This window comes from Microtus pennsylvanicus, chromosome 21, assembly GCF_037038515.1.
Source record: "Microtus pennsylvanicus isolate mMicPen1 chromosome 21, mMicPen1.hap1, whole genome shotgun sequence".
In the NCBI taxonomy this organism is placed as follows: Eukaryota; Metazoa; Chordata; class Mammalia; order Rodentia; family Cricetidae; genus Microtus; species Microtus pennsylvanicus.
In genome coordinates this window covers 13,139,238-13,261,133 of record NC_134599.1, presented here as the reverse complement: position 1 = coordinate 13,261,133, position 121,896 = coordinate 13,139,238, and the positions used below count along the sequence as shown (strand labels likewise).

The 121,896-nt window shown below is 45.9% G+C and overlaps 2 protein-coding genes, 1 long non-coding RNA gene and 1 pseudogene across 13 annotated transcripts; 3 read left to right on the top strand and 1 right to left on the bottom strand.

The window, feature by feature from the left end:
* The first annotated feature begins 578 nt into the window (after positions 1–578).
* On the top strand, positions 579–5,655 carry LOC142839352 (fibronectin type III domain-containing protein 4-like; annotated as a pseudogene).
* A 2,001-nt stretch (positions 5,656–7,656) lies between these two features.
* LOC142839135 (intraflagellar transport protein 172 homolog) lies at positions 7,657–78,365 on the top strand. Of its 9 annotated transcripts, XR_012908698.1 has the most exons (4): positions 7,681–7,861; positions 13,227–13,334; positions 62,201–62,323; positions 72,863–76,142. XR_012908698.1 is itself a non-coding variant. In XM_075955049.1 (3 exons), exons 1-3 carry the CDS (start codon positions 12,896–12,898, stop codon positions 77,852–77,854), a joined length of 267 nt encoding a protein of 88 aa, XP_075811164.1. In that variant the 5' UTR covers positions 12,859–12,895; the 3' UTR covers positions 77,855–78,365. The 9 variants fall into 9 exon arrangements, 4 of the variants coding, with proteins under 4 accessions (XP_075811164.1, XP_075811163.1, XP_075811161.1 ...); XR_012908700.1 differs by lacking the exon at positions 62,201–62,323 and having other exon boundaries at positions 7,657–7,861; XR_012908696.1 differs by lacking the exons at positions 62,201–62,323; positions 72,863–76,142 and adding an exon at positions 76,635–77,770 and having other exon boundaries at positions 7,701–7,861.
* A 7,818-nt stretch (positions 78,366–86,183) lies between these two features.
* Inmt (indolethylamine N-methyltransferase) lies at positions 86,184–92,059 on the top strand. 2 transcript variants are annotated; one of them, XM_075955529.1, is made up of 3 exons: positions 86,184–86,410; positions 87,656–87,863; positions 91,433–92,059. In XM_075955529.1, the coding sequence occupies exons 1-3, from the start codon at positions 86,254–86,256 to the stop codon at positions 91,851–91,853; spliced, it is 786 nt and encodes a 261-aa protein (XP_075811644.1). In that variant the 5' UTR covers positions 86,184–86,253; the 3' UTR covers positions 91,854–92,059. The 2 variants fall into 2 exon arrangements, with proteins under 2 accessions (XP_075811644.1, XP_075811643.1); XM_075955528.1 differs by having other exon boundaries at positions 86,186–86,410; positions 91,430–92,059.
* Positions 91,573–93,408, bottom strand: LOC142839412 (uncharacterized). 2 transcript variants are annotated; one of them, XR_012908739.1, is made up of 4 exons: positions 93,343–93,394; positions 93,047–93,220; positions 92,286–92,455; positions 91,573–91,712 (listed from the first exon to the last, which is right to left on the bottom strand). It is a non-coding gene; the product is annotated as an uncharacterized LOC142839412 (long non-coding RNA). The 2 variants fall into 2 exon arrangements; XR_012908738.1 differs by having other exon boundaries at positions 93,047–93,408.
* Between the last annotated feature and the right edge of the window lie 28,488 nt (positions 93,409–121,896).

Below are 121,896 nucleotides of genomic sequence, written 5' to 3'. Positions count from 1 at the left end.
CAAAGAAAGACAGAGAGAGAGACAGAGACAGAGAGGTCTGTTTTTTAATTGTTCCTATATGCCCAGCATTTTTTTTAAGTCATCTCCAGCTCTTCTAAAGGAAGGCACATTGAAGATGCTCAGTAAATATTTGCTGAAAAAAATGAAAGAATGAATGAGAAAGCGAATGGAATCCAATCAGATCATGAATGGGAAAGAGACTTAAAGGCTGACGCAATCTCCAAGAGATTGTTAAAACAATTATCATCTCCACCACTCTGTCTCCTCTCCTCTCAGCCCCCTCCTGCTTTCGGAGATGAAATGCCTCCTCTCAACTTGGCTAATTTCATGCCAGGAAGGAGGGGCTTTTTCAGGTGCCCTAGACCCTCGCATCTGCACCTGTCCGGGTACCCCAGTCAGTTCATCTACTAGAGCAGGGAGGGTGAAGGAATAGGGGCCCAGCAGGCCGCCATTGGGAGGGTCATGGGACGAGCCCCGAGAGAACAAGGCTGGCGGGTAGGTAATGGGGGGGGGGGGGCAGGATGACGGCGACGAGAACCCTAGCGGGGCGAGGCGGGGCGGGCCCGCGCGTCCCAGCCGGGCTGCAGCGGAGCGCGCGGGGCCAGTTCTGCAGAAGGCGGCGGCTGGCTGGCCCGGACAATCACATCCCGTTGCAGGGGACCAGCCTCGGCCGCCGCACTGTCCTCTGCACCGGGGACGCAGGCCTGCTGTCAGGCCTCGCCGGCAACGCCCCCTGCTCCGAGACAGACTAAGCGCGGCCCTCGGGAACGCTGGGGGCCCCGCAGACCCGCGGCCCGCGGCCACTCCGCCTCTGCCCTCTCTGCCCGCAGCTCGGCTGGCGCTGCCCGCCTAGGCGGGCCCGCGTCGGGATGGGGTAGGGCCAGCGCCAGTCCGGCGATGGGCCGCCCCCTGGGCACCGAACAACCCCCCGAGGCCTGACCGACCACGAGGACCCGGCAGGTGGGTGTGGGCTGATCCGACTGCGCGGGTGGGGGCTGGGGTGGGCACCAGGGTTATGCGGAGGAGGGAAAGGCGCGGGGAAAATGGGCTATGGGCCGTGGGAAGCCTGGGAGAGAGCTGCTGCATCCCGCTTGCGTTCTGGGCAGCTCCTGACCCCCACTACTCCTGCCTCTTCCAGGATCCCCGCCTGGATGTTAAGCGGATGCCTCCTGACCCCTCGGCAAACTCGGTGGAAACCATGGCTTCTTTGATGCCTCTTTCCCCATATCTGCGTCCCACTGTCCTCCTGCTGGTCAGCTGTGACCTGGGCTTTGTGTGAGCAGGTGAGTGAAGAGGGCGCCCGCAGTGGGGGTCCGTCAGAGCTAGTGTGGAAGTGAAACCTCTTAACCTGTCAACACCCTGGCACCCCCAGACCGACCTCCCTCTCCTGTGAATGTGATGGTCACTCATCTCAGAGCCAACTCGGCCACTGTGTCCTGGGACGTCCCAGAAGGCAACATCGTCATTGGCTACTCCATTTCTCAGCAAGTACGAATCACCCTGTTTCCCCAACCTGTGCCCTTGGGTCTCTGAACACACCTGCACATTACTCCTTTGGAGTGCTTGGATGTTACAGAATCCCGAATTAAGCCTCATGGTCAGGGACCGTGGCTAGGTTGTTCTCCTTTCTCTACATCTTCTTGCAGCGACAGAAAGGCCCTTTGGGCAGCATGTAATCAGGGAGGTAAACATCACCACTAGGGCCTGTGCTCTTTGGGGCCTGGCTGAAGACAGTGACTACACCGTGCAGGTCAGGAGCATCGGCCTCCGGGGAGAGAGTCCTCCTGGGCCCCGAGTGCACTTCCGTACTCTCAAGGGTTTTGACAGGCTGCCCTCCAACAGCTCCAGCCCAGGTGAGAGCCTGTGTTAGAAGAGTCTCCAGCTTTTGAACCGAGTTTTAAACTCTCATTGACTTGCTTAACGCTAACAGCATTCTAGCTCAGATGAATAGAAAGATGATATAATTTGTTCTACTGCCAGGGACAAAAAGCAAAACAGGTGGGCAGGGGACCAGCTACAGAGACACTGCTAATGAATCCTTGGGGGGGGGGCTTTCTGCTTCCTTTCACCCAAGCTCACATCACACCTGCCACGGCCTGCATGAGCAATTTCTGTGATCACCCACTGGTATCTAAACATTGCCCACCACGGGCTTCTTCCTGAGAAGGGCGATGATGGGTCCCGCTGACTCTAACCCTCAGCATCCCCCTTCTGTACATAACAGAGCTGTCCAGTGGGTCCTCTGTAACCCAGAGGATGGTTCTCTCCTTAGGAGACATCACAGTGAATGGTCTGGATGGAGAGCGGCCATTGCAGACCGGGGAAGTGGTCATCATCGTGATGGTGTTGCTCATGTGGGCTGGTGAGTACCGGATGGGGAGCCAGGAACTTGGGTCCATGATAGTGGGAAGTGGTGAAGGTTACCTGTCGGGAGAGAAAGGAGTGGGGGGGGATGGCTGGTGGAGGGAGGTAATCAGGACAAGTTTGGGGAGAAAGAGAAAAGGCTATTGCAAGGCCAGGGTTGACGGTTGTATGGGCCCCAGGGATTCCAGGATTTTCTAGAACTCATGCGGCTGTTACAGCCTCAAGGCTGTGAATGAGAGGTCAAGATCAAGGCTCAGATGGTATTGTTGTGTTTCAGCTGTGATCGGGCTATTCTGCCGTCAGTATGACATCATCAAGGACAACGACTCCAACAACAACCCCAATGAGAAGGGGAAGGGTCCTGAACAGAGTCCTCAGGGAAGGCCAGTGGGGACAAGACAGGTGATGTGGCGACCAGTGAGTGTGAGAAGGGTGATCTGGGTGCCCAGGAGTATTCAGTGAAAAGCAGAATAGGCAGCAAAGGGGGGTGGGGCGGGAATGGGATGTCTGGGATGAAGGAGTCCAGAAGGCGGGAGCAGCACCTTTACATGTCTGAAATTTGAGATTTGGGTAATCTTCTCTCATAGAAAAAGTTTCTTTCTATCAACACCATCGACGTTTGAGTGAACTGAGTGACTGAAGAACCAGAACCAGAAGAGAGATGCACTGATAATGGGGGGTGGGGTCAGGAAAGCCTAAGTTGGTGATCTCTCTGAGACTCCCACAAGGCTGTGCACTCCCAGAATCCCAGGCTGGTACCCATCCTCTTTCCACTGTGAGCAGGGCCAGAAGGTAGGTCTGTTAGAATCTGTACCCCTGGACCTGGGAGTGGATATCAAATGAACATCTCCTATCCCCCAGGTCCAGGGGAGTCATTTATTCGACCCTATCCCAATAGGTCCCAAATGGGGCCCCATCTCACCTGCATAAGGACCATTGGCATCCACTAGCTGCCCCTACAGCTTGCCTCTGGGCCTCAGAGAGGGCTGTTTCTGTCTGTATTGCCCTCTTCCACGGAGGAGGAGGAAGCAAGCATCTGGGTGTAGTAATAAGGGCGCAGCGGCGGGGTTGCGTCCCCAAAACCCAAGCCCCGCCGTCCTTATTACTACAAATGACGCCCAGACGTGTGGCTAACTGAGTCCACAGAAAGCCTGAGAAAGCTTGGAAAAGAATAGAGTAAAGCATGTTTCTTGTGGCAATTTCTCGGGTCTACTCTGCTTGCTAGAGGCAAGCAAGCGCCTCATCTAAGAGAGGCTTCCTGACTCAGCTTCAGCTGCAAACCCTGCAGTTCATTAAGAGGTCCTGCCACGAAACATTTAAATGGTGTTGACGAAAAGCTGAACACATGCTTTTCGGTTTTCAGCCGTAGCATGAAAAAAGCTGCGCTGTTTAAAAATGCCGGCTTTCTGGGCCATCCTGCCAGGGCAAACTCTGACTGTTTGAGGCAGGAGGGCCGGCTACCGAGAGAGGACTTGAGTGTTGTCTGTTGTAGCTCTCTGGCTGGCAGGGACTTGAAACGCCAGTTGTGGCATAAACATGGCTACAGCCTGTATATCCGCCATGAGGCTGGAAAGCTAAGGATCCAGCCGTCAAAGCCACGGCTTTAGTCCTACTGATATTGCTTGGTACATTAAAGACTCATGTGGTCAGAAAAACAGAGATACAGTAAAGAGAACGTCAAAGACAAAGAAAAATTTTAAATGATTTACAGTGTTAAAATATATGCAAGCTGAAAGTTAAAGTTCTTAAAGCAAAAAACAAAAAAAGGAAGAGAGTTGTTGTGTGTCTTAGTATACACCTTTAATCCCAACACTTGGGAGGCAGAGGGAGATAGACCTCTGTGACTTCAAGGTGTGGTAGCACACGCCTTTAATCCCAGTGCCTAGAAGGCAGAGACAAACAGATCTCTGTGAGTTCAAGGTGTAGTAGCAAACACCTTTAATCCCAATGCCTGGGAGGCAGAGACAGGCGGATCTCTGAGAGTTCAAAGACAGCCTGGTCTACAGATATACGCTCAACGTAGGAATGTCGCAGCTTAGATTCTTAAGCGCCTAGTGATTTAAAGGTGCAAATCAAAAGTGCTCCTGGATAGTAAAAAATTGCAGATTCACAATAGGACAGATTCAGACCACTAAATGAATCACACTGTTGGATGAATGTACGTTGGCTTGGGAAAGAGAAGAAAAAGAGTATAGAGAATAAAGTTAATGGTTTAAAAAAAAAAGGTAAAGTCTTTAAAGAGACAGAGTACAGATAGTTAAGAGATTAAAAGAAATAAAGAAATATAAGCTACGTAAAAATGAAAAATTCACAGAGAGTCTGGATTCTTTGTATTATTGTGTTTTCTTTAAAATTTTCGACTGTGAAGGAGCTAAGTACAGAGAGACATTTCATTATATGGGCTGCCCAATGGAACCAGAACGGATATCATGAGGGTATGACTTCAGAATTTGGATCTAAGGATATGATACTTTGGAAAAGAGATTCTTCTTTTGTTTTCACAGAGGATAAGACTCTATGGATTTCTTCTATTCCGACTTGGTATGATGGACCACGTCCTCCTGAAGGGTTGCTGTGAACATCTTCAGAAAATTGCTTTGCTCAACTGCCAACTGAGATGAAACTAGCACACAGGTTATACCATGAAAGACCTAATTAACGACGCCCCCATTCAGCAGGAAGCAGTTTGGAGAGAAAAAACTGCGCCCATGTTCCCAAATATAGTTTATGAATGTTCTTTTACATTTAAAGGGGGATATGATATAGACATGAATAATTTGCATTAGTATAGATTTTGCTTTATTGATAGAGATTTACGGTCAATTTTGTTATATGTATAAATGTTTCTGATGTAACTTTTACTTGATAACTGTTTTGTTATATGTAATTTTGCTATGTTAAAGTTAAAGCCTTTTTTTTGTTTAAACCGAAAAAGGGGAAATGATGGAGGAAGGTCATTGGTTAAATTAAAAGAAACTGCTTTGGCCCATCTCATTGGTTAGGGGATAGGTGGGAGGAGTAAACAGAACAGAACGCTGGGAGGAAGAGGAAGTGAGGTCAGACTCCACAGCTCTTCTCTTGGGAGCAGACGCCTCAGAAGAGAGACACCATGCCCCGCTCCCAGGCAGACACACGCAATGAAGCTCCGACCCAGGATGGACATAGGCTAGAATCTTCCCAGTAAGCGCACCTAGATGTGCTACATAGAATATTAGAAATGGGCTAGTCCAGGTGCGAGAGTTAGCCTAGAAGAGGCTAGGTAGAAATGAGCCAAAGCAGTGATTAAAAGAATACAGTGTCTGTGTAATTATTTCGGGTAAAGCTAGCCGGGCAGGCGGCTGGGGTATTGGGGACGCAGCCCTGCCGCGTCCATATTACTACATATTACTCCATATTACTACATCTGGGCCTCGAGCAGATGCCACACTGCACTACTCCAATGTCTTCCATGGAGCCTCAGGTGCTCCCCCCTCACCTGGCAGCCCCTCCCACTGCTGGTGATCTCACACCTGGGACATTTTTCCAATAAAGGTTCTTGGACAAACCGGAACTGACTGTATGGTATGCTGAAGACATCTCTACACCTTCTCAGCTCTCCAAGGGCCCCTCACGCCACCACCAACTTAAAGGAACAGACCCATTATAGGATGTTTGTGTCCGTGTTTTCGTCTAAAACGGGTGGAGAAAAGACAAGGAAAGGGTACAGAAGCTAGAAGCCTCCTTTCTTTGGCTTTGTTGAAATGTGGGGGAGGGGTGCAACGAGAAGACACAGAAGTTTTTGCACCAATGGAAACCAGGCCATGTCACCATAAAAGGGCCAGTAGATTTTCTTTCTTTTATCTTTGTCCAGGACCTTGTGCATACCAGGCAAATGCTCTACCACTGGGTTACATAACCGACCCCCTCCCCATTCTTTCAACTCCACCATTACCTCTGGGAAAATGGTCAGAAGGACTGAGCAGGGTCATGGGGGGGGGCTAGCCAAAGAGCAGCTATCACGGATGTGTCCCTTGGTGCCATTTATCCTCACCCTGTGCATACCAGTGCCTCCTCTCCGTTTTCTCTTTCATCTATGTCTCTGTTCGTTTAACGTTAATAATTGTAATCCATAAAGGCGTTTATATTTATACTCTGTAACATATCCAGAGCATTCTAGAAATAAAACAAAGGGGTTTGGGTGCCCCTATAGAAAAAAATTATAATCTGGGTTCTGGGACCTATTTGTGTTATCTGTGAAAAATGGGAACTGCCCTCTACTTGTTCTTAATTTTTCAAGAGGGAGGTAGTGGTGGGGAGAGAAATATTCGTTGCCATTGGCAACCACTGTGCATGCAAGGTTTTGGGACCCAGCTTCGGTCTGGAGATCATATGCTATGCTTTTGGGGGGGCAGGTATAGGACTTGCCAACCTGGGACCGTTTAGAGAGAGAAGGCCTTCTTTTCTGAATTTCAGTCAATCTGTCTGATACACTGCAAAAAATTAGAACAAAAATTCTTGAGAGCATTCCAATCAAACAAAATAAAGACAATAGTATCTTTTCTTAGTCAAGCCCCAACCCCAGTTGTCACACAGCTCTAAGATAGGAGGCCAGCCCAGCTCTGTCTGCTGCACTGACCCATAAAGACATCTGGATTTCGGCAAGCAGCCTTGAACTCACCGTTTACCCAATGACCAAACAGGGTGCCTTGCCTTTCCCTAGCCAGTGCTACCAAACCCCGATCATTTCCTGAGACCGTGTTACAGGTTAGAGAAGCTGAACAAAGAGACAACGAGTTGAGAAGACTTGAATCGTCTCACGGGAATTAAAAGGTTATCAGCTCTGGGTTGAATCCCGGTTCCACCGTTTATTAGCTGTTTGAACTTTGGCGTGTGACCCCCTCCTGTTGTGTAAAATGGGACTGTACCTCTGCCCACTTCAAACAGGTATATCCTTGAGCATTCACTGATACCTATCAGTATTGAGTGGCCTCGTGCAAGTCACAGAACTTTTGGCGGGGAAAGCGGAGGCTGCAGTTCTGCGAACTGGCTTTCGCTCTCGTAGCACCTGCCTTGCGCTTCTCCAGAGTAAAAGCAACTAAAGCGCACTTGGCCGGTTACAGCAATGAGAAAAGCTGGGGTTAAAGAGATATAGGATCTAGGGGCGGGGCTGGGGAGGGTGGGGACAGACGAAGACTTGCGGGTGGGGCTTTGCGTTGAGTTTGCATGCAAGTACGGGATTGGTCGAGGATAGACTTCGACGACCTCCTCTTATGTGCCCGCCCTAGGATTCGTTGCGCTTGCGCACGTCCCGTTTGCCCGGTCACGAACCCACTACGTGACCTTATGACGTGTGTCGTGTGTCGCACTCACATTGCCTGTGCGTCAGTGGCTGGGGCCGTCGCTGCTTGGCGGGTTGTCCAGGTAACCACTGAAGTTGTCTCGGTCAATGGTCAACGATCATCCGAGACCTGCGTGCATCATGCAGTTGAAGCACCTGAGGACCCTGCTGAGCCCTCAGGTGAGGAATCGCGTGACTCCCATTCCCCGGCCACCAGGCGTTCCAAAAGAAAAAAAAGTGGGGTAACAGAAGTTTATAATGTTGAGCGCCTGCTGTGTGCAGAAGATTGTGAAAGATCTTTCAGTAGGCGTGGTGAATTGCTAAAGACCGCAAACTTTGATGGCACCGCATACAGCATTTGAGTGCCAGGCCCCAAGCTTAGGCTCTAGGGGTCGAGTTATGTCACAGGCTATGAGGGAGAGGCGCATATCTAGACAACGAGCATGAATCTACACCGGATGAAATAAGCGCAAGGCTGACGCTTCATTTGAATTGCGAAAGTGTGTCTCAGATTCAGAAGCGGCTGGGCTCTAGGAGAGGAGCCCAAAAACATGAAGGATAGGTTTGGGAGTGAAAGGATCCGAGTTCAGGTTTAGCACTGATTTGACCAAATGGAATCTCTGGCTTTAACCCTCATCATACGTGGCCTTTCTGTCATTAACTTCGTCATTTGGGAAAGAAAAGCCATAGTGAGAGCAACTCCAAGAACCTTAGGAGAGAGTTAAGTGAAGTTCAACACACACACACACACACTATAAACAGGGTTTGGTGGCGCCAAAGGCCGGAATCCCAGCAATTGGGAAGTGAAGACAAGAGGGTCAGGAGTGCATTCTTGGCTATATAGACAATTCAAGGCCAGCCTGGGCTGCTTGAGACTATCTTGAAAAAAGAAAAGAAAAATTGGGCCAGTGAGATGGTTCAGTGGATAAAGGCACTTACCACTAAGCCTGACTCCCTGAGTGAGCCCTGAGACCCACACACGGGAAGGAATGAGTCAATTCATGCAAGTTGTTCTCTGACCGCCACACAGGCACCGTCCCACCACTCACAATAAATAAATATAAGGAAAAATTCTTTTAACTTTCTACACCACACACACACATCCTCCACATACCTACCACACACCACATACCACACATACACACCATACAACAATACACCACACACACACACACCCCACACATCACACACACACACATCCTCCACATACATATCACACACACACCACACACACACACACCACACACACCACACACCACATACCACACACACACCACACACACACTGCACATACACACCACATACCACACACACACCACACAACAGTACACCACACACACATACACACCCCCCACACACATACACACACCCTTACACACACATCCTCCACATACATACCACACACACACCACACACCACATACCACACACACACACCACACACCACACACACACACACACCGCACACACACACCACATACCACACATACACACCATACAACACATACACCACACACATACACACACACACACCACATACACACCATACAATACATACACCACACACACACACCACACACATACCACACACTCATAGGCAAGCTTTTGAAGGCTCTCAAGTTAGCCACCATGTAACTTTCTCTCTCTCCCCACAAATAATATAGGACCTTGCAAGGCTTTGGCTTTGGTTACCTCTCTTTTTTCTTTGTTGAACAATATTTTCATTCTAACCTTTAAATCTTTAAGTTACATTTATTTATTTTGTGTGTGTGTGTGTGTATGCATCTCTGGAGGCCAGAGGACAACTTGTGGGAGTCTGCTCTTCCCACCATGCGGGTCCCAGGAGTGAATGCAGGCCAACAGGCACCTCTACCTGTCGAACCTTCTCTCTGGTTCTTAGTGCTAATCTTCGTTGTTGCTGCTGCTGCTGTGCTGGAATCAAACCCAGGCTTCAAGCACACTGTACAAGTATTTACCACTGCGCTTCCAGGAGTAGTAAAGGGTTCCTTTAGTTTTGATGGGTTTTTGTATTTTGTTTTGTTTTTCTTTCCTTTTTTTTGTGTGGTTTTTTTGTTGTTGTTTTGGTTTGGTTTGGTTTGGGTTTTTGAGGGATTTTTATTTAAAAAATTTATGTATTTATTTATTTAATTTTTTAAGAAAGAAAACAAACTATCTTTTTTTCATTTTACATGCCAATCCCAGTTCCCACTCCCTCTCCTCCCTCCCATTCCCCTGCCTTTACCTCCTAAGTACTTGAGTGCTGGGATTAAAGACCTGGGCCGCCATGCCTTGCTATAAGATTTTTTTTTTAACTCCCAAAATGGGCATCATTCATATTCAATGTCTTATTCTTTCTCTCCTCTCCTTCCTCCCTGAATGACCTGGAACTGGAACTTGTAACCCAGGCTGGCCTCCATGAGTGCTGGTATCACAAACACGGGCCACCACACGTGATTTATGACACTATTACCTTATATGGACAGAACTTAGATTTCCCCACTACCATATTTCTTCCTACTTTTGCTTCTTGCAGTTTTGGTCTCCCCTCAGGAATTAATTTTCTGCCTGGAGAATATCACTTAGAAATCCCTTTGGTGAGGGTCTCTTTAGTGGAAGATTATACTCTCTCAGGTTTTGATGATCTGAAAGTAGCTTTGTTTAACTTTTGTTCTAAAAACCCTTTGGGACTAAGTACCCAACTTCAAACTGACAGCTAACTTTTCTTAGCTTTTTGTAACATGTTATCCCAATAGATAACATGTGTTGTGCACATGTGTGCAATGCCTGCTGAGGCCAGAAGAGGGCATCAGATCCCTCAGAGCTGGAGGTACCGGCCACTTGCTGGGAGTGCCCATGTATGCTGGGAACCAAGCTTGGGCCCTCTGCCTTAGCAGTGTTCTTAATCTCTGAGCTGTCTACTCTTGCCCCTTTGGTTGCTCCTAAAACCTACTTTTTTTTGGATGTTTTGACGACACTTGACTACAATTTTTGTACATAGTATTTTTCCTCATGAAGAGGTCTTGCCATATTGCACAGACTGGCCTCAGATTTCGGGGCCCAGGCTGTCCTCCTGCCCTGCCTCTTGAGAGACAGGGACTGTAGTCACGGGCCATCCATCAGGTTAGAGGGTTTGGGGGTTGTTTTTGCAGTGGATGGCTAGCGACTGAACCTGTACATTAGAAGTGAATTCTCTGGTACTGAGCTGTACTCCAGCCTTTTTACATGAATTTAAATGATATCCCATGCAGCATATGTTGGGTTTCATGTAGTTCCGAACACACACATCGTGCTCAGTCCTGGGAACTTCTCGGCCACTCTCTCTCGGAACGCTGTTCCCATTCTCCCAGGAATTCTGACTCAGCATATGCTACGTTTCTTGTTCCGTCTTGTTTGCCTTTTCAGCTTCTTCTGTGTCTCCTTCTTCTGCTCCATGAACATTCCAGATAGTATCTTCAGATCTCTCCTTCAGCTCCTTGGCTCACTCTTTTCCTTGTCTGCTGCTTATGCCACAATTGGGGTTTTGCTTCAGAGTTAAATTTGGGCCAGGAACTTCTCCATGTTCAATGTCTCAGGCTTCACTTCCATAAAATTTTATTTGATTCTTTTTCCAGTATGCCCAGCCACTCCAGTATTTCCTTAGTTAATTTTCCATGTCATTTTTATATCTTCAAATATGTAATATTTAATTTTATTACAATGCATTATCTATAACTGCCATTTTTAACATCTAAAATGCTTAAAGACCTAAAATTATTGTTTATAATTACAATTTATTCTTTCATACTGGTTGTGTTGTATGTGCGTGTGCTTGCACACATACACCCACCTGTTACTCTGAAGGCAGTCTCTACCTGTTTTCCTGCTGAGATGGTTGTTTGCTTCTGTAGCAATCAGAATCCATGGTAAGGCTGTGCTCTGCTTGCTTTGGTGCCCTTTGCTACAGAACGGGCTAGGCCGGGTTTACTCAGAGACTGACTCAGCCCATCCACGTGCTGAAGGCCCGAGGCTCATTGTCAGATACATGCATTTGCCTTCAGAGCAGCACCCCCTTTCCTGCTGCTCAGATTTTAGCTTTTGGCCTTTGCCCTTCTGTCTTTTCTCTTTTTTATTGTTTATTTATTTTTATTTATTTATTTATTTTTTGGTTTTTTGAGACAGGGTTTCTCTGTAGCTTTGGAGCCTGTCCTGAAACTAGCTCTAGTAGCCCAGGCTGGCCTTGAACTCACAGAGCTCACTGCCTCTGCCTCCCAAGTGCTGGGATTAAAGGCATTGGCCACCACCACCCAGCTAAAAAATGTCATTTTACTGATTTGTTTTGTTTTGGTTGTTTTTTTTTTTATTTTTTAAAGGGGGATGGGTAGCATAGAGGTGGGGAACATTCTTAGTGATTTTGTCACGAGAACTGAGCAGTGCCAGAAAAGAAAAAGTATGTTCTGGGTTCAGGTTCAAGTTGTAATTTAACTGGAGGACCCCCAAGAATATCTGAGTCTGGGGCCTGGGGAAATGGTTCCATGGATAAGGGTGCTTGCTGCTAAGCCTGATGACCTGAGTTCAGTCTTCAGAGCCCACATGGATGGACACACACATGCTAAATAAATAAACGTGAAAAAGTAATTATATAGATATATATTACAGGGTTTCTCTGTGCAGCCCTGGCTGTCCTGGAACTCACTCTGTAGACCAGGCTGGCCTCAGACTCACAGAGATCCACCTGCCTCTGCCTCCTGAGTGCTGGGGTTAAAGGTGTGTACTACCACTGCCTGACAAAATAATATACTTTAAAAAGAATATCAGTCTTGGAGTTGAGAAGATAACTCATTTGGTAAAGTGCTTGCTGTTCAAGTAGAGGAGCCTGAGTTTGAGCCCCAGAACATACAGCAAGAAAGTGAAGCGTGTTAGTGCACACTTAAATCCCAGAGCTGGAGAGGCAGAGACAGGCAGACCCCTAGGGCTCAGCCCAGCTTACTTGGTAAATTCCAGGGCCAAGCTGAGATCCTGGTTGAAGAAAGAAAGGGTGGAAGCAGCTGAGGAGTGACACCTGAGCGTGTCTCCTGGCCTGCTCACAAGGACAAGTGCAGTCACACACGCACCCACAGTCTGTGCGTGCACACACACCCCTAAGTCTGTTTCCTACTGAAGAACTGGATGCCACTCTTTGTATACTGTGCAGGGTGACGTTGTAGGTCTGGAGCGAGGTGGAGGGAAGACAGAGGTGATGGTGACCGAAGGGGTGATGACTGTGGTCTACACCCTGGACGAGGGCCTGATTGAGTTTGGAACAGCCATCGATGATGGCAACTACACCCGGTGAGAGCTGCTAACAGCCAGTGTGGTGCTGAGCCAGTGTGGGCCTAGCAGATGCCTGCAGTGACCCATTAAACTGTCACAGCTCAATGGGGCCCTGGAGTCATGGGAGGGGCCTAGACAAAGGGCAGTGTTTCTGGCCTTTCTTCCCCCACCCCTCCTGCTGCCCCAGCAGCACCAGGGTTCCCCTCTGCTCCTCCAGATCCTGCTTCACTCCTGTGCTTTCTTCCCTTCCTCTCCAGGGCAACAGCCTTCTTGGGGACCCTGGAGATGACCCCAGAAACAGAGGCAATGTGGAAAACCTTGAGCAAACTGGCCCTGGAGGCAAGGCAGCTCCACACTGCTGAGAGGTGAGAGCTGTGGAACTGAATGCTGGCCACTAGGAGGCCTGTGGGTAGTCACCTACGGGCTGCTTCTGTCCTGTGTGTGGGCACTGCTTCCCACACACCCCACCAACATGAGCCCTTCCTGGTGCACTTACTCCAAACACCTTCCTACTCTAGATCAATATATCTTTTTAAAAATAGTTTTAAATTCTGTGAATAAGAATGTCAATGTGTGGGTTTGTGCACATGAGTGCCAGTGCCTGCCAAGGTCAGAAGAGAGTTTTGAACCTCCTGGAGCTGGAGTTCCAGGCGGTTGTGAGCCGCCTTGGTAAAGGTGCTGGAACCAGACTCCAGTCTCTACAAGAGCAGTGCACACTCCTGACTGCAGAGCTGTCTCTCTAGCTCTGAATATGTCCTAATGTTTTAGCTTCTCCTTTGCAAGGTTCTCCTTTAAGAGGTTGTTTCTTGTTTGTATTATTACTGTTTAAATTAAAGTTTTTACATTTTTAAAATTTAGTTACTTTGAACTGGGTGTGTTTTAGTCACTTTTCTATTACTGTGGCAAAACACCGTGACCAAGGCAGCCTATAAAAGCCGCACAAAATGACCTTACAGTTCCATGATAGGAGCAGTGCGAGCACAGTGGCCTGGACAGCTGAGAGCTCACATCGTGGAACCAGCAAACAGACAGCAATGGAGATGGCAGAAAACTTTTGAAACAGCAAAGCCTCACCTGCAGTGACAAACCTCCTCCAACAAGGCCATACTTCCCAATCCTTCCCAAACAGTTCCACCTCTTGGGGACCAAGTCTTCAGACATCTGAGCCAGTGGGAGGCAGTCCCATCTACACTGCCACAATGTGTCTATGTGAGGGTCCATGTGTGGGTATGTCCACATGAATGATGGTCCCTGCAGAGGCCAGAGGTGTAGGATCCCCTGGAGCGAGAGCTTCAGGCAGTTATGAGCCTTCATATGTAGATACTGGGAATTGAACTCAGGTCCTCTGCAAGAGCAGTACACACTCTTAACCACTAAGCCATCTCTGCAGCCTGCCCAAGTCTTTTTAACATACCTCTGTGTCTTTCCTGGGTGTGGCACAGAGGTAATGAACACATTTGCGACCTCAAATTCCTTGAGTTCAAACGTTGGTTCAACTTTTCATCTTGTATAAACTTAGAAAGGTCATTCACCCTTCCCAACCCTGGGATTTGGTTTTCTTCATATAAAATGGGGGCACTGATGACAGTATTTACCACATAGTATTATAAAGGAGAGTGGCGATGGTAATGGTGGTGAAGAACAAGAAAGAATCTGCAAAAGGCTTAAATGTAAGGGCTTAGTAATGTCAGCTGTTTCTGGGAAGCAGCTTGAGCTTTTTCATATATACCCCTCCCCCCTTTACCCCATGTAAGCTGTCCGCAAGTTCTCAGGACTCTACCTTGTCTGCCTGTGTGTCTGTCTATATCTATCTATCTATCTATCTATCTATCTATCTACCTACCTACCTACCTACCTACCTGTCTGTCTACTTTTTACCTTTTAAGGTATATTTATTTTATTTTTACGTATATGACTGTTTTGCTTACATAGGTACCCATGTATGGAGGTCCGAAGAGGGTATCAGATCCCCTGAAACTGGAGTTACAGGTGGTTGTGAGCCACCTTGTAGGTGCTGGGAACCAAACTCAGGTCCTCTACAAGAGCAACAAATGCTCTTAACTGCTAAACCATCCTTCCAGCACCAATTTTGTTTTTGTCTTGTTTTTTTTTTCAGATTTTGTTTTTAAGCAAAGTCTGTGTAGCCCAGGCTGGCCTCAAATTTCATATATAGCCAAGGGTGACCTTGGAGTTCTGATCCTCCTGCCTCTTCCTCTCAGTGCTGAGATTGCAGGCTTGCACTGCCTCGCCAATTTATTCAGTGGTGGAGATGAACCCAGAGCTTAGCTACATCCCGGCCCGGGTCTTAGTCTTCACACGTATTCCCAGTCTGATATCTGCCTGGCCATACGACCACCAGTCTAGACCGCCAGCGTCTCCCACCTCAGTCGTACAAAAGCCTCTTCCCTAACCTTACTGATGTTAGCCATGTCCTTCAAACTCTGCCCATCACACAGTGGAGACACACAGTGTAGACCAGGTTGACCTCAAACTCAGTGATCTGCTCAGATTCCCCAGTGCTTAGGTTAAAAACCTGTGCCACGACATTTGACCTTTTTTTTTTAACTAAGGGGCTAGAGAGATGGCTCATCAGTTAAGAGCACTGCTTGCTCTCCCAGAGGTCCAGGATTCAATTCCCAGGACCCACCTAGAAACTTACAGTCTTCTGTAACTCCAGTCCATGGGATCCAATGCCCTCTTCTATCCTTGGGGAACACCAGGCATGCATGTGGTGTACAGACCACATGGAACATAGACATATATGCAGACAAAATACCCATACACATAAAATAAATATTTTTTAAAACCGTCAATATAGGACCGGCAAGATGTCTCAGTGGTTAAAAGGTCTTGCTGCAGAAGTCTACTACTGATGAGCGTTCAGTCCCCAGGACCCACAGTAGATGGACAGAATCAACTCCACAGGCACAGCATAACACAGGCATGCCTGCATCCACACACACGTAATACTTACACACAAACAAATAACTAAAATAATTTTTAAGACCATTTTAATTTTAGAGGGCTGGGGCTTGCCTAGCACGCATGACTCCCAGCTTTGATTCCCAGCACCACATATGCCAGACATAGCACATGCCTATAATTTTAGCATTTGGGAGGTGGAGGCAGGAGGATCAGAAACTCCTTGGAGCAAGTGGGCGAAGCCTGAAGATTTCAGGGGTCCTCGTGAACTCCAACCCTTGAGCTCCAGGCATTTGCACATCCAGTCCCACCCACCCCACAAGTGATCTTACGGCTGCAAAGAGAGTTCAATTATTACCCCTTTATTGATCATAAATCACGGACCCATTCTCACTCCCCTCCCAGATAGTTCTTTGATTGCTGAGGGTGCAGGTAGTGGCTGAGCAGGAAGGGGCAGCTAGGTAAAGATTTGCAGGAACTCTTTAGACCAGCTATGTCTGGGTCTCTCCTTAGGGGAACTGTGCTGGAGCCTCTCCTTGGGGCTGTGATGGGGTCTCGCATGGTGACCTTGCTGGTTCCTCTCTAATTGTCGGCTCCTCTCAGAATGACCGCGTCTGCTGTCAGAGGGGCTGTAGTGAGTTCTCTGAGAATGGCTGCGGTGGAGTCCGGAAGAAGGCTTGTGGAGCCTGGACCTAGAGGGACTGCGGTAGCCTCTTCCAGAAGAGCTTTGGCTTGTCCTGCCAGAGCGTCTGGAAGGGGGTCTCTCAGAGAGAGTACCATGGCTCCATTCTGAAGGACTGTCCCATGTCCTCTGGATGGGACTGAGATGGCTCCTTTTGGAGGGGCTGCGGCATCTCTGATAAGGGGGACTGTGTTGGTTCCTCCCATAAAGACCAAGCTGACCCTTGGGGGAGGGATTACGTCCCCTTCTCTCTCGAGGGCTACTAGGGGTACTACTACGAGGGCTCCTCCCTGAGGGACTGCGACCTCTCCCCTTAGAGAGCCTGGGTGGGCTCCTGTCAGAGATACTCTGAGGGGTTCTTCTAGAGGGACTGCCATTTTTCCTCTGGGAGGGACTGCGACATCTCCTCTCCAAGAGGCTTCTAAGGGTTCTGTCAGAGGGACTCCTAGGCTTTCTCTGAGGACTGTGGCGTCTCCGATGAGATCTCTCAGACAGGCTGTGATAGGTCCTATGTTGCTCTTGCTCGTGTTTGAAGTGACTCTGCGTGGTTCTCTTCAGAAGGGAGTCAGACACAAGTGTCTCTTGGGCCTGAAATTTGGCTCCTACTTTAGAACAGTTCTTAGACTCTGGGCTGAAGAATTCATAGTTTTTCTTTGTTCTGCTGTTGACATTTAGAACTCTACTCAAAGGCTGTAGGATTGAAGTAGCTTGGATAACGACATTTCTCTCAGAAACAATGTTCTTCGCCAATTCCAAAGGTCTGGGTTGGAGAGAGCTCACTTGTTTTGATTGTTGAGCTTGGTCACATGTTTCCTGCAATCTGTCTTCTTTCTTAGGGGTGGAACCCATGAACTGTTGCTTGATAACACGTGTGCTGGCCCCTCTGCCACCTCCTTTTAAACAATCATCCTCATCTTTTTCTTTGGGGTACAAGTTTTTGCTTGACCACAAATTGTCTGGACTAGCCCTGTCCTCAGGCTTCTGTCTGGTGATAGCCATAGCTCTATGTGCTCTTTGGAATGCCTGCTTTAGGCCCTGAAAAAGCAGCTGGATGAACCTGGGCTGGGAGGATTTCTTTGGTTGTCTCTTTGAAGAAACAGTTCTGGTTTGTGATGGATCTGTCAGAGTTCCAGAAGGACATTCTTCTGTGGGTCTACTGTTTTTGTAGAGCTTTATGTTTTTCTTTTTAAGTTCCTTGATGATTTTCTTCATTGGATATTTTAAGTCTGAGGTCTTACTGAGTCTTGACTTAGCCCATTTTTCATGCTGGTTACTCTCACAGTCACTCTCTGACGCGGAGAGAACCTCACAGAATTCATAATGCCCAGAGTCTTTGGCTTCTGTCTTCCCTGCCACACCATGGCTGCCCCATTGCTTTTGCCTCCTGTGAACTGGTACAGAAGCCGGAGACTGGGAAGATCTGGACTGGAAATCTCTTGTAGAAGTTGGACTCTTGGAAGCTGGAGTATAGATTTTAGCTTTCCTGTGCGATGATGAGGAAGGGTTCTTCGATGTGTCCGCTCTGTTTCTCCCATGATACTTTGAGACTTGAGGTCTTTTTCTAATGTGCAACCTAAAACCAAGATTCGTCCGAATATCACCATGGCCTTCAGGGGTTTTTATAAGGTGGATCTGTGGGTAGATGAGAAGGTAAGACTCAAAAGCAGACTGTAACTTACTACAGCACCTACATCCTGAACATTGGCCGCACTGCAAGCAAATGGGGTATTTCAGGACAAGACCTGACTCTGGGGGTGGAGGGACATTGGGGGGTATTTGACTCTGTAAGAGTTTTGCTGCTATCTTTAGCTGTATATCTTTAAGTAGATGGAGCTGTTCTGAGAGCTCGGTATTGGTCTGGGAAAAATAACTTTCCTTGAGGGAGTGGTGAGACTCGGAAGTTCTTGTTTGTGAATCGCTCTGGGAGATATCACTCGGCTCCCTGGAAACAGGATCTTCCCTACTGTAAAGTATCCCGAGAGGAGACTCTGGCTTCCCTAAGGCAGGAAACTGGGCCCCTGTACATGAGACAGGCACGTGCTGAGTGACTTCCTGGAATGCATCACTGAGTTTTGAGTTTGTTTTCTTTAGTCCCAATCTAGTCCCAGAGTACTGCTGTATTATGGAGGATGTGGATCCACGTGTCCACATCTTTAAGGGTATTCTTTTCTTGTGACCATGGCCTAAGATATGTCTCTGAATATAGTTTTTGACCACTGACGTCTGTGAAATCGTCCTTGGGCCCCTCGCTAGTAGGCTCTGGGAAAATTCCATCAGTTCTGCTGGAACCCCAAATAAATTCTGAATCGATCGGCAGATACCCATAGTGGCTCCTTCTGATAAAAACACTTGAGAACAAAGCTTCCTTTCCATAGTGGTTCCCAGAACATTCCCCAGCATCAGCATATTGGAGAGGTACTTCCTGGGTAGTCGCTGCCTACAGACATGGCTTTCCCAGATGTTCAGTTGTCTGCCCAGGAAAGAACGAATAGAGTTTCTTCGAGTTCCTAATCCTGCCTGAAACTCCGAGGGTAGTAATCTCAATGGATACGGAGAATAGCTCTGCAGTGAATTCCCAAATTTTTCCATTTGCTTCTTTTCGGTTGATTCCTTAGTTATGACATCCATATCCCAGATCTCAGGATATAGGGATCCCACAGAGTTCCCTGTTTTATCAGAAGGAAGGACCAAGGGAAGAGCCGGTGACCGTATCCTAATAGTGTCTGTATAGGACTCTGGAGACTGCAAAATGCCAACATTAAAGTTCTTCATAGTCCTGGCTCTTGACACTTCCGGCATTTCAGAACCCTGAAGGGGCCCTAATTCGCTTGTTTTGACAGAGCTTGAAATGAATGGGATCGGAGGACTGCTTATGAACCTAGAGAAGTAATTCTCTGCTAGTAACTTTTCTGATGTTATCATTTCTGAATCTCTGTTCTGAAATGCCTGTCCTTGATTCAGATCCATTTCCAGTACTTTAGGAGATTCTCTTTTGATTCCTACAGATTTTCCAGCCTGAAGCTTTTGCTTGTGAGTTAATATTGGAGGTTCCTCAAGTGGAGATGTTTGCTGTAAGATTAATTCTGGAAAATTCTCTTGAATATTTGCCCTTTGAGTTCGTTCTATAGGTTTTATCTTGTCTTGAAGATGTGGTCTTGGGAGCAAATTCAAAGGATCCTTTACTTGAGTTCTTGATCTTCTGGCAACTCCTATTGGTTCTGCAGCCTGAGGACTTGGTCCCGGCGCCAGCTCTTTGGATCTCACAATCAGAAGCAGGGGCTTGGGAAGCAATATTGTCTTTATCACTTGAAAGCCTGGTAATTCTATCATTTCTAAAATCTGATGTGTTGGCTCTACAATTAATTTCTTAGTTTGCACATTTTGTAGCCAAAGTCTTGAAGCAAACTCTGAAACTATCATATCATGCAGTTTGGGAGTCAAATCAACATATTTTGACCCTTGAGAGGTTGGCTCCGGTATCATCACTGACTCTATAACTTGAAGTGGTGGTCCAGGAATCACTGTCAGAGATTTAGAGACTTGAGGAACTTGAAGCTGTGTCTTTGCAGGTTCTGTCATTTGATTGAGTGGCTTTGGGCTGACCGTTAGAAAGTTTAGAATCTGATCCAGTGATTCTATTGGAGTGACGTTCGCTTTTTCAATGCTTGCCTTCTGGGGCGTTGGTAGACCACTTCCTACCTCTTCTATCTGACATTCTTCAAACAGCAGCTCTACAGAGGCTGTATTTCCCACAACTTGATTGGTTGGCTTGGCGGCCAACTCTAGGAATTCTTCCCTTTGCAGCCATGGCTTAGAGGTCAAACCTACAGATTCGGGAATCTGAGGTCCTGGTGTTATCCCCGGAGCAGAATCTGGAACATGATAGAATGGCCTTGGTGACGAGGCTACAGATTGTTCCCTTGGGGATCTTTTCTCGGAGCTCCCCATCACAGGTTCTAAGTCTTGAGGATATGGCCGTGGAGATTTTTCAACACATTCAGTCTCTCTGTTCACTGGCGTTAAAGACACTCTCAGAAATTCTTTCCCTTGTCTTATCTTACAAGTTAGCCCCGTCATTTCTGTGGCATGATTCTTGAGGTCGAGGGTCATGCTCTTAGATCCTGTGGCTGGTTGGGTCTGTGACTGCTTGAAATCTTTCACTTGAGGCCACGAACTAGAAAGCAACTCCAGGGTTTCTAGGCTCTGGTAGTTTTTCTGTGGGGTCAGTTCTGAGGCATTTGAATTTTGTTCACTTAGTGTTGGAGTCAGATGAGCAAATCCTGGCACTTGAAGCTCTGGCTGCTGCGGCATCCCCAATGATTCTGTGACTGTATCCGTTGGCTTGGGGGTCAACCTCATAGATTTCTCTGTTGTTTCTGTGCTTTTGTGTCCCAACCCTTTCATCATTTCTGAAGATCCCGCATTTTCTTGATAAACGAGCAGCGGAATATAATTTACCAATTTAGGGGCTTGGTACCTGATCTTTGTGTTCATCTCTGCATAGTCCACCAGGTGGCGCGCTGGTCTGCATGTCACCTTAGAGGGTTCTGTGATTTGATCATTTGTTTGGGGAATTTGGTTCCCAAATGTCACATTTTGAAGGAATGGACTTGGTGATAAGCCCACAGAGTTTCCACTTCGTGGCAGGAACAGCAATGGTTGTTTGTTCATCTCTGGAAACATTTTATCTTCAGGCAGTGGTGTTGGTAAAACTTCCAAAGAGTCCACACCAGTTGACTGAGGCTTCGGAGTCAACATGGGTTGTGCAGTTTGCTGCCGTGACCCAAATTGCTTCTTCAAAAATGGGATCTCTTGAAACTTTGCCCCTACCGATAAGTTAGATGGCTTCACACCTTGAAAGGGGGGTCCAGGGCTCAATAGAACAGATCTTGTATATTGAGATTCTGATCCAGGGGTCCATGCAAAGGACTTTATGTTTTGCAACTGTGGCCCTGAACCAAGCTTCGCTAAATTTATGTGTTGTAATTCTAATCCTGGATTCAATTCAGAAAAATTCACACATTTTTCCTGTGGCCCAGGGTTGTATTCTGCAGGTGCTATACCTGCAATATTTGACCCTGGAGTTAATTCAAGCCTTAAATCTTGCAAGTGCTGTTCTGGGTTAACTGTTATAGGCATCTCTCTTTGAATTCCTGTCCCTGGGTTCAACTCAGGAAACTTCATACCTTGAAGTTTAGGAGCTTCTAAATGTGGCCCAGGATTGTATCCCACAGAATTTGCAGACTGTGATTCTTGTCTTCGAGTACATGCAGAAGAATTCACATTTTGCAAATGTGTTTGGACACTGCACCAAACAGAATTTACACACATCATTTGTGGTGCTGGAAATGTTGTACCAGAATGCATTCCTTGAAGAAGTGGCCCAAGATTATTCCTATTAGAATGTTCACACTGAGGGTTTTGGCTTGGAATGCATGCAGAAGAATTCACATTATGAAAATGTGCTTTAGAATTGCACTCAGTGGAATTCATACACGGAGGACTTGGTCCTGGGGTGCATACGGAAGAATTCACACACGGAGGACTTGGTCCTGGGGTGCATACGGAAGAATTCACACACGGAGGACTTGGTCCTGGGGTGCATACGGAAGAATTCACACACGGAGGACTTGGTCCTGGGGTGCATACGGAAGAATTCACACACGGAGGACTTGGTCCTGGGGTGCATACGGAAGAATTCACACACGGAGGACTTGGTCCTGGGGTGCATATGGAAGAATTCACACACGGAGGACTTGGTCCTGGGGTGCATACGGAAGAATTCACACATGGAGGACTTGGTCCTGGGGTGCATACGGAAGAATTCACACACGGAGGACTTGGTCCTGGGGTGCATACGGAAGAATTCACACACGGAGGACTTGGTCCTGGGGTGCATACGGAAGAATTCACACACGGAGGACTTGGTCCTGAGGTGCATACGGAAGAATTCACACACGGAGGACTTGGTCCTGGGGTGCATACGGAAGAATTCACACACGGAGGACTTGATCCTGGGGTGCATACGGAAGAATTCACACACGGAGGACTTGGTCCTGGGGTGCATACGGAAGAATTCACACACGGAGGACTTGGTCCTGGGGTGCATACGGAAGAGTTCACACACGGAGGACTTGGTCCTGGGGTGCATACGGAAGAATTCACACACGGAGGACTTGGTCCTGGGGTGCATACGGAAGAATTCACACACGGAGGACTTGGTCCTGGGGTGCATACGGAAGAATTCACACACGGAGGACTTGGTCCTGGGGTGCATACGGAAGAATTCACACACGGAGGACTTGGTCCTGGGGTGCATACGGAAGAATTCACACACGGAGGACTTGGTCCTGGGGTGCATACGGAAGAATTTACACACGGAGGACTTGACACTGAAGTGCATGCAGAAGAATTTACATCCACTATCAAAGATTCCATACTTTGGAGCTTTTTCCTATTAGCCAACTCAGACAGCTTTTTATTTTGTGGCTGTGATCCTGAATTAAAGTCCATTGCTTTTATGCCTTGGGATTTTATCTGTGTTAACAGCTTGGGAGATTTTATACTTGTAACGTGATGTTCCATAGAGTTCACATCTTGAAGTTTCATACCCAAGATCTGCTCAGAATATTTAAAATCTTGTAAAGGGGACACTGAGTCCAGCTCTACTGATTTTGTGCCTAAAAACATCTTCCTTGGGGTGAAATCAGGTTTCTTACCTTGTAACTTTGAACTAGGTTTGCTTTCTACCAGTTTCACACCATGAACCCTCTTCTCTGTAAGGACTTCAGATGGCATACCTTGTAATTGTGGTCCAGGAGTAAAGCCCATAGATATGACATCTTGGACCTTTATACCCATGATTGTCCTTGAAGATTTCAGATCTTGTAACTGTGGGCCTGATTCACAGTCTTCCATTTCCATTTCTTGGGACTTTGTCCTCAGACCTGGATTGGATTTTATACCTTGCCACTGTGACCCATGTTTACAGTCTAGCTGGACACTTCGATTGGCAAATGGCTTACCTTGACTTGACGTGATACATTTCATATTTTGGGACTCTGTTTCAGGTATCAAGTCAGAACATTCTGCACTTTGCCACTGGGGCCCAGAGTTGATCTCAGATTTTATATCCCAAGGCTTTGTCTGAAGTGCTAACTCAGAAGATTTTGCACTTTTTAACTCCATACTGCTTTGTGGTTGTGCCCTTTGGCTTAATACCCCATAGTTCGCTTCTGAGGCCTGTGACTCTTGTTTAAACACTAAAGATGTCACAGATTGAGGTTGTGTTCCTGGGGGTGACCCTAAGGTCACTTCTTGTGGCTGCATTCCAGGGTTCAATCTAGGAGAGCCTGTGACTTCTAAGTAAAACCTGGGTTCAAATGTGAATTTTATATTGTTAATCTTTGACCTTAAGTTTGGGTCACATCCTTTCATACTTCTAAACTGGCGCTCCGATTTAACATCAAGAGTTTTGAACCCCTGAGACTGTTGTTCCGGGGTTGACCCTGTAGGTTGTTTACTTTGTAACTTCAGCCCTGTAGTCAACTCATTAGAAGTCTTCACATTCCTTAGTTGTGCCAAAGGGTTTAACTCTTTAGCCGTGACATCTTCAGATTGTAACCTAAGATTCAGCATAGATTTCTTAGCTTGATAGCCAGACGCTGGGATCCACTGAACAGATTTTGTATTTTCAAGCTGTAATCCATGGTGTAATGCCACACTTTTTACACACTCAGCCTGTGGCTCTGATCCGTGGTGTAATGCCACACTTTTTACACACTCAGCCTGTGGCTCTGATCCGTGGTGTAATGCCACACTTTTTACACACTCAGCCTGTGGCTCTGATCCGTGGTGTAATGCCACACTTTTTACACACTCAGCCCGTGGCTCTGATCCGTGGTGTAATGCCACACTTTTTACACACTCAGCCCGTGGCTCTGATCCTTGGTGTAATGCCACACTTTGTACACACTCAGCCCGTGGCTCTGATCCGTGGTGTAATGCCACACTTTGTACACACTCAGCCCGTGGCTCTGATCCGTGGTGTAATGCCACACTTTTTACACACTCAGCCCGTGGCTCTGATCCTTGGTGTAATGCCACACTTTTTACACACTCAGCCTGTGGCTCTGATCCGTCGTGTAATGCCACACTTTTTACACACTCAGACTGTGGCTCTGAGTTTTCCCCTTCTTGTAACTCTGGTTTTGGGGATGCCTCAGGGGTTTTTATGTGCTGTAGCCCAAGGTTAAAATCTGCAGATTTATTCCCTTGAAATTTTGGCCTTACAGTCTTTTCAGGTCGTTTCACACCTCCCAACTGTATGGATGGTTTCTGTTCTGTAGATTTGACACCTTGAGATTGTGACCCACGATTTAACCCTAAACACTTCATGCTGTGGAACTCAGGTCCTGGTATCCACTGAACGGATCTAACACTTACAACTGATGGATCTTTGTTTTGATCCACAGTTTTGATTCCTTGAGGTTGTGGCTCTGATGTTAAGTTCAAAGTTTTTGTTTTCTGAAGCCCTAGTGCTAATGGAGAGGTTTTTACTTGCTTTGACTGTGGCTCAAGACGCAACCCTACAGATTTTTGTTCTTCAATTATTTTAGACCTGATAGTCAATTCAGAGGGCCTCACACCCCTCCATTCTGTAGACGGCTTCAATTCTGTAGGTTTGGCACTTTGAGATTGCAACCTCAAGTCTGACCCTAGCCATTTCTCACTTTGAAACTCAGATATTGGTATCCATCGGACAGATTTTGTACTTCCAGTGTGTGGCTCTATGAGCACCATGGTTTTCACATCTTGAAATGGTGGCTCTAACATTGGCTCTGAGACTTTCACCTGCTGCTCCTGTGGCCCTGGAGTCACCTGGCATGGTTTCATACTTGGCACCTGGGGTTCATCTTGGGCCTCTTCAGGTTTTACACTGTGAACAACTGGTTTAGGAGTCGATTCAAATGATGGTGTATCTTTAAATTGTACTTTAAATTTGATCTTTTTGGGTTTTTTATCTGCAGGTTTGGCTTCTTGACATGACTTCACGGACAACACATTTTCTGACTCAAAATGTTTGCTCAGCTGGTCTAAAACCCCACCTTTCCACTCGGGTGATCTTACAGTTATCTGGTCATCCTGTCCAGATAACTTCACAGTTTTTGTACCATCTGACTGGGAGCTACATGGGGATACCACTGTAGATTTTATCCTCTCTGGACATTGTCCTAGAGTTAAGACCACAGATTTCTTATTCTCTAACTGTGGTCTTGAAGGTAGTAACTCAGATTTTAAACCTTTCGAGTTGGGGCCCGGGGGCAGCTCCTCAGGTTCTTTATCTCTTGCTTGTTTCCCTGGGGTTAACAGTATAGCTTTGACTTTTTCCCTCTCTGACTTTGACCTTAACTCCATAAATTTCACATCTCCCAAATGTGGCCCTGGCGTTAAATCTTCCTGCTTTGACGCTGTGACCTTCTCCACACGTTTTATATGTCCCAAATGCTGCCCAGGGATCGATTCAGAAGATTCTATACCTTGTGCCTCTGGTCTTCCAACCAACTCAGAATGGTCTACACTTGCTAGCTGTATCCCAGGAGTCAATCTCACTGATTCTGCCATTGGTATCTGTGGCTCAGATGGTAGTTTATAAGACATCTCATCTTCAAAGCTTGGTGCTTGATTCCTTGTGCCATATGCCCTGTCTTCAAACAGCGTCTCCTGTATTATTAACTCTGGCTTCATCCCTTGCCTCTCTGGCTGTGTGGTAAACTCAAACATTTTTACACATTCCAACTGTGGCCCCAAGTGTAACTCTGAAGTCGTCACACCTTGAGATTGAGTTCCTGATGTTCCATCAAAAAAATTGACATTTTGCAGGCACGGCCCCGAGTTAAAACTCACCTGCTTTGTATCGTTGAGCTCTGGGGTCATCTTCGCTAGCTTTGGATTACGTATCCCCAACTCTGGAGTCATAGAATGCATGCCGTGAAACAACGGTTCTGGAGTTTGCTCCCCAAATTTGACCTCTTGAAGTATTAGCCTAGAAGCGAACTCAGAAACTTTGGTATCTTGTTGCCGCAGTTCCGGGTTTACCTCCTCAGATATCACGCTTGGATATTGTAGTTCAGAGGCTGGTATTGTGTGTTTCCTGCTATGAAACTCTGATACTTCCATAGGTAGAACAAGCTTCCTATCTTCAACCTGTGGCTCTTGGCTTAATGGCAAAAAGGATTCTGGCAAAAGTCCCTGAGACTTCCTAGCTTGAAAGTGAATAGCTGGTATGACCTGTGTACATCTGAAACCTTGGTGCTTGGGCTCAGGGGTCATATCAGAGAATTTCACAGCTTGCAAGCATGGTCCTACATTTCCTTCCACAGGCTTCACATGTTGCAGTTTTGCTTCTGGAAGATTTGGCCCCAGGATATAATCTGATGATCTGATTTCTGGTACTGGGGAACGTGATCGTGCCTCATCAGATTTCACACCATAACGTGGAGGGCCTGAGATGAAATTTCCTCGTTTTCCCCCTTGGTAGAACTTTGGAAATCTGACACTTTGCAGTTGTGGCCCTGGAATCAACCCAGATTTGATACTTAGCTGCTGCGGGCCTAGATTTAAATGCACAGATTTCACTTTCAGGGGCTGTGTCTCCTCAATCAGTTCCTTCGATGATGGACTTTGTGGCCCCGACTCTGGCTTTGTCTTTTCAGGACCTACCTCTCCTAGAGACGACTGTCGTGTTACATTTATAGATTCATTTTGCAACTGTGATTCTGTATCCATTTGCCTAAGTTTGACTTTGAGCTGGGGCCCTGGGATCACATGTTTAATGTGTGGTTTGGGTCCTGTAGTTAGTGTGATAGTCTCTACAGCTAGTACAGGTGGTTTACCAATTACTTCCCCAGATTGCAAATGTTGAGCCAAGGACTCCGATTTCTCACCTTGCACTCCTGGTTCTAGACCCAACTCCAGAGATCCCATTTCTGAATATGGTTCTATCATGGCCCCCTGAGTATCATCAACTTTAGGTAATGTTAATCTGATAGTCTCTCTCTCTTCGTATTCTGGTCTTAGAGTTATTTCTGAACACGATTCTAGAGTCCCATGAAGAAACTTCCCATCTGAGGGCTGTGGTTCTGGGGCCATCACCGCTGAGTTCATATTCTGCACTTCTGAGTCTGGTAGCAAATCCAGAGCATCTTTAATTACATTTTGTGATTCTGGAGTCTCTTCCATCTCTTTTACAACCTGGTTCCTAGTTTCAAGAGTTTCTTGGAGTGGTGGTGAGTACATCTCCATAGAGTCTGAGGTTTGGCGCAGTGGCATCAGCCTCATTCCTAATGATGATTGTGTCAGCTCAACAGATTCTTCCACCTGATGACAAATGTCAGAGCCCACTCTTTCTTCTGGGGCTTGATGCCGTAGGGCCAATTCTGCAGGTTCCAGGAAATGATAACTTGGGTCGGGGTTCACTTCTAAGGATTTTACCTCACAAAGGTGTGTGCTTGGGACCGATTCACTAAGATTCACACTTTCCACCAGTGCCTCGGGAATTAAACTCCTACCTTCTACCAACAGAGTCTTTCTATCTTCGAGCAATGGTACATGGGCTGTCTTCTCAAAGCTGGTGCTTTGTGAATATGGTTTTCGGGTCAAGTTCACAGATTTATCTTCAAGTAATGGTCTTGGAGCCAACTCCACCATTTTTGTATCTCCTTGTAACTCCTGCGATGGGGCTGAATGAACAACCCTTTGCATACCTTGAGCCTGTGAACCAGGGGTCAAATGTACTGATTTATCATTTTGCACCTGTGGACCTGGGGCCAGCCCAGCAGACTGTATGTTTTGGAGTTGTGCTTCAACTATCACTTGGCCAGATTTCACATCTTGAAGTTGAGATTCAGGGGCTGATGGCACAGATTCCTCACTTTGCAATTGTGGCCCGTGGGTTAATTCCTCAAACTGCATAGTCAGCTGATGCAATTCTAGGGTCAAATCTGTAGATACCACTCTTGAGGTCGGTGGTTCATATTTTACTTTTTCTGGGACTAAAGCCATGGCTATGTCCACAGATTTCATATTTCGCAATCTTGGATCTGGGATTAGGTGCTCAGATTTTACGTTCTGTAATTCTGGGGATAAATTCGTTGAATCCATAACCTTAGGCTGTGGGATTGAGTTTCCCCCCAAATGTTTCATTTCCTGAAGTAGTGGTGTAACTGGCACCACTTCCGCTTCTGTAACGTGATGTTTTTGGCTCCTTCCTATGGGTATTGTACCTTGATCTAGTGGTGCTGTGATTGTTCTCACAGGTTCCATTATTTGAGTATGTACCTCTGTCATCTCTACAGAATTCTTCATTTGGGGCTGGGTGTCAGAGGTCCCACCCCTTTCTGGGATTTTGTGACTTTGCCTTGGGCTCACTTCGGAATAGTCTAAGTCTTGGTGCCGTGGGGTAAACTTTGAAGGGTCCATGACCTGCTGAGACAGTCCTGGAGTCAATGACACACACTCTGCGCCTTGATGTTGTGGAGTCATCCCCACAGAGTCTCCAGCTTGAACCTGGAACCCAGAAGGCAAGTCCAGAGGTTCTTTGACTTGAGCCACTGGCTGTGGAGTCAAACCAGGAGGCTCTACAACTTGGAGTGGTGGGATCATTCCCACCCCGGGTGGCGCCTGTACTATCGGGGTCACCTTTAGAGCATGCAGGGATTGACCTGATGGTAGCAGAATCACTCCTGATGACGCTAGGACTGTAGACGGTAGCTGTGGAGGTATGCCTCGAGAGTCTGCTGCTCCTCTTGGGACAGTAGAAGTCAGAACGTCTGGCTGGGCTGGCAGTGTGGTCAACTTTTCAGTTTGGATCAAAGCCCTAGGTTCTGTAATGTGTGGCTCTCCTGGTGGAATTTTCTGCATGAAATCCATGGTTTGTTGTGCCACTGGGGTTGCTTTCGTATAATCAATGGCTTTAGGAAGTGCACGTGAGCTCATTTCCAATATATGTTCATGTATTGGACCGGGAGCAATCCCAATGTGTTCTGTGGCTTGATTCTGTGGGCCCAAGGTCGTGTTCGGTGTTCCCATGACTTTATGCTGAGGCTGGGGGATCACTTCCACAGTTCCCAGAACTGATTGCTGTAGCCCTAGACTCTTATCTTCTGGTGGTATTTCTTGGTGGCCATGCAGTATATCCACCTTTGCCGATTCCATGACTTGGTATTGTGGCTTTGGGGCTATTTCTGCTGGTTTTATGACATGTGGGTATAATTCATTAATCAACCCCATGGAATCCATGATGCGAAGCAATTCCGCAGGAGTTACCTTCATATTATCTGTGACTGGACTCTGTCTTGAGGCCATACTCTTTGATTCCGTAGCTGAATACTGAAGTTTTACTGTTTTTGGTTCAATTACTTGTTCTGATGGCTGAGGAGTTAGATTCACTGTTTCTGCTTGATTTGGTGGCTGCGGGGAAAACCACACGCAGTCTATCACCTGTGCATGTGATTCTGGGATCATTCCCATCAAGCCCATAACCTGAAGCAGTGCCATTGGAGTGACCTTTCTGCTGACCATGGCTGAGCGTGGTACCTGGGCTGTCTGTTCCACGTCAGTTACTTGTGCCCTTTGTGGCTGTATCCATTGTTCTGGAAGACCGGGGACCCTCTGATCTATATTCAGCTCTAACACATGCCTTGGATCCTTTTCCCGAACTATGTCAATGGGAGCTGGAGTGCCCATTGATATAACAACAGGGTTGTAGCTAAGAACCTGGTGGTCATTCGCAGACTGTAACTGCTTGTTTGAGGTCAGCGTCTGTGACACTTCCGTCCTGCTTAATTCAGAATTCACCCCAATGTTTACATGGACATGAAATGATGGAGCATCTGGAGATCTGTTGGTATTTTGCTCAGCCCTCTGAGGGAGGAGTGTAGGTAACTGAGTTTTGGGGAGCCCTTGTTCAGGGACTCCTTGTACATCCATCAAATGGTTAAGTATTTCCCAGGATTTCTTCACAGGCAGAGGCACCACTTGTGCCCGCAAAGTCGAAACCTTATGTGATATGTGTTCTTCCAGTTCTCCTCTGACTATAGGAGAGAGCTGGAGTGGAGCCCATACTAGGGGGCCTATGCTCTCATTTAAAAGATATTTCTTAAGATCTGTCTTCGGAAAAGTAGGCAGGGATGAGCCCCGGCTCCTGGGAGCAGGTGGTTCCTTTCGGGACAAAGCAGGGAAGCTATGGCTCCGGAATTGCCGCGTTGCTCTTCCAGGAAAGACTGGAAGGGATGGGTTCGAGCTGTCATTAAATGATACAGAAGACATGCTGGAGTCAGAAGAACGGTTTCCCGTCGTACCCACAATGTCAGAGCCGGAGGAAGACCAATCTTGGGGCTCTTTTAAGGTTTTCATAAGTGTTGACCTGACAAAAAGAAATGTTTTCATTTTCTTTGGGATCAGTAGGCATAAAATTAGTAAGAAGAGAGAGAGTGGCTGTTTCAAGTTCAAACCATTTTTGGTCTAAGGGAGAGATGAAAGGAGGGGTTGCATTCACAAACATCAGTTGTTTATGTAAAGAATCCCTCCACCAAGAGCAAGATGTGTGAGTCAGTGAGGAAAGGACATGCTGTACAAAGAGAGAAGCTGAGTTCCATCCCCAGGACCCACATGAAAAGAAAGGGACACAGTGCCACAGTGCTGGGGAAGCAGAGAAAAGTGGATGCCCTGGGGCTCACTGAACAGCCAAGGCTAATTATCTCAAAAATCCAGCTGCATGGCTCCCCAGAAATGACACCCAAGTTTTGCAAACACATACATGCACACACACACATGCACACACGCACAACCTGTGCTTGCCATTAAGCCAGAAGACCTGTGTTTGATCCCTAAGACCCACATGTTAGAAGGAAAGAACTGACTCCTGTGGCTTCTCCTCTGACCACCATGTACATGATGTGTACACACACACACACACACACACACACACACACACACACTTTGGGGCCTAGAGATATGGCTCAGCAGTTAAGAGTAGTGTCTGCTCTTCCAGAGGACCCAAGTTTGCTTACCAACACCCACATGGTAGTCTACAAACATTTGTAACTCCAGTGCCAGGGGATCCAATGCCCTCTTCTGGCCTCTGTGGGCATCAGTCATGAATGTGGTGCACAAACACACATGCAAGTAAAATACCCATATAAAACATGGAATAAATAAAGCTTAAAATATTATTCTCCATTGCTCAAACTCACTTTTCTTTTACCTCCCTCCTTTTACTCCCTTCTCTCTCTCCCCTACCCAGAAACTCTGTTTCCTGACCTTGCATTTTCCAAATGTTGCAAGATATTTTGAAGACTCCTGTCTATGGATCCGAATAAATATTCCTGGCTCCAGCCAGTAGAGTGTCCTAAAATACTGAACACAAAAGGGGATGTCAGTAGAATTGAAGTGATATTAAAGTACCAGTAAGCCAGCCAATAAGAATAGGAAGTTAATTTAGGAAGGAGGCAATTGCTGTCACAGTAAATGAAGTAAAAGTCCCAGGATTTTACATACAGCATCTATCGTTAAGATGGTGTTGCAGCTAGGATTTCCATTGTTGTATTGAAACACGATGACCACAAACTTAGGGGGACAGGGTTTGTTTCAGCTTACAGTTCTCAGGTTACACTCCATTGCTGACGGAAGTCATGGTAGGACCTCAGGGCAAGATGGACCCAGGAGGCAGCAGCTGATGCAAAGGCCATGGAGGAACCCTGCTTACTGGATTAAGAAAATGTAGCTGGGCAGTGGTGGCACACACCTGTAATCCCAGCACTTTGGAGGCAGAGGCAGGTAGATCTCTGAGTTCAAGGCCTGTCTGGTCTACAGAGTGAGTTCTAGGACAGCCAGGGCTACACAGAGAAGCCCTGTCTCGAAAAACCAAAAATAAAAAAAAAAAATTAAAAAAGCAGCACAGGCTTGTCCACAGGGCAATCTAGAGAGGGCAATCTCTTCCAAAATTATGCCAGTTTGGATCATGTTGACATGAAATCAGCCATCGTGGTATTTGTCATAGGACAGTCTGGAGACAGACTCTGCTTACCGTTTTAGATCAGCTTCAGTGATATTCATTATTCTAGCTTTTTTCAGCTGTGAAACTGTAACAGGAGTAAAGAGACCGTGAGCATAGTGACTACTGACATCATCTAACAATTAGGGGAGCAAAGATGAAGTCACATCGTGAAACTGATGAGTGGTACGGCCCAGCTATCAAGTTTTGTTTTGCAAGCAAACTACACTGTCTTCATCATGTACTAGAAGTGACCCCGGAATGCAGTAGTGAGGGACACAGAGGTTCCCAATACATCTTTTCCTTTAAAGATGTCTACCCCACATCCACATCCGTGGTAGCGAAATAAGGAGATGGACCTCCCTCACCAAACTCTTGGTAGTTAATTTTTGCCCATTCTCCTTCCCCATATTTTGGGCTTTCCATGAAAATGTATGGGACATAGAAGCACGAGGAAAGCAAACAATGTAGGAGTTATGGAGCTGTCTGCATGACTTTGGAAGTGAAGATGTCAGAAAGATGGGGGTACTCTCCAGGAACACCCTCCTTTTCCACTTTCTTCCACCCACTGTTCAAGACTAGAGTTTGAAAGCATGGCCCACGGTTGATCAGTCACCAGCCTTGAGCTGATCAATAAGGGAGAGAATCATTTTGACCTGTGAGTAGATGGTTCTGGAATTGTTCATTTTTCTTTGGAATCTAGAGAAACACAAAAAGAAACAAAGTCAAGTTTATGCTCTAGATTGAGGGTTTTATGGACAACACTTCTCACCTTATCTATGGGATATTGACACATTTTATATCAGGTATCAACACGGTTGTCATCTGTAACCATATTATTAGTTACATCTCATTGAATTATGTGTGAATAATTTATTAAGTATACTAATGGACCAGCAAGATTGCCCTGTAGGCCCAGGTGTTTGACACCAAGCCTAATGACCTGAGTTCTGTCTCTGGAGCCCACAGAATATAAGAAGAAAAGCAATTTCCACAAGTCGTCTTCACCTCCACACGCGTGCCATGGGCATTTGTACATGGATGTACACACATACAAATTAGTCCTAGATTATTGTGTGTATGAGTCCTGTACTCTAGAGACTTGCATTCATAAGGAAAATAGCCAACCAAACAGGTAAGATGCCATGTGGGAGTCAGCAAAACGACTCAGTGGCTAAAGATACCTGTGGCCAAGCCTTGACAACCTATATTCAATCCCTATGACCAGTATGGTACATGAAAAGACTCTTTCAGGTTGTCCTCTACTTCCACATGCCCCTGGCCCCATGTCCTACGCACACATGTACACACACACACACACACACACACACACACACAAAATATAATTTTCATTTTGTTTTGTTTTTCGAGACAGGGTTTCTCTGAGAAACCTGGCTGTCCTGAAACTCGCTCTGTTGATCAAGCTGATCTGGAGCTCACAGGGGTCCCACTTCTGCCTCCTGAGTGCTTACAAATGTAATTTTTAAAAAATGGGGTAACTCACTCAGGATAGTGTTTTCTAATTCCAACCATTTGTATGCAAAATTCAAGATGTTGTTATTTTTTACTGCTGAATAGTACTCTAATGTGTAAATGTGCCACATTTTCTTTATCCATTCTTCAGTTGTGGGCCATCTAGGTTGCTTCTAGATTCTGGCTATTACAAATAATGCTGCTATGAACATAATTGAACAAATGCTCTTGTAGTATGATTGAGCATCTTTTTGAGGTAACCCAGACCCAAAAAGATGAATATGGTATGTACTCACTCATAAGTGAATACTAGCTACAAACAAAGGACATTGAGCCTATAATTCACGATCCTAGAGAAGCTAAGTAATAAAGTGAACTCTAAGAAAAACATATATAGGTCCACCTGGAAAGTCGAAATAGACAAGATCGCCTGACAAAATTGGGAGCACGGGGTGGATGGAGAAGGGAGGGGAGAAGGAGAGGGGTGAAGAGAACTTGAGGGAATGGGATAGTCGAGATGGAGGAAGGACAGAGATGAGAGCAAGGAAAGAGATAGCTTGATTGAGGGAGCCACAAGAAACATGGCTCTAGATATAGGAATTCACAAGGATGACCCCAGCTAAGACCCTAAGCAATAGAGGAGAGGAACCCCAATCTCAATTTGCCCTGTAGTCAGACTGATGAATATCTTAAATGTCATCCAGCAACTGATGGAAACAGAGGCAGAGACCCACATCGGAGCACTGGACTGAGCTCCCAAAGTCCAGTTGAAGAGTGGAAGGAAGGAATGAGAATATGAGCAAAGAGGTCAAGATCACGATGGGTTCACCCACTGAAACAGTCTACCTGAGCTAATGGGAGCTCACCAACTTCAGCTAAACTGGGAAGGAACAAGCATAGGATCAAACTAGTCCCTCTGAATGTGGGTGACAGTTGTATGGCTGGGGCAGATTGCGGGACTACTGGCCCTACTGCATGTACTGGCATTTTGGGAACCTACTCTCTTTGGATGGATACCTTGATCAACCCAGATATAGTAGAGAGGGCCATGGACCTTCCCCAAAGCCATGTGCCTTAACTTCTCTGAGGATGGATGGGGTAAGGTGGGAGGTATGTGGATGGAGTGAGAGGAAGGGAGGGAGTGGGAATTTGGATTGGTGTGTGTAATGAAGGGAGATAGTTTTTCTTTTTTAAATATATAAATAAAGATGGGGTGGGCTAAATGTCATGGAAATATATCAGCCGAGCTGTGGTGGCACACACCTTTAATTCCAGCACTTAGGAGGCAGAGGCAGGTGGATCTCTATGAGTTCAAGGCCAGCCTGGTCTACAGAGTAAGCTCCAGGATAGCCAGGGCTACACAGAGAACACTGTCTCAAAAAAAAAAAGAGAAGAAGAGGAGGAGAGAAAAGAAACAGAAAAGAAAGAAAGATATCAGTGAACACAGAAGACCACGATTAATTTCTTAAGAAAGAATGGAAGAATTGCCATTTGGGGTAGATATCAAAGAGTCAGTGGCTTTTCAGGCAAGAAACTCGGTTTTATGGACATGTTACTAGTATGCAGATTCTTATTCTTTGTCTTCTATTGGTTACATGGATCCTGTTCTTACCCAGCATTCAACTGCTTGCCCATACAGATCCCTACTTTCCCCATCTTCTCTAGAACACGGATCCAAAGGCTCCTGGACCTATACTTATAGGACTCAAATGAGTTCTTTTAATTTTACAGGTTTGGGCTGAATTGATTATCACAGGTCAAAGAGTGAGAAATCCGGTATGGGAACAAAACAAAACAAAAACCCAAGGAGCAACAGTGAAACCTCAGAGGCCACCCTGAAATCCTAAGTCACGCCAGTGTCAGACTCTAGAAAAATCTGGGTCAGGAAAAGAGTTGGGACAAAGAATGCCCTGTATAAAGTAACTAAGACCTTATTAAAAAAAAAAAAAGGTTCTCAAAGTGTCACATGCTCAGAGGAAACAAGGCGCCCTTCTCTGGGAACCCAGACTGTGTCCGTGGGGAAAGAGAAGCAAGTTGCAGTCTGGACTCCTCGCTGATCTCTTCTTTACTGCAGAAGCAATGTTACCACTACCCTAAGCTCCCACGGCCACGATTTCCCCAGTGGACCATAACCTTGGGAGACTGAGCAGAACTGAACCTTTCCCATTCTGTTAGAGCCGTCAGAGGACAGGAAAGGAGCTAAGACAGTGGCAAATAACAAAGAGAAAAATAAAAGTGTATCAATTCTCAATATGGGATGCGGAGACGGACACTAAGAGGATTGTGAATTCAAATGTGGGGTGCTGGAGAGGTGGCTCAAGCGTTAAGAGCGCTGGTTGCTCTTGAAGAGGTCAGGTTTGGTTCCCAGCACCCACACTGTGTCTTCTAACTGTAACTCCAGTTTCAAGGGACCTGCTGCTGTCTTATGACCCCTGAAAGCACCAGGCAACATGTGTTGTCATGTACACAGGCAGGCAAAAATCTCATACACAGAAAATAAAACAATTCTTATTTTTTTTAAAAAAAAATTGAAATGTGAAAAACAATGTGAATTTTTGTTGTTGTTTTCTTTCTTTTTTTTTCTTTTTATTTTTTCTTTCTTTTTTTTTCCGAGAGAGAAGGGTTCTTGACTGTCCTGGAACTCACTCTGTAGATCAGGCTGGCCTCAAACTTAGAGATCTGCCTGCCTCTGCCTCTAAGTGGTGGGACTAAAGGCGTACAGCTGCCCCATACCCCGCCGGCTACTACTGCGAATTTTAAAGAATTCAGGTGTGAAAGACTGGAACAGAGAAAATAAATATGTGGGTTTTTTTTTAAAGCCCTGTGATCTTGGGCAATGAACTAATTAAAGAAACTTTTTTGTTTGTTTGTTTGTTTGTTTTCGAGACAGGATTTCTTTGTACAACAGTCTTGGCTGTCCTGGAACTTACTTTGTAGACCAGGCTGGCCTCAAACTCACAGAGATCCCCTGCCTCTGCCTCCAGAGTGCTGGGATTGAGGACGTGCGCTATCACCTCCCGGCTGAAAGAAAACTTTTTAAAAACTGTAATTGCTAAAAGGATAGATCTTAAATTTCTTATCATACACATGAAAAAAATCTGAAAAGCGTGATAACTAGCTTGATTTAATTATTATGCAATGCACGAAGCAAAACATATTATGCTTCATAAATATGTATTTGCTAATAACATTTTCTTATGTGTATGAGTGTTTACTTGTATGTATGTGAACCATATGCATGCCTGGTGCTCTTCTGAGTCCAGAAGTTGGTGTCAGGTTCCCTGGAACTAGAGTTACAGATGGTGAAATCTCTATGGATTCTGGGAATTGAACCTGGGTCCTCTGCAAGAACAGCAAGTGCCCTCAATCACTAAGCAATCTCACCAATTCATATCACTTTTAATCCAGCAGAAGACACCCCACATGCTCATTTAGAAGCGCTCAATGACAAATTTACCACATATTCCTAGGCCCTGGAAACTGCCAGGGGATTCAGCTTCACACTGAAAAGTTGCTGCAGACTGATGATTCTCAGTTTCTATCAGTTCTTCTATTGCTGCGTCAGCTGCACTAAAGCGGACTGAGGAAAGAGGAAGGAACGGTGTATTTTGAGGGTCAGACCATCACGGTGGGGAAGGCGGGCCTTAGCTGGTCACATTCCAGCCCTAGTCAGAGAGAGATGAGTGGCAGTCAGCTCGTTGACACCAAAGTCCCTGGAGCCATGCTGCCCACATTTAGAATGGGTCTTCCCACTTTAATAACACAGTCTACAAACTCCTTCACGGGCATGTTTATCTTAGGAGACTTGAGACAGCGTCGAGTTCACATTATCTGAGTGCTCCTCAAACTACCTTCAAACCGTGAATTATAAAGTGTTTCTGGATTGATGGTGCCATCCTTGAAGGCAAATGAAATGCCTTTGAGGAAATTCCTAGGCTTCGAAACCCCTACAAAGTCAGATTATGGTGGCTCGTCCAGAAACCCTCCTCTCTGGAGGGTGACCTGAAAGGACTGCCATGAGTTCAAGACCATCTTAGGATATCTAGCAAACTCCTTGCTAGCCTAGGCTTCAGAATGAAACCCCACTTCAAAACAAACATCTGAACTTGGCTGATGAACGCCTTTAATCCCAGCGAAATGGCTATTTAAAATTTTCTCCTAGTCAATTTAAAATTCTCATGTGGTGAAAGATCTGAAGAGGGTATGGACAGTGCAGCCTAGAGAGGTAAAATGGAGCCAACGAGCATAGGAGATACAGCAATAAGAGCCCAGGAGGCAAGGGCAGCAAGAATGTAGCAAGACATTACTTGAAGATCAGTAACACTGAACTACATAGAAAATCAGTATTTTCTGTTCAGTTTTCCAAGACTCTGAAACCTGCTTTATTTTTATGTATGTTTGCGCGTGGGTATGCTTGTCCCTGTGGGTACACAAGTGTACAGGGTGTGTCTGCCTATGTGGCGGGTGCACATGGAAGCCTGAAGTCAGCCTTGGTGTCATTCCTCTGGTACCATCCACCTTGATTTTTGAGACAAGGCCTCTCATTGCTAAGAAGTTTATAAACTAACTGGGCAGGGAGCCCCAAGGGTGCACCTGTCTCTACCCTCAACCCCAGTGCTGAGGTTACATGCGTGTGCTGCTGAACACAGATGTTATACATAATTCTAGGATCAAAGTCGGGTCCTCATGTTTGCCAAGCAAGTGCTTTACTGATCTCTGCAGCTCTGAAAACTGCTTTGAAGCAGTCTGTCCTTGGAGTTAATAACTAGGAACTTGTGAGAACTGAGAAGCACTGACGTCGTGTAAGAGCTGTGACGGCAGACGCCGAAGAACAGCTGAGTTAAGTACATTCAAAACTGCTGGAAGCGGAAGAGAAAGAATTCTAATACTTGTCCCCAAATAAAAGAGCTATCATAGCCACATGAATAGTGAGGTGAAGAGCTGGTGTGTTTTCAGAAATATCAGGCATCAGAAAATAGCAGAATAAATTCTTCAATGTGCTAAAAGAAAACAACCGCCCATCCTGACTTACACTTTGCAAAACTACTCAAAAATGTAAGATAGGGCAGAGAAATTGCTATTGAACGTAAACATAGTATACCTAACTGGGTAGGTGAGATCTTACAGAATGATGATGAATATAAATATTTGGAATTTATTCAAACAATGTATGGATGTTTGATGTGACAGAGACACTTGCACATCAGCGTTTACCGCAGCACCATTCATAACAGCTAAGTTATGGAGCCATATGTGAGCAGCCGCAGAGGAATGGGCATTAAATATGTCTGTATACTCAATGGATTTTTTTTTCTGTCATGAAGAAGAAGTTACACAGTTTTCAGGAAAAGGGATGTACCTGGGGCTCATCTGAAGCCAGCTAAGCCAGCCTCAGAAGGACCAGCACCAAATGATCTTTCCCATTTGTAGTTCCTAGATTTTATATAGATACAAAAAATCATAAGCGTAACCATGCCACTAAAGCAGAAATGTAATTACCTGCAAGAGTAAATGAACCAATGGGGAGACAGTAAAGACGAGAGGGGAGGAGGGGGATTGTGTAATGACCTGCAAGAGTAAATGAACCAATGGGGAGACAGTGAAGATGAGTGGGGAGGAGGGGGATTGTGCTCAATGTACAACACTTACTCTATGAAATTATTCTTATGGAACAATGCCATATACAACAGATACACCGTGAAGATGATTTTTTAAATAACGCATAGTTATTTAAACATAACACAAGGATCAATACATTACACCATACTAGCTGCATAAGTAGGAAACTGTCATGTCATCTCACTGGTGCAGAAAAATAAAAACAAACATCCAACAAATTAGAAATACCAGGGAACTTCCCCCGACATACACTGGGTCCAGTGTTATCCCCCAACTTGTTATGTAGAAACCCTAACCCCAAGGTAATAGTGTTAGTAGGTGGGGTCTTTAGGGGGTAGCTATGTCATGAGATAGAAAACTACAAAACATTGTTGTAGAAAGTAAATAGTAATTAAGACATTCTTTTTCATGATTGGAAGGTTTGATGCTAAAATGACATTACCAACACAATCTATAGATTCTGTAGGGATACTACACAATTCCTATCCAAGCCCCTCTTTTGTATAAATGACAACTCTGTCCTAAAAATCCCTGTGGAATTACAAAGGTCCCTCAGGAGCCAAAACAATCTTGAAAAAGAAGAGTTGGAAGGCCCATATTTTCTGATTTTAAAACTTTGTACAGAGCTGGGTGGTGGTGGCATAAACCTTTGATCCCAGCACTCGGGAGGCAGAGGCAGGCAGATCTCTATGAGTTCGAGACCAGCCTGGTCTACAGAATGAGCTCCAGGACAGCAGGGCTGCACAGGGAAACCCTGTCTTGAAAAACACAGCAAAACAAAGAAAAAGAAAAACTGTGTACAAAACAAAACTACAGTGCTCAAAAATAGTTGTGGTTTAAGAATCTAATAATAAAAATCGGCTGGTTCTCTATAGAGACTCCATGACCATTCAATGAAAAAAGAAAAGAACCTTCAACAAATGATGCTGGGACAACTGCATAACCACGTGGAAAGGAATGAAGTTGGGTCTTTACTTCATATCCTGTTTAAAAACGAACTTGAGATGGAGTAAAAACCTAAATGTAAGAACTACTTAAGTCATGAAACTCTTTACAAATAGAAAAGAAGGGGGCTGGAGAGATGGCTCGGTGGTTAAGAGCACTGGCTGCTCTTCCAGAAGTCCTGAGTTCAATTCCCAGCAACCACATGGTGGCTCACAGCCATCTACAATGAGATCTGGTGCCCTCTTCTGGCCTGCAGACACACATGGAAGGAATGTTGCATACACAATAAAAAAAATAAGTCTTAAAAAAAACAAATAGAAAAGAAGAAAAGAAAGAACTGGGTTTGGAAAGATGGTTCAGCAGTTAAAGCACAGCTCTTGTAGAGGACCCAGGTTTGATTCCTAGCATACACAGCAAATGCTCACAATTGCCTGTAGCTCCAGCTCCAGGGGGATCCAGCACCTCTGGCTTCTGCTGGTATCTGTGCTCATGTTCAGACTCACAATTATACAAACACAATTTTGTATACACACACACACTTTTAAAAATGATAATGATAAGTCTTTTATTTTTTGGTTTGGTTTTTCAAGTCAGTGTTTCTCTGTGTAGCTTTGGACCTGTCCTGGAACTCACTGTAGACCAGGCTGGCCTCAGACTCACAGAGATCCACCTGTCTCTGCCTCCCAAGTGCTGGGATTAAAGGTGTGCACCACCACCGCCTGAATGATAATAATAAATCAAAGCAAGAGAAAGGAGTGTAATGGTTAATTCTTATGTCGACTTGGCTAGGTTATGGAGCCCAGATGTTTGGTCATATATTAGTCTAGAACATTTCTTTGACAGTAATTTTACATATGATTAACATTTAGAATCAGTACACTTTGAAGCAGATTGCTTTCGATACTGTGAGTGGGCATCACCCAATCAGCTGAAGGCTTTAAAAACAGAGACCAGGGGGGCTGGAGAGATGGCTCAGCAGTTAAGAGCATTGCCTGCTCTTCCAAAGGTCCTGAGTTCAATTCCCAGCAACCACATGGTGGCTCACAACCATCTGTAATGAGGTCTGGTGCCCTCTCCTGGCCTGCAGGAACACACACAGACAGAATATTGTATACATAATAAATAAACAAACAAACAAATAAATAAAAAAGAACAGAGACCAGAACACCCTGAAGAGGAACAAATCCTTCCACAAAACGGAAGCACACCAAAGTATACCTATTTTACTAGCCTGTCCTGTCCTGCAGATTTTGGACTGGGGACAGTAATATTAACTCTTACCCAAGTTTGTCTATGAATTTCAGAGGAGATATGAGAGGTTTTTTTTTTGTTGTTTGGTTTGGTTTGGTTTTGGTTTTTGAGACAGGATTTCTCTGTGTAGCCTTGGAGCCTGTCCTGGAACTCACTCTGTAGACCAGAGGCCTTGAACTCACAGAGATCCCTCTGTCTCTGCTTCTCAAGTGCTGGAATTAAAGGCATGCACCACCACGGCCCAGCTGAGAGCCAATTTCTTAACTTTAGTCACATTCCTTTGGAGTGTGTGTGTGTGTGTGCATATGTGTGTGCGTGCATGTGTATGTGCATGTGTGTGTGCACATGTGTGTGTGTGTGCGTGCATGTGTGTGTGTGTGTGTGTGTGTAATAAAGAACAATCTGGTCTTTGTTCCAGATTCTTAGTACAAACTCCCAAAACCCCTGTAACTCCATGAGCAGTGAGGGCATCTGTTCCGTTAATGAGATGGAAATGTGGATTTGCTTCTGTTTTAATTGAGGAAGCTGGAATAATCACCATTCTAAAATCTAATTAAGACCTGACCACTCAATATATTTATGCAAAGTTGCATAAGTACCAAACAAAATATTAGCAAACTGAATCTAATAAATCTAATTAAAGTGTTGGATCCAACATTACAAATGAATTATACATTTCCTAGGAATTCACAGTTGATTTATTATCTTACATTCTCATGCAACTCGGTACACTGATTAAACAAACAAGAAAAAATATGACCATCTAAATAGAGGCAGGAAATATACTTAATATTTAGTACCCAGTATGAAGAGATTAAATTTAAAATTTTAGAAGATTTTTTTTAATTAACACCAATTCTTGTAAAATTTCCTTGATTTGATAAAGAATATTTGAAAAGCTACAGAAAACATTATACATAACTGGTGAATTACTGAAAACTTTCCTTGACTTAATAAAAGAAACAGATGCCCACAACACACTGCTCCTGAATATTGTACTAGAAGTCATATTCATAAATGAAGGCAAGGAGAACAAAGTCATAAATAAGAACTGGAAAATAGGTAATAAAACTGTTGTTATTTACACATAACATGATTTAGAGAATATTCCTTCAGGAGAATAGATTCAAAGTGAGAAACTTAGCAGGGTCCTCTAAGCAGATCATTATGGAAAGATGTTGTATTTGAGAGTTTCAGCATCATTTATAAAATGGGATTTACAAGGGGCAGCGGTGGCATGTATCTTTAATGCAAGCCCTCAGGAAACAGGAGCAGGTGGATCTCTGTGAGTAGGCCAGCCTGGTCTACAGAGTGACAAAGTGAGTTCCAGGGCAGCCTGGGCTACACTGAGAAACCCCGCCCCCTCCCCCCGAAAGAAAGAAAGAAAGGTAGTGGACTGCTTGCCTAGCACACCAGACCCCGGATTTGATCCCTAGCACTAAAAATACTTAAAAAGATAGATATAGGCGATGGAGGATAGATGATAGATAGATAGATAGATAGATAGATAGATAGATAGATAGATAGATAGATAGATAGATACAGGTGGATATAGATAGATTGATAGATAGATAGATAGATAGATAGATAGATAGATAGATAGATAGATAGATAGATAGATAGATAGACAGATGATAGATAGATGATTGATAGATAGATACAGGTGGATATAGATAGATAGATGATAGATAGATAGATGATAGATAGATAGATAGATAGATAGATAGATAGATAGATAGATGATAGATGATTGATAGATACAGATGGAGATAGATAGATAGATAGATAGATAGATAGATAGATAGATAGATAGATAGAGAGAGAGATAGATAGATAGGTAGATAGATAGAGATAGATGATAGATAGATACAGATGGAGATAGATGGTAGATGATAGATAGATAGATAGATAGATAGATAGATAGATAGATAGATAGATAGCCATACCAGAGCAGACAATATGTGCCTCCTGGTGAGTATCGTGACCTATGAAGTATGTCCTCTCTTCTCAACAGAAAACAAATTCCTCCTGGTTCTAGTTCATGTTGAGTTGCAAAAAATAGAGTATTTGTCATCAGCCTATCTATGAAGTAAGGGGTTTAGTTGGCCTCATGGTTCCAGAAGTCTAAGAGATTAGTGCTAACTTGTCCTTAGCTCATGTGACATCTTTGTACAGCTTAACTCACAGCAGAAGCAGAGGAGCTGGTGGGTGCATGCGGAAGACAAAATGGATCCGACTTCTGTGGCAGCTAACCCAGTCCTCAGAGAGTAAGGAGCCCCGCCTGGGAGACCCTACCCAGTCTGCAAAGAATGGCATGAATCCCTCCTGAAGGTCACACTTGGCAACCCTAATCCCCTGGAAAATGCATATATTTCTACATGAGTTTTGGAAAAATCCCAACTCACAGGAAGTACAAGAGGCAGCAAAATGTATCAAATCACAACATGAAGGGTTTTTTTTCAATAATTTTTCCTAATTCAAAATATTTTATACATGCATACAATAAAATATAATCATACCCACCCCTCCCCACTCCAACTTTCCCCATATACACAACATATCCAACTCCCAACCTCATGTTTGCCTTTTTTTTAATAACCCACTAAATCCAAATAGCATCGTCCTCATGTGCACAGCTGCACAGCACGGGTATTTGATCATCAAAATGTTGACGTAAAATCTAGAGAAATGTTTCTTTTATCCAATACTTAAATAAAACTATTAAAAGAAAAGAAAAGATTAGAATAAAGAAGCATTCTGGCAAGAAACCTGGCTCTAGAGAAATTCCCAGGCATCCGCATGGATGACCCCATCTAAGACACTAAGCAATAGTGGAGAGGGTGCCTGAACTGGCCTTGTCCTGTAGTCAGACTGATGACTATCTTAAATATCACCATAGATCCTCCATCCAGCAACTGATGCAAGCAGAGGCAGAGACCCACAGCAAAGCACTGGGCTGAACTCGCAAAGTCTAGTCGAAGAGTGGGAGGAGTGAGAGGTCAAGGCCATGATGGGGTTACCCACTGAAACAGCTTGCCTGAGCTAATGGGAACCCACCAACTCTGACCTGACAGTGAGGGGACCAGCATAGGGCCCAACTAGGCCCTCTGAATGTGCGTGACAGTTGTATGACTGGGGCAGACTGTGGGGCCACTGACAGTGAGACCGGGATTTATTCCTACTGCTTGTACTGGCTTTTTGGAGCCCATTCTCTTTGGAGGGATACCTTGCTCAGTCTAGATATAGTGGGGAGGGCGTTGGTCCTGACTCAAAGCAATGTGCTAGACTTTGTGGACTCCTCTCTGAGGAGTGAATGGGGGGAGGTGGAGGGGAAGGGAGGAGGGGAGGGAGTGAGAACTGGGATTGGTATGTAAAATGAGAAACGAAAGTTTTTAATAAATAAATAAATAAATAGAAACATACTGTTGCCAGGCGGTGGTGACACACACCTTTAATCCCAACACTTGAGAGACAGAGGCAGGCAGATTTCTGTGAGTTCGAGGCCAGCCTGATCTACAGAAAGATCTCCAGGACATCCAGGATTACATAGACAAACTGTGCCTTGAAGAACCAAAAGGAAAAAAAACTAAAACAGACAAACAAACAAAAATCAAGAAAAAAATACACCAGAAATGTAGTCATTGCTTTACCTGGAATGAGGAATGACCTGAATTTGATCATCACTAACATACACACAGACACCCAGATGCTCACATGCTCACACACACACACACACACACACACACACACACACACACAAATTCACACAAACAACAAATGCACAAATGACTTGAATAGGCAGTTTACAAAGGAGAATTTCCAAACAACTAATAAACCTGAGATGTTGTTCAATGTTATTATTTATCGGGGGGCAGGGTGGGGGATGCATGTGAAACCACAGTGCAATACCACACACTCACTGGAGTGACTCAATAAAGAGGTGGGCGTGCCAAGTCTGGGGAAGATGGCAGGACTGTAGGAGAGCCAGCCGCTCATGGTCTGCTCAGAGGATCGAAGACTCAGAAGAGGCGTGATCTACTGATGTTTCAAACACACAAACAATGTACTCAGACAATCCCTCTCCCACTGGAAATAGACACTTGCAATTCACTCCCTGAGACCTTCTTTGTCTTGTCATATGATTATAATAAATCTTTCTTCGTAAGACAAGCTCACTCTACCATCTGCCTCCCATCCATGCGATGGTCAATATCCACACCACTCCTACCACATTCTTTTCCCCAACTTCCCCAGAGTTAAGTCATATGAATGCTCCATTTCAGCTGGAACTCCTAGAGAGCACTTCCTATATACCTAGTAATTCTTCCTCAGTGTCTATTTGATAATAGATCCTAAAGCTACCGAAGCTACTTCTTTCTTCTTTTTCTTCTCCTCCCCTTTGACTTCTCCTCCTTGTCGTTGTCTTCTTCTTCTTCGTCGTCGTCATTGTCTTCTTCTTCTTCATCTTCTTCCTCTTCTCCTTCCCCCTCCTCCTCTTTCTCCTCTCCCTCTTCCTCCTCCTCTTCCCCCTCCTCCCCCTTTCTTCCCCTCCTCTTCCCGTTCCTCCTCCTCTCTCCTCCTCCCCCTTTTCGTCCTCCCCCTCGATTCCTCCTCCTTGTCATCGTCTTCTTCTTCTTCTTTCTCTTCTCCTTCCCCCTCCTCCTCTTTCTCCTCCCTCTCTTCCTCCTCCTCTTCCCCCTCCTCCCCCTCTTTCTCCCTGCCTCATCCTCCTCCCTTCATTCCCCTTCTCCTCCTCCTCCTCTCCCTCTCCTCCTCCTTCTTTTTCTTTGTATTCTTCTTCTTCGTATTCTTCAATTTTTGAGACAGAATCTCTGTTCAGTCCTGGCTGTCCTGGAACTCACTATGTAGACCAGGCTAGTCTTGAAAGTAGAGAGATCCTCCTGCCTCTCCCTCCCAACTGTTGGGACTAAAGGTATGCACCACCATACCCATCCTAAGGCTTCTTGAAGTGAATTAAGAGAAAAACAAGGCAGGTAGTGCCTCCCTTAGTCCCAGCACTTGGGAGGCAGAGGCTAAAGAATCTCTGTGAGTTCAAGGCCAACCTGGTCTACAGAAATCAGGAGAGCCAGGGCTACACAGAGAAACCTTGTCTTGAAAAATCAAAAGAAAGAAAGAAAAAGGAGGAAGCATCTGTTAGTAATGTCTCAACTCCCCTCTGCCCTCCATCCAGGTCCTCCTATGGCCCAGAGAACAGGCATTCAGACAAACCTATAGGACGTCAGCATGGGGAGAAGTGACTTAAAAAAGAGTGGTTATCACGTACCGTTCTCTTGGCTGCCACCTGGCCCTTGTTCTGATGCCTAGAAAACCGTATCCATGCACCAGAAACTAAAAATGCAAGTAACACCATGCTGAGGTACGCTGGCAGTGAGGCAGCCAGGCCCCACAGTAGCGCCATTCCTCAAGCCTATGCCCCCTCTCAGCTACAGCTTCTGCCTTTATAGTGAGATTCAATGACATCACAATAGCCCCTGCCAGGGAAAGCCAGGCTGTGGGCATGCTCAGGTACCAGCTGCTGCCCTTCCCTGTGTCTGCCCGTGGCTCTGAGAGCTCTGATATCTAAAGCTCAGGGAAGAATCCATCTGTGAATCTCCTAGGATTCAGCTAGGCAGACTTGTCATTAAGGGAGGCGTGATGAGGCAGACTTTCAAAGGTCTTCCCAAATGACTTGTTTTGACTCACATTTTCTTTGGAGCCAGTCACTGGTCACTGTCAAGTTTGGACTGGGTCTATAGCCATAAATTGCAAACTGCAGGTTAGAACACAGCCCCAAGTGGAATCTAGGAGAGCTGGGATAGATCAAGTGGGATCCCTCAGGGACTTGGAGGTGCTTGGTTTTCTAGGTTTGCAGGTCTCCATATTTCCTAGTTGCTGTTGCCCCGACACACATCACTCTGAGCAGTGGCCTTAAGAGAGGATCGACGGTCTCATTGCCCAGATCAGTCATTATACCACCCATCACTCCATCTTCCCTAGAGTCAAGGCAGTGCAAACAAGATTGATGTGATCGTTGGTAAAGAAAATGCTTTTCTTCCTCTAGAACACTAACGGACTACTGCCTAGTAGGCACCGTTTTAGGAGACTAGGTCTTTTCCCCACAGGGTCTTCCGTCTATAGGGGCAGCGCAATTAATATTCTTGGGAAGCCCACTAAAAAAGAATAAATAAATAATGGAGTGTGTGCTTTATGAAGCGCTGTGCAACCCTACAAGGATTTTAATCATCAAGAACTCTGCCCTGTACCCTGAGCACCGGGCAGGTGCTAGCCACATAGCATGGATGTATGTACACCAGGGGTAAACCTGCCTGGAGTCCTGGGAAATAATTAGCAATGAAATATCCCTTCGGGTTCTTAAAACATTTGTGTGCAGTTCAACAGGAACCCTTAAAGATTTGCTTTTCTTACTATTTTAAATTGTGTGTGTATGCGTATGCACGTATGAGTGCAGGTGCTATGGAGAGGGGCCGAGAGGGAATCTGCAGGGACAGGTGTTTGAGGACCACACAACATGGGTGCCGGGTACTGAACTTGAGTCTCTGCAAGAGCAGCCTTCATTCCCCACCTCTGGGCCACCTCCAGCCTAACAAGGAGCTTTTAGGCCCTGTCATTTACATTATGATGTCAGCATGTCCCTTGAGGGTTCGGGGGGGGGATTTTTTTTTTCGAGACAGGGTTTCTCCGTAGCTTTTTGGTTCCTGTCCTGGAACTAGCTGTTCTAGACCAGGCTGGCCTCGAACTCACAGAGATCTGCCTGCCTCTGCCTCCCAAGTGCTGGGATTAAAGGTGTGTGCCACCACCGCCCAGCCAGGGGGGGGGGAATTTTATCCCATAGTGAGGCATTAAGAGAGTAGGAACTTAATTCAACTACATAAATAGCTTTACCTGGAATGAGCAATGACCTGAATTTGATCATCACTAACATACACACAGACACCCAGATGCTCACATGCTCCCACACACACACACACACACTCATACCCACACACACACACAAATGCACACAAACAAAAAATGCACAAATGACTTGAATAGGCAGTTTACAAAGGAGAATTTCCAAACAACTAATAAACCTGAGGTGTTGTTCAATGTTATTATTTATCAGGGGGCAGGGTGGGGGATGCATGTGAAACCACAGTGCAATACCACACACTCACTGGAGTGACTCAATAAAGAGGTGGGCGTGCCAAGTCTGGGGAAGATGGCAGGACTGTAGGAGAGCCAGCCGCTCATGGTCTGCTCAGAGGATCGAAGACTCAGAAGTGGCGTGATCTACTGATGTTTCAAACACACAAACAATGTACTCAGACAATCCCTCTCCCACTGGAAATAGACACTTGCAATTCACTCCCTGAAACCTTCTTTGTCTTGTCATATGATTATAAATCTTTCTTCGTAAGACAAGCTCACTCTACCGTCTGCCTCCCATCCATGCGATGGTCAATATCCACACCACTCCTACCACATTCTTTTCCCCAACTTCCCCAGAGTTAAGTCATATGAATGCTCCATTTCAGCTGGAACTCCTAGAGAGCACTTCCTCTATACCTAGTAATTCTTCCTCAGTGTCTATTTGATAATAGATCCTAAAGCTACCGAAGCTACTTCTTTCTTCTTTTTCTTCTCCTCCCCTTTGACTTCTCCTCCTTGTCGTTGTCTTCTTCTTCTTCGTCGTCGTCATTGTCTTCTTCTTCTTCATCTTCTTCCTCTTCTCCTTCCCCCTCCTCCTCTTTCTCCTCTCCCTCTTCCTCCTCCTCTTCCCCCTCCTCCCCCTTTCTTCCCCTCCTCTTCCCGTTCCTCCTCCTCTCTCCTCCTCCCCCTTTTCGTCCTCCCCCTCGATTCCTCCTCCTTGTCATCGTCTTCTTCTTCTTCTTTCTCTTCTCCTTCCCCCTCCTCCTCTTTCTCCTCCCTCTCTTCCTCCTCCTCTTCCCCCTCCTCCCCCTCTTTCTCCCCGCCTCATCCTCCTCCCTTCATTCCCCTTCTCCTCCTCCTCCTCTCCCTCTCCTCCTCCTTCTTTTTCTTTGTATTCTTCTTCTTCGTATTCTTCAATTTTTGAGACAGAATCTCTGTTCAGTCCTGGCTGTCCTGGAACTCACTATGTAGACCAGGCTAGTCTTGAAAGTAGAGAGATCCTCCTGCCTCTCCCTCCCAACTGTTGGGACTAAAGGTATGCACCACCATACCCATCCTAAGGCTTCTTGAAGTGAATTAAGAGAAAAACAAGGCAGGTAGTGCCTCCCTTAGTCCCAGCACTTGGGAGGCAGAGGCTAAAGAATCTCTGTGAGTTCAAGGCCAACCTGGTCTACAGAAATCAGGAGAGCCAGGGCTACACAGAGAAACCTTGTCTTGAAAAATCAAAAGAAAGAAAGAAAAAGGAGGAAGCATCTGTTAGTAATGTCTCAACTCCCCTCTGCCCTCCATCCAGGTCCTCCTATGGCCCAGAGAACAGGCATTCAGACAAACCTATAGGACGTCAGCATGGGGAGAAGTGACTTAAAAAAGAGTGGTTATCACGTACCGTTCTCTTGGCTGCCACCTGGCCCTTGTTCTGATGCCTAGAAAACCGTATCCATGCACCAGAAACTAAAAATGCAAGTAACACCATGCTGAGGTACGCTGGCAGTGAGGCAGCCAGGCCCCACAGTAGCGCCATTCCTCAAGCCTATGCCCCCTCTCAGCTACAGCTTCTGCCTTTATAGTGAGATTCAATGACATCACAATAGCCCCTGCCAGGGAAAGCCAGGCTGTGGGCATGCTCAGGTACCAGCTGCTGCCCTTCCCTGTGTCTGCCCGTGGCTCTGAGAGCTCTGATATCTAAAGCTCAGGGAAGAATCCATCTGTGAATCTCCTAGGATTCAGCTAGGCAGACTTGTCATTAAGGGAGGCGTGATGAGGCAGACTTTCAAAGGTCTTCCCAAATGACTTGTTTTGACTCACATTTTCTTTGGAGCCAGTCACTGGTCACTGTCAAGTTTGGACTGGGTCTATAGCCATAAATTGCAAACTGCAGGTTAGAACACAGCCCCAAGTGGAATCTAGGAGAGCTGGGATAGATCAAGTGGGATCCCTCAGGGACTTGGAGGTGCTTGGTTTTCTAGGTTTGCAGGTCTCCATATTTCCTAGTTGCTGTTGCCCCGACACACATCACTCTGAGCAGTGGCCTTAAGAGAGGATCGACGGTCTCATTGCCCAGATCAGTCATTATACCACCCATCACTCCATCTTCCCTAGAGTCAAGGCAGTGCAAACAAGATTGATGTGATCGTTGGTAAAGAAAATGCTTTTCTTCCTCTAGAACACTAACGGACTACTGCCTAGTAGGCACCGTTTTAGGAGACTAGGTCTTTTCCCCACAGGGTCTTCCGTCTATAGGGGCAGCGCAATTAATATTCTTGGGAAGCCCACTAAAAAAGAATAAATAAATAATGGAGTGTGTGCTTTATGAAGCGCTGTGCAACCCTACAAGGATTTTAATCATCAAGAACTCTGCCCTGTACCCTGAGCACCGGGCAGGTGCTAGCCACATAGCATGGATGTATGTACACCAGGGGTAAACCTGCCTGGAGTCCTGGGAAATAATTAGCAATGAAATATCCCTTTGGGTTCTTAAAACATTTGTGTGCAGTTCAACAGGAACCCTTAAAGATTTGCTTTTCTTACTATTTTAAATTGTGTGTGTATGCGTATGCACGTATGAGTGCAAGTGCTATGGAGAGGGGCCGAGAGGGAATCTGCAGGGACAGGTGTTTGAGGACCACACAACATGGGTGCCGGGTACTGAACTTGAGTCTCTGCAAGAGCAGCCTTCATTCCCCACCTCTGGGCCACCTCCAGCCTAACAAGGAGCTTTTAGGCCCTGTCATTTACATTATGATGTCAGCATGTCCCTTGAGGGTTCGGGGGGGGGGGGGAATTTTTTTTTTCGAGACAGGGTTTCTCCGTAGCTTTTTGGTTCCTGTCCTGGAACTAGCTGTTCTAGACCAGGCTGGCCTCGAACTCACAGAGATCCACCGGCCTCTGCCTCCCAAGTGAGGATCCAGAATCTGTGGTTATCCTTGGCTATACTGCAAATTCAAAGCAAAGTTGAGCTACATAAATCCTGTCAAATAAAATAAAATAAAAGCACTGGCGTATTTACTATTAAATTAAAAAAAAACAGGGCCTTGAGAAATGTATAGTGATGTTTTGTTTGTGTTTTAATAAAGCTTGCCTGAAGATCACAGTGCAGAGGCTAAGCCACTAGAGGCCAGGCAGTGGTAGCTCACATCTTTTAACCCCAGTATTTGGGAGTCCCATGTCCTTAATCATAGCACTAGGGAAGTGGAGACAGGAAGGGATATGGCTGGGCAGAGAGGAAGGAGACTGGAGCCCCAATGCAGTCAGGTTTGGTGGAGACAGTTGCAGTCTGAGGATGCAGTCTGAGGTACAGTCTGAAGCAGTCTGAGGATGCAGTCTAAGACCAGAATTCCCCTTTGGTCTGAGCATTGTTAGAGGTAAAAGGTCTCTCTGGTGGCTGGCTGCACTGCTTCTCTGATCTCTCAGCTTTCACCCCTAGTATCTGGTTCCGGGTTTTATTTAAAGAACAATTAGATAGAATTCATGCTACAGAGATGGTTCAGAGGTTAAGAGCACTGGCTACTTTTGCAGAGGGCTTGGGTTCGATTCTTAGCACCCACATGGTGACTCACAACTACCTATAACTTCAGTTCCATATTGAAAGAAAAAATGAAAAAGGAAAGGACACGACTGTTCTGGGGTATGGTGGAGGAGAAGGCTTATTGGAGATAAAGGAGAGAGTGTAGTCAGAGGCAGAGACATCTGGGAGAGTCCAGGGTAGACATGACACTGAACATAGTGAGGAGACGGGGTAGGGGGAGAGGGGAAAGAGGGGAACCAAGTGCAGCATCCAAGAGGGCAAAAGGGAACCAACCAAACTCAGGAAAGAGCTCAGGTTTCCACTCCCATCAGATTTTCCCAGTAAGAAAGAATGCATCATAGTTGGGTTTGTTTTCTTGTGGGGAGCTACATCTTTGTTTGTTTGTTTGTTTGTTTTTTCAAGTAAGAATTACAATATTCATATCTATTTTATCTTTATCATAACTAAGGAAAACTATAACTATCTTTTTCAACTCCATCAAAGACCTAAGTAAATGAGAGGTAAGCAACTTACAAAACTCTAGAAATCACAGAGACATCTCGCTGCCTGGACAGTCACCCATATATGAGAGTAAGCAGATACAGGTAGCAGAGCGTGAGAGTCATGATGTACAGAGCTTTGCTGCCCTGACTTAATCCATTGCTTAGTTATTTGCCTAGACAGGGATTCACACAGTCAGGACTGGCTTTGAACTGCTGATTGTCCTCCTGCTGCCTCATGAGAACTAAGACAAGATTATGTGTCACTACTCTGGCCCAGGATGGTTCTGAATTGGATGAAGCAATATTCTGGCTGTCTTTCCATCAGTACTGTTTCTCTCAGTCACGTCTTCAGTAGGTCTTGGGTACCTGAGTTTAATTTTAGGTGTACCTGGAGGACATAGTTTTTAAAGAAACAAATGTCAAAAACTTTTGAAGCCAGCTCAATTTAAGAAAATTGAAATATCAGAGAAAAACCAAGCTGCATCAGTGAGAAGTTACCCCTCTCAATATAGATCCCAGCACTTGGGAGGCAGAGGCAGGTGGATTTCCGTGAGTTCGAGGCCAGCCTGGTCTACAAGAGCTAGTGACAGGACAGGCTCCAAAAGCTACATGGAGAAACCCTGTCTTGAAAAACCAAAAAAAGAAAAAAGAAAAAGAAAAATACCTTGGCCCCGCCACCGCCCATATTACTACAAATGGCGCCCCAAGTGATGGACTAAACCCACTTAAAAAACCTGAGAAGGCTTAAAAATAATGGAGAGAGAGTTTAACACAGATTTTTGCTGTTTGTTGGTGGCGTGCTGTAGAGAGATTTCCTGATTCAGCAAGAGCAGCAGAAAAAAAGCTGCGTTATTTTAAAGCGTGGCTTCCTGGGGCTGTGCCGCCAGTGCAAACTCTGGCTTTATGTTTGTGTTCCCGCTTGGGATCGGAAGGAGAGTGCTCTGAGACCTTGACGATGACTCAGAGCTCCCCGCCTGCTCCTGGGCAGAAGGCAGAATCAGGCTTAGGCAGGCGGAAGATCATGGCGGATTCCTGCCGCCATACAGAGACGTGTTTTCAGACTGCACAGTGCTCTGCGAGTCAGATTTGGATGTAACTTGGATGAAAAGAATTTCTGTGCTGCGTGTTCAGTCTCAGAATTAAAGTGCTGAGTGCCGCTCCTACCTGGCAGCCCCAGAGCTAGCACAAAATGGTACGTCCTCCATTTTGAAATTTTCCTGACTCAGCTTCAGCTGCAAATCCCTGCAGCTCATTAAGAGGTCCTGCCACGAAACACTTAAACGGTGGTGACGAAAAGCTGAACGCATGCTTTTCGGTTTTCAGCCGTAGCAGGAAAAAAGCTGCGCGTTTAAAAATGCCAGCTTTCTGGGCCATCCTGCCAGGGCAAACTCTGACTGTTTGAGGCAGGAGGGCCGGCTACTGAGAGAGGACTTGAGTGTTGTCTGTTGTAGCTCTCTGGCTGGCAAGGAACTTGAAACGCCAGTTGTGGCTATAAACATGGCTACAGCCAGTACCTCAGCCATGAGGCTGGAAAGCTAAGGATCCAGCTGGCAAAGCCATGGCTTTAGTCCTACTGATATTGCTTGGTAAATTAAAGGCTCTTGTGGTCAGAAAAAGAGAGATATACAGTAAAGAGAGATTCAAAGACAGAGAAAATTTCTGAATGGTTTAAAGTGTGTTAAAAATATATGCAAGCTAAAAGTTGAAGTTCTTAAAAAAAAAAAAGGAAGAGAGTTGTTGTGTGTCGTAGTACACACCTTTAATCCCAACACTTGGGAGGCAGAGGGAGATAGACCTCTGTGACTTCAAGGTGTGGTAGCACACACCTTTAATCCCAGTGCCTAGAAGGCAGAGATGAACAGATCTCTGTGAGTTCAAGGTGTAGTAGCAAACACCTTTAATCCCAATGCCTGGGAGGCAGAGACAGGAGGATCTCTGAGAGTTCAAAGACTGCCTGGTCTACAGGGTTATTCCAGGTCAAAGATATACGCTCAAAAAGCAAAAAGTTAACCTAGGAATGTCACAGCTTAGATTCTTAAGCGCCTAGTGATTTAAAGGCGCAAATCAAAAGTGCTCCTGGATAGTAAAAAATTGCAGATTCACAATAGGACAGATTCAGACCACTAAACGAGTCACACTGTTGGATGAATGTACGTAGGCTTGGGAGAGAGAAGAAAAAGAATATAGAGAATAAAGTTAATGTTAAAAAAAAGGTAAAGTCTTTAAAGAGACAGAGTACAGATAGTTAAGAGATTAAAAGAAATAAAGAAATATAAGCCGCGTAAAAATGGAAAATTCACAGAGAGTCTGGATTATGTACATTGTGTTTTCTTTAAAATTTTTGACTGTGAAGGAGCTAAGTACAGAGAGACATTTCATTATATGGGCTGCCCAGTGGAACCAGAACGGATATCCTGAGGGTATGATTTCAAAATTTGGATCTGAGGATATGATACTTTGGAAAAGAGATTCTGCTTTTGTTTTCACAGAGGATCAGACCTTGTGGATTGCATTTATCCCGATTTGGTATGATGGACCACGTCCTCCTGAAGGGTTGCTGTGAACATCTTCAGAAAATTGCTTCGCTCAACTGCCAACTGAGATGACCCTGGCACACAGGTTATACCATGAAAGACCTAATTAACGAAGCCCCCATTCAGCAGGAAGCAGTTTGGAGAGAAAAAACTGCGCCCATGTTCCCAAATATAGTTTATAAATGTTCTTTTACATTTAAAGGGGGATATGATATAGACATGAATAATTTGCATTAGTATAGATTTTGCTTTATTGATAGAGATTTACGGTCAATTTTGTTATATGTATAAATGTTTCTGATATAACTTTTACTTGATAACTTTTGTTATATGTAATTTTGCTATGTTAAAGTTAAAGCCTTTTTTTTTTTTGTTTAAACTGAAAAAGGGGAAGTGATGGGGAGTGTCATATATCAATCTGTTGATTTCATTGGCTAAGCAATAAAGAAACTGCTAGGCCCATTGGATAGGCCCACCCTTAGGTGGGTGGAGTAAACAGAACAAAACGCTGGGAGGAAGAGGAAGTGAGGTCAGACTCGACAGCTCTCCTCTCCGGAGCAGACGCCTTCAGAGAGACACCATGCTGCCCGCTCCAGGGAAGATGCACGCTATGAAGCTCCGACCCAGGATGAACATAGGCTAGAATCTTCCCGGTAAGTACACCTAGGGGCGCTACACAGATGATTAGAAATGGGCTAAATTAATATGTGAGAATTAGCCTAGAAGAGGCTAGATAGAAATGGGCCAAAGCAGTGTTTAAATGAATACAGTTTGTGTGTAATTATTTTGGGTAAAGCTAGCCATGTGGGCAGGGTGCTGGGGATGCAGCCCCGCCGTCGCCCCTATTACTACAATAGGTGACCTAGGGCCAAGGTATTTTTCTTATTCTTTTTTCTTTTTTTGGTTTTTCAAGACAGGGTTTCTCCATGTAGCTTTTGGAGCCTGTCCTGTCACTAGCTCTTGTAGACCAGGCTGGCCTCGAACTCACGGAAATCCACCTGCCTCTGCCTCCCAAGTGCTGGAATTAAAGGCATGCACCACCACCACCCAGCTTTAAGGTATTTTTCTTAAGATTTAGTTTAGATTTTATTTCAGTGCACAGATGAGGAAATAACCAGCTTGGCAAAGCTATCAGTTTCCCAAGTTATGGTGGTTTGAATGTCGATGGCTCCCATTGGCTCATGTGTTTGAAGACTTGGTCCTCAGTTGGTGGAACTGTTTGGGAAGGATTAGGAGGCATGGCCTCATTGAAGGAGGTGTGTCAGTGGGGTGAGCTTGAGATTTTAGAAGGGTCATGCTATTTGCCACTCTATCTGCTCTGCATCCTGGTTGTCTTAAGAGCTCTAAGCTACTGCTTCAGTGCCATGCCTGCCTGCTGCCATGCTCTCCACCATGAGTATGGACTCTAACCCTCTGAAACAGTCAGCCCCAAATTAAAGACTTTCTTCTATAAATTTCCATAATCATGGTGTCTTACCACAGCAATAGAAAAGCAACTAAAGCCGAGTATAGTGGCTCACACCTTTAATCCCAGCACTAAGAAGGCAGAGGCAGGCAGATCTACACAGCGAGTTTCAAGACAGCCAGAGCTATCTCAAAAAACAAGCAAATGAACAAAAACTAAAAGATAGAAAATGAAACTAGGCATGAAGCATGTCTTCAGTCATTTTAAACACTTCCCATTTCTTACATTTATACATACATATGTACTTGTAGCATACAAACACTATCCAAGCTTAGTCCTAAATAATTAAAGCAAATATAACCAACTGCCTTTTCCCTGACCTTGGTCAAAGACTTCTTCTTAGCCTGCCCCTCCCCCCATCCCCAAGGGAAGACAGGCACACACACTACACGTGGGGAAGTTGATTTTCAGTGGAGCTTTTTTTTGGGGGGAGGGGTTTCAAGACAGGGTTTCTCTGTGGTTTTGGAGCCTGTCCTGGAACTAGCTCTTGTAGACCAGGCTGGTCTCGAACTCACAGAGATCCTCCTGCCTCTGCCTCCCGAGTGCTGGGATTAAAGGCGTGCACCACCACTGCACTGCTCAGTGGAGCATTTTATACTTAATCTTGATCCTTCAAAATAAACTGAAAAGAAAACAAATCCCTAGTGAAAGAAGGGGTTAACTAGCCACAGGGAACTGTCAACTACAGGGCAATTAAAGTTAGGAGTGGCCACCAGTAATGGTGAGTGTTTAATGGTTGAAGAGTTGGGTCAATGGCCATTCCTTTTTTTCCCTTCTTCCCCCCCCCCCCATTCTTTTTCTCTTGGAAAGAGACTACAGAGGCAGTACTATTTAGGTCAGCCTGAGTTTGTTACAACAAACTCTGTTATCTACATATGTAAGAATGTTTCTCTTTCAGTTTTCTCACAGCTTGCTCCTTCAAACAGGACACCAAGAGTTCACTTATAGCTACTTTTTGGTGAGAAAAAAATATACTAAATGAAAGTTTGTTTCAAATGAAACACTTGCAGTCTTTGGTTACTAACACAAGTTGGTCTCTTACAACCAAAATTGTTCTCTCGCCTTTTAGCCTTTTCAGTTGGAGGTTAACCTGAAAGCTTTCCTAAATTTCTCTTTCATTATTTCTTATCCAGGTCTTCTATTCAGTTCCATTGGTCCTCCTGTCTGTCCTTATGCCAATACCAGGCTGTTTTCAGTACTGTAGCTCTGTAGTAGAGTTTGAAGTCAGGGACTGTGATGCCTCAAGAAGTTCTTTTATTGTATAGGATTGGTTTGGCTACCCTGGGTTTTTTGCTTTTCCTAATGAAGTTGAGTACCATTCTTTCAAGGTCTTTGAAGAATTTTGTTGGGATTTTGATGGGCATTGTGTTGAATCTGAGTGAGTATTAACTGGATTTGATTTTGCACAAAAGGAGGTACTTTGGAAAAGTCATTGACCGCATGGGAAAATGAACACAAATGAGCTGGGTTGCAGGAAAGGAATCAGATTAAAGGTGGAAGACCAGAGTAGCTGAACAACCTTAACCAGATCCATCTTCTGACTCTGGGTGTTATTAACTACAAAAGATTCCCACCACTAAAATACTCTCGTTAGTGTCTTCTACCCGACCAGTCTTTGAGTGTAAGACACAGATGGAACCCACACATAGAATAACAGTGGAAAACTGACTCCAACTTAGGAACTGCCTCAACTCCAAAAGGTCTATTGTTTTGGAACACAGACTGTACAAATGGTAAATTTCCAGATTGGTCTGCAAAAACTTATCTGATCCTTAATATAACTATAGAAAAGTGACCATAGCAGTGTGGACTTCAACCATCAGTCTTTGAAACATCAATGTAGAGCTGGGCAGTGGTGGTGCACGCCTTTAATCCCAGCACTCGGGGAGGCAGAGGCAGGCAGATCTCTGTCAAGGCCAGCCTGGTCTACAAGAGCTAGTTCCAGGACCTGTCTCAAAAAAAATTAAAAAAAAAGAAAGAAGAGAAAAAAGAAAGAAACATCAATGTAAAACATTCCTCAAGGATTCTAATTTGGCATGGCAGAGAACACATTTCAGGGACACCGTGGAACAATCTTTTCTTATACTGTGAATATGTGTTGCTTTCTTTGGCTTAATAAAGGGCTAAATGGCCAATCATTAGGCCGGTAGAGGTTAGGCAGGACTTTCAGACAAAAAGAGCTTGGGAATGAAAAAGGGCAGAGTATATAAACATACATACAAAAAAGAAAAAAAAAAGGTCAGAGTCACCAGCCAGATGTAGAGGAAGCAGATAAACATGCTGTGCTGAAGACAGGTACTGCCACACGGCACAGCATAGATTAGAAAATATGGGTTAATGGGTTCATGAGTTAGTAACAAGACAAAGATATCGGCTGAGCATTTACACTTAATAGTAAGTCTCTGTGTGGTTATTTGGGGGAGCTGGCGGTCCTGAATTCCCCCCCCCCAAAAAAAATCTTCCTACACAAGGGTTTCTACTGCCCTGATAAGCATGAAGGACTTTCTCTTCCAACTTTCAGATGGTCCTGACCCAAAGCTTGGCCCCAAAGGCAGGGATGCTCCAATAACTCTGAGCCTACTGCAGGGTGGGCTCAGCATAGTCATGGTGTCTAGTGGTTTGGTTGCTAGGAAGAAGCTGGCTTCTGAATCAAAGGGTAGGGATGGAAGGGCAAAAGGAAACAGGAAGTGAACAGACTGTTCTAGAAACTTTAAAAAAGACACAATTACTTTTTCTCCTTTTTTCTGAAACAGGGTTTCTCTATAGCTTTGGAGTCTGTCCTGGAACTCACTCTGTATGCTAGGCTGGCCTCAAACTCACAGAGATCCTCCTGCCTCTGCCTCCTGAGTGTTGGGATTAAATTACTTTTAATTAGGAGCTGAGATCTATAAAGCTTAATCTTGTTGACGGAATCCTGAAGCTGGAACACATATCTGGACCTTGCCATTTCTATTCTTCTCTGCCACTCCCAGATTTTTACTTGAGAGATACCATGCTATGCAAGAAATTCCTTTTTTCAGCCACTCTTCTTCCTACTATGAGATCTTAGAACCTGACATTCCTTGCCCACCTACATTCCTTATTTTATTTTCCAGGGCAACCAGAACAGCAATTACCATGCTTTGCTGTTGTGTCCCCATGTGTCGAACAGCACCAGCAGCCCAGAGGATGACATCTCCCTTGCTCACAAACCGCCTTTCCATTGCAAGCTTACACAAACCACCTACAGACTGTGGTGAGCAACCCCGAACTCTAGCACCACGGTCAGCCCTCAGCGATGCTCTGTGTCCAAGTGCCTATACCATAGATACTGCTTTTTTGTTGAAAGGGCCTGCAGCTGGAGATGGATGGCACACGTTTTGTTTTAAAACAAGGCCTCCTGTAGTTCAAGCTGCCCCTAAACTTGCTATACAGCCAAGGATGACATTGAACCAGCCTCTTGCCCTTACCTTTGGAGTACTAGGATTACAGGTATGCACCACCACGCCCAGTTTCATGGAGTGCTGGGAACTGTGAGGGGTGTGCGTTCAGCCCACTCTGAGAATGCTTGCAGTAAGTAGCTCTTCTTTCCCCGCGACAGAAAGGAAGGCTAGGAGGCTTTAACTTGCCTCTAGCTGCCTAGGACTAGATTCGATATGAAGAGGAAGAGGGAAGAAGTGTAGGGGCCTGGGGCAGTAGATGTAGCCAGTTGTGTTGATGGACTCAACAGGAAGGAATGCAGGCAATTTAAGCCATGGAGGAAGGATTCTAGGAAGTGAACTGTGGGAAGTGATTCCCAGCCTCTACTAGGAGAAGGACAGGGAGTCCCCTGCCCTTTCCTATAGTTGCTTGGTCAGGTCAACATTATCAACATTTCTGTACAAGAAATCTTTATCTTGCAGGGCCTAGTGGCACACGCCTTTAATCCCAACACTTGGGAGGCAGAAGTAAGAGGATCTTTGTGGGTTTGAGACCAGCCTGGTCTACAGAGTGAGTTCCAGGACAGCCAGGGCTTCATGGTGAGACCCGGTCTCAAATCAATCAAACAAACAAGAAAGAAAACTAATAAGGAAAGAAAGAAATAAAGAAGGAAGGATGGATGGATGGAAAAAAGGAAGAAAGGAAAAAATGAAGGAAAGAAAGAAAGAAAACCTCATCTAGCCTGGTGTAGTGGAACACACTTTTAATCCTAGAACTTGGAAGGCAGAGGCAGGAAGATTTCTGTGAGTTCGAAGCCAGCCTGGTTTACAAAGTGAGTTCCAGGACAGCCAGGGCTATTACAAAGAGGAACCATTGTCTTGGGGGAAAAAAACCAAAGGGAAAAAAAAACACCCAAAAACCTTCATTTTATGCAAGTCCAGCACAACTTTCTGGAGGTGTGGGCTGGTTCCTAAACTTTTTCAGAATTCCAGAGAGGTCATGCAAGCCTTTGGAATGTCAATGCTGAAAAAGGATTTGACCTAGGTTTTGAAGCATTGGGTGATTTACATCAGTGACTTGCAGTTAAAATGGGCTGATGTGTTTGTTGTTGTAGAATCACTTTGGGGAGCCAGCTATGATTCACATCTACAGTCCCAGCATTTGGGAGGCAGAACTGGGTGGATCTTGAGTTCAAGGCCAGCAGGCCTATGAGGTGGGTTCAAAGCCAGACTGCAAACTGAGACCCTGTTTCAAAAACAAAAAAAAAATTACTTAGGAACTTTTCCCCAGAATAATCAAAGTTGTATTTTGAAACATTGCCCCTTACAACACTCTCCTCTCCCTCCCCCACTTTTCACTGATATAGAGCTCAAAAACCAAACAGAAGGAAACACAGCAGAACTTGTTAAAGAGACTCATTCGGGGCTTCACTGCCCTGGGGGAAGTTTATACAAGGGTGGGGAGACTGTGTTGTGTGGTGGGATAATTAATAAGGTAGTCCTGAAGGACCTGAACTGTGAGGCAAGAGAGTGGAAACCTGATGCTATTTGACACAGGAAACGATCTGTGCTTTGTGCTCTTACTGTGTAGTTATTGTGTGTCTCCTCTGTGCTGCGGATAGAGCAGAGCCTTTTCCTCCTCAGGTTTCTTCGCTGGCAGGAGAGGGAGGCTATCAATTCATCTTCAGCACTAACACTACTCCAACCTGCTTTTCCTCCTTCATCCTCCAGCTCCCACTTCACCGGAATAACACAATTGCACCACTTACCAGCTCACATCCTTCAGCTGCTGCCCTTTGTCCTCAGGATAACATCTGAATACCTCGCTGGGTACTAGACCTTGCCCAATCCAAGGTGTGTCTTTGCCTTTTCTGCATCTTTGTTCTCCCTCTGGCCCTGCCCTCTGTTCTCTACCCCTGCCAAACCCACAGTTTTATGCTTCGTGCTCCCGTGGTACTTTGTACCCACTGTAACTTCCTTGCCCTTGATTCCTATAAAAAGTGAGCAAGACAGTTGGTGTGGAAGTCCAGGGCGCAAGCTTTGGAGCCACGTGACCTCCAAGCTGACCTTTAACAACTGGGCCAGATGATTAGGAGTTGAACAACCGATGGTGCTTCCCTGTGTTAGAACACTCACTTCGAGCTGGCTATTTCATTGCCATGTTTCCTGGATAATCGTCATAATGCCCACCCCTCAGGGTTATGTATTAAGAGTGAATCCCTTCCAAAACACTTCCATAATAACCTAGACATCTTAAGTCCTAAAGGATTCACTGTCTATAAATTTTATATTATCTCCCTGAGTTTAAATTTAAAGATGAATGAAATTATATAACTCTAGTGTGCGCTCTCTCTCTCTCTCATACTCGCTTTCTTTCTCTCTCTCTCTCTCTCTCTCTCTCTCTCTCTCTCTCTCTCTCATGTGTGTGTTTCTCTCTTTCTCTCCCTTCTCCTCTTTTCTTTTTCTTTTTTCTTTTAAAAAAATCTCTTAGACAAGCAAGGTGGTATATGCTTGCAGTTTTAACACTGGAGAGGCTGAGGTAAGAGAATTGTGCCTTTGAGGCTAGCCTGGGCTACCTAGTGAGCCTCTGTCTTAAACAAACAAAATTCATTTTCTTTTGATAGAAGGCACGTGAATGTTTAGTGAATGACGACATAGATGAATTTTCTATTAATGACTTTATTTTTCTGTTTAGCTGTTATTTTATTCTTTTATTTCAATATCTGGGCAAACAAAAAACTGTACAAATTCTATAAAGTATTTTTTTCCATCTACATTATTTCTTTTTCCTCTTTTTTGTTATTTGTTTTTTTTTCTGTATAGCTTTGGAGCGCTATCTTGGAACTAGCTCTTGTAGACTAGGTTGACCTTGAACTCACAGAGATTCACTGGCCTCTGCCTCCCAAGTCCTGGGATCAAAAGCATGGCGCCATTGTGGCCTGATGTGGGAAGGTCATATGTCAATCTGTTGATTTCATTGGTTAATAAAGAAACTGCCTTGGCCCATTTGATAGGCCAGCCCTTAGGTAGGCGGAGTAGACAGAACAGAATGCTGGGAAGAAGGGAAGTGAGCCAGATGCCATGCCTCTCCTCTCTGGTCAGACGCATGAAGCTCCAGCCCAAGATGGACATACGCTAGAATCTTCTTGGTAAGACACCACTTGTGGTGCTACACAGATTATTAGAAATGGGTTAAGCAAGATCTGAGAGTTAGCCAAGAAGAGGCTAGATATAATGGGCCAGGCAGTGTTTATATGAATACAGTTTGTGTGTTGTTATTTTGGGGCATAAGCTAGCCAGGTGGCCGGGAGCTGGGTGGCAGGAACGCAGCCCACTGCTTCTTCTACAGCCACCAAGTTCTATATTATTTCTTTAGAATAACCATTACTGTATGTGTTTGAATTGCTAAAATGGGGTCTTATTAGACTAGCCTGACCTGCAATTCTTGGTCCTTCTGCCTCCATCTCTCAAATGTTGGGATTACAGTCATGAGCTAGCATATACCTGTCTAGGAATCATTATTTAACAACAGAAGTAATTTCATAGCTCCTTTGGACATATTCATAGCTTGTTCCCCAGGAAACTTCATCCAGTGACAACTTCCATGCTCAACTCTAGGAAATTACTTTTAAAATGATGTTTTGTGTAACTGAATGCTTCACAACCATGAAATGGTGTATTTCTCCACCATCTAGCCACTACTGGTGTTTTAATCTTTTCTATTTATTTTTGCTAGTTTAACAGGTATATAGTGACAGGCTGATGGCATGTTTCTTTTCTATTTTAATGAGCTTTACTGTATTTATAATTTATGATCTTCTTGTTCACATCTAGTGATTACTTAAGGAAGATAACTGGGTATTGATATTCATGCTTAAATCTATATATTTGTGCCAGTTTTCATATTTTGGGTGGTGTGTTCCTTTTCTAATTGCTGCAACGGAATGCCTAATAGTGGCAATTAAAGAAGGAAGGTTGGATTTTGCTCTCAGTTCAGGGTGCAGTCCGCTATGATAGAAAAATTACGACGGCAGGAACTTGAGGCCACTGTTTACATTGTATCTGCAATCAGGATGAAGAGGGAGATGAATGCTGGGGCTCAATTTACTTCCTCCTTCTTATTCAGCTCAGCGCCCCCGTCCATAAAATAATAGATCATTTACATAGGTCTTACCTTAATTAACTTATCTAGTTAACTCTGTCTCAGAGGCCTGTCTCCTAGGTAACCATAGGTTCTGTCAAGCTGACAACCAATGTTCGCCATCACAGCTGGGCAGCTCCTATTGTTTATGTTTAGCATATGTAGCTTCCTTCATTCTATGTTTTCCTTATATATGCTTTTGGTTGTTTTCGTTCATCTGTTTTGACCCCGTGAACTTAGTGAGTGAAATAATGAAGTGTTAGAAGTTGGAGGGATTTTACTGTCAAGCTCCTCATTTACTTGTTTACCTTTTGGGGTGCTGAGGATTGAACCCAGAGTCCTAGATGTGCTTTTTATCATGGAACTACATCTACAACCCTTGGTTTTTGTTTTATTTTGATATGGGGATTCAATATGCAGATCAGGTTGGCCTTAAACTCACAATATAGCCTAGACTAACCTGCTACTGGCAAGTCTCCTGTCTTTGCCTCCAGAGTGATGGGATCACAGGTGTGCACCACTGTTCTGGTGGAAGCTCCACCCGAGCCCCTGGCATCCATATACCCAGAGTCTGGGGTGTTCTGGTGGAAACCCTACCCCGAGCCCCTGGCATCCATATACCCAGAGTCTGGGGTGTTCTGGTGGAAACCCTACCCCAAGCCCCTTCCCCATCTCTCTCTAAACCCTGCCACATCTCAGAAAATCTGCCAAATGATGACCCCTCCCCAGAGATGCTCAAGACCACTCCCACTGTGTATTTAAACTACCCACCAGAAAACAGACATGTGATTTTCCAGTCTCTCTTTTCTGTCTCCTCTCTGGGGGACTGGAAAATCATCAGGAGTGTTTTGTTCATTAAACCTGGGCTTTTTCTAATTTAGTTTGATTTGGTCTGATTTGGATTGCTGCATTGGCAGAGAGGCTTATCGGGGTGCAGGAACTTTTCAACAATCACATCTGGATCCTTATTTCATGTATAGATGAGAGAATCAAGAGTCTGAGAAAACACTGCAAAATCATTTTTTTTGTTTTTGTTTTGTTTTTGTTTTGTTTTTTTTAGACAGAGTTCCACTGTTTAGCTCTGGCTGTCCTGGAATTCACTTTGTAGATCAGACTGGCCTCAAACTCACAGAAATCCACCTAGCTCTGCCTCCCTAGTGCTGGGATTAAAGGCGAGTGCCACCACCACCCAGCCAAAACCATCATTTTTAATAGTAATTTTTAAAAAGAAAGTTTCTCCCATACCTGGATTGAGTGAAATATTTAGCCTTTTGCTTTTAGGAATCTTGAATTTTCTACATAGAATAGAATTTGTCTGATTCACAAAAAATATATAATATGTTTAGTCAAAAAATGAGAAAAAAACCCACATGATTAAAATAGCTTAACATATTCTGTAGACCAAGAATTCTCTCTCTCTCTCTCTCTCTCTCTCTCTCTCTCTCTCTCTCTCTCTCTCTCTCTCTGGGTAGGTGGGTGGGTGGGTGGGAGGTTTTGTCTTTTCTTCTCAGAAGTCTCTTCTTGTAGGGGTTGGTGAGATGGCTCAGAAGCAAAGTGTCAGCTGCACAAGCGTAAGTTCTTGAGTTTGGAGCTCCATCTCCCACATGAAAACTTCGGCACTGTGGTGTGTATCTGTAACTGCAGTGCTGGGCTAAGGGGCCAGAGATGGATGGAGCCCTTGGAGTTCATTGGCTGGCAGCCTAACTAGATGGATGAGCTTTAGATTCAGTGAGAGAGCCTGTCTCAAAAATACAAAGAAGGAAAGATAATGTATAATGTTGACTATTTCCAAATTTCTCATAAGAACAACATATTAGAAACGAATGCCCAGTGCTTGGGTGGAACTTAATTTGTGGTATTTCCAAATAGTAGACACTGTGAATTCATTAAATGTCATGTTCTAGGAGAATATTTAGTGGCATAGTTATGCATACATTAACACTATAGAGTGAGGAAAGCAGACCATGGTTAAAGAAGACATCACATTCAGTAGAAGAACTGGAAGATACAGTATCAAGAAGTCCATCTAGAGATGGGTGTGGTGGTGCGCACCTTTAATTCCAGTACGTGGGAGGCAGAGGCAGGTGGATCTCTATGAGTTTGAGGCCAGCCTGGTCTGTATAAGGAGTTCTAGCATAGCACTTGAGAAGTGGAGACAGGAGATCCATGAAGATCATTCTTTCTTACATATTAATTAAGTTGGGAGCCATCCAAGGCTATGTGAGATTTTTTTTAATAAAAAAAAAACTAAGGGAAATAAACAAGAAAAATCCACCCTCTCAAAATTTCTCTACAGACTTAATACATTTCTTTTAAATATACTTTAGAGTTTAATTATCTTCAAAGGGTTTATCATATTTTAATTATGTGTGTGTGTGTGTGTGTGTGTGTGTGTGTGTGTGTGTGTGTGTGTCTCCATGTGGCTGTTTGTATGCGTGAGTGGCAGGTTCTTTAGCAGTCCAGAAGAAATTGCCAGATGTCCTAGAGTTGGAGTGACTCGTAGCTGTGAGATGCCTAATATGGATGCTGGGAACCGAACTTGGGTTCTTGACAAGAATGGTATGTGCTCTTAGCCACTAAGCCATCTCTGCAGCCTCAATTCAATATATGTCTAGTGAAATTTCTACTACCTTCGTGTTGTTTGAGAGGCGGCCAAAACCGACAAGCTGACTCTGAAATGTGTGTGGAAATGAAAAAGATCTAAAATATCCAAGACAAAGACCAAAACTGGCAGATCATACACTCAGATTTAAAGAGTTAAAACAAGATGAAGACAGTGTGGCATTGGCATGGGAATAGACAAACTGATGGGAGAGAGCTTAGAGTCTACATACAGTATCACACATGCTCAATAGAGGAGAAGCTGGATGGTCCTTTGTGGTCCAGGATATCAAACCTGCTAAGCAAGTACTCTACTGTTGAGCTATATACCCAGTCCTGGAGAGTCTTTTACATCCATGATTCTGTCTTGGAAATTTTGCATTCCTTTCATATATATTTATATATTTTACTTATTTTTATTTCATATGTATTGATGATTTGCCTACATGTATGTAGGATGTTAGATCTTGGAGTTACAGACAGTTGTTGTGAGCTTCCATGTGGGTGCTGGGAATTGAACCCGGTCCTCTAGAGGAGAAACAAGTACTCTTAACTGCTGAGCCATCTCTCCAGCCCCTTGTATTCCTTTCTTCCTCTCTCCCTCTTTTCCTTCCTTTCTCTCTCCTTTCATTCTTCCTCCCTCTCTTCTTCTCTTCTTCCTTCTGTTTTCTGAGAGAGGTTCTCAGTCTGTAGCCCAGGCTGCCCTCAAACCCACAGTGATTCGGCCTCTCAAGTACTAGGATTACAACAACCATGAACCAGCACTCCTGGCTTCAGTCAATAATATTCTTACATTATCTAATCTTATAAAAGAGCTTTGGTCTCTACTTCATATCCTATGATAATTCACTTGGAGTGGATTAGAGTCCTAGATGACAAAGCTTGTGGATAAGAAATCAGAATATATTCATAACTTCAAAGCCATCAAAGATTCTTAAACATCGAAAAAAATACTAACCATGAAAGGAAAGACTGATAAATAGGATTTCATAAAAAGCAAGAACCTTTTATTCTATTTATTTGGTTTTTTTTTTTTTTTTTTTTTTTTTGGTTTTTCGAGACAGGGTTTCTCTGTGGTTTTGGAGCCTGTCCTGGAACTAGCTCTGGAGTCAAACTGGTTTATTGAAAAGTTAAGGAATTTGGTATTTAAACATAGGAATTTAGGGTAATAACTGGGTAAAAAGAAGCTAAGGAGAATCACCACATAGAAATGATGCTTAAAGCTTAGAAAAATTTTAATTGTATAGGTCTTTTATCTTCTTGGTTAAGTTTATTCCAAGGTTTTTCTAAATTATTTATTTCATGTACATTGGTGTTTTGCCTGTATGTATGTCTGTGTGAGGGTTTCAGGTCTTCTGGAACTGGAGTTATAGACAGTTCTGAGCTGCTGGGAATTGAACCTAGTTCCTCTAGAAGAGCAGTCACTACTCTTAACCACTAAGCCATCTCTCTAGCCCCTCCAAGGTTTGTTTGTTTTGAGGAAGTTGTGAATAAGATTGTCTTTCTGGTTTCTTGCTCAACATGTTTGTTATTGGTATATAGGAAGACTACTGATTTTTCTATATATACTGACAAATTGCTGAAAGTGTTTATAAGCTCTAAGGGTTTTCTGGTGGAATCTTGGGATTGTGAACTGTATGTAGGAAACTAGATCATCTAAAAATAAGGATACTTTGACTTCTTTTCATACTTTTATCTTTTTTACTTTCGTTTCTTGTCTTACTATTCTGTAGACCTCAAAAACACCAATACCACATTTTTCTCTATTTTGTGCATCTTACATTTTTATAGAGATGTATCAAACCATATATGTACAGCTGACATGACATAACACCACTATGACTATGCTGAGCATAGTGGTGCGCAACTTTAGTGCCAGTACATGGGAGGCAGAGGCAGGTGGATTTCTGTGACTCTGAGGCCGTCAGTCTACATAAAGAGACACTGTCTCAAATAATAACTAATAATAAGTTAAATGGGTTTTAAAAAGAAAGTAAAAGCAGCAAAAGAATAAAGGAAACTAAAAGGGAGGGTAAGGCACAAAAGAGTGAGGGCAGCAAGATGTGGGGAATATGCTTTAAAGTACATTACATCCTCGCATGAAAATGGCATCATGTCACCCAGTGTAAAAAACTTATGTTAAATGTCGTAAAGATTCAAGGCGAAAACAACCCTCACAGTCTTTGAGAGCCTATCAGTCATGGCTCTCATCACCACACGTGAATTACCTCTCAGCTAGGAAGTAGCAGATAGGGGACCAATGAAGCACAGAGAGGGTGCCTAGCTTCTCCGAGGACACACAGGTAGGGGACCAATGAAGCACAGAGAGGGTGCCTAGCTTCTCTGAGGACACACAGATCAAAAGTCATACTAGGACAAAAGAAGAGAATATTCTAGACATGAAAAAGAGCTGAGGACAAGACATTCACTAAAAACAAAAGAAATAAACTGGGTGGTGGTGGCGCACACTTTTAATCCCAGCATTGGGAGGCAGAGGCAGGTGGATCTCTGTGAGTTTGAGGCCAGCCTGGTCTACAGAGCGAATTCCAGGACAGCTCCAACACTACACAGAGAAACCCTGTCTCAAAAAAAAGAAAGAAAGAATGAAAGAAAGAAAGAAAGAAAGAAAGGAAGGAAGGAAGAAAGAAAGAAAGAAAAAAAGGAAAGAAAGAAGGAAAGAGATTCTTGAGGAGTCTCGTTCAGTAGTATGTCTGTTTAATTTGCATGAAGCACTGGGTTCAATCCCCCAAAAATACAATTGTAATAGTTATCTAATATTCTACTTCCTCACCTTAGGAAGTTTTGTACAATTAACATTCTCATTTGCTTCTAGTTTTCTTTTATGTATGGAACTTTATTAATAGTTTTAGTTGAAAACTTAAAGGAAGGATATAGCAGTATATACCTGTAAACCCATCACTTAGAAGGTGGACAAGGAGACCAGAAATCCAAGAATAGGGTCATCCTTAGCCATATGTGTGTTCAAAGCCATCCTGAGTTATATGAATCATAGTTTCTGTCCTTCCCATCTTCATGGGTGTATATATTTTATATGTATTTATTTTATAGATTGATTACATTTTATCTATATATGTGTATATAGATACACACATAAAATTTAAGAAACTTACATAGAGATTTGTGAGGTGGCTCAGTGGTACAGCACTTGCTTGGTAAAGCCACACCACCACCATTTGCTGAGTAAACTAATCTAGTAATATTTTATTTTCCTAGCAAGAGTTCTTATCAAACAAAATTATACACCTTATATATACACCCCTAGAACTGAGCTCCTCCGCTGCTGCCTTCCCTTGTCCTTCCTAGGCCCCCAATATAGCTCTGAAATTTTAGAAATTTTAGAACATTTTAGAAAAATCACTAGGTTAAGCCACTACTGTTGCCTCTCTGGCTCTCATTTTAGTATTATTCTAATTCTCACTTACTGTGGGTCGTTGATAACTGAAGCTAAAGGTTTTGAATTAAAACTCATTGATGTTTTGAATTTCATGAAGTCGGCATAGTAATCTTTTCCTTATCTCAATGTCTTAAATGGCTATCACTTTCCAGCTGCTTACTATGTGGTAAAGATTTTACATATATAATATTGAATCTCAAAACAATCTTCGGGGTAGTTAGCACTCCCATTTTTATCAATGAAGTAAGTGAACCTCAGAGAGGTTAAATAACTTGCTCCGTAGCATACAGTCAGCAATTGGTAGAGCCAGGACAAGAAAGTCTACGACTAAATAAAGTTCATGCTTTATTTAATAAACCTATGACAATGCCTGATAGGTCTTTTTAAATAATTTATTTTTATTTTATTTGCATTGGTGTTTTGTCTGCATGTATGTCAGTGTCAAATCTTGGAGTTACAGACAGTTGTGAGCTGCCATGTGGGTACTGGGAATTGAACTCAAGTCCTCTGGAAGACTGGCCAATGCTCTTAACCACTGAGCCATCTCTCCAGCTCTGATGGTGAGGCCTTAAGTGCTTTATAAAATGCATTCTTTCCTCACCACAGCCTTCTAAAAATACACTCTTGCTGTTATCGCTGTGTAACAAATAAGGAAACTAAGGAACAAAGAAATTAATTTATGTTTTTATTTTTAATACCACAACCTTTGATATAACTGCAAATATTTAAAAATTAGCCTAACAAACATAGGAGCCTAATTTTTTAACCTAACACACTCAAAAGTTAAGAATTATGTAATGTTTTAGATGAACTACATTATCTTTTATATACTTATAAATAATTAGAATTTTAAAAATAAATGTCCTAGCCGGTATCTAATTATTGACAGATACATACACCTTTTCCTGACACTCGGGAGGCACAAACTGGCAGATCTCTAAGTTTGAGGACAGCCAGGGCTATATAGAGAGACTCTGTCTGAAAAAACCGATTAAATAAATAAATATCAACTTAAAAGGTTTCTTCATTTTTTAAAAATATTTATTTATTTATTAGTATATATACATTCTGCCTCCATGTATGCCTGCAGGCCAAAAGAGGGCACCAGATATCATTACAGGTGGTTGTGAGCCACCATGTGATTGCTGGGAATTGAACTCGGGACCTCTGGAAGAGCAGCCAGTGCTTCTTAACCACTGAGCCATATCTCCAGCCCAAGGTTTCTTCATTTTTATTATCTTCTTGAATTAATTTAGATCCTTGCCAGTTATAATATTAAAGATCCAAGAAGCCACTCTTCAGAAATGCCGCTGTAGAAACTCTAAACTTGGTAACCTAAGTGTTCTTATTGTTTGTTTTTTGATACAGGGTTTCTTTGCATAGCCTTTGCTGTCCTTTGCTCTGTAGACCAGGCTGGCCTCGAACTCGCAGAGATCTGCCTGCCTCTGCCACCCAAGTGCTGGGATTCAAGGTGTGAGCCACCACCGCCTGGCTCCAGTCTTTTTTTTCCTTTCTTTTGTTTTTTAATCTGTTTTAGAAAAAGATGCTCTTGAAGTACAATTTCTGTACTTTACTCAATTCTATGCTTTTATTAAATTCTAAAGTAACCATTTCACTATAGGTTATGGCCATTGCGCCAACCCATTACATCTATCTCACATGAGGATCAAGGGGAAGGGCTCAGATGTGCCCACTACTGGCAAAGGGAGGTAGGAAGCAAAAATTTTGGTTAAGGAAGAAGTAGGGAGTCAGGCAGTGGTGGCGCACACCTTTAATTCCAACACTCGGGCGGCAGAGACAGGTGAATCTCTGGCCTATAGAGCAAGTTCTGGAACAGCTTGAGCTACACAGAGAAGCCACTTCTGCCAAAAAACAAAAACAAAAAACACCCCCCCCCCAAATGAATAAAATCGCATTCTGGTTTTTAAAGCCATATTTGACATTTGAATCTGTAAGGGACTAGAAGAGACCTAACAGCGGTTAGTTAGCCGAGGCTGTCTATTCATAGATAGCAAAAGGCCCTTTTGAAAGCGTTCTAGACTCTCTGACCTGTTCTAGCTCTTTTAGACTGTTCTAGTTCTTCTAGACTAATCTAGAGTCTAGAAGTGCTTACTGCTTACAAATCTGAGAAACAGGGTTGAAATAAGATTAAAAAAACATTTTGAGTTAAGAAAAAAATAGGACTTCATTGGAAACATGTGAGCTGACATGAAATGCCTTGGGTATTTGTGAACAGGGGCCGTAAGATCAAAGATTCCCAGCAAGTGACAAGCAATTCTCATCTGCTTGAAGAGGAGCATGGAGCAAAGAAAGTCTGGCCTACCCCAATGGCAGGATTGAGCACAAAAGCTTCCTGTTTCTCTTGAATCTTCTGCATCTGCTCCGCTACTGGCCGGAATGTTGATCTCCAGTCTTCAATGGGGTCATTTCTGAAGTCCAGAGAAACACGGAAGAGGAAGGACTGCCTGTGAGGATCTGAAGGAAAGGCCTCAGCTGGCAGTTCAGCTCAGTGAGGGAGTGGGGTCAGAAGTCAGTTACTTCACAGAGAAATATTTGGAGCATCTGGGGTGGGGTGTCTCTGAACCCCAAGGATTGGGTTAATAATACCTCCAGCAATGAAGCCAACATTCAAGTTTAAAGTTCCAGCCAGAAGTCAAGGGTCAACACTACCACCTTATATTCCATCTTAGACTCCTTTGAAACCCTTCCCATCCTTTGAATACATCTAGAATCTCCCCGAGGAGTGAATCCCTGCTACCTGATGGAGGAATGCTGGTCCCTAGTGAGATATAAAGTCACGCTATTAACTGTAGCATCTGTTGGTGACTAATCGTGAACTTTAGGGTCTCAACCCAGCACACATCACCTATATTACTGCTTAAATATTATTTTCTTTAAACCAACATGTTTCTTCTTTTTTCTTAGAGGAGTTCCCAGGCAGTAAGACCCACAAAAACCTTAGGTTTATATGATTATTAAACTCTAATAAACATTAAAACATTCACAAAATTGGAAAAGTGGGTTTTCATCTAAGACTGTCTCACAGCCAGAGCTGGACATGCACTGTGGTTGGGAGGCAGCATGCCCCATGTCAGTGTCCCGATGACATCACCGTTTCAGGACAGTCGGAATTAGTTTCCAGGCATCCTCACTTCCTAAGCCACCCAAGTTCTCTGCAAGGGCTCTCTTGGCCCTTGGGGCTATAAGACCTTGCATGTGCATAGAGGGAAGGTGGTGGTCATGAACCTTACCAGGGGGCCTGCGATTTCAGATGCAAAGGCACACTAACAAATGTGTTGCAATTTCAAAACACAAGGCAGACTTATTTGCACATACAGGTAAGAGCTTGCGTATCAAAAGTGGTAACTGCTTGTGTTGGTTTTGTTCCTGCTGCTGTGGCATCCCCAGTTCCAGGTTCCAGCTCACAAAAGTCACAGCAGGGTGCCTGAGGGAGTCAGTCTTCTCACATCCACTAACAAGGTCAGAATGTAGTGAATATACTCATGATCAGCTAATCTCCGTCAGAACACGGTCAGAAGGACGACCCGTGATGAGCAATGCCTTGGGGAACTGGGGGCCTTTTACCTCGGGTGCCCTTTGTTCCCTGGACTGTTCTTGGACATGATTCCAGGCCTCCTGTGACAAACATTGACATTTAATTTATAAGATATGTTTATTCTTGTTGGGCGTCAGAACATAGCTATAGAAGCCAGTCTGGTCAGAGGGGCCCTGAATTTGGATATCGCCTTCTGCCTTTCTTTTGTGCTTTCCCAGATGTAATCTATAGAATGTGCCAGGCAAGTGTATTTCCATTGCTCTGCCCTGAAAAAATTCTGAAAGGGCCACTCTGTTGATATCTAGTGTGTACTTATTGACGTTTGTTTACATGTTTTTCTGAACTCAAACAACCTTCCTTAGGTCATTGCTTTCTTTGTTTCACTCATGTATGAAAGTATACTGAAATTGAAGTAAGGTTGTCCACAGCATTAGCCCCATTCTTTCGGGTCCTCAAATCCCAGGTCCAGCAGACAAGATCTACACAGGTAGCCTCAAAAAGTTGACAAATCCCACTCTTTTTTAAAGATGGATTTATTTCTGTTCTGTGTACGTATAATTTTGCTTGTATTCATGTATATGTACCATGCACATTTGTGGTGCCCAGGGACTCAGAAGAGAATTTGGGTCCTCTGGAACTGAAGTTACAGATGATGGGGAGCCACCATGTAGGTGTGAGGCACTGAACCTGGATCCTCTGCAAGAACAAGTATCTTTATCACAGAGCAATCTTCTCTAACACCATTGCTTCACTCTTACACAGTTCAGGATCGCCTACCTATGGAATGCTGCTACCAACAGTGGGCTGGGCTGACCTTCCCACCCCAATTACCATACTCAAAATTACTACACACACACACACACACACAGCCAAACTAATCTAAATAATCCCAGACACTTTTTTTTACAGGAAACTCTAGACTGTGTCAAATTGCAATTAAAACCAACCATCACAATTTTGTTTAAAAAAAAATCAAAAGGTATTGGTTATGGTGGCACATGACTTTGAACCCAGCACTCAGGAGGCAGAGGCAGATGGGTTTTTGTGAGTGGGTTCCAGGTCATCCAGGACTACATAGTGAGACTCTGTCTCAAAAGAAAAAAAAAAGAAAGAAAGATATTTCTCTGTGGAGGTCAAGATCAAGGCCAATCCAGATGTGATGATTAATCTTGTTCGTCAGCTTGGCTGGATCTGGAATGAACTGAGAAGGCAGCCACCGGGTCAACTGTGAGAAACTTCCTGGGTATTATTTGAAGTGGAAAGACTCACCCTTACTGTGGGAAGCACCTTAAGTGGCAGCCCAGATAAAAAGGAGATGGAAGAAGGAATCTTGCTTTTCACCAGCTTGCTACTTTTCTTGCTGGCCAGTTCCTCTATTCCATGGCTGTTACTGACTCCTTTGCTGACATTTGAGTCAGTTTCTTTGGACTTCCAAGGCAAACCAAAGGCCAGCAGCTTTTCAGAAATCCTCCAGGCCTTCAGCACTATATTGGGACAAGTGCCACAATCAGGCTTACAAGACTAAGCAGCTACTGAATTCTTGGCCTCCCCAACATGAAATAGCCATTTTTGGATTATTAGACTATACTGTATAAGCCCATCTAGTAAATAGCCTTTTACTATATATTTATTGGCTCTGTCCTAGAGAACCTTGACTAATAACGGGACAAAGAAAAGCAGCATGCATTTATTCTTACTTACTCATTACTTATTCATTAATAAATGCATATTGAGCCATATCAATACAGAGTACACAGACGGTACTAATTTAACACTGTAAAATATGTCTCATAGAGAAAAGAGAAGTGGGGGAAATGTCAGAGATAGACAAAAGGAAAAGAAAATGAACATATCAGATTTATTTTTATGTCATAGATTTAAAGGAGAGAAAACACAAACATTTAAGAGGGTTTTAGGTATGGAGAGATTGCTCATTTTTTTTTTTAAAGTTCACCACAGAGTTGGGGAAATGGCTCAGGCAATAGAGTGTTTAACATGGGTTTGATCCAGAGCACCACCATATGCAAAGGAAAACAGCATGGTGGCATACACTGACAATCCTGGAGTCGGGAGATGGAGACAGCCAGATCTCTGGGGCTTGCTAACCAAGCTGCCTTGGAGAAAGAACACTCCAAGCAAAGAAACATCAGTACAAAAGACCGTGCGATGGCCTGAGCGGGCTTGGGAAACAGCAAAGGCCACAGGGCAGAAAGAAAAGGAGGAAACATGGCATAATAGTCTGGGAAGAAACAACAATATCAAAGAATGACAGTGTACCACTCCCCTTAAAAACCAGACTACTGAGACAATAGACTACAGGGAACTGGAATTTCCCCAGGAGTCTCATACTGGGGAAGGAAAAGGCGGGGGCCCTGGTGTCCCACAGACAGGGAGCCTGTCTCCCAGGAAGAGATGGCACACAGTTCTGACAACTTGTTCGTTCCCCTTTCAGGGTAAATGATGCGCAGAGCCAACCTTCAACCAGAACTGCTGAGATATGCGTACCTCTGGCCCTCTATGTAAACCTGAATCTCATGCTGGGATGCTGAAGATGATGAGCCTTTGAGACAGTCACAAACCCTGAAAGCCCTAAAGGATGAGATAGAGTATTGCGCTCTACCCAGAGAAGCCCACTTCCACATTCATAGGACTCATGGAGACCAGCTGTCTGAGGGTCTGTATGTAGGGCTGTCCACTGTGCTGCAATGAAGTGACCACTGGATACTCTCAGCTGTAAACCAAACACCTAAGCATCATAGAAGAGGGAACTGAAAAAACAAAAGAGCCAGATGGTGGGGGAAAGGGGCATGACATGGCTGTTGGAATCAAGAGCTCACTGCAGCTGTTAGTACCAGGCCTGCAGGAGACTGCGCATGTCAATCAATATTCATTTATGGCTAGTAGAGAGGCTTATAGAGCCCTCCCCTCCCCTGGGGCACTATTGGCCCTTGAGGGATGCTGAAGGAGGGAAGGCTCCTTGTCTTCACTGGTGAGTCTCCCATGTTCTAGTTCAAGCTCCATACCCATGCTCACGCTGATTGCCCTGAACAAAAACCAAAATGACATGAAGTCAAGAAAGGGACTTGCAACAGGAGGTAGGGTTGACAGAAGCGGGAGGACCATAAGAGAGAGTAAATATGAGTATAATCAGAATATTTTATATTTAGGAATACATATATGAATTTTTCAAGGAGTAAATTTAATTTTAAAAATTTTCACAGAAGCAATTTAAGGAGGGGGTGTGTACTCGGTTGTACTTGACACAAGCTAGAGTCATCAGAGGAAGGAACCTCAGATGAGGAAAGGCCTCCTTGACATCCAGCTATAAGGCATTTTCTCATTTAGTGATCAATAGGGGAAAGCCCAGCCCATGATGGGTGGTGCCACCCGCGGGATGCTGGTCCTGGGTTCTATAAGAAGATGGGCTGAGCAAGCCAGGGGAAGCAAGCCAGTAAGCAACTCCCCTCCGTGACCTCTAGATCAGCTCCTGCCTCCAGGATCCTGCCCTGTTTGAGTTCCTGTCTTGATTTCCTTCAGTGATGAACAGCAATGCTGAAGTATAAGACTAATAAACCCTTTCCTCCCTGACTTGTGTTTGGTCACAGTGTTTCATCGCTGATAGAACGACTAACTAAGACAGAAAGGTTAATTTTGGCCTGGGAATTGCACTGATGGTCGGTAGCTGCTATGCCATTTGGTCACCCATCGCCTGGAAACTTCCTCTGCCATGGCTCTAAGCTCCACTCCCTCCTCCCTTTGCTGACCAGGTTTTACCAGGGCTCACTTGGAGCACCAGAATGCGTCCCTGCACAGTTCCTGCGTGGTCCCCTTGCTTCTTCTGTGCTGACTGGTCCTCGAGCTTCCTCTTCTTCGAAGATGCATAAGGTCCCAGGACCTCATGCCCCCACCACGCTAACACACCTCACCTGAAACTCCTCTGACCCTAAAGCCAGGCTTTAGACTCTCTGTCTTTGTTTCCTCAGGAAAGAAACTGGTACCTGTTAGGTTTCAAACCAGGACAAAGTGCTGAGGTGCCTGCTTAACATATCAAAGTGAACCAGACCACCAGGTTCTCCCTGCATCCCTCAGCCCCTACCTGTTACAGGGCCCTCCTGTCTGGCATGCTCCACCCTTACCCTAAACTCTTCAGCCCAGGGGGTTGGGCTGCCCTTCCCTATATAATCTAACCATTTTGATTGCCCACTCTCTTTATACATTTGGGTCTCCTAGCTGCTGCACGCGGTTCTCCTCTCCTCCCCACCCCACCCCCATCTTTGCCCCTTTAGAGCTCCCCACATGGTACAGCTCAGTCTGGTCACGTCCACTATGGACTCTCCCAGATGTCCCTGTCTCTGCCTCTGGCTATACTCTCCCAGATATCTGTAATAAACTTTCTCTTTCATCATATCTGGGAGCAATCATGTTTCCTTTCTTTTCTATTTCTTTTCTTTTTCTTTTCTTTTCCATTTGGTCCCAGGATTCAGAGTCAACTCCAGTTCAGAAAAACAGATGTTTTGAAACAGCAACCATGTGGCTGTCCTCCATCTAGGCAGATAACCTTATCAAGATGTATGCAACCCCATGGCTGGCAGTCATCTTTATTAAGGCTAAAGGGCACTGCCATGTGACTTCATCATTTTAAGAAGTCCACATGGTATAAAGTAACAGTTGTAAAACTTCCCCACCCTTCTGGGCCCTCTACTTATCATTGTGTCTCCTTTTAGACTAAGAAAACAACAGGCCTCAAATGTTTTGGATTGATATAAATGATAATAAAAATTTAAGGTTATATTTGCTACAAAGTACTATATATATGATTCAACTCTGATTTAGAATATACTGTATATAATGATAAAAGTTTAAGGTTATAAAGGTCTGTTCAGATTAACAAAAGCTGATTTAAGATGTATGTCTAACTACTTATGTCTTTGCTAACTGTTCAACACCAGGCTTCTAAAAGAATTTAGATAAGTAACAATATATGTTTGATAAACAAGGTAACCTAGGTTTGTAAATTCCTAAGGCCTACTCAGGTTCACAGTAATATTTGTCTAGCTTCTTTGTCTTTGCTTGCTTTGACATGTTAAGTAGGCATCTCGGCCATTTGTCCCGATTTGAAACCTAACAGTACCCTCAGGGACAACCGATGCCAGGCTCCAGGTGCAGTTCCCTGTGTGTCACCTCCAAAGGTGCTAAAGTTTAGTGCCCCATTTGCAGGTGCTGTGACGTCCCCTGGTCCACAAGCATCATGGGTTTGAGTACCGAGACATATCCCCTTCTGGTCTCCTGCTGGTCACTGGAGGCTAATGGCTTTTTGCGAGCCAGGCACTAGGCCAAGATTAGAGCTGAGACCTGGGGACAGAGCTGGATGGCTGAGCCAGCAATACTTAGCAGGCCACAGGATGGCCAGAGCTCACCACACCATCACCAAGAATGAGTACTATAGCAACCTATCATCAATACCAACCCCAATTAAAGGAGCCTGACTTCCCAGCCACTGGCTCGCCCCTGGCTAACTCAACTCTGGACTTCAGTATCCTCCCCTTTAAGATGAGAGTGAGTTAAAAACCTCTCACAGTTGGAAAAATTTGGCCTCCTTTAGCCAGGAAATGGTTCTGACTTGGCCACATGTAGGGCAGAAATGCATCAACCGTGCTGAGGTTTGGGCCTGCTGCCCTTGAAGTGGGAAAGACAAGCTTGTTTTGCTTGGGTTACATAAACAAACAGTTCTGAATCTGTAAAGCTCAACAGCCTGAGGCCTCCACAAAAGCAGGGTCACCCAGCAGTCACTCATCCAGCTTCCAAGGAGTGGGACCAGAACTTCCCAGCAGGCAGGAAACTGCTATGCTCATGTTTCATAATTCAAGGGGAGCATTAATAATGAAATTGTGCTAGCTAATTCTATGTCAGTTTGACGCAAGCTAAAGTCATCTGAGAGGAGAGAACCTCAGTTGAAAAAATAAAATACATCCATAAAATCTTTAGATCCACAGACCCAGAGAGGGAAAGAACCGAGGAGGACTCAAGAGGGGATGCATGGATGTCCCTGGGAAGAGGAAAGACAAGGGATTTTGTGGGTGGACTGGGGGTAGGTAGGGATGGGAACAGGAGGGATTAGGTGGGGAGGGGCAGGATAGAGGGAGAGAGATGAGCAGATTGGAGAGAACATTTGGGGGGTGATGTGGGGTGTGATGTGGAAACCTAGTGCAGTGGAAACTCCCTGGAATCTACAAGGGTACCCTTAGCAAAGACTCCTAGTAATGGGGGCTAAGGAGCCTGAACAGACCATCTTCTATAACCAGGCAAGGCTTCTGTTGATGGAACTAGAACAGCAAGATATCCTGGGGTAATGATGGTGCAGAACTTGTGGGGGTGGCCAACCAGTAACTGGTCCAACTCAAGGCTCAAGCCACGAGAAGGAGCCTATGCCTGACACTTCCTGGATGGCCAGGAACCAGAGGCTGGATAGCCCAGAGACCTGGTATAGAAACAAACATGACTGGCAAAAGAAAAAAGAAAAGAAAGGAAGGGCTGGAGAAATGGCTCAGAGGTTAAGAGCATTGCCTGCTCTTCCAAAGGTCCTGAGTTCAATTCCCAGCAACCACATGGCGGCTCACAACCATCTGTAATGGGGTCTGGTGTCCTCTTCTGGCCTGCAGGGATACACACAGACAGAATATTGTATACATAATAAATAAATATTAAAAAAAAGAAAGGAAGAAAGAAAAAAAGAAAGAGAGGGGGGAGGGAGAACGAGAGAAGAATGAGAGCCTAGTCCAATCATCATCAGAGAAGTTTCATTCAACAACTGATGGGAGAGGATGCAGAGACCCAGAACCAAACATGAGATGGAGCTAGGGGAACCCCAAGGAAGAGGTGGAGAAAGGATTGGAGGAGTCAGAGGGTCGAGGACACCACAAGAACACGCCCATAGAATCAACAAAGCAGAGCTCCTAGGGGCTCACAGAGACTGAAACAATAATCACGGAGCCTGTGTGGGTCCGACCTAGGTCCTCTCTGTATATGTTATGGTCATGTTCCTTGGTGTTCTTGTGGAAGTCCTAACAGTAGGGGTTGGGAGTCGTCTCTGACTCTTCTGCATGCTCTTGGGACCCTTTTCCTCATACCAGGTTGCCTCATCCAGCCTTGATATGAGGGTTTGAACCTGGTCTTATTAGAACTTGTTATGCCATGTTCAGTTGATATCCCTAGGACGTCTGCTCTTTTCTGAAGGGAAATGGAGCAGGAGTGGGTCTGGGGTGAGAGGGGAGGTGGAGGGGAGAAACTGGGAGAAGTGGAGGGAGGAGAAATTTTGATCAAGATATAATATGTGAGAGAGATTAGATAGATAGATAGATAGATAGATAGATAGATAGATAGATAGATAGATAGATAATAGATAGATAGATAGATAGATAGATAGATAGATAGAGATAGATAGATAGATAGATAGATAGATAGATAGATAGATAGATAGATGTAGGGATAGAGACAGAGAGAGAGGGGGGAGGGAGGGAGGGAGAGAGAGAGAGAGAGAGAGAGAGAGAGAGAGAGAGAGAGAGAGAGATCAGGCTGTAGGAAAGTCTGTGGGCATTTTCTTTATTAGGGATTGATGGGGAAGGCCCAACCCATTGGGTAGTACCACCCCTGGGCAGGTGGTCCTGGATTCTATAAGAAAGCAGGCTAAGCAACCATGAAGAGCAAGCCTATAAGTGGAAGCCGCTCTCCTCCATGGCTTCTGCATCAGCTCCTGCCTCCAGGTTCCTACTCTGATTTCTTTCAATGTTGGATAATAATGTGGAACCATGGGCAAAATAAACCCTTTCATCCCCAAGTTGCTTTTAGTCATGGTGTTTTTTCACAGCCCTGGAAACCCTAAGGCTCAGACAGTACTAACCAGCGGTGTTGACTCAAGTGTTGAGGTTCCTGTATTCAACAGGGCTCCCTGGATGAATGAATCAGAGAAGCATATGTAGGAAGAGTTTTGTTTTAAGCTCTTAACTCACATGATTGTGGAGACTGGCAAGTCCAAATGTTCAGTGTAGAGCTGACCAGGCAAGAGGCCATGTGCTTGTCCTGCTTGGGGACGTCAGTCTCCCATCCTGTGCGTGCCTTCATCTGACTGGATAAGGCCCACCCACGTTAGGAAAGTTTCCTGCTTTAAAGTCTGCCAATGAAAATTTAATCTCATCCAAAACACCATGGCCCAGCCAAGTTGACACACAAAATAAACATCCTGAAAACCAGGGCTAGTATCAAAGGGCCATTATCACTCGAGACTCATATGGCTATACAGCCAGGTCCTGCACAGCCAGCAGCAGAGTAGCCCATGCTATCCCTCCCTGTGCAGCCTCCCCCCCTCCCAGGTGCTACCAGAGCTGGCTACTTAGCCCGTCATCCCACTTGCATTTGCAGAACTGATGAATGTGGCTGCCCTATCCAAACCCCACACGGTGGGATGGGACACCGCAGGGTCTGCGTTCACACTTTCCAGAACAATTTACTCTACTTCCACAGTCTCAACCAGTTCCTGGGCCCTCTAGGGCCTCTCCCTCTGGCTCCTACCTGCCTCCCCACCACCTTTACCCTCACGGTCTCTGTGTAGATACTGATTCCAGCCCAGTCGCGGGTCCTCGCGGAAGTAGGGAAATCTGCTCAGAGTGGAGCCTATTATGGAAATAGTCTAAGAAAAGTGTTTTTTTCACATCAGGACCTGTGACACTGACCTTAACTTTGCAGGATGGTCACCCTGGCTACTACCCCAAGATGCCTGTAGCCCCAGGTCCTCACCTGGAATAAAGAAAAATGTCTCCAGACATTGCCAGTGGGTCCCTGATAGGCAAAATTGCTGCTCCTAGAACCACAGTCCTGAGGTTTCTGTTCCTACCGAGACAATTTCTGTCCCTCCTAAGTACATGGACGTCATTTTAGACCTTTGTTTATGTTTATTTTTTGGTTTTTGTTTCATTTTTTGTTTGTTTTGGTTTTGGCTTTGGTCTTTTGAGACAGAGTAGCCCTGGCTGTCCCAGATATCACTCTGTAGACTAGACCGGCCTGGATTTCACAGAGATCCCCCTGCTGCCTCCTGAATACTGGGATTAAAGGCCTGCTCCACCACTGCCCTGCAATGCAAATGGGCAAATTTAAAGCTGTCTGTGCAAATAGATAATGGGGCCCCCTGAAAATTCTAGTAAACTAGAAACATCTCAGCATTGCACCGTGTGATAAAATACAACCAGCCGCTGTGCTCCTGGGGCCAGCATTCGCTGTCTTCCTGCTCAGACTGTGGAGACAGAATTCCATCCAGGACAGGGGACCTGTGGAAAAGGCCTGCTTATCTAGAAAGCCCCACTTCATGCCAAATTCCAAAATTAGGATTCAATATCTCCTAACACCACCAACACTGAACAGTTTCCCCAGTCCTGGACGGAAGGAAGTCAGCCCAAAGAGAAAGGAAAAACTAATCTTTCTCATATTTTATTAGAGGGGAGTTAAGCAGATACTTAGCCTAAAAATTTCAAAGACAAAAATAAAATAACATGGCAATTCTTTGATGAAATTATTTGTACTGAAAGTTTTCAAGCCTTGACTCAATCACCACATAACGTAAAAACCCAGTAGGCAGTTTGGATGCTCAACTTACTAGACCTGGATGGAGGTGGGGGTTCCTTGGACATCCCACAGGACAGGGAACCCTGATTGCTTTTCGGGCTGGGGGGAGACTTAATTGGGGGAGGGGGAGGGAAATGGGAGGCGGTGGCGGGGAAGAGACAGAAATCTTTAATAAATAAATAAATTAAAAAAAAAAAAAAACCCAGACCCCAATCATGGGTTCCATCAATCACAGCAGCTGCTTGAATTTCAACTGTTGAACGCCAGGGAGCACCAGGGAGCACAGCTAACATATTCAGGCGGTCATCCCAGGCACATGCCGGCAGAGGGCGGAAGGGATCTTTGTACAAGTGTGCAGGTGCAAGTGTCAGGGGCAGATGGGAGAAACCCTATTCAATGTTACACCTTCCGTGGCTTCATTCACATCAACCCACTAGGACTTAGCTTCCTCCGATCTCGGCTTCAATCCTTCTTAAATAAATTTGAGTAGGTAGCTAATAGTACTTTTTGCACCTGGATGAACGGCTGTGCAGCACCATCCTTATGGAGCAGAAACACCAGAGTCCAGGCTCTGTTAATTCCAGGAAAGGGGGAATCATGTGCGTCCCACATTGAAAAGGACAAGAACGACGACGACAAAAGGTGGGTTCGAGTGAGTTTACATCCTGTGGAGATGTGTTCCCAAGCTCTAGATAGCCTGGGAGATCATCTTTCATTCTGGGTAGCAGGTCTCTTTCTTCTGGCTTGAAGGATGGTGTCTAAGGGCATGCTGGGAGATCCAGGGCTGGGATTATATCCCAAGTGAAAGGCAGAGAGCATGGGAGAGGACTCGGGGTGATGAAACAAGATGAGCCCCGTCATAGGTCTGTGCTTCCTACTCTGGACATAGAGCCTTGAACATTAATCTGGCGCCTCTGCCTCTGCTGCTACCAGAGTGACCTTGGACATCACACTGCCCCCTTCCTTGTTGTTGACAGGGCATCTGCCTGGCAGATTGTTGTGAAGATGACAGCAGACCCCTGTCACATAGTAGACGATGGGTGTCGTGAACTTTGCCCAAGCTGAGACACCTGCACCCCATGCTTGCCCTCGGGCAACCAGCTCTGCTGTTTGCTGTCCAGATGCCCTTAGGCTACTTCTGGAAAGAGATGGGCAAGCTTTTCTTTATCCACCTTGTGATCGTTGCGGAGTCCCTGCCGTGGTGCAAAAGTACATGCAATTTTCCCTTTCCCTTTGGTTTAGTAGCTGTGCCAACCTAACACAAACCAGCCCCCTGGGAAGTGGGAGCCTCAAGTGAGAAATGGCATTTATCCATCAGACTGCTCTGTTGGGTATTTTCTTGATTAATGATTGACAGGAGAGCCCAGGGCACTATGGGTAGTACCACCCCTTGGCCAGTAGTCCTGGGTTGTATAAGAAAGCAGGTTGAGCAAGCCAGTAAGCAGTGTTCCTTCAAGGTCTGCCCCTGCTCCTGCTTGAGTTCATGTCCTGACTTTCATCAATGATGGACTGACTGATCAGCAAAGAAAAGTCAAATTAATCCTTTCCTTCCCAAGTTGATTTAGGTCATGGTGTTTACCATAGCAAAAGAAGAAAAACAAACAGACTTGAGCATCATCTTTCAAGGCAACTAGACCAAACCACACCAGATCCAAGCAAGCTAACAATCCTGGGGCCTGAGGGGGGCAATGTGCACATGGGAACACCTTTGTGCGGGAGTATGTGCAGCTCTGTGCAGTGTGCTGACACCTTCTCACGTACGTTGACACTTTTTCAATTGTTTGTCCAAATACAGGGAGGGGCCAGCACAGGCCTGGTGATTTGGGGAGGTGCTGTCCAAGTTTACTCCCGAGGTAATAAAAAAGAAAACATTAAACCGAGTGAGAAAACAAGATTTAAACCCCCAGGGAATCATTAACTCAGTTACAGGCAAGCTGTTTGCAAAGGCAAATTCGCTGAGCATAGTGGAGAAATTTTGACAATCTCAGATTCTACGTCCAAGGAGCACTTCTCTCTGGTTCTTGTTTTGTTTGCTATAGCACGGATGAAGCCCAGCATGCTGAATGTGTTGGCCAGGGGCCTGGCCCTGAGTCCCCACTCTGCTCTCAATCCCAAGAGTGAAGCATCGCTGAGCAGACCCCGGTCTCTCTGGTCTTGGGCTCTTCTTTTCTGTCCCTCTGTAATTCTCTCTCTCTCCCAATGCCAGCAGCACCACCTCCAAACTAGCGATGCGAGCTTCCCCAGGACAGGTTTGGGGACACTCTAGCATTCTCGTGCTCTGTCACAAAAATGATATCCAACCAGGAATGTGGCACCAGCACCCTGATGTCACTGCAGCAACCCTAGCTCCTCCCCAAGAAGGGAGGTCTGCTAAAGGAGATTACATAATAGGTAGTGGGAAGGGATGGGTTCTCTGCAGGGACAAGAGGAGTACAGACAGCTGTAACGAGCTGACCAGGATGGAGGGCAAGGTGTACCAGGCTGGTGAAGACTACGAGAAGGAGTTCAGTCCCCGGGACTACCTGGACACCTTCTACAACTTCGACTCAGGCCCGGTGGCAGAACGGGAAATCATAAAGTTCAGCCTGCAGAATCTTCACCAGACCTTCTCTGTGGGTGAGTGGTTGAGGTCCTCCCTGGGGAGGGGCTGGAGCAGTGCCAACACGAAGAGCCCATCCTGTGCATACAGATGCTGCAGTGGTGACCAGCCTGGCAGCCTGGCCAGCTCGCAGGGCCCCCAGATGGCATTGTATGTGGGTCCAGGGGAGCCTTGCTTCGAGTGCTTGCAGCCGTGATCGGCTTTGGTTGCTCCGCTTGTAAAATTTGAGGGGTAGGTACGCCCAGATGTGTAGAGCTCCTAGGTGACTGCTGGGAGAAGTGACAATATGAGCATGAGCCCAAAGCTGCTCCATCCTCCGCGGCCGCCGCCACAGACCTTCCAGAGAGCTCTCTAGACGTTCTAGAACTTTGCATCTCTCTGAAAATCTGATAAAAAAAATTATTACACACACAAACATACATGCATACAAGCATCTATAATCTTCCCCCAACATCTAAGGGGGGGAAACTAAGGCTCAACTAAGGGAGAGAGAGAGAGAGAGAAAGAGAGAGAGAGAGAGAGAGAGAGAGAGAGAGAGAGAGAGAGAGAGAGAAGAGAACTGGCAAGAATAAAGCATAATAGTTCAGATTGCTCAACATTAGTGGGGACAGTGTGTTCTGTGTGACCCTGAGACTACTTATCTCCAACCACCCCTCCAAAAAGCTTTCTTAACCAGACATTCAGTGCCAAGGAAGGGGCAGCAAAGGTTATCCCTAAGAATACAGAGGAAGGGGAGTTCAGTGCTCCTGGAGAAAACTGGGGCAGAGTTCAGGCACTGGTTCTTGGCAGGGGCAGAATAGATGTAAAAGGAGACTATGAAACGGAGGGGGAAGGGCTGAGAGGCCATACCCTAGTGCTGTTCTTGCTTCCTCATACATAACTATCTTTTCTAGCATAGCTGAAGAGCTAAGAGCTGACCGGCTTCCTTCTCAACCCCGGACCCTGTCACTCTGTCAATATCCGCGGTCCTCTAAACCCTCTGTTCTTAGAGATAAGCCAGTGTCGACTGATTAGCCATCAACCCTAAATTTCTCCAGAAGGTAGACATGCTTCCCAGGCTTCCACTAGTATCCTGAGGCCAACAGGGAGTGTTTTGAGAACGTCAGCTGTACCCCACCCCCAGCATTATTCCCCAATCCTATCAACCTACAGCCCAGAGGCAAGAGGCTACTGGCCTTCTCACCTGGCACACCCTGATGAGCTTGGCGTCCTCCACACTCTTAGCAGGATGTGGAGTCAAGATGCTCCTGCTGTCTCCACAGGAGGTATAAGGGGAGATGTCCTGATCGACATTGGCACTGGCCCCACCATCTACCAGCTGCTTTCAGCATGCGAGGTCTTCCAGGAGATCATCGTCGCTGATTACACTCCACAGAATCTGCAGGAGTTGCAGAAATGGCTGAAGAAGGAGCCGGGGGCCTATGATTGGTCCTCCATGGTGAAGCATGTGTGTGAGCTGGAGGGAGACAGGTAACTTCCCCATGTCTTCCACCCACTTCATTGTAGTAGCAAGCCACTTGGTTCCCTGCTGCTCAGATCCGAAATAATCACTGTATTAAATTACTGCTTGGCCAATTAGCTCTACCTTCTTATTGGCTAACTCTTACATATTAATTTAACCTATTTCTATTAATCTGTGTATGGCCACATGGCTGTGGTTTACCGGCTAAAGTTCCGTCTGGTTCCAGTGGGGCTTCATAGCTTCTCTCTCACTCCACCTTTCTTTCTCCCAGCATTCAGTTTAGTTTTCCCTGCCTACCTAAGTTCTGCCCTGCCATAAGCCCAAAGCAGTTTCTTTATTCATAAATGATAATCACAGCACACAAAGGGAAATCCCACATCATGTCATCTACTCAGACAAAGCCCCTGTGGTGCCCAGGACAGCAAAGGAACCCACTACCCACATCATTTTCCTCCTGAGCTGCCTGCACCTCATGAACTTATAAGCCTCCACCAGGTCAGTCCAACCTCCAGTCCCAGTGCTGCCCCAAACTGTCTGTCCCTGCTCTCCCTTTCTCTGAACCTGTTCAGACTAGCTGTGACATCAGCTTCTGTGTCACCTCCTCCAGGAAGTCCTGAACACTGCCCCAGCTCACACCATTCCCACTTTGCCCTGGAGACTGGTTCAGCATCTCCTTTGATGTTGGGGGACACACTTATCATGAAAAGACATGATGTGAGGTACACCCCACACTTGTGTTTCTCAGCACTGTGACGAAGTCCCAGAGACCAATAGCAGTGGCCTTCTGCAGGTCCTGTGTCCACTTTGGTTCATAGACGGTATAAGCCCCAACTGGAATTGCAAGGGTCAGTGATTCTGATTATTCTACAGCTGGGGAAACTGAGGCCCTGGCTTGGAAAGGGTCCTCTAGCCCTCTTCAGAGCAGGGGAAAAACAGGTCAGTATTTCTGCTCTGATTTTGGAACAGAGAGACTGACCATGACAGTCCAGGACAGCCTACAGTGGTCCTAGCTAGAAGGACGCTAATTACGGGGGCCTTGGAGTTAATCCCATCTGTGTGTCTTTCACTCTCACTAAGTCAAGAGCACACACAGGCAGGAGGAGGGAGCCTCAGGGAGGTCCTATTACATGAAGAGAAAGCCACCATCATGATAAACTGAGACAGGTAGCTGGAGGTGAGAGGAGAGGCTTCCGCGGGGACAGGAGAACAATGTTCTGGGCTAGCAGTGACCTCTCCCAGGACCTAGGGCTCCTGTAGTCGAGGTGAGGGAACAAAGGCCATGTCTCAGGAAGACCACATAAGTGACATGAACAGCAAGCAAAGGCTAAAGACCCATGTATGAAGAGGACAGGTCAGGCATCAGGGAGGGCCACCTACGTCACACACTGGCACCCTCGAGACTGAGAAGAGTAACATAATGACACAGTGTGTACATGTTGTGTGTGCGTGCGTGTGTGCGTGCGTGCATGTGTATGTTGTGTGGATGTGTATTTGTGTTTGCAGGTGTTTGGATGCAGCATGAATATGTGTATGTGAAAGTGTGTACGTCTGTTTGTGTGAGAGCATATGTTTGTTAGTGTGTATGTATGTATGTAAATGTGTGCATGTATGTGTGTACAGTGCATAGCGTACATATATGTGTGTGTGCATGCACATGCACACAGGTGCATGAATGGGGCATGCATTCCACAGTGGATGAATGGAGGTCAGAAGACAACCTGTGAGAGTTGGTTCTCTCTTTTCAACATGGAGGTCCTAGGGATTATGATATTTGGCAGTAATCTCCTTTATTAACTGAGCCGTCTTGCTAGTTCAAGATCTACATCTTTGAAAGAACTAGTCTGTGTACCAAACTGAGGAGTGCCAACCCAGTCAGAGCAGCAGCTGGCAGGGCCACCCCTAGCAATGACAGTAACTTGAGAATTTCATGGAGGGGCTTGGAGGATGCTGGAGTCTGTAACAGCTCTGTGGGTTTGGTAAAGGGAAGTGAGGAGCCAAGGGTGACCCCAAGGTTCACGGCCACAGATGCAGGAAGGAAGTAGAGGATGATGACATTTAGACAGCAGGCACAGCTGGAGCTGCTGATGGGACAGGGCTATGGAGACACTGGGGAAGCAGCAGTCTGACCAGGAACTACAGGGTTACCGCAAGGCTGGGCTAGGACCTCTGGGGGAGGAGATCACTGAATGGCCAGAAGAGAGGAAGATGATGACAGACAGAAGTCAGCAGGAGGCTGCCAAGGGAGACAAGAAAGTAAACACCATGATCGTTTGTCCCCTCCCGCAAGAAGCTAAGGAAAGAACACAGTTGCAAAAGCAGGGAGCCCTAATGTGGGTGAGCCTAAATCCATCATGCTAAAAGCCATACATCGAGGGAGGAGTGCTGCAGGATTCCATGTGTATAGCTATCCCACGCTGGCAAACCCAGAGACCGACACCAGATGGGTCCAACCCAGAGGCCGCATCTGGCAGTCACTGCTTCATGCTGTTTAATGAGTGCAAGGATCCAGGAGTGGGTGATTGTTTTGTTTTTTTTTTTAGACAATCTTATGTCTAGCCCAGGTTGACCTTGAACTCATTCATGATCCTCCTGCCTCAGCCTCCCAAGTGTTAGGATGCCAGCACCATATCCATCTGAAGCCCAGGACCTCAGTGTGAGATGGAAGGGAAGGTTAACAAACAATGGCAGCAGCTACATGGCATTCTACCTGCAAACAATTCAACACAACTGGCCACGAGATGATTAAAAAAAAATGTCATACGAAGGAGCACACCCCTGAGCACCAGCTCTCAGGAGACTCACGAGTGCGAAGTCAGTTTGAGCTACAGAATGTGTTCAAGGCGAGTTCCGAAGTTCACAGAGAGACCTTGTCTCCAAAAAAGAGCAAGGGTTTTTTGAATAATAAAGAGGACGGGGAGACAGCTGGGTCATATAGGGCTTACCTTGCAAGCATGAAGATCTGAGTTCAAGTCCCAGAACCCATGTTTTGGGTTTTTTGGGGTTGTTTGCTTTGTTTTAAAGTGGGATGTGGTGGCTTGTGCTTATGATCCCAGCACTAAGCAAGATGAAATAGGAGATCCAGGGGACTTGTTGGGCAGCCAGCCTGGCCTACTTGCTCAGTGAGATAGTCTGTGCAATTAAAACAAGAAAAAATAGACAGCCCCTGAGGAATGACACCTGAGGTAGTACTCTGGCCTACACACACACACACACACACACACACACACACACACACACGAAGATTGGCATGCACATTTTCACACACTCATAACTGTAAACAATAACGAAATACACCAAAAAGATTGAAAGAGCATAAAGAAGAAAGAGAGAGAGAGGAAGAGGAGGATGAACCCAAATACCAAATCCACCATCCCTGACGGCTGTGAGCAGCTCAGTGCCTCAGTTTCCATCTGTATGGCATGTCGCCGGGCACATTAACTAGATGGATGGTTGTGGGGCCGGAGAAAATCGCAACAATCACAGTAGCTGTTTATCATAATTATGAGTTTGTATCGTTTATTGTATCGGTTCGCTGCAGTCATGTCACCACAGCACCTCCCTGATCTTCTCACAGAAGCAGGTGGCAGGAGAAGGAGGCCAAGCTCCGAAGGACGGTCACTCATGTCCTGAAGTGTGATGTGACCAAGACACCCCCGCTGGGGTCAGCTCAAGTGCCGCTGGCTGACTGCGTGCTGACCTTTCTGGCCATGGAGTGTGCCTGTCTTGATGTGGAAACCTACCGGGCAGCCCTGCGCAGACTGGCTGACCTGCTGAAGCCAGGGGGCCACCTGGTTACCATGGTTACTCTGTGTTTCCAGCACTATATGGTGGGCCCCAAGAAGTTCTCTGGGGTCTACCTGGAGAAGGAGACGGTAGAGAAGGCTCTTCAAGATGCAGGTTGTCAGGTGCTGAAGTGCAACTGTGTCCCCCTCAAATACTCCCAGGCCTTCTGCGAGGGTCTCTGTTTTATAATCGCCCGCAAGGGCCCCAGTGCCTGAGGACCCTGGCAAAGAAGCCCCTTCCCTGGGGAAGTCATAGCCAGCATTTATAGTCTTTCTCCACGGCTTCTAACACTGGTCATGCTTCTTCTATCTGGTTATAAGGTCACAAGGGAAAAACCCAAGGTTCTCTCTCTCTAGTTTAAGTCCCAACAGCCATCCCCTTTGGTTCTTTTCTTACCCTAAATAAAGCTCATTGAAATAAAGTGATGTCTCTGGACTCTGTCTTGGGATAGCCTTTCCCAACAACAGACGAGAATTTGGCTGCCAACTATGTATCTGCTAACAGATGCTGTGAACATAGAGGCAGACATTGGAGGGAGAGCAGGAGGTACGAGCATCACCAAGGCCATTCCGCTGAAGCACCTGGAGCTGGGGCCAGTGTGGGGCCTGCAGGTGGTATTGCTTATTGAGGGAGCTGGCCATGCTTACCAACGTTCCCTCATCGTGTCCAGAGGTACTAAAAACTCTGCAAGTAGCTTCAACAGACGCGCGGGTGCCAACCACAGTAGTCTGGCCACCGTACCCAGGTTCAGGAAAGAGATGTCATGGACGCAGTGTGCTGGTTGGAGTGTGGATCACTTCTGGGCACTCTGGCCCTTCTAGGAGAGAAATGGAAGACTAGGACCTCAGGTTTCATAGCCAGAGGCACCTTCCAGAGCTGGGTGACTACATATAGGGGTGAGGCAGGCATTCTCTACATCTGATGGCTTGATGAGTCACACAGCAGAGCCACACAGAGGCCTGATCCTGGAGACATGGAGCTTCAGGAGTGGCCAGCTGAGTCAGCCTGATCCATCCACACAGCCAAGAACCCAAGCCATGATTTCTGGGAAGGCCTAGAGACATATCCAGGTCTTTGAGGAACGTCCTCTAGGTAGTAAGTTCTCAACGGCCTCCCTACTCACTGGGGCTATTGGGACTGCTCCCAGGATTGCCCTCTACAAAGGGAAGTGATGACCTTTCTTCCCTACTCTGGCACACATGAAGGCCCTGGTCATTCTATGAAAGGAGCATGGCCCCTCCACAGTATGCCAGCTCCCATGGTGCCAAGCCCAATCAACCCAGCAAAGCAGCTTCCCAAAGCCAATGCAGTCTTATTCTTGCCTTGCCTGAAATGCTGGCTCTGAGGGAGAAGGTTCCAGCGCTCCAGCTAAGCAGTATCGATTGGACCAGCAAAACAAAGTTCTCACCTTAGTCATTCTGATCTGGTGTTAACCACAGCCACCTCTTCTGGCTGACTGGAACCACATATCTGAATTCAAAATATCACATACAAGCAATACTAGATCTTCATTCCCCTCTGAACTTCACAAGCCAGGCCTTCGTCATCTGCAATGCTCTCCACAGGCTTCTCTTCCGAGATCCTAGAGGACAGACCGCAGAGCTCAGAGAACCCAATGGCCTTCCAGCCCAAAGTTCAAGTGAGACCATGATCCTCCCTAAAAACACACGTTCAGGTTTGTCACAAGGCCTCCACTCCTAGTACCAATTTCTGCCTCAGTAGGGCGGACACCTGGAGGCAGGAAAGGAGCGGAAGCTGTGGAGGGACACTGTTTACTGGCTTTCTCAGCCTGCTTTCTTATACCATCCTGTACCACCGTCACAGGCGTGGCCCCACCCACAGTGGGCTGAAAATGCTCTAAAGGCTTGCCACTCTGATAAAGGCATTTTTCTCAATTGAGATTCCCTCTCTTCAAACGAGTCTAGCTTGTGTCAGGCTTGTGACAAACAACAACAAAACAAAGACAAAAACCTAGCCAGGATAACCTTTGACCTAATGACCTTACTACACAGGGCTTTGCCTTCCCCTCTCTTACCCATTCTCCCCTTCTGAGCACTAAACAGAAAGGGCAAGTGATGAGAAAGGCCAGGCCAACAACCACAGCCTGGGGAAGGGCAGCTGCACCGCTGCTGAAACAGGTGAGCTTTCCTCAATGTTTCTGTTGTGTTTGTGGAGTGACCTGGAACCTTAGGTTAGAGGCCAGTACCCAGGGAGTCCTCACACTGGTATCAAGGACAAACCCAAGTTTCAGCCCTGGCTCTGCTTCAGAGCTACAGCAATGTGAGGGTGCAATGATTCCATCTGGCCATGAGAGGGCAGTGCAGGGCAGATCATCAGGAGAGCTCCCGCACTCTTAGGAGAGGTGTTTGTTTACTCAAACAACTTTCTGACATCCTGTTTTGTTTTGTTGGGTTTTTTTTCCTGCCCTCTTCAGGAAAACAACAACAACAAAAAGAAAAAGACAAAAACAAAAACAAAACCAAACACCTGCCAGAAGTCCTCTACAGGCAAGGTCTCTGAAAACCAGGATTCCCTGTCTATGTGGTCCCATATTCTACAGCTCCACTGTGCCTGGAGGTGGTAGGAGAGGAAGCTGGTGGGAGACCAAGCTGAGTCATGTGTTTTGGCAAGCCCAATAAGGTTGGGAGCACAGGGTGGCTGGAGGATGGAGTATCTTAAGGTTGACAGTGCCAAGCAGGAGGTTTTGGGGCCCATCTTGGTGGCTACACTTGTCATTGGCAGCCTTCCAGTAGCCACAGGCCTCCTGGCGTGTGCATACAGTGTGTAAAATACAGCGTGGGGTCCTCTTCCCCGCCCAGTCTGCTGGAAACAAGGGAAGAGGACGCATCCCAGAATCACTAAGTGCAATTCAGGCAGCAGGGCCTGAGAGTCCAGTGAACAGGTTTGCTAGCATTGAGCATCCTGGTAAGTTTTAGAAAATGCAGATGCCCATGACTCTGAGTGGGAAACAGCTGCAGGCATCTGGGGTATGGATCAGGAATGGCAATGATGCAAAAAAGGGAAGGCCAAAAATACAGGACTTTGGCACAGTGGCAAGCTAAGCTTGGGTATCACTTAGTCTTAATTTTCCAAGCTCTACCAAGGAAAGAAAATATGCAGGTATCCAGAAAAAAAAAGAATCTGGGCTCCATCAGAAACCAACTGCAGGAGGAGGCACGACGCTCCTCCTTTAAGCTCTGTTGCCTCCTGGGCTTCCTGTTGGCTTCATTTTTTTTTTCTGGCTTCTTTTGGAGCTGGGTCCCTGCTTCTTTACATGACTCTGAAGCTCTGTGTTTTCTTTCACTGTGTAACGCACCATACATTGTGCTGTGTTATGTAAGGCATTTTCACGCAAACATATTATACACTGAGCATAATCCCCATTCGCCCTCCCTTCTCATTCGGTTTCATTTCTACCTCCATACATAACTTTATGTTCTGTAGAGAATCTAGACACCAAATATGTTTTAGTTAGGATTCTGTGGGTATGATAAATATCCTGGACAAAGGTAATGGTCCATTGGGGCTTCATTTGGCTTGTACATCCTGATAGAGTCAGTCACTGAGGAAACTCTGAACGGGGGCTCAAGCAGGAGCAGAGGCAAGAACTGAGCAGAGGAGGAAAGCTGGCTCATATTCAGCTACCTTCCTTATATAGGCCAGGTCAACCTACCTAGACATGGTACTGCCCATAGTGGGCTGCCCCCCACATCAATCAACAATCAAAACAAATGCTCCCCCGATACACTCACAGGCCAATCTGATGGAGGCAATTCCTCAAATGAAGTTCCCTTTTTGAGGAACTCTAGTTTGTATCAAGTTAAGAAAAACTAACCAGCATGGCATCTGAGCAAAAACGTATGATGTTTTGTCTTTCTGAGACTGGTGTATTTCACTTAATATTATTATGTCCAGTTGCACTATTTTCCTACAGACAACCTACTGAATTCTCATTTTGATAGCTTTCCTGTTTTAAGGGACAGGTTTGCAAAAGAGAAGCCATGAGGTCTGCTTGTGGGCTCACCACCTCTCCCCAAAGCCATGCACTTCAGAAAACAAGCATGGGGCAGGGAGTAGCTGCTTGGAAGGTCTGTGCATGGCCTCCATCATTGTGGGAGGTTGTGCTCCCAGAGCCAAATACAGGACCGCCAGGCCTGCAGTAAATAATTGCAGAGCACTTGAAATAACTCCCTGTGTTGGTCAGGGTTCTCTGGAGGCAAAGAACCGAGAGAATGAATGTGTGTGTGTGTGTGTGTGTGTGTGTGTGTGTGTGTGTGTGTGTGTCTTTGTCACTGTTCTACTGCAGTGCAGAGACGCTATAACCAAGGCAACACTTACAGAAGAAAGCATTTCATTGGGGGCTTGCTTACAGTTTCAGAGGGTAGTCCATGACCATCATGGCAGGGAGCGTGGCTGTACACTGGGCACTAGAACAGTAGCTGAGAACATTACATCCTGATCCAAAGGCAGCAGGCAGAGAGAGAAACATTAGGCCTGGCCTGGGCTTCTGAAACCTCAGAGTCCACCCACCCTCAGATGCACTAACCAAGGCCACAGCTACTTCAACAAGGACACACCCCCTACTCCCTTCTACTTCCTGACGACTAAGTATTCAAATATATGGACCTATGAGGGCCAGTCTCTTTCAAACTACCATATGTATATATATAGAGATAGAGATAGATATGAGAATTCATTTATTTATTTTGGTTCTTCAAGGGTTTCTCTATGGAACCTTGGGTGTTCTGGAATTTTCTCTATAGACCAGGCTGTCCTTGAACTCAGAGATCCACCTGCTTCTGCCTTAACGTCAGATTGGGATTTAAAGGTAAGCACCACCACACCCAGCTGAGGATTTTTTAGAGTAGATTACAGACTGTGGTCTGACTTCTCTAGCCATGATGAACCATCTTCCCAACGGAAAGCTAAGAACTTAGTAGTCGTTACTACTCACGAAGATGGATAGCTCAACTAGTCCAGTCTACATTGGAATTCCAAAGATGAAGGTTCTAATACCAGTAAAGGAATCCCTCAGCAGGAGGCTAGATAAATGTTCCAGTAACAATAAGGGTAAGCCGGCAAAAATAAAATAAATAAAAAAGCAAATGCTCCCTTCTTCCATCTTCTTTATATGGACTACCACAAGAAGGTGAGGGCCAGATTTCAGATGAGTCTTCCCACCTCAAATGATCCAATAGAGTAAACACTTCACAGTCCTACCCAGTGGCCTGGGATCTAGCTGATTCCGGGTGTAGTAAAACTGACAACCAAAATTAGCCAGCACACCCTCATTTTGTGGGTGCACAAATTGCATCTCAGAGAATGTCAAGCCTGTCTTGGGCCACATGATCAAAAAAGGTAGCCTGGGTTTTCATCCTATCTGTATCTGGCCGCCAAGTAGCTTCCAAGTGCCCTTGGAAGGACAGGTGGCTTCACTCCCGGTCTGTCAGAGCTCAGCAGTAGATGTCATCCAACAGCATGGTGTTACTGTTCTGAAAATTGTCCCGTGTGTTTGCAGCACGGAGAACTTGCCACAGAATGGCTCTGACTGCTCCAGGAATGAAGCCCACCTGCCCCACCAACAGCCCTGTGCTGGGCCACACACTTCCAGGAAGAAGTCTGTCTCATAGAAACCCCAGCCCCAGGGGAGCTCTCCTCGGTTCATCTCAAGAGATGCAGACTCGAGGTTCCATGCTGATTTCCAGGAGGCAGAGCCAGGGTTCATGTCCATCTGTCCTTCTGCTAATGCAGATGTACAAACCCTGGGATCCACCTTGCTGGCCTCTCTGCCCTGGACACAGAGGACATGGGTCACACACTCGTGCCCCTGGAGAACCTCTCTCGCCTGTCTTCCCAGAGTAGGGGATTGGTACTCTAACTTCACGCATCGTCCACCTGAGGACCCTGCTCTCTTAGCTGTCCCTCAGCTCAGACTCTCCCTCCTTCTCCTGATGCTGGTTCCCACCAGCCCTCTGACCTGCCCGCACTAGAGCCCAGCCAGAGCTTTCCACAGACTCCACAGTACTTCCTCCACGAAGATAGAACCGTGAAACACGAAACAAACGTTATGTAAGGAAGACCTACTGTTTACAGGCATCGAACAGGTGGAAGCCCTATGTTGGAGGAAATATATATATATATATTTGAGAGGTCTTTCTGAGGTCTTAACTTGGAGACAATAAGGCAGAGGGTAGAATAGAAGACATGAGAAAAGCCGGTGTGGTTGCAAGTCCTGTGAGTTTTTTGGTTCCTGGAAGCAGGAGATGGGGATTTGAGAGAGGCCCCTAGAGCAGGCAAGGAAGGGAGCTGGGGGTGGAGGAGGGGACATCTCCAGCCTAGTCTCAGGAGCTCTGGGCGTTGGGCACGCACACATTCTGCTTCGAAGCCATCTGTCACACTGCACCAGCCAGGGTGGCCTGGCCCTAATCTAGTAACAGTTTCACTTTAAGGATGATTTTTCTCCGGGTGAGACAGCTCCTCTTATCCTTTAATTGGGTGAGAGCCAGGCCAGGCAAAGACTGTTTGAAGTGAATTGGCTCATTGCACTGCACACAAAACCAGAAGAAGCAAAAATAAAGCAGGAGGAATAGATGAAAATGCCAGCAAAAACAGGCTGTAAGAAGTGACCTGAGGGCAGGGCACTAGTAAGGAAATTGACAGTTTGTGCCCACAGCGGAAACTGCCAAAATGGAACAGAGACCATCCTTCAAGGTGGCACTCATGTGGGTTTGAGTGCTGCCACAGTGCCAGAGATGTAGACAAAGTATTTCACTGGGGCAGAGCCTCAGGTCACAGCGAACACTCAGTCTGAAGGTATTTGTATTTGTAGTCATAGGAAATATTACCTGAGCTCTTGGATGTCCATTTTGGAGGAGAGGCCCAGGTACCAACAATGTCATTTGCATATTGATGCGCAGTTGTCAATGTGGCTGTCAGCCAGTCGTCAGGGTGACTATCAGTCAGCCATTTGGCTCAGTTAGAGCATTTGTTAGAAGCTCAAGATGGAGTCGGTGTTGTCAAAGCATGATCTCATTAATCAAAATTAGAATACCAATTTACTCAGAGTCACAAAAGCCACATGGAAGCGAAGGACAGATCTCTAGGCTTCCACAGCCTGTGTCAGTTAGCTGGTAGTTGCAGACTGTCCAGACCCAGACGAGAAGGCAGAGGACCCTTTGCTTTGCTCAGCAAAGCAGCTCTCCTTCCATAAGAACGGTGTGTAGGGGTAGAAGGCTGTAGCTGGAGGGAGTGCCAGGATGGTTGGAGAGTCTCTGTGAAGAGACCTTTGGAGGAGATGAAAGAGTGAGCCAGCGAAGCATCTAGTGAAGCATCCTAGGGAGAATAGAGAGTGCACAGGCCCTGAGGTGAAATAGCGCCTGGCAGAAGAATGCCCGAGGTCAGAATGGAGAAGGGGAAGGACAGGAGGGTGTGTTCATGCACAGCCCTGTGTGCCCTGCAAGGCCCACCAGCTTACTCTGGTAAGAGGAGCAGGTACTAAGAGAAGGGAAAGAGTGGGAAGAAGCCACTGGGCTCAGCCTGGGCCTTGGGCATTTTATCGGGCATGTGATCATGGTAGAATCTGGGCACTCGCTGGAGAGGCAGAGCCATCCTGTCCCCAGCCTCAGCTCAAAGGGCTTTAGAAATAATACCCCGAATAATTAAAAAGAGACTTGCTCTCCCACCTCCGGCCTCCGGAGAGGGATATTCATCAGCAAATAAATTAAAACCAAATCTAACAATTTACATGACTCAAACTACAGGCCGGGGGAGCTGCCAGCACCTGGCAGCGGAAAGTGTGGATGCTGTGGCTATGCTAATGTGGCATGTCCCTGCCTTGGCATCCTCTGGGCACTGAGGCTCCCTGCTCCTCTCAGGGCCCAGCTTCAGCTTATCCATGCAGCGAAGGCAAAAGCGATTAGCTAAGAAGAAGGTCCCGGCCATCATCCATGGCTGAGACAGGCTGCGGGGCACCTCTCTGTCTTTCAAGCCTTCTTGACCTGCTGATTTACCGCTCGGAGCCTCAGTTTAGCCTTTGGGAAACTGGAAGGTGACTTTGGCAGATTTGCATTGCAGCAAAATGTCCTGGCATTGAACGGGTTGATATGACAAGGCTTCAAAAGGAAGGGAAAAATGGCTATGCAAATTCAAGGTAGAGCTGCATTATACAACCTAAAAATATCCACAGATTCCAGCCGAGCCCTGCTTCCAGGCAGCCAGGAAACCTGTAATAGAAGGCTCACATTTACTCTCCTTTGCTGATGTTTTTCTTAGGAGCCCTTTTGGTAAGTCCTGGGAGAAGTTTTGGATTTCAAGTCCCCTCTGCTCTGGGTCTACCCATGAATAGTACGCCGCCACCGCCACCGGCGCCACCGCCGCCACCGCCGCCACATGTGTAAGAGGTGCAGGGGATGTCTTGGGTCCAAGAAGGGCATGGTGCAGCACCCTGGTCTTACCTGCCTGCTCTCTGGGTAGTAGGGACAGACTAACTTCTTGCGATGCCACAGGTTGCACCTTGCCAACAACCATAATTGCCTAGAGTGTCCTGGCAGAGGTACAAAAGTATGGAGTCCAAGTTCTATGTGTGTGTGTTACCCCAGGGCAAAGACATAGTCAACACAAAGGCTCCAGGGTTTCTGGGACAGAACAAAGGCCAGTCAGCCCTCTCCACCTGCAGAAGCTGTGATTTCCCAACCCAGTAGCTGAAACCACTTATTACACTAGATTCATGGGGACAGTGAGTGAGTGCCCAGGTAAGCAGGGTCACTAGGATCCCCAGGCCAGAGTGGCAAAATAGACTGGCATTGGTTTAGGTCTCCTGAGACAGGATGCTACAGAGGTATGTCTATCCCCTTCTTGTGTGCTTGCAGAGATAGAACTTTCCAGAATCCCATGCCTGCTGCATGCCCCCAGGAATCGGGGGCCTGATCAGATAGAATTAACCTCAGCTACCTATCTGGGGAAGGATTATCAGAGTCTTGTTAACAGACAAGGATAGATTGTAAGCAGTCATAGCTATCAATCAAGACAGACCACACTAAGTACTAAGCACTTCATTTTGTCTGCTAACTCCCTTGAGTTACCTTGACTGCATGGAAAGTAAAGAAACACTGATGGGATTCAGAGATTGCTGGAGGCTACAGAGTTGATGAGAGGGGCCCTGGTCACATCAGCAGTGAAGAACTGAGCTTCTGGGGAGAGGACACTGGAGCTCTAGGAATAAACCCAACTGGAGTACTTAACACCACAGAAAGTCAACTGGGCAGATTACAGAGTCAAGGCATCTGCAGGGCCTTGCTCCCTCCTGCCTCCTGTGGCCCTTTCAGCCTATGTGGACTCTTTGGCTGGTTCTGGGATTCAAATTATATAAAGGCTTCATAACCAAAGAACAGGAGGAGAGTTTAATAAATTTGGCACACACATTGGTCTCCTCACCATGAGAAAACTCTAAAATGTGATGGCGAATACATGCTACTCGGATGGACCAGAAAAAGAACAGCAAATGTGGGGGGAATGGCAGGAAGGATGGCTCTCTGCTCTCAGACCATGGATCCCGGAGATGTTCCTGAGGCATGGTGGGAGCTATAGAAGCCAATGGAGGGTAAAGCTCCTGTCAGAGTCTGTCGTTGGGGTTTGTGGCAGCCATGTTTCCCAGGCTCTGGTGGTCAATATCATTTTGGCGACGAGAAAGCAATCCCTCCTGAAGAATGATATGGCTTGCTGTGTATGAGAAAGATAGGCTGGTGGCCATTTGGCCATTCCTGAAGTCTACACTTAAGAGGTTTCAGCTGGCAATCACCACTTCCAGTCTCTTTTGCAATGACAGCTTGCAGCCATCATCTCCGCCTCTTCCCCACCTCTCCGTGACCTTCCCTCATGTGACTGACATAGTCTGTCTCTTACATGATCCTCCCCAATGATACAAGAATATCCGTGTCTCACATCACAAAGACCTCGCTGCCGAACAAGGCTATCCTGTGCATTCAGGGGAAGAGGACGTGTCTAATTTTGTCGTGGATCATGGGCATGTTCCAGAATTCACAACACTGTGAGTCATAGCTAGTGTTCAACAAATAAGCTTATTTTTTGCCGTTCTGGGACTGAACGTAGGGTATCTTCCATGCTAGGCAAGTTTTTGACCACCGAGTACAACCCCAGCCAAAAACCACATCCTGGATAGATGAACATGAGAATGGAGTAGATGCAACATTGGCCAGCAAGCCCCAATTTTATTGTGGAAGCCTCCCTCCTCCATTTCCTAAAGTCTTTGACCTTAGAGTGCATTTGCCTTATCATAGTCTTGCTCATTCTCGTCACAAGAAGTACCAGACTGCCCCAAATGGTGGGACTTTCCCCAGAGTAAGGCTTGGGGCTAGACAAAAGCTTTGGTCATGAGAGATTAGAAAATGCCAAGAAACAGCAGCCTAGATTAAAACGGCATGACCACTAAATGCAAACACAGTCTTGGATCCTATCACGGACAAGAAAAAAGCTAACAAAAAAAATGCACTCTTGGCACAACTGGCAAAATTTGAATATGGGACACGGAGATGAGCCAACGGCAATGTCACTGTTGCAGTGGTAGCTACCGGCTTCAGTTGCTTTGCCACAAACAGCCCCGCCAGGCCTTGTAACACAGGCCTTGAAATCCCAGTCCTCCACAAGCAGAGGCAGGAGTACAGGGAGGTCACAACCAGCCTGGGCTACATAGCAGCACCTATCTTAAAAAGGCACACACATGCACACGCACATTTTAGAAACTGTTTCAAACCCTAAAGTGTTCAAGGTATAAAATATACGACACATACATGTGTGTGAGCATGAGAAATACACAGAGTGAAGAATTCTTTAAATGTGGCAAAAGGAAAATAATTGATTAACATGAATGAGAGCTGGCTTTGCTACAACTTGGAATTAATTTTAAATGATATTAAATTTAAATAGGCTTCATGTGCATATGTAACAAAGTTAAAAGTAGAGAAAAGAGGTTGGAATGCAGTCCAGTGGCAGAGTACTTGCCTAATGTGTTGCAAGGCCCTAGGTTCAATCCCCAGCATTACAGTAAAACAAACAAAAATGGGAGAAACAAGCCTGAGACATTCCAAGGCAACCATTGTGCCTGGCTCTTGAGTGTCCTTAGTGCCCTTTTGCTCTTTCTTCCCATTGCCCGAAGTCTCCCTCAGTCTACCACCCAGGAGACAAACTGACATACACAGCAGCAGGGAAGGGGCAGAGGGGACATGACAGACACCACCTACCCCAGAGCCAGCTTCCTTGAGCACACCTAGCCTGAGGTGAGGGCACAGGAATAAACCATGCGTCTTTCAGGCATAGGCGAGCAGCAATCAGATGAGCATGGGGCTAGGCTCGGCTTCCTCCAAGAGGGTAGAGGTAGTGATGTTGATGAAACTCCTCCCCAGGACTGGTTTCTATATACTGGCCTCAGTGTCCACCCAGGGTCACACAAACAAGGTGGCAAGAAAAAGGAACATGGTTCCCCACACAAAGGGCAGGGCAAGAGCTCTTCATTGAACACAAATAACCACCTCCTTTCTAACATTACCAGAGGCTGAGCAACCTTTCCCCAGATGCCACCTATAGGCAGCAAGAGAACACGGTTCACCTGTCCTGTGAGCATGCGCCACCACCAGAGTGACAGCTGCCAAGCTAAGAAAGAGCAGAGACATGGAGGCCCAGAGAGGCTGCAGGGCTGGGCGGAGTAGAGCTGCTCTCTGAGGCTGCTCTCTGGCTTCTGTTGCCATGTGCATGAGATGAAAAGAACCGCCAAAATCAGCTGGGTCTCCTGCTCGGTATAGTTGGGTATACAGGCCTTCGTGAATACTGACTGAGCAATTGGATGAATGGGTGGCTGAGAGATGAGAAGAAGGGGAGAAGGGTAGGTGGCTGGGTAGGTGGATGTGTAGGAAGCTGTATGGGAGGCGTATTGGTAAGTGGGTGTGGGATGGGGATATTTAGGTACATGAACAGAGGGATGTGTGGGTGGTGGGGTAGGTGGGTATGGGAAAGATGAGTAGAAGGAGAAAAGGAAGTTGATGGGTGGGTGGGTGGATAAATAGGTGAAAGGTAGATGGGTAAGGGGTGGATACAAGATGGATGCATGGATAAATGGTTGGATAAATGGCACTCAATTTCTGAGCAAAGTCAGACTGTGCCATACAATGTTATATCTTGGACAAAATGGAATAGAATCAGAATTGAGAAGATTCTGAGACTATTTATTCATTAATTCAAGATAGTGTAAGAAGTGGTCCAGAGTACAGCCTTAGGGTTTAGGCTGCCTGGATTCGAATCCCTATTCTGACTATCCACTGCTTTTCTGTTGTTGCAATGGAACACCATCACCAAAGGATACTTTGTGCAGAAAGGATTTATTTTGGTTTACTGTCCCAGAGGAACAGGGTCCAGCACGGCTGGGAATGCTTGGTAGCAGGAACATGAAGCCAGAAGCAATCCAGAAGCAGGGAGATCACATTTCACCTGCACACAGGAAGTAGAGAGAAAAAAAGGAGAACGAACAGGAAGTGGAGTGAGGCTATGAACCCTCAACCCTGCCCCCCAGTGGTGCACATCCTCTGGTAAGTCTCCATCTCCTAAAGGCCCTGTAAGCTGTCCACTAGACAGACTGGCCAGCTGTGGATCACACATTCAAAGACCCGAGTCTATGGAGGATATTTTTCATTCAAACCACCACAGTTACTTGTAAAACTTACCAAAGGTCCCTGTGTCTGAATCCTCTCATGAGGATAATGTACCAACTCCAAAGATGGCTGTAGGATTACAAGTGCTTAACACAGAAGGAACTAAAATTACTAGAAGTAACTTCATTTCATGTTGCTTACCACAGTTTTCTTTGTTGGTAATAGTAATATAATAATGATTACAACCTTCTCTTAAGAAGCCACATCTCATATAAAAGCCAGTGCTCTTAAATAGCCCTTAAGGCCTCATTTCTTTACTACCCCATCTTCTGCCTTCTCCTCTCTTCTCTTCCCTTCTCTTCTCTCCTTCTCCCTTCTTCTCCCTCCCTCTCTCTCTCTCTCTTTGCCTAAATATGTCATACATAGCTCTGCTCCAAGCCCTTGGGGACCCACTCCCTGGCCGGCTTCTCCCCAGAGAACCTCATTTTTACACCTCACCTCCTACAAATCTTTGCTTGAATGTTTCCTTCAAAGAAAGGTCTTCTTCCCCTCTGAAATCACACCCTTCTGTATGTGATAGTTAGCTTTAACTGTCAAATTGACACAATCTGTAATCAACTGGGGAAATAGTCTTAATGGGGTCTACAATGAGTTTACACATAAGCATGTCTGTGGGAGAGGGACTGTCTAGACCAGGTTGGCCCATGGGCATGTCTGTAGGGTGGGTTGTCTTGATTGAGTTAATTTATAACATGTGGGCCTGCTCATTGGGGTTTCTGTCCTCCCCAGTTCCCACAGCTGGTAAGCCACCAAAGAAAATCGCAAAGAGAGTCTACATTAGGTTATAAACTGATTGGCCCATTAGCTCAGGCTTCGTATTAGCTCTTATATTAGCCCATTATTCTAGTATATGTTAGCCACATGGCTCGGTACCTTTTTCAGCGGGGTAAGCCACATCTTGCTTCTTCGATGGTCCGGGCAGGAATGGAGGAAGAGCTTCCTTCTTCCCAGAATACTCCTGTTCTCATTGCCCCATCTATACTTCCTGTCTGATTATCCCACCTATACTTCCTGCCTGGCTATTGGCCAATCAGCATTTATTTAAAACATAATTGACAGATACAGAATTGTTCTCCTGCACCATTAATTGATGTGGGAAGACCCAACCCACTGTGGGTGGGAAAATTCCCTAGGCAAGGGGCCCCGAATAGGAATTATGTAAGAAATTGAGCTGTGTACAAACAAACAAGCAAATGAGCCTGCATGAATTCATTTCGCTCTGCGCTTGACTATGGAAGTGATGTGATGAGCTCCTTTGAGCTCCTGACACTGACTTCCCCATGATGATGGCATGGATTTATAAAATAAAGTCAACCCTTTCTCCCCTAGTTGTTTTTGGTCAGGATATTTTATCACAGCAACAGAAATGGATCCAGAACACTGAACCATCCTCACACTCTCATCTGCCCTCCTGGCATCCTTTCGGCACACAGCAACTGCCTTTACATGACTCACCACATGCTCAGCTTTTTCATCTTGCTTATTGCCCGCCTCCCACAGCAAAGCCTTCGTCTAGGACACCCCTGTTGCCTGTGCTACAGCAGCATCTGTGCAAAGCAGACTCTCCACGAGGAGTTGCTGGATGAGTAAATGACACACCAGGTGATCTGCTGGACCTTGCTGCCTGGATTTAAAATCCAGTAATAACAGCTGGGAGGAGACAGACCTCCAGCCAGAGGGAGAACCTGTCCTCAGGCCTGGCCTCTAAAACGGTGTCATGGAAACATAAACCCTACAGAGTGAGGATATTCTTAGGTTTAATCAAATAAGGAGGATATTCAAGGCTATAAGGTTTTGTCATCCAAGGCCCTTCTAGAAAAGGGTCTAGACCTACCTGTACAGGGGTCCTATGGAAAGGCAGCCCAAGGTGTTACTATCCAGGCCATGTAGCACATGCCAGTCAAGTGTAACTGGCCTTGTCAGAGACACAGCAAGACAGATATCCACACATGGGAGGCACAGAAGCAAGTAACCCTGCCTACTTGGTTCCATGTCAGGCCTCAAAAACTCCAGTTTCCCACCCGATGCCGCAACTAGAGCTCAGCTCCAAGGCAGAAAGTCAACGGCCTCCACAGAAGTCCTTGACTGCAGCTGAATTATCTTCCTAGATAGACCCACAACTATGCATGTAGAATGATATTGCTTCTCCCAGAAGATGCTATTTCTCTAGGAGGAGGCATCTACAGAGCTGCACTGGACAGCAGCTGAAGCAGAAAGTCAGAGCCTGGCAGAGCCCCAGGGAAGCCTAGAGAGAACCTTGGCTCTGAGTCTGATGGGGCACCTACTCAGGACTGAGCTCTCTTCCTGTGCAGGGCTATTGGTCAACGCCTTCAATATCTCTGAGCCTCTTTTTCATTACTAGGGGAACAACTTGTCCAGACCAGGGCTGACCTGGAGTTTGAATTTAGATTCAGAAGAACTTGGGATGGTTGAGAAATGGATAACTAAAGTGCTTCTCTGGGACAATCTCACTGAGTTCTTGGGAAAACAATGCATGCCACAGGGAGCCAGCAGAACCTCTAAGAGATGGAGCCTATTGGGGGAACTCCAGGTCTTTGGGGTGTTCTCTCCTCCTTTCTCTTCCTCCATCTCTCCCTCCCCCTCCTTCCCTCTCTCTACCCTCTCCTCCTCTCTCCCCCCAGCACAGAGTGTGAGGTCTTGCTCTCCCAGGTGCTCCAGCTGAGAAGGAAGAAGCCTAGGAAGACCAAGAAAAGCCAGTGAGATTCAAACTGTGTTACTGATGGGTCTTCCTATTCCCGATCTTTCCATGGCTGCATTCCCTGGCCTCTGGTGTTCTAAGACACCCATACGCTTAAAATGCAGTCTCTCCTTTCGTTCTGATGGTTGTGGCGAGATTTCCACTATATCACTCTGTGGCTCCAGCCCTTGTGGGGTTTTGCAAAGGTGCCTCCCAACCCCTTACCCCCAAGAAATGGAATCCACTTCCCCTCTACTGGTCTTGGGACTGTCTTAACCAATGCAATGAGGTATTGTGGGATTTCTGGAGTATCCAAGAAGACCTAATACATTTCCACTATGTGTCTCGAGAAAGCTCACTGCCATGTAAAAAGGGTCCCTTTCCTGAGACTTCTGTGCTCGGAGGAAGCCTGAGCTGAGTCATATGGAGAAACCCGAGAGAGGCTTCCATCCAGGCCCCGACTGGTCCAGTCATCCCAGCCCTTGCTCCAGACATGTAAAATAAACACTCTTTCTTTACTATCTCAGCCCTGGAAGACAACTCACAGAGTTGTCCATTAGCAGCTGGACTGTCCCCCACCGAACCATCCCTAAATTGCAGACACACCAAGGAATAGAGAACTGTTACTGTGCTCTCCATATTGTCTTGGATCACTCGTTAGGCAGCAGGAGATAACTGAAACAAACAGACGTCAAAATGAGCAACAATCCCCTGCGCACCCCCTCTGGGTTCGATGACAGAGAAGGAAACGCAAAAGTGAGAGGCCCAATATAGTCTCTTTTCCTGGGTGTCTGACTCTGTGTCATATCGTGCGTTATAAATAACCCCCTGGACAGCACGGCAGCTGTACCCACAAACCAGCTCAGTCATGGAACTTCATGGTCTGCACAGAGACCTGATACTCTTCTCCCCTCATCAATGCACCTGACTTGCCCAATGAACATTTATCCACAAGTGGCTAGCAGCCGTGAAAAGATACTCCGTCTCCTGAGTAATCAGTGAAATGCAAATTAGAGCAAGAATCAGATTCACTGTCCTGCTCAAGGGATTAGAAGGCAAAGATGAATAACAATTGCTAGAAACAAGGATATGTGGGGGGGGGGGGTCTTGGAAACCAGAGAGCAGGCAATTCGAAAGGAAGATTAGAAGTATCTTTGAAAGTGTAAAATATGTCTATCCTTCAAAAAGGTGTGTGCAAAAATATTCTCTGCAGCATCCCTGTGCCGGTGAAGCAGAGGAAGCTTTCCACAGCTCCCCCAAGAAGAGCAATCATGCCAGACACGGTGGCACATGCCTTAAGGTGTCTTTGGAGGCTGAGCTAGGAGATCTCAAGCTTGAGATCAGTGTGAACTACATAGACTGCCCAGGGGCAGCCTGGGCTACACAGCAAGAGCCTGTCTTAATAAATTAAAAACTAGCACATAAATATCCACCTAGGGAGTACATCCCTGCCCTGCTGTGCAAGGCAGCTGATAGAATAATCACAGATGTGTGCACTGATGTCACACACAGCAAAGCATCGTGGTCCTGACACGGGAAGTTCTCTAAGATGTCCTGCTAAGTGAAAAGGGCACTGTCACAGAATGATGTTTAGTTAAACAGTTCTACCAAAGTGAAAATACAAAAATTAAGATGAAAATGCAAATTTTATGGTGGTAAAAAAAAGTATTTAGGAGACTGATAAAAAAGTATTCTCATTGAGCTGATGGAATGTTCTCTGGGAACTTGGAAACTACTCAGTGTCTTGGGCTGTTTATATACAAATCTTAACAGAAGGGATCTAGCAGCCAAGCGTCAGAAAACCTACCCAGAATGAAGGACCCGTTTTGGTTTTTGCTTTTTAGGATTTTCTTTCTTCCCTTGCTTGTTTGTTTTTACAAGGCTGGGGAATAAACTCAGAGCCTCACACATAGTAGGTGAAGGCTTCACCACTGAGTTATAAGCCTGACCTACTTAGTCTCTATTGTTAATCGACTGTCAGTGTTTCAGAGAGATACATGAAGGAAGATTTCTAGAAAAAAAAATGAAATAATTTATAGATCTAAACAATGTAAGTTCTACTTGTTCCATTCCTCGGGCTTACTTCCAACTTTTTTTTTTTTTCTCATTGGGCTATATTTATTTATTTATTTATTTTTTAATTTGGAGAGTTTTTTTTATTTTTTTTTTGATTTTTTTAAATTTATTTATTAAAGATTTCTGTCTCTTCCCCGCCACCGCCTCCCATTTCCCTCCCCCTCCCCCAATTAAGTCCCCCCCCCCAGCCCGAAAAGCAATCAGGGTTCCCTGTCCTGTGGGAAGTCCAGGGAACCCCCACCTCCATCCAGGTCTAGTAAGTTGAGCATCCAACCTGCCTAGGCTCCAACAAAGCCAATGAAAGCCAGAAGGTCCTGGATAGAAGTACTGCAGAAGTTACTTCCAACTTTTATACTATGTTTTACAGAGTAGTAACTGTAAGTGCTCATGCCTTACGGCCTCAGACTTTGGCCCCAGGATAGAATCTCTGCTGCAGCCAGTGCAGCCTGGATTGCCAAAACTGGCGTGGGGTGGCAGGATTGAGACTCGGAGACTTCTTTTCAGGTGGAAGAACAGCAACCTTTTATTTTGCCCAGCAACCTTTTATACCTCTACTCCTTCTGTGGAGCCCCACCGCCCCACACAAACATCCTTGTCAATTACAGAACACAAGGAAGTTCCGCTGTCAGTGGGGGAGTGAGGGCAGCTGGATCACAACAAATCTCTACTTTACCCTCAGGCCTATCACAAGGCAGACAAGGACAATGAGTGTTTACTCTCTTCTCTCTCACCCTACCCCCAGTGACTCATCTCTCTGCCTTCACTATCCACAGCCCTCAGACCTGGATGGACATTAGACCCTGTCCTTTATCTATGTAGTCAACAAGGGCCAGGGTTGGATGATCTTTTGAAACATTTTCAAAGTAGCGCTCCTAGGGGAGGCTGTTATTAGAGGCACTGTTTCCTTTTAGTCGGATCCCTGGCTGGAAAGTCAAAAAGGCTGGGTCTCATTTTAGATCTACATCTAACTAGCCAAGAGGCAAAATATTTCTCTGGGAGCCACTTTCCCTCTCTGGGAAGAGGACCTGGAAATGCATGGTGTTGGGGAATATTATTATTATTATTTTTTGGATTTTCGAGACAGGGTTTCTCCATAGCATTTTGGTTCCTGTCCTGGAACTAGCTCTTATAGACCAGGCTGGCCTCGAACTCACAGAGATCTGCCTGCCTCTGCCACCGGAATATTACTTTAAGGTGTGCTGCTTTTGTTTGAGCTATATTTGTTTAACTCTGAGAAGCTGTGATTCTTTGCCTGCCTAAGACACCTGTTGGTCTACTAAAGCGCTGAATGGCCAATAGCAAGGCAGAAACAAGGATAGGCGGGACTGGCAGGCAGAGAGGATACATAGAAGGATAAACAGAAAGAAGAGGAGCACCAAGAGAACAGGAGGGGAGGACATCAGGGGCCAGCCACCCAGCCAGCCATGGGATAAAGAAAGAAAGAAAGAAAGAAAGAAAGAAAGAAAGAAAGAAAGAAAGAAAGGTATGCAGAAATAGAGAAAGATAAAAGTGCAGAGGAGAAAAGTAGTCAGGACAATTCAAGTTAAGAAAAGCTGGCAAGAAACAAGCCAAGGCAAGGCTGGGCAATATAAGTAAAACTAAGCCTCTGTGTATGTTTATTAGGAACTGGGTGGCAGGCCACCCAAAAAGGCCCAAAGAATAAAAAACAAACAACAATTTTAAAAAAATCGCACAATACATAGGACCTTGGGCTCAGGCACTAAAGGTTTGCCGGGAACCATAGTGAAAACTTCAGGCCCCAGGTTAAGGCAACATAGCTCAGAGGCACCAGTAGTATATGGACAGCTGCTATCCCTCTCTTCCAATGCACCCTGGCACCTCTGAGACCGCTTGCTAACTTGAGTTAGAACTGTCCTTTCCCTGAGGCTGTTACAGAATCCTTGACCATCAGACCCACATCTGAGTCACAGCCTCGCAGAAAGAAATCAATCTGAAGCAGCAGTGCACCCTCCCAGTCAAACAGACCTGAGTCTGGTTTCAGTAGATACTCATGAGCCAGCACATGGTTCAGCGGAGAACTCACGGCCAAGCCTGACGGCCCTAGTTCTATCCCCGGAGTCCTCTTGCTGGGAGGCGAGAGCTGACTCCCACAAGTTGCCCTCCGATTTCCACAGGCACACCCTGGCACTTCACCGATTATCCCTAGACTTTCATGACTGTAAACATCAAAGACAGACCAATGTCATTTCTAGCTCAGACCACCAGGAGCAGCTTGCCGGAGTGACCTCCTCTGTCCCACGCATTTCCCCTTGCTTTCCCACGGACAGCCTGTCACAGCAGCAGCAGGCAGAAAGGCTATACCTGGGCCAGACACTGAGCTGACCGCTGAGCCCGAATTACAGTAGACACAGCCCTCTTCAGCTGTGTCTGCTTGTCCTGAAGCTTTGCGATGATCCCAAAGCTACACATTTATAACAGACACCTGTGCTTTGATTTTGCGAGAGGCTTCCATGGCCTAGCTATTTAACAGCATGTTGCTGCCTTGGGATGCTGGGCAGTAACAGGATCTGCAGCTGCTGGCCATCCCCACAGTTACAGGGGAGCTGGCCACGCTATAGCCCACATCACTAAGCTAGGTCGACTAGATTAGGCATATTCATGCATTTTGACTTGCAACAGTTTTATCAGGACATGATCACATGGGGAACGGAAAAGCATCTGTTTTGTGATAGACAATATTACCAGCCCCATTTTACACGGGGAATTGTGAGCCAGAGAAAGGAAGTCACCCACCTGAGGTTGAGATGAAAAGCAGACAGTACTCTCATAGGCAATTTGACTCCAATCAGCTTCTGTTGAGACCTACTATGTGCATGTGACAAAAATCACCACACAGAATCAATATATGGAACATGTGTGGTAGTATTTGTATTATGTCCAAAAATCAATTTCCCCCTTTTCCCCAGAAGCCAACAGGGGGTGGGGGAGCCATCACAGGACTATTTGAATCTTGTTTGTCAATATTCTTTATACCTGCCAAAGAGAACATTCAGTGATCGTACAAGGAGACGCTGCTCTGGGCACAATACCTCCTATTAGCGCTAAATCAATGGCTCCAGGCTTGGGGCAGGAGCATTGTGTCTTTTTTAAGAAAAGGAAAAGCTGTATCCTTTGAGGTTCGTGAGCCTGCTGATTGGGTTTTCATCCTATTGCGAGGTGTGCAGCGTCCCTCCCGCCCCATGGCAATCCCACACATCACCCAGCTGATAGAAAGATCAAGCTGTTGTGTGAGGCTTGAGTCTCCCTTTACAAATGGAGCAGGGGGTGGGAGGGGCCGGTCAGCGGGAGTGCTGGACAGGGGAGGGCTAGTGCCCTCACTGCATAGCAAGCCCTGGGGAGCACAGTTGTTGTTTCTAGGAACACCAAAGCATGGTGCTTTAGAGCACAGGTTCCTGCCCAGAAGGCCTGGAATCAACTCCCACCACACAGGGGTTCTATAACCTGGGATTCATTGCCTAGTATCTCTGTGCCTCTTTCCCTGGGTTATATGAGAACTCTAAGAGTTCACACAGTGCAGGCATCCTCCAATACCGTGGAAGACTGGATCCAGGACCCGCACGAGTACCAAATTACTTGGACGTTCAGATGCCTCATATAAAATGCGGCCGTATTTACATAGTATTTACCCATGCCCGTCCTGCTGAATACTTCAAACCCTCTTTGAAGTGAAGTATTTATAAAGTGTACTCCATGAGTTCTGTGAATAGCTTATAAACTGTGCTGTGGGGACTGATGGCAAGAACAGAACTCTGCACATTCAGGACCTGATGTGGTTCTTGTCGTTTTCTTTTTGCAGTATGGGGGACTGAACTTGGGGCTCCCTTTGTGAATATTACTGAACTGAGGCTGGTTGAGCCCATGGATGTAGGACCCACAGATTCGGGTGACTTCACGGCTACAGGGACTGACAGCATGTCCAGCAAGGACCAGGGCTTTGTTTACACTAGCCATTACTACAAGTTCAGATGACTCACAAAGCCTAATGTCCAGAAATGCAGAAGTCATGAAGCCGTGTGGGATTTCACTTCCCCGCTAAACATACCACTTTCTAAAAATAGTGTTGTGGTGGCCTTCTGGGACACAAAGCACCAAGGTGACGCTCCCTTCTCTCATCCAATTCCATCCATCCTCCGGATCCCCTGGGATCCATGGCTGACTGTTCCAGCCCCAGAACCTCCATAGCCCAGCTGTTCTCTGATGACAGGGGAGCCATCCTGGCCCTTGCTTCTTTTCCTATCCCAATGTATCCTCCTACATGACCCCATCTTCCCCTGAGCTGAGCCCACACACTGGGATGCACACACTGGGGTGCATGTGGCCACCGCTCATCTTCAGCACAGCTCCCAGGTGTGGCCTCCAACTTTGGTGGACCTCTTCTGACATTGGCCAGTGCTCTGCTGAAGCACAGCTCAGCATGACTCCTGTTCCTGATCTGCCCTCCTACATCCCTCCTCCTTCCCCCCACCCCACCGCCCAAGAGGCACCATGGCTTGTGAGAAGCTGGGTACTTCTCACTCCAACTTTAGAATTAACACACTGGAAACCTCCCCTTCAAGGTTCCAACTGGAGTGAGGAACCACTAGGCCTAGGGCTCAGGAGTCCTGTGGGCCTTTACCTGAAAGCCATCATTAAATACTCTATATTAAAATGTATAATGTATATCATTAAATTTTTGGACAAAGAAACAGAAAGTTCAAAAGCACCATGAAAAAGTCATTGATAGAATTAGCTTCTTCTCTCATCATTGTGACCAAGTAACTGACAAAAAACAAAAAACAACAAAAAAAAAACTTCCACAAGGGTTGTTTGTGTCTCAGGGGATACAGCCCCGTGGGTGGGCATGGCCTCTTCAGTGGTGGTGGGAGCTTGCAGGGAAATTGATTCACATCTTGACAGATCAGGAAGCAGAGTGTTTGGACAGGAACAACTTAGGCAGAAGCAGAGAGTTCAGGGTAGAAGCAGGACCAGAAGTGGGACGAGGCTCTATTCCTCAAAGTCCAGCCCACTGCCTCACCTCCATCTGTCATACTTCCCAATCCCAGTAGCTCCAGAACCTCTCAAGATAAAATCACTAGCCTGGGAGCCGTGTTCAGACACTGGAATCTGCGAGGGCACTTCAGAACATAACAGGAGGTTTGCACAGTCCAGAGTTAGGCAAACCTAACAATATGGGTCTGTTGTTTTCAGAGACACATTAGACACATGAGCTCAGCTACACCCACAGAGAGGAACAGTCACTACCACTGCCAGCTGGTAACACTAAGTGTGAGGTCCCCACTTTGTAATTTCGACACATAGGTCTGTGAAATAGACGGGCGTAGATCCTGGTCATGGGAGACATTATGTATCAACTGGGCAAGGCATGGGAGACATTATGTATCAACTGGGCAAGGCTGTGATGATGTCCTGTTATCTGATTGAAATACCTCATGAGATGCTATAGTAAAGGTATTGTCTGGATGTGACTTAACATCTCAGGCAGTCTCTTTCAGGAAAGCTGATTACTCTCCTTAATGCAGATGGAATTCATGTAGTCAGTTAAAGGGTTAAGAGCAAGCACCGAGACTTTCCCAGAGGAGGAAGCATTGGGTCTTGAGATTTCCCCATGGAGGCTCTGGTCTGCTCATCAGCTCTCCTGTACATCATCCCACCTGTGTATTCGCCCCCTTAATCATGAGCTCTACTGTTCATCAGCCCACCTCTGCATCATCAGTGCCGGTGCTATCAGCCCTACCCACACATTAGACTTCCTGGCCTGTCTGGCCGGTCCTGCAAATTGCAGATTCATGATTGCAACCACAACTGTTACTTGAATACTGCCCTAACGGAGCTCAGACTTGCCATATTCTATAGCAGCATGAGCTAATCTATTTGAAACTCTATCTATCTATCTCTCATCTATCTACCTACATACCTATCTCTGTCTGTCTATCCATCATCTATCTATCTTACTGGTTCTATTTCTCTGGAGAATTCTGAGTCTGTGAAAAGCAAAATGTCAGGGCTGCTCTGAGACCATTTGATGGAGCTACAGCAGACCAGATAGCAAAAGAAAAGAAGGAATGGCCACATTGCCACAGGGGCTCTGATCATTTTGGTGCACTCTTTTCTATTGCAATAGGCACTCCCCTAACAGAGGAGCCCATTACAGCACCTTCTATGGCCTGCAAAGCGGACCCTGTGCTGACCCCAGATAGATCGGTCCCCCAGCCAGAGCAAGTAGATCCTGTGCCTGGCAGAGGCAAGGTCATAGACAGCAGAGCCAAGAACAGCCTGTGAGGAGAAACGGGGCATTGAGCCAACAGGAAGAGGTCAGTCTAGTGGCTAAGTTTTCTCACAGCAGGAGTGGCTGCACCCTGTTTGCAGTTGAGGAGTTGGGAGAGGGAGGGGGGTCCATGTGTAGGCTTATGTAAGCCATGGAGAAGAGATATGTTTGGCATCTAGAAGCTGGAACTCTACTCAGAGGTGACCATGAGAACACGAACTTCTTGGAAAATGTAATGGTTTGGCCTTCCCCATGGGAGGCAGGATAGCATGCTCGCAGAAACTTGAGTTAAATCCCGAGGGACAGCTGCTGCCACACTCTAAGAGATACAGATGGGAGAAGTTACGAGAAAGACATTTCACAGAGCAAGAACATGACAGTCCCCTTGCACAAGTCGCCTCATGGAAGACTGGATGCAGTGTAAGCACAGTGCTCTGCTCAGGCTGTTCTTGGAGCTCTGGTCACTTCCTTGACCCTGGCTTACTTCTAGCCTTCAATATTGTTGATGCTTTTGCCTGTCTTGGGAAGGTAGGCCAGGTGAATCAAGGGTTATTAGCTCTACATTCATAGCCTCCCTGTCCCCTAAATGTCCTTTTCAGAACTGTGCTGGGAGGAGAGCAGAGTACAGGGAAGGGTAGGCTGCTCTTGACTGACAGGTGGTTCAGGTCAAGAAAATGAAGTATCATTTCCACCAGTCAGCAGACCATGGCGAGGCTCCATGTATCTAAGAGGCCACCAGCCCTCAGCCAGAGCAGGGCCAAGTGGCAACCAGAGGGACACTGGGAAGAGAGGCTAGAGCTTTGAGAACCCCAAATTCTTCAGCCTCTTCCAGGACCTAGGGTATTACAAGGCAGGCATTGGACAGATGAGAAACCTGAGACCTTGAAGCTAGAGCCGCTTTCCAAGGGCTGCAGGGAATTAACTGTTGAAAGGTCTGGAATCCTTCATTCCTGTCCATCCTCTGGGCCAAGTGGATTAGGCAGTGGACAAATCTCCCAAGCTGCTGGCCTTACAGCCCCACCCCCTACTTAATCTTGCAGGCTACCAGTACAGCACATTGCTGTGGCATGCTAGTTCATATCGGCATTTCTTGGATCTGGTAACTGGGAAGTTCAAGGTTGAGGGACTTCTCCCGTCTTCATATGCAGAGGACATTACATGGGAGAAAGTGAGGGAGCTTGTAAGCTCAGATCTCTCGTCTCAAAGCCACCAGTACCAACATGGAGGTCCATCTACATGACCTCATCTAACTCTAATGACCTCCCAAAAGCTGTCCTCTAAATAACCCCAGTCCACAGATGTGGGGATTATCTTAGCTAGGATCTCTATTGCTGCGATAAAGCACTAGAGGTTTATTTCATCTTACAGATTGTAATTCCATCATTCAGAGATGTCAAGGCAGGAACCTGGAGGCAGGAACTGATCCATAGACCTTGAGGAATGCTACTTACTGTCTTGTCCCTCATGGCTTCCTCAGACTGCTTTCAGATAGCATCCAGCCCCATCTGCCAAGGGGTGGCACCACTCACGGGAGCTGAGCCCTCCCACATCAATCGCCAATCAAGACTTGCCTACGGGCCAAGCCTATGAAGGTATTTTTCTCAATTGAGATGCCTTTTTCCCAGATGACCCTAACCTATGTCAAGCCAACATGAAAACTGGCCAGCATAATTAAGTTTCCAATACACGAACGTTGGGTACACAATCAAAACACTGCATGGTGACTGGCTTCTTTCCTTTGACACTCTCCTTTGTCCTCCCATCGTCCAAGAAGAGTGCAGCCTTCCAAACACAGGCAACTACTGGTGATTGGTTTTGCTCCTTTGGATCTTTACTCATTTTGGACTTTGGAGGCCTACCACCCAGCACCCAAATAAATCACACATGGGGACTTATCATTACTTATAAACACCCGGCCTTGATTTGACTTGTTTCTCGCCAGCTTCTCTTAAATTATCCCATCTATCTTTGGCCTCCAGGCTTTTGTCTTTCTCTCTTCCTGTATACCGTTTCTTCCCTTCTTTCTCCATGTCTGGCTGGGTGTCTGGGTGGCTGGGTGTCTGGGTGGCTGACCCCTGAAGTTCTCCTCCTTCCTCTCTCATTCCCAGATCCCTTTTCTCTCCCTGATTTCTCCTCATATTTATCCTCTCTGCCTTCCAACCCCACTTATTTCTCTCTCCTGCCTCACTGTTGGCTGTTCAGTTCTTTATGAGACCATCGGGTGTTTCAGACAGGCACAGTAACACAGCTTCACAGAGTCAAACAAAGGCAACATAAGCAAAAGTAACGCACCTTAAAATAATATTCCCCAACGGTCAACTCCTTTTCTAATGGGGAATTAGAAAAGGCCCTGCCTGGCCAGTGTGATCCCTCCTGCCCATAATCCTTAACCAACATCTTTCAGAAATGCCTCCAAGCCACTGGGCCTGCCATTTGCCCAATGAAGACCAAACCAAGACCCCTGCCAGCCACACAGGACTCTCACTTCTACTGACCTGAGGTCTCAGGTTCCTGACCTCTGGGGACCCCAAGTCCAAGGCCCAATAAGTCACTACATAGCAAAGAGTCTGGCCCCCAAATCAAAAGAGGCTTTGTTCGGGCTCCTGTCACTGCAGGTGAGTGAACCGAATGGCTGTGGAGGCCCCTTCCAGCTCATGTCCTCTGGGGAGGCGCATCCTGTCCTAGTTCGGATTCCTATTGCTGTGAAGAGACACCTTGACCATGGCAACTCTTATAAAAGGAAAACATTTAATTGAGGCTGGCTTAGAGGTCAGAGGTTTGGTCCATTATCGACACGGCAAGAAACACGGCAGCATGCAGGCAGACATGGTGCTGGAGAAGCAATTGAGAGTCTTACATCTTGATCCACAAGCAGCAGAAGAGAAAGCGACGGTAGAACTTGGTCGGGCATCTGAGATTTCAAGGTCCATTCCCATAGTAATAGACGTCCTCCAACAAGGCCACCTCCTAACAGTGCCACTCCCTACGGACTAAGCATTCAAAGACATGAATCTATGAGTCTATGGGGGCCATTCCTATTCACCCGCTTCATCCATATTTTGGACTAACTGTGTGTCCCCCCTAACCCACGCAAGTGTACTTGTAGAAGTCCTAACTGCCAAGGAAATGGAGTTGGAGGTGGAGCCTTCAGAAAGTAAGGATATCATATAGATGACATCCTCACAAGAGGGTCACAAGAGGGTCAGTGCCTTTATAGCTTGCCTATGTGTGAGGACACAAGGGAATCAGTCTACAAACCAGAAGGTAGGTCCAGACCCAGAGACTGCTAGAACTTTCATCTTGACCTTCTCAGCTCTAAAACCGAGAGCTAAATGTCTGTGGTTTAAACTCAGAGGCATTTTGATAGCACTGAGGCAGCCGTTCCCACCAATCCAGAAGAGAGCCCTCACAGTCAAACCAGTCTTGGCCTGGCCTCTTGACCCTGGTGACCCATTCTTCCATTGCCACAGCCCTCTATCTGCCTTCTCTCACCCATAAGGGGACAGCTCCCTGCAGTCTCTCCCCCCACCTTCCTGACCCATAGTCTGGTCATCACCCTCACTTCATCCTGTGGTCTTGGTCTGGTAACTTGTCTCCCTATTAAGCTGCAGCAGTCAGTGTCTTCTTGCCCTCCCTGCACCCTCAATAAATAAATTTATTGAGTTACTCAATAAATAAACTAGCATTAAACTCCACTGGTGACTGTCTTCCAAGCTCCTGCAGGAGTCCAGAAAAGGTGGCAGCAGAGTCCTACTGTGTGAGGCTCCTGCTGTCCCTCTGTCCCTCACTCTTCCATGCCTCTTGCTTTGCAACTCCCATGCATCCAGACACCCAGCAAACGCTTGCTAAGGCATGCTCTCTTCTGGGTACCCGTGGCTGTATTTTGCATGAGGTCCTGAGTATAGTAGTGTCTAGTGTTATTGGCTGTGAGAAGAAAAAGGCGACGGGCCTGAAGCATATACTAATGTTTCAGTCAAGAAGGGGCCACCTTTGTATCCCTTGCTGGCATTGTAGCCAACTTAGTGTATGTACTTCGTGGGGGTTGCACAACAATAAAGTCACCTCGTCACACATTTCTGAGTATGCTCCCATTATAAAGTAATGCATAGCCATAAATAACCACATTCCTTCTCATTTCTTAGGAACAGCATCCACAGAGGTTCCTTCTTGCTCCTCCCAGTACCCTCTGGGAGACAGATTCCTTTCCTACTTTATAGGTGAAAGGACTAAAGTAGAAAAGATAGAAGAAACATGCTGTGCACCACAGGACCACAGCCACCGGTAGAGCAGGGGCAGAGGCAGGTCCTACATCGAGTCTCCTGAAGGCGCTGAACAGGCCACCTCCTCCCCGGGGCCAGGAGCCACCCATCCTGCCCTGCCCTTGGGATCCCTTCTACTGGCCTCTGCCAAGCCTAGCTTTTGGGCCCTGCTCCTAGGAGGAGCTTACCCATGGGACAAGGGAACAGCTGTGAAACCACAAACATGACAACTGGAGTCCAGCTTGAGTGCCACTCCAGGACCAGAGCGCAAACCCGTCCAGAAAACAGGAGCCCTGCAGCTGTTCCCAGGCACGAAGTCCAAGATTGCTTCGTGAGCCGGTAAAGCCTCTGCCAAGGCTAAATCTATTGCTGCTAATCCAAGATGGTGGCCGGTTCATCTTTAAAGACAAATGTCGGCAGAAGCGCATCACGGCTCATGCTTAGACCCAGTGTTCCTGAACCGGGTTCTGAGGAGAGGTGGGGGAATAGTCCGTGGAAACTTGGGGAAAAAAATAAAAACAAGCAAAATCAGTGCCTATTCTCTCATCAATGCTATAGAATTATACCTGAAATTTCACAGCAAAATAGCCTGCATCTAAGGTTAAATCTGTGTGGCTCCAACTGGCATACCAACTTCACACAGCTGGGCATGCCACCTGGCGGCAGGTGGGGGCAAGGTGAGGGGGACTCCTCAGTGTGACTCAGGGTCCTCCCTGGCTATGAAGCCTGGTCCTAGAGGGGAGCTGAGCTAGGGTGGTGTCTTAAGGGCAGTCGGGTGTCTGACTAGCATTGGCCCTGCCTTTCCTGAGACTCAGTGTTGAGTGGAGAGGGCCATCTGATATCTGAGCCCACTCTGCCTTCTCTTCAAGCTCTGCCTCCGACCCAAGACCACCCTGCTGACTAAGAAGGTGTCCTGAGCACTGACCCCTCTGCTCCAAGACATGTGTAACCCAAAGTCCCCAAGTCCCTCAAAGTCACCTTTTCCTTTCATGGCCACAAACAATGACCCAGCCATGTTCCTATCCTCATAACAGAAAGCTGACCCTATCCTGAAAGGGCGGGTTCCATGCTTGTGGACAGTGTATCGTAGCTTCTTCCTGGAATGCTTTTACACTGGATTCCCCAAGCGTTCCTCTGCATTTCTCAGAACTCCCTAGGGGATGAGCGTATATACGAAACATATACAAACGACCCTAGGGACAGGGAAAACTCGTTGGAAAGCTTCCTCACTGGGGGCAAGGCAGGACTGGCTTCTGGTCTGACTGAAACCAGAGCTCGAAAGTCACATGACCTTCTCCCCAATTTCTCTGCTCCCCTATGTGTGGAGACTCACACTGAAGATTTGACTTTAGCAACACAGCCACTGATTGTGTGTGTGTGTGTGTGTGTGTGTGTGTGTGTGTGTGTGTGTGTTAGGGGGTTGGCAGGATGGGCTCTTTCTTTGGAGTCCTAAGGCGGGACCTGATGAGGTGAATACTGATTAGCTGTCCATTTCGTACTAAGCAATTGTGAATGGTAGAGCAAAGCCATCTCACTGATCCCAGCCCAGTCAGCACGCTGAGAGGACCATAGCAAGCCATCTGCCAGACAGATGACACAGCTGGAGAAGAACATGCATGCCCAAGGGGAAGCACAGGCTCTTGGGAGGTGGGACACTTAGAATTTATGACAACCATGGCCCTCCAAAAACTAACTGCGTATCAGATACATAGTATTCTGTGGTGTTAAAATACCACAGGGAGGGTGGTTAAGAAGCAGGTATCTAAGTAAGGCATGATGGCAAACCAGACAGCCCTTGGAAGACTAAGGTAGGAAGACACCTGCATAGAAAGGCCCAGTCTCAAGAAGAAGGAGGAGGGGGTAGGAGGGGGTAGGAGGGGGAAGAGGAGGAGGGGGGAGATTAAGGGGAAAAGAAAACCTACAACAGTCCTGGCTTGTTCCATTCTCTATGGCTGTAACAGAAGCCCTGAGTCTGGGTAAGTGATGAAGGATGGAAGTCTGTGTCCCTCGGTTCCACCATCTGGGAAGCCCTGGAACCTAGCAGTGGCATTCGGTGAGGCCTTCCTGCTGCACCATTACAGGCATGACAGAGGGCGTCCCATGATGCACCCCAAGAGGCCCAGACAGCTCGCGGTAATGACAAGGTCACTTCTGAAGAGGAAACCCATCCCATGCATCCACACATGGGTTAGCCCATGTCTTTCTGACTCACTTCTCAGCTTC

Coding starts and splice junctions, on each gene's coding strand:
- LOC142839135 (XM_075955046.1), top strand. CDS start 12,896: ATGGTGACCGAAGGGGTGATGACTGTGGTCTACACCCTGGACGAGGGC. Junction 12,988..13,226: donor GATGATGGCAACTACACCCG/GTGAGAGCTGCT, acceptor CTTCCTCTCCAG/GGCAACAGCCTTCTTGGGGA. Junction 13,335..72,862: donor CAGCTCCACACTGCTGAGAG/GTGAGAGCTGTG, acceptor ATTTGTGAACAG/GGGCCGTAAGATCAAAGATT.
- Inmt (XM_075955528.1), top strand. CDS start 86,254: ATGGAGGGCAAGGTGTACCAGGCTGGTGAAGACTACGAGAAGGAGTTC. Junction 86,411..87,655: donor TCACCAGACCTTCTCTGTGG/GTGAGTGGTTGA, acceptor CTGTCTCCACAG/GAGGTATAAGGGGAGATGTC. Junction 87,864..91,429: donor TGTGAGCTGGAGGGAGACAG/GTAACTTCCCCA, acceptor ATCTTCTCACAG/AAGCAGGTGGCAGGAGAAGG.